This window comes from Phasianus colchicus, chromosome 4 (assembly GCF_987193195.1).
Source record: "Phasianus colchicus chromosome 4, bPhaCol1.hap1.1, whole genome shotgun sequence".
Classification (NCBI taxonomy): Eukaryota; Metazoa; Chordata; class Aves; order Galliformes; family Phasianidae; genus Phasianus; species Phasianus colchicus.
In genome coordinates this window covers 51,353,702-51,497,880 of record NC_143439.1, presented here as the reverse complement: position 1 = coordinate 51,497,880, position 144,179 = coordinate 51,353,702, and the positions used below count along the sequence as shown (strand labels likewise).

Below are 144,179 nucleotides of genomic sequence, written 5' to 3'. Positions count from 1 at the left end.
CTCAGACTGTACAACACCCTATGCACCAAGTAGCCTAAGAGGCTTCTGGAGCACAGAAAGAAGATAAACCTCCATGGCAGTCGTCTTCTTGAGAAAACAAAATAGGACAAGCAGAAATCTGCAGGTGACATTCTTGTCAATAAACTCAATGGATAAGCTTTCAGGCAAAATGGCCTGTGCTAAGGCACTTAATTTGGCTTTCAAGACTGGGTTTTCTACTTAAAGAAATAGGAGGGTCTTTCTCAGATTGAAGATTGAAATTGAATGCGTTCTATTCATGCCCCTTTAAATTTCCAAACTCTTTTTAATTACCTTATGTCCCAATTATGTCCATGCTGATGCCATGTAACTGAACAAGGAGCTAAAGAAATGAAGCAGAAATCCAGGACATTGAATAAGTGCATCTGAAATAAAACTAGCTAAAAATCCCAACTTGTGTCAGCAAGAAATGAAAACCACAAGGATTCCTGCACATTATAATCCCAATAATAAAAAGTGGCACTGAAACTTCAGCTCCTTGCAGGTTATTGACAATTCTTCCACTGGTAATAGCAGAAAAGAGTTAAACTTCAGCATCCTGGCTGCTACTAATGTTTTATGCCTTCGGTGCTTTTAGACTATTTTAAGTGTTGTAATGACACATAGCACAATGGACACCACAAAATGTGTCTCAGATTTAATTTGCATTGGTTCATGTCATTTAAAAGTTGAGATAATTAAACGCTTGCACCTCAGTTTGGGACTAAAGATACTTTATTGTGAAATATTTAATTAAAGTACTGCCATTATTTGCTCTGTATTTACTGATTACTATTTTTCTACAGGGTAACCCACAAGATAGTGTTATTCTTTCTCAGTGACTTTTCTGCTATGTTCTGTTCTGCTACAATCTGTTGCGTTATCTTTTTCTCAATATATTTTCTGTATGTACACTGCTCAGCTTTCACTGTGCTGAAATATGAAAGTCAGGAGATTGAAGTGTGCAATAAGCATGCTAGATCTTCTTGGGTCCTTGGTTTTTAGCTGGTTTAAATTCATACTGCTTTGAGGCAGTTCATATAGCCATAACAATTTCAATCAACTCCTAGATTTTATAAATATTTTCCTAACATTAAAGTTTGTTGAACAGGGCAGCTTCATCAAGTCAAGCAATGAATACTGTCATTGCTTGTCCTTTCTCTTTAGCAATGCAAGAAATACATACATATACACACACACACACACATATATGTGTGTGTGTGTGTATATGTATATATATATATATACATATATACACACACACATATATATGGATTTGGATTTTCTACATCCTACTGGGACAAAAAAAAAAAAAAAAAGGAATAAAAGATTTACCATTTAATTTAAAGATTTCCAAGATTACTGTAGAATGAAGCTATAAGGAAAATTATCTAAAGATGTTAGAAATCTTTCCTTTTTATATCTCAGGTGAATGACTGTTGCAGAGTTGTTTATTCTTAAACACTAGAAATATATGTGTAAGGAAAATGTACCTTGTAGGCTCAGAAAATATTTTTTACCCCTCATCTAAACAGAAAAACATTTTGGGTAAAGTGTAAAGTTGTTTTTATAATGTGAAACAAATGGAACTTGGTCTTCTATTGGGTTTATAAAATCATAGACATTTCAAACTAAATCTATTATTTCAAAATGAGAAAAGGAAACATTTGCTTAAAAAAAAAAAAAATAGAAGTTTAAATGAAACATGACTGCTTCTCTGTTAGCTACAAAGGCCAAATTCAAGAGTAAGCTGTGTCACTCTTTGCTGAATACAAGAATTGAGGTAAATATTTTGCCTGCTCTATGTTTCGTCAGAAAATTCATTTCTCAATTGCAGGATCTCAAATATACAGGAAGTAAATAGCTGCAATGAACAATAAGTTCTGTAAAAATAACATCCAGAATACTGTGCAGTCTAAACATAAAGGCAAAAATTCTAGTCGCCTTCCAGAATTATACTTGTCAAGTTTCATCAGACTCTCACAGAAGTGCTTAGAGCACAATTCTGACAAGCAGAGCAGAATATTTCTTACAGATTATGGGCCATGCTGCACTTCAGTCAGATGTCTTGCAAGTACCTTCTTTTTTGCCCCAACTCCATGATTAAATCTGTGAAGGTCATCTTCAAATTTGGAATAATGGAAAGCTGGAGGGAGGGTTATCCATACAAATCCTGGACTATGGAGTCTTCTGAGTACATTTCTTTTTTTCTTTGAATGGATTATCTGATCTAAATTTTCGTTTCACATTTGTTTAACACAAGTATAAAACTCCTGAGAAAAATAACTGTCAGGCCTGTGGCAAAAATCCTGATAATATAAATTAATACTAAGATGAAAGGTGTTTAACTTTGGTATCATATCAAATTGAGCAACAGCAGATATATCAAATTTCTCAAAAAAAGCTGTGAAAATTAAGAGAAATTTGATAATTTGATAATTTTAATTATTAATATCACAGTTAACTGTATTTACAGAAGCTATTTTCTCTGAGCACTAGTAATTTTTCAGGAAGTACTATTAGGTAATTATTCAAAGATATTTTAGGAAAATAAAATATACAGAAATTAGGGTGGTTTTTAAAATTATTATTATTATTTAAACTGAGGGCAGAATATTCTTAAAGATGCATGACCTAACAGTTCTAAATATTATTTTAAAAGAACTGCACTGTTTTGAACTCTTGTATTGACTTCGAGAGAAAAAAATACTCAGTTTTTGAATACATTTGAAAACAGTGAGGAAGGTATTACAATTATCCATTACATATTTCTATAAACATTCCTATACAAGGGAAGCTTTAGTTTTATCCATAATCAGCAATGAGGATGGACGAGGATGGACCTACAGGGTTGATTTTTCAACAAAGAACAGTGTCTGGATATCAATACAAAATGTGATTAATACACTGTACAAATCAACAAGCAAAGGAATTCTATGAACTTTGATTTGTACTTTCTAGAATCATGGTTGCAAAGAGGCTTTCTGTGTGTGAGTACAGATGAAAATATACTTCAGTGAATGAAGAGACAAGGGCTGACTGATAACAAAAAAAATCTCCCAGAGGTGTTGAGAACACACTTTATACCCAAGATGCTGTTACTTTCTCTGTATTTTTATGACTGCAACCAGATTGCAAAACCTAGTTAGAAGACAATTTTATGCAATATTTAGTAAATGATTCTGCCAATGTACAATCAGCATAACTAGCCTAAAAATAAGCAAATATAGTAACAGTATAAATCTTGACCCAGACAATATGAGTATCTATGTTTCCACATTTCAATCTCCCTGTTGAGAAAACTACTTTTTATTTAGATACATTATTTAGAGTATCCTAGAGAACAATAACTCTCTGCAGAGTGGCAGTAAGGAACTAAAGAAATAAACAAAGATATTATGTGTAGTTGGTATTTCAAATGTAGGCAAATGTGCAATAGTATATGCTGAAGAAAATCAAAGAATAAGACTGATACAAGTGTCTATAAATCTCTGTAAAATTAGGTAATACAAGTACAGTAAGGGCAGGTCTATTTAGCCCAAAGCTTCCTGCAACATCACTTTAAAAAAAATGAATGGAAAACACCAAGATCAGAAAAACTGTCACCATTACAAAGCCAAGTGTGCTCACCATAGATGACTTCCTCTCAGCAAGTTGAACCTGACAGTTAGGACTATCCCTGGAGACCCTGCTTACAAAACTACTATAACCATTATTAGGCAGAACCTAAGGATGCAGGTTCTCAGATAACTAAGACCTCTTATTCAACTTCTTACTCCCACCTTGGAAAGCCTTCTCTACAGGTAAATGTGCAGTTTCTTCAGAAAGCTTGTTTAAATATCCTACAGGTGGTTATAATATCCCCCACACTACCTTTTCACTAGCATTTAGCAGAACTGGAACATCACATCTACTATCACTTTCTCAGAGAAAGGCCTTACCCACCTCTTGCCTGAAGGAGAACCACAAAGAAAACCAGACAACCTGCATTGCTACCATTGCTATCACTATTCTTCCAAACACCCAAAAAACCCTTCACCTCCCTTCAGAGAACCTTTTTTCAACCAATCTGTTGAAAAGTTGCAGTTATTCTTCCTAGTACTGTAATAAGCAACAAACAATACTTTGAAATGCATTTGTTTCCTGATGTCAAAAGAGAACAAAGTGTTTAGAAACTAACACTTGAACTATTCAGATGACAATATTCCTTCACAAAACAGCATGGTGAGCATACTTTCTTCTTTCCCCCTTATCTAGAAGCTCCAAAGTTCTCACTAAGATACAGTGACTGGTTTCCATCACAGGTGAAAGCAGCAGTGCACACAGATCATGCCCTGTTCTTCTCCACCACTACAGGCAATCATAGCTTTTATGGTTGGTAAGAAAGAAGGTCACTGTTGTTCTATGGGCTGTTTTTCAACTTCTTCTGTTGATACGATATGAAGTGTGAGAAATGTAAATGTAACACATTTCTGCTGTTTTCTGCTGAATTTTTATTCTTCCATTTCTGCAGTACAAAAAGCAAACTGTTAAGGGAGAAGCTACCTAGTCTTATTCAGCAAGACATTGAGTTAGTTTTGTTTCCTTACAAAGGAAAGAAAGGTCATAGTGGAGGCGGAAAGTACAATTACTATATTTTTATTTAGCCTTCCCAAAAAAAAAAAAAAAAAACAAAAAACAACAACAACAAAAAAAAAAGCTGCAATATTAGGATTTAAAGGCTTATGGAGTATAAGAAAAAAAAAAAAAAAAAAAAACAGCTTGCAAAAGCCCTTTCGTTAAGTCAGCAACACAAGTTTTTGCCATGCATAATTTCATTCCTTCCAATAAAGCCAGAAAAGACATTTTAGATTCCATTCTGTATATGTTAGATGTGCACAGATAAGTCCCATTCTGGTTTAAACTTTTCCAATTAAAAAAAGCTAAAAAAAAATCACAACTAAAGGAAATTTGCAACATGCACATGTTGCAACTAAAGTAAAATAAAATTTTGTATACAGAAGTCCAAGATGATTAACCAAGATACTAGTATCACTTTAATACTTATAACAACAAAACCAGCCCTCTCAATATTGATAGATGAAAAGTCTGTATCTTTAGATACGTGAATAGGAAGTATGTACATTGACAATACAGTGTCTTAGTTTCAGGTCAGAGTTGATTTTCTTCATAGTGGCTAGTATGATGCTATGTTTTGGCTACATTGTGATAACACACCAATGTTTCTAGTTGTTGTTGAGTAGTGCTGTAAAGAGCAAAGAACACATTCATTTTCTCAGCTTCTCCTATTGCCCTGCCAGCAGAGGAGACTGAAGGGGCACAAGGAACATAGGACAGAACCAGGACAGCTGATCTAACCTAAACAAATGGAAATATCCCACACCATGTGACATCATGCAGAAAAATAGTCTGAAAAAGGGAAAGTTCATCAGGTGAGCTGCCACTGCTTGGGTACTAGCTGGGCATCAATCGGCAAGTGGTGAGCAATTGCTTGTGCATCACTTGTTATATACCTACACACACACATAATTTTCATAAATATGACCCTTTTTTCCTCTTCCTTTTTTATATATTAGTAGATATGGGTTGAGATAAAAACTGAGTTCTACAATTTTTTTTTTTCCCCCAATTCTTTTCCCTATTTACAGGCAATTTGTTCCAGTACCTCACTGCCTTTTAAGCTTTCTGGTGATATATAACCTAGATTTCCTACCTTATAGTTTAAAGCCCTTCTCCCTTGTGCTATCACTACACCCCCTGATAAAGGATCTCTCTTCATGTCCAGTCAGAGTAACAGAAAGAAAAACATTTTCTTTGAACATGGAGAAAACTTGTGTATTCATGTTCAGCTAAATAGACAAGTTACAGAACACATTCCTTTTGTACCTACATGATTTCAAACTAGTCTAGCTACATCTTCAGCAGACTCAAACAGGCTATTTTTAAGCTCACAGTGCAGACACAATTAAGGGGACTGTAGGCTAAGCCTAGTCACCAGGAAACAACAGCAGTTATGCATGCATTGTCAACTTTAATTTAATGTCCTAGGGAAATAAGAGAAGGGTGATTACTCTCCCGTATAAACAGCTAAGGTAGCTCATTAATGGAGCTCTACCACCTGTTTGTCACTCTGTTCCCAGTGCCTTAGGCAATAGGGACAAGAATAAAACTTAAAACATACAATTCAAAGAACCTGCTAAAAAACATTATTCTGACTTATTCTGGGCTGTAACTCATCAGTATCAACCATCAGAGCTCACATCTGACATTAAGAATTGCAGTAAGTTGGTACCTATCTCTGCCTGAATCCTTAAACGTTCAGCTGATGCCGAGAAAAAGGAATTACATAATGAATGGTAAAAGAAAGAAAATAAAAAAAAGACTAAAAACACAAGCATACATTTCCTATATTGGTACATTTATTATAGCTAAACTGTGGGGAAAATTCCAAGAGACTGCACTGTTAGCAGCTGCATCAAGTCTATAATCACAGTACATCAAGGTAATTTATTGTACATTTAGTGCTTATTGTTGCTATATTTTCTTCTAGCAATAGCTTTGGCTTATTTGTATAATATATTCTACATTTGATTAAATTAACTGTTTGGAAGTTGATGCGAGGGTTTGAAAAGACAGCAACTGTCAACATGAGCTGCTAATCAAAAGCTGGCATTTAGTGAAAAAAATAAAAAATTAAAAATCACACACTCTATGAGAAGCTTCTTGCTCAGTGAAGAGCTGTGAAACATAGCACTGATTAGCCATCACCTAAAGCAAAGACCCAAAGATAGCATGCTAAGACCGTAGAACTTTAATTACACTGAACTCAGAGAAGTATCTCTTTCTCATATTTCTGTCCAGGAGAAGACAAAGAGCAACTCCTGTAAACAGTAACCAAACTCTGGTAACAAAACTTTTGAAGAACTTTAAAGGCCAACATTTTATAAATTAAGGCTGCTCAGAGGAGTTGGCCACCTCCTGACATTAATTATTTCATCGTATTGTTCATTGATGCACTTGGAGGTTGATTAGACCTTCTAATCAATTTTGTAATCAGTAAGGATTAATTTCTCTTTTGCCCCATGAACTGCTTTTGTAGAAATATTAGTCAGTGGTGGAGGCCTTCTACTCTCACATTAAAAACTCAGGTAACAGGGTAGCAGCTGAGGTGGACTTGCACAGCTAAATGTAATTTCATAATAATTATAGATTATAATTACAGTACTATTATTGCACTGTTCAATAAATTTATACATAGTGTAAGCTGTAATCATGTGTAGCTATGATTGCTGTACGTAGTTTATGAAGTAGCTTCACAACTACTGTATTTTGATGAGAGTAGTTCAAGAGCCTTTGCAAGACCAAGACCAAAAAGCATTGCTCTACACCTACTAACAGACTTGGAAAATAATTTCCACCTGGAGTGTAGGGAATAGCAGTAGGCCTGTCAGTAATAAGCAGATTCATTTTAAAAAGTGTTTTGGAAATAATTTTAAACTGAAAGACAAAACAATAAGGAAAGTGTGCTGCTGTGTCAAAGGTTACTCCTTTTGTTTGTTAGATTCACATAATTTAAGCAAGAAAAGACAAAATCACAAATATCCACTACAACTAATTTATACAAGGATTTAATTCCAATTCCACCAACATTCACACAAAAATCAACATAGCATATCATCAATGAGATCATCTGACCTGGGGAACTGAGTACTGGATTGTGGTTTTTCGGCTTCTGAAAAGGGTGATGAACTTGTTGTTGAGCACCCATTGCACAATTCTTTGATCTCAGTTACCTGCGTGAATCCCATGAGGCGAAACCTGCTAAATTCATCAGCTGGGAATTGGACTTAAAAATACGTAAAGTAAAGAACAAGGATTACTATTTTTTTTCCACCTGAAAAAAGGATTATCTACATTTACAGAAAGAAATGTGTGAGAAAAGTTTTATATGTCAGGAAGGTAACATATGTTCTCCTATAGAAGGAACAACTGCAAATAACTGAAAATATTTACAGAGGAAGCTTAGTGTCATTTTGCTATCCTTACAACAGCTGAAAATTAGTCAGTGGAAACAAGTAAGGCTCAGCCTACCTCAAACACTGCATTTGTTTTAGAGCTTGTTAACAAAAGAACTAGACAATTAAAACAAACACAAGCACTGACTAGCTCACTGTCATGCACTTCAATGACTTTTACAGAAGACAAGAGCAGTGAGAAAAAGAATTCCATAGCCAACTCATCAAGAGGAAAAAAATTCAAGAACACAATACATTTTAAAAAGATATGTTAGACTAGCATCATGTTTTAATTTTTTTAAAAAGCATAGACCATAGCAACGTACAGCACTGACATACAGTGCAACTTAGATGAACTACTGAATGCGCAAAATCAGTATCTGTCTGCCTTCACAGAACAATGCAGGTGGCTTATCATGGAGTTAAAGTGCTTTCCATAATGAAAATGGACTGTTAAGTGTAAGAGAAGTTTAAAAAAAAAAAAAAAAAAAAAAAAAAGGAAAGAAAGAAAGAAAGAGAAATAAATTTTGTTTCTTAAGTCTTTACATATAATTTAAATTATAACTACAACAAAGGCTAAGCCAGAACACTTGGATTTACCAGTTCTTTCCTCCCAATTCTCATAGCTGCCATCCCCTCATCCCCATTTTTTTTTTTCTGATGTTGTCTTGTTTCTTTGTTGTTCGACTGTTTTTAAGTAAAAAAAATATTTCTAGCAAAATCCAAACAAGTTTCAGATTTCAATAATATATATACTGGGACCATCTAGGACTGAAATTAGAAAAAAAAAAATTATGTCCCCAACAACTACAGTAAGTATACAGTGATCTGTTGAATATTTTGGAGATCTACAATTCTTGGGCCTCAGTGACAGCCAATTAACACAGAACAAGTCCACAAAGAGAGATGTAGAAAGACTTCTACCCTTTCTGTCCAGTTCTTAAGTCCATCAGATACAAGTCAGCTCTAACTCAAGAGCTATGTAACCATGCCAACACAGCAACAAGCATGCCCTACTTATTAACAAGGTGCATTATTTTTACCTCCAGCTTTCCCTCATGTCAACTGCCAAGCTTGTCTTTTTTTTTCCCCCCACTAGAGAGAACACATACTGCTGTCCTCAAACTGACACACAATAAGACATTTATTTTTCTTCATTTCAATCAGTAACTGGCCTAGATCCACAGCGAATGAATATTTGTTGTATATGTTATCAGTTTATTTCACTGTCAACAGCTCCAGGAACAAAACCTTCGTAACAGTGAACATTCACCTGGTACAAAAAAAAACAAACTTGTACAAGTTTCCTTGACAAGACATCTAGAAACCCGCTTGAAGAGAAGGACAGCGTACGTATTCATAACCTTGCCAAGGTACTGCATCATATTAATGCAGCAAAAATAATTTAATTTCAGAATTTCATTTAATTCCATAAAAGTTGGGCTGTTAAAGTACAGGTAAATAGAACCCCATTTTTCACTTAAGAACAAAGAGTAAACAAAAGATTTCTGAATGTTCCCTGGATAACAAGTGATAAAGCCAGTACAGATTTTGATTAGGACTAAGAACATTTGCTGTCCATACCCACAGTAATACTTCAGACTGCATGTTCCTGACCCAGAGAGAATGCACTTTGCCAAAGTTATTAGCAGTTACAATGTCAGAATGAGTGGTTTTAAAATTCAGATCACAGAACTGTCTTAAAATAGTTGAGTTTGAAAGAGACCTCTGGAGGTTTTCTGATCCAAACCCACCTTAGCAGGGTCACCTAGAACAGACAGCAGAGGGCTACCCAATTTTGGGGGGAAATTAATAAACAGTAGATTAGCATTTGCTATGCAATATCTTGGAAGCAATCTTGGTTACTAGAGAATTTAGCTCCTAAAATAATTCACATCAGCCTCTCTCATTCTCACAAAACAGATAGATGATATTCACTAAAAGCTTATACATAGCAGTTTTAGATGAGAACTCAAAAACATTTCATCCATTATCCATTTACGCAAAAGTACTACTTTTGTTTCCATAAAACTTGTCTGCTTCAACAGAGTTTTTCATAAACCCATGATTGTGAGGCATTTTTCATATAAATTGAACAATTTTGTCATCTTCTATGAACAAATTAACGCCTTCTTTCAACCACATGCAGCATTCCTTTCGAACCAGAGAGCAACTGTACTGCTTTTATGTGAATAATCTGTTCACACTAAAAAATTAATTTGGAAAGAGTTGATTTGCAGACTAACCTGGAGGTACGTTATGTGTTAAGGTAACAGTTGAACATACTGCATACTGCTTTGTATTCATCTGAGCAGATTAGCCGCCAGTTAGTAGAGGTTTTGGTGTAATTCGCTTTTTGACACATTCCTTGCTACATTTTTTTCTATTCTAGAATAGATGGAATTGGAGACTATGATTTTCACTAGATCATAGATGATTTCAAAGACCCATAGGACAGTTTGGGCTGGAAAGAGTCTTAAAGATCATCTACAGTTATTTTAATCCTGTAGAGGCTGATATAGCTCCTTTGTCTGGTTCCTTGAGGAAACACAGTTAATACATGGAATCACGATTTACATGAAAAACCTGAGTCATCCAGTTTTCACTGAAGAGAATTGCCCATATGGTGTATATAACCACTTCCTCTAAAATTTTCCAGATTATGTCTTTGCTTCTTCCTTGGGGAAAAAGAATGGAAGGAGCTATGAATCAACTAAATGAATAACCCTCAGCCATTCAAAGCCTTGGTAGAGCTCATATTAACTAGTCCATAGTTAACATTGTAGTAACATACTAACATTGACAGTACATATCAAATACTCTGTAAGAAAGAAAATGCCACAAACTATAAGGCATTTGAGGAAAAAAGTAAAAAAGATGAGTCCTTTATTGTTCATTTCAAACAATTTTGAGTCTATAACCTGGGGATAACTGAGTTTTCTTAGCATTAGACAGATAAAAATCACACACATGTATAGAAAGAAGAAAGCCTTACAGCTACATCTGTGAAAGACAGCTGATTACCTATATTTCCCATAGTTTATTACTGATTCATTTGCTTAAAATTGTCTGTAGAGTGAATATTATTTACTTCTTAAAAACAAATGACACATTGTCAAAAATTTTAAGTTTATGTGTAAGTATTATTCTCCTATTTTTCTGGCCAGGCACTAAACTGTAAGGACAATCTATCTCGCCAAAACAGCATCTGAAATTGTTCACCTTATGAGTGAGCATAAACGCATCTGATTTCCCTACTTTATTATTTCTACAGTAAATAGTCTCAGTGCATTTTCTTTCCATGTTTCTCCTAATGATTTGAAAACAACTCTAATGTTTCACTGAACAAGAAAGCGGGCAGAGGAGGGAGGATGCCAGCCTGGCTCAGTAAGGACCTGCTGAGGGAGCTGAGGACAAAGAAAGGTGTGTACAAACTCTGGAAACAAGGGCATGCCACCTGGGAAGAATACAGGGATGTTGTCCGGACTTGCAGATGTGGGATCAGGAAAGCCAAGGCGCAGGTGGAACTGAACTTGGCGAGGGACGTGAAAAACAACAGGAAGACTTTCCATAGGTACATTAGCCAGAAGAGAGAGGCCAAAGCGAGTGTACCTCCTTTGGTAAATGTAAAAGGAGAACTGGTTTCAACGGACAGAGAGAAGGCCGAGGTACTGAATGAGTTCTTCACCTCGGTCTTCACTGGCAGCCAGGACTCCAGTACTCCTTCCGTCCCTGAGCCCTGCATCCCTACACCTCTGGGTGGGGACTGGAGTGGTAAATCCCCCCCCCCCGCTGTGAGGACAGAGCAGGTCCGAGACCACCTCATGAGACTGAATGTGTACAAGTCTATGGGGCCGGATGGCGTGCATCCCAGGGTTCTGAAGGAGCTGGCTGAGGTGGTTGCCGAGCCACTCTCCATCATATTTGAGAAGTCGTGGCTGTCTGGTGTGGTCCTGGATGACTGGAGGAAGGGTCACGTCACTCCCATTTACAAGAAAGGGAGCAAGGAGGACCCCGGGAACTACAGGCCGGTGAGTCTCACCTCTGTGCCTGGAAAGATCATGGAACAGATCATCCTGGATGACATGCTTGATCACATGAGAAAAGGGCGTGTGATCCGTGACAGCCAGCACGGCTTCACCAGAGGAAGGTCATGCTTGACCAATCTGGTGGCCTTTTATGATGGAGTGACGGCATCGGTGGACAAGGGAAAGGCGACCGACGTCATTTACCTGGACTTGAGCAAGGCCTTTAACATGGTCCCCCACCACATCCTTCTCTCCAAAATGGAGGGATGTGGATTTGATGGGTGGACCACTCGATGGATAAGAAACTGGTTGAAAGGCCACAGACAGAGGGTGGTCATCAATGGCTCTATGACCAGGTGGAGGCTGGTAACGAGCGGCGTCCCCCAGGGGTCTGTCTTGGGACCGGTGCTCTTTAACATCTTTATCAATGACATCGATGACGGAATTGAGTGCACCCTCAGCAAGTTTGCTGATGACACCAAGCTGAGTGGTGTGGTTGACACAGTTGAAGGACGGGATGCCATTCAGAGGGACCTCGAGAGGCTAGAAAGGTGGGCCCGGGTGAACCTGATGAGGTTCAACACGGCAAAGTGCAGAGTTTTGCACTTGGACCGGAGGAATCCCAAGCATCCCTACAGACTGGAAGGAGAGGTCCTTGAGAGCAGCCCTGTGGAGAAGGACCTGGGGGTCTTGGTAGACGAAAAACTTAACATGAGCCAGCAGTGTGCCCTTGCGGCTCGGAAGGCAAATGGGATCCTGGGCTCCATCAGAAGAGGGGTGGCCAGCAGGGACAGAGAGGTGATTGTTCCCCTCTGCTCTGCTCTTGTGAGGCCCCATCTGGAATACTGCGTCCAGGTCTGGAGCCCCCAGTACAAGAAAGACAGGGAGCTGTTGGAGAGGGTCCAGAGGAGGGCCACGAAGATGATCAGGGGACTGGAGCACCTCCCCTATGAGGACAGGCTGAAAGAGCTGGGCTTGTTCAGCCTGGAGAAAAGAAGGCTGTGGGGTGACCTCACTGCAGCCTTTCAGTACCTAAAGGGAGCCTACATACAGGAGGGGAATCAACTCTTTGAAAGGGTGAGTGACAGCAGGACAAGGGGAAATGGTTTTAAGCTGAGGGAAGGGAGATTTAGGTTGGACATCAGGGGGAAATTATTTACAGAGAGAGTGGTGAGGTACTGGAACAGGCTGCCCAGGGAGGTTGTGGATGCCCCGTCCCTGGAGGTGTTCAAGGCCAGATTGGATGGGGCCCTGGGCAGCCTGGTCTAGCATTAGGTGGAATGGTTGGTGGCCCTGCGTGTGGCAGGGGGGTTGGAGATTCATGATCCTTGAGGTCCCTTCCAACCCTGGTGATTCTGTGATTCAATAAGGAATCCTTTAATATGCTTGAAGACCATAAGAAAGGTCATATCAGGAAACAGAACTCTTCACCAGTATACCTTCTTCGAGGTAGATGCTTTTAGAACAATAGAACATCTCAAGAAGACAATTTTAATCTTGACAAAAGAATTATTTCTGTATCAGTACTGTGTACTTTTTTCTCTTTCTAACGAGTTCATGGAACAGTAATAAGTTACCATTCATCCAAAGCAGAATCATCTTCTAAAATTGTTATTAGGCCTGGGCTTATAAAAAAACATGCATATCAGATGTAACTTATGAAATTATTTGCATTGTCATGTACAATTGATAGTGAATGTAGACCAACCGCTGGTAAGATGACTTAACAGTTCAGAAATTTGATAAGAAGGAATTTGGAACAGTCCAGTGTGCAAAGAATTATGACAACTCAAAAGACTATTTTAGCTATTTCCTGGAAAGCCATCATAAAATTTAATTGCATGACATACTAAGCTAGACCTTTTAGAACCATCAGAAACATCAGTTACTGTAATTAAATGAATAAATAAACATAACCAAAGTTAATTTACATTTTAGTAAATGAGTCTTTGAAATTCCCTGTTCATTATCAGTAGGGATATCCTGCTGGTTGGGGAGAATAGAATGAAAGAGAACCAAAGGAATGCATCTAATAATCTACACCAAAAACAAAAAGAATTCTTCAATTTTTACTCCATGAGTTATTATGAAGAGCAGATGAAAATCTATTAGGATGATATAATAGAAAGTCTGAGACTAATCTTCGGTCCCCAAGATTTTAGTTTATCCCCACTGACTACACTACTATATAACTGTCTAAAATATCATGTAATTTTGAGACATATTGTTAGAAGCAATCCTAAATCTGATCCAAGTTATTATTTATAAAATAATAGTGTTTTCTTCAGAATACAAAGATTTAGGAAGTTATTAAAGTGACAGCTGCTTCATGCTAACTCTTGCTTTTGTAACTGTTGTCTCTAACAATACTTGAGATATGCTTCCCTCAGGGATGAAAGAAGCTATGAGCTACACAGATTTTTTTTAAAATGATGTAAGAACAGTGATACTTCAGAGTGCTAAAAGCAGCTGTTTTTCTTCAGCTGACAGTATTATTTTCTAAAAACATGTAGAAGTTGCAGCAAATATCAGAAATATTGATTACATCTACTTTGACTGAACATTTATGCAAAATACTGGAGCATTTCAGGTAAAACAGACAAACCTCTTCCTCAAATCAAGAGAAATTACCTCTTCAGTTTAACTGGGATGGGAGAAGGCAAACTAGAATACAAGGAACTGAATGATGCTTTTAAAAGTTTCTTCACTTCTACCTAACTCCAGCTGTATGCATCTATATTTAAATTTATTAGACATCTATGAGTTCTTACTGCTCCGCTTTTTTTCATTTACCTCTATAGTCTGCTACTTTAAATTCAATTTGCTCTTGATGAAATACAACCCAAGAACTATCATTCTGAGGGCATACTCTTTACTCAACTATTCCTAACTCCTGCAATTTCCTAGTTCTTAATGGATCTTACTAAGTTGTTATTGTCCCTTATGTATTCTAATTTGCAGGTGAGTAGCAGCTCCAGCATTCAGCTAAACATTTTTAAATGGAAATAAAAGCTGGTAATTAATCACTTTATTACTTAAGCAGAACAGACAAATATAGAATTGGTTCAACCTACAATTTCGCAGTGTTTGATCACTACATTTTTGCATTACTATTACACAAATACAACTCATGCAAATATGCACTGTGTTTCTAACGGTGAATTTAAGGAATTTAAAGCCTCCAAATTTTTACATAAATTGTACTCATATTGGACAGTGGTCTGTTACTACTACTATGAAATTAACCCACTGGTGTTTTTTATGTCACTTCGTATCGCATAAGCAATCCTAAAGCAGCAGGCTTTGTATAATCAATTCACAGTCTCATAGCATTACAGACTACTTACTTTACCCTGCCCAAAGCTGAGATAAAGTGAACTTACTTGAGAAATATATATAAATATTTTAAACCTCCAAGCATACTAACCTTTCTCTCACACAATTTTTCGGTACTATATGAGCTGTGACTAGTTTGAACACCTTTTAAAAGGGAGATACTTCAGTTAAGATATTATGTTGGTAAGTCATGTATGTAATGTGATTTTTCATGACAACAATGGGACAAATAGTGGGATTACATTCTGAAGAAGGTCAAAGCACGGTGACTAAAAAACAGGCCATAAAGTCTGAAGAATGACCACAGAAATAACTCATCCCTTGTCTCCAACAGAAGATTACGCAAAGGGTACACTACTTTAGCAGGTATCGCCTCCTCCTCCACCCACCAAAAAAAACAAAACTAAGGACTTTCCATTTCAGTTCAGGCCATGTACCATTATGTAAATTCTGTTACTGAACTGATTTGAGCTGCTTTCAGGAAAATCAGTGATTTGAATAAATAGCTTCTGTTCACTTAGGGTTACAAATTAGATATATAAGGCAGCACTTGATCTACCACTGAAATGCAGCCATCTGTTTTACAGTAGGCATTTATACAGAACAGTTTGAAAAACGAAGAAAATATTATAGCAAACTGAGAAGAAAAATAGACGCCTTGAACAGAATACTGAGAAGAGCTCCCCAAAGCAGTCAAGAACTGTAGTTCCCACAGTGCATATAGCCCAGTAGTTGCACACTTCGGATCCTAAAAATTGGGCATATAAATCCTTACCTAAACAACTAAACATATCACTTCATTTTTAAAGCTGTCGAGTATCATCATTTCCCCTCCACCCATCAACAACAACAAAAACATACTCGGAAGTGTACATATTGGTTACTAAATAAAATTAAATTAGTTAACTTGGTTTACCCTAGTCTTTAAAGCTGTCACCTTAGTCTGCTGTTAATAAGCTGTTTTGAAATACTTTTCAATGTATTTTTCCATCTAAAAAGGCATTTTCTTTAATAATATTAAATAAATTTATTTCTGAGCAGCTTGTATCAGAAGCAGATGCTTTGTGTAAAGCTTGATTAATAAGTTCCATAAATACCCTAAATATTTTTGTGAATGACTAGAATGTGTTTTAATAGCATGTTTAAAATTATACCCCAAATGAAGACAGTAGGAGTATAATTACAAACATCTTCATCAGGAATTTAATCTCAGTACTTAATTTCTTAATGATTTACCCTTTCCATCTGCTGAACACAAATGTGGCATATAAAAACTCTTTAATGTAGAAAAACATTTCCCAGGTTTTAAAGAAAGAATAAACTGTCCTCTCTCTGCAGCTAAAGGGAATAGTTGATCAAGGTAATTGTTTGGCTTACTTCCATTATCCACAGAGAGAGAGAAAGCTTTCTAAAGGGCATGTTACCCTCTTACATTACTTTATAAATGTCTCTGAGATCACTGATTTTTCTGTTTTAGCCAATGGAAAGAAAAGCACATTCTAATAAGAAGTATTAAAGACCAAGTATGATGCATAACGCATGCTATATTTGCTGTATTTTTAGCAGTAGCTAAAGTCAAGTAACTGGAACATACTTACCTAAGTTATTGCACAAATTAATTTAGAAAGACCAGTGAAAGATCACATCAAGACTAAACTTGTGGTTAAATCTAAGAACCTTGACAGAAAATCTGCATTTTCTGCAAGTACACCATTTAACTTGTCCATGTTGATTTGTTTCCTATGGCTTAAATTCATAGAATGAAACATACTTTATATATGTGTATGATATATACTGTATATATGTGGAAGTTTACAGTGTCTCTTCTAGTTAACATTAAACATTTTCAATGAGGAAACCTACCTTACATCAGTTAAGACATTAATTTGTTGCTAACAAGTTACATTCAAGTACAAGTATTTGCTGTAGATCAAAAGAATAGGAAATGATCTCATGTTTAAGCATGCAGTTTCAGCTTGTTTTAATTTCTGATATTTCTGATATAAAAATATCTTTCGTTTGGTATTAAAAATTAAAAGTTAAAAGTAAATAAATAAAAATTCAGCTTCAGAACAAAATTGGACTTGTATACAAGTCTGATCTAAATTAGGCATAGCAAGACCTATATAGTATCACCTTGGTAAAGATGTGCTTGGAATAATTTCCTTTGACTGTTTTCCAAAGCAATAAATAAATAAATTTAAAAGAAAGGTCGCAGTAGTCATTAAAAAAAAAAACAAAAACCAAGGAGGTATTAGCAAGCTAAGATATAGTGTCTAGGGAAAATTGTAGTATTTTGTTTGCATTAAATTAACATTTAGAAGAAACGGCTGCTTCTTTAGAAGAACTCTGTTTTCATGTAATAAATAATCCTTTGTCACCTCCCTATGCTCTTTGGAACATGCCCTGAGAAGGGCAGTGACAGCTGAGTGTCCCCTCCTGCAGTTTCAGTGCAAGTAGTGCAAAGCTCCTGGAGGTAACAGGATGCAAGCCAGTCTAGATCCACGTGCAGTCCACCTGCATTCCATAAGCCTGCACCTGAATTAACAAGCCATGATTACTTAGAACTCATTAGCTGTGAGTTATTCTGCTGAATTAACATGATTAGACTGCAACTAGAAGCGAGTTCAAATCTTATGCCTCAGTGCATTCTGTGAATGTTATCCTGTGCATCTCAGTTGTTCTCAGCTGCACACAGCACTATGCTTTTGCGAATGATTTGCTGAAGCCTTCATACAAAGCTATTAATTTTTAAAAGCCACATTCCTCCTGAGAGTTCTTCACTGGTTGCACGTGTTAGTCTTTGAGAAAATAGATTGTGCTATACCCTCCTATTCTTTAAAAGGGTGATACAGATGTTCTTTGAGGTCCCTCCCTACTTAAGCCATTCTGTGATTGCATTTTATGGTTCTATGTAACTTTAAAATCAAAAGATTAATTCACTTTTCATATATCTTTGTGCTATTTAGGAAATGATTCTTATCCATTGTCCAAATTGATTCAAAGTATTATAGTCGACTGTTACAGAAAGCATCACTAGCTAAGGAATGAAAAAGGCTTTATTAAGTGGTATACTTGTTAGATTGCTTTAAACCAAGCAAAGAGCTTGTGGTTGGGATTCTGCCATGAATGTCAACAATATATTCCATTTATCAATATCTGAAAGTAAAGAAGCTACAGCGGTTTACATCTACTAAGAAAACAGTTTGAAGTGTTAGGTTTCTTGATGTTTTATTTAACCTAAATCAAATGGACAGGAAAAGGAAATTGTAAACCTTTTCCCTGTGGGCCTCATAGCCTTAGAGAGATTTTCTGCACCACAGAGAGCTCGCAACAGTAGTGCAGTGCAGTGCTTCTCTGTTTAGTAACCGCTCTTCCCTGTTAATGATGGAGTTGCACTTCTGTGCCAGGAGCTGATGCCATTCTAATCGTATTCGAACCATTCTCACTTCATTAACTAAGCAATATATAAGATAGCAAAACTTAACAAATAAAATCTAATTCACACTGAAAACTGAAATATATTTAGCTTATTTAAAAGGGAGGGGCATATTCAGGAAACTTCTTTAACTGTTTAAAAAGGTTTTGTTTTTTGTTTAAAGCAGATTTTTGAAAGATAAACAGCTTTTAATTTTGGTAGAGCAAAACAAAGTTTTTCCTCAGAATTTGTCCAAAGCTAGCTATCAGTTCTGGATGATTTTATTGGCAATGAAATACATGAGACAATTATAATCTCAAAATTCTTACACCTAATTAAGGCAAAAACACACAAAAGTAATATCTACATGGAACAACACTAATTGGGAAATCCTCTTCTGAATAAAAGCTTACATTTCACAATTTAATCTCCTGGACACTTCCAAGTATGTAGCACTGCAATTTAGAAGTAACAGTAGGAGAATTTTATTAATTCCATAGTTTTCCACTTTATCTCATATTTATTTTGCAAGATAAGATATGATCACCTTAGTTAAAGCATAGGAAGCAACATTGAAGTACTACCATCTTCCCATTAAAGTGATGGGTTGGCAAGAAAACATATAACATCTAAAAAATATATACAGGCCACAAAGAGTCACCTTCACATAGGAGGAATTTCCTGCAGTGAAACTGGCAAAGCTCAGCCTGGCCATGAGTCATGCTAAAGATTCATTTAAATTATTGGAGGGTATTCAATCTATTTAAAAATCTGGCTACAGGGAGTAACATGTTGCATTTTCATCTCAGTCCTGCTGCAACTGGGCATAACTAGATCCTCTCTATTTCTTTTCTCTCTCTCTTTTTTTTTTTTTTTATTTAATCCAAGTACACTCAAATACTATATCACCTACCTATCAGTTCCTCCCCTTGACTATCAAGATTCAAAGTAGGAGCAAAACAGTATCAACAGAGTGATACCATCACCTGACAACTGCCTAAAACTCTAAATCACCTTTGAATAGTTTTAATCACTGCTTATGTTCTGATTCACTGTTCTTTGTTTCGACTCGTGGATTATATTTACATGTCAAACAGTATTTGCTGTAATAAAACAACACCATGCAGTATTCTGATTAGGTCAACAGCATGTTGTGCCCAATCTGAATACTCAGAAGTAGGTCACCGAAAAGACACAATGTCATGTGGACAAAGCACCAATAACATCTTTATACACTTTCTCAGGAGTCCCTATTGTACTCAGTTGCATGGTCTTACCAGTTCATTTAAATTCATAATACTAGTACTTACATCACCTTACTATAAATGAATTGAAATAATTATGCATCTTCAGCAACTTGGACAAGTAAGCTTCTTGTGGCATTCTGTTTCTTTCTTTATACTCTGAAGTACAGCGTATCAGCACATTGAGAAGAACACTCACACCATATACTCAGTACCATGCAACCAAAACCTTCTGTTTACACATGTGCAAAGGCATTTCATGAAAATTGATAAAACATTTTCTTATATCCAGAAAAATCAGACTTAGGCTACAGTCAAACAATGAGTCATTTTTAGATAAGTCAGAGAATTCTCATTTATGTGACTGCACAGTATTTAATACTTATTCTAGTGCTAATAGAAGTACTCAAATCCTTGTAATCCCTTGGGACCCTTTAATGCAGTACCTTCACTCACATAGTCTCTCTCTGCCGTTCATTCTATTTCCTATATGATCTGAGACATACAACAACATAACCTAAATGCATATCCTAAAAGAAAGAAAACCAAGCATAGCAGATAAAAGAACAATGTAGAGTGGAAAAAGAAATACTATGACAAAAGAACAAAAAGAAAAAAGCCCATCTAAGTAGGCCACCCACAGTGTTAAATTGGATAAGTGAATAATTTTAGGAAGCGGTATAAATGTTACCATGTTTGTGTTACAAACTAGTAAAGTGCTCCAGTTAGTGCTTCCTAGAATAGCAAGAAAGTGGCACATCTCTCCTCATGAGATCTCAGCATCACACTTTGAGCTACAAGATAAACTAGGTTACACAGGTTTATTGGAAAATCTGCTTATTGCCATTGGGAAAAGAGCATTTAATAGACTTGGCTAATAAAGAGTCAGTAACACTGAAACAGGTCATGTGAATACACAAATACCTCTCAGTGCGTCTCCGTCTTCAGTAGGATTGAAAGGATAAAACTTCTCAGATCCCAGTTTCTCCTGAGTTCTCCCCCACTAACAGCTCTCCCCACATTATTTGCAGGCACAGCCAAACTATGAAGTAATGAAACTTAAAGTCCTCCAGAATGTTTTTTCAATGCATAATAGTCAATTACAAACATATTAAAAATAACTCCAATGGGCAAGTTAAGATATCACACATCAGCAGAGAGTGACTCAAATATAAGAATTTGGAAATTCTGTTGCTGAGAACAGTTAAATACATACATATTTTTATCATTGAACAGCCATTGTAAAATCAAGCTGTTACAAATGCAATAAATTCTTTTATTAAGAGCTTTATGATGAACATCAATTCATGTGGAAAGTTAAGGCAAACCCAAACATTTTGTCGTTAGCAGCTCTGTATTCACAACTATAATTTCCCATTCCTCAATTTGTTCCACCTTGAACTGGTTTCAATTGGCTCTCAGTGCTTGCTTCACATTCCTATACTGTGGTAAGATGAGCTGATATTCTCTCCTTAACATCACATCTTGGTCTACTCCTAAAGTCAGATCATTACCTGAAAGTTAATTGGACCTTCAGAATCTCTTAAAGCCTTTCTCTAATCAGTTGTGATTAATCTTTTTTCCTAAGGTAACACAGACCCTATCTTTTCCATTTCCACTGAAATAGAGATGAATTATGTCACTAGTTATAAGACTAGCAATTTTATAAGCTGCTCACATAAAGTAGATAGAAATGCAGTGTGAATCTTCAGAAAGAGAAAATCTAAGCCCAGATACTTAAGAATGAATACAGTGAAATTCCTTTGTTATCTTGATTTTTCGGTTCGGTCACTTGATTTCTTTTTTTCTTCTGACAGCTAACCTTCAGTCATTTGGGTTTTTTTCATTATTCATTTTATGAAAAATTATAGAACAAAATGTATCTGGGATATTTTCCTAAGATATTGTCAGGATTGTCTTCCTCCTCTGTCAGATGCTGTAAACTCTCTTATAGTAGTGTTCCAAATCATAAAAATATGCAAGCAAATTTGTTCTTTTCTACCTTGCACTTGCTACATTAATCTGATGAGGCTAACAAGCTGTACAGAATAAAAACATAGTTAAGTCAGATTAACGTCACTGTTTGAAGCAACTGCAAGCCAATCAAGACTATTCAACATTAAATCTATTTTATAACCATTATGATAATCAGACAAGTAAGAAAGTGATCATTTTCAGTTTCTTTCAGATTGAATGTCAGGATAACTCTACTATTAAGTTGATTAACTCAGCTTCATCTTCTTCCAAATGGGTTGCTTTTAGTAGAAACAGCTAACTCCACAGAATTCAAGCATTACTTTAAAAATTCAGAATACAGATACATGAGCACAAAATTTGGTTCTCTCATTCATTTCACAGCACAGTAGTCACAGCAATTTACTAACATGAACCAAACTTCTTTGATGTAAGTTAGAGTTCTGAGCTTGGAAATTGTGGAAATTTATTCTATAAATGGGCTTGAAACATTACAAAACTGAAAGTCAATTCTTTTTGCAACTGTCAGACTTCTGAAGGAAGACATTACTGAGTACGATAGCATGTACAACTTGCCTTAACAATCTAATGACAGTTCTGTATTCATAAGACAGAACCCAAGAACCTAAGTTGCAGTTCTAAGATGAAAATTGATAAAATCTCTCTAGAAGGAATTTTCACAAATTTGTTAAATAATGCCAAACCTCAGAGTATGTTATTTATGTACCTAGAGCTTTTTCAAACTTGTATATATACATCATTTACATATATATATGAAAAAAATATGAAATATATTTCAAACTTGTATATATACATGCCCTATCTGTTCTGCAGTAGAATACAAATGCAACTATCTCTACTAGATCTATTCATGAAACAGCAAATAACCAGCCTATTTTTAAATAACATCTAGGTAGCCATTAGGTATTTGTCATATTGTACATATCCAACCCCATGGTTCTCAGTGGTAGGCTGTTTTTTCCTCCTCCTCAATGACTATCGTAGAACTACCAACTTGGAACCTAAGACTGTTTACAGTCCTACAGCTGGCAGAAGTAACAGAAGACCAATTCATAACCTCTAAATAAGAGGAAAATGGTATGTATTATTAATTAATTATAATATTAAATTATATATAAATAATTATTATAATATATAATTATTATATTAAATTATATAAATAATTATAATATTAAAATAATTAATTTATGTAATACTGTTTTTAAATATATTTCTATTTTACAGTTGAATGAAAATAAAGGTGTGAGAACTTCACACATTACCAGGATGAAGATTTTAGTAGTACAGATGGTCAGACTCGTTAGACGACTTTAGAACTACTACTGTAGTAGTACTGTGAGCTATGGTTAAAAAAAAAACAAAACAGTTTTGGAAAAGAAAGTCCATAAGTTTCACCAAAAAAAAAATTCTTCTTTCTTAAAATAAAGAAAGCACCATAATTAAAATCACACACAGCCTTCAAGAGAAAGCTCAAAGCCAACCGCACACATACCGTATCACATCATCAGCTGGCAGACAGGTGAGACATACTCAGAAGAAAAGTTCTTCCTCACTGTGAGGGAAGAAATCATTGAGACTTCCCCTCTTCTTATTCAAAGAATTAACTGAGTCATTTTCCCTTTTCCTTTTGCTTCCAGGTGAAGTGAAACAGGTCCTTGATAACTTTACAGTTAGGGGAACAAATGCTAACAAGCCACAAACAGAAATCCCTGCTCTCTGCATTTTACTTTCTGCATGAAACAAAAATAGTGGTGGCAGGAGGGCTCTTTTATCTTTGCTTACACAGCTCTACACACCCCAGAATAGGCACTGAAGCAAAATTTCAGTTTGTGTCTGCTGCTTCCAGAAGAGTATGCCAACCTGGGTACAGTAGGATAAAGAAGCAAATATTCTCACAGTTGTAATGAATATAATGTGAATAGGAAAATGGATGATACTGGATCAAAAGCATCTGATCTTATTCAATCCAGAATGGCAGACTTTTCTTCTGGTTCCATACATAATGATTGGCTTCTGATCCTACACGTGAGCCTGTGAAAAATGTCTAGAATGAAATAAGGTTAAAAAAAGCCTTAGATAGCTAATATCTGTTTTGAGGCAGCAAGAGGGAAACTCACCCTAACAAAACAGAATCAAAAAGGAGACTTGCAGCACTTCTAGCTTTCTAACTATTTCCCACTCCCAATTGGAAGTGGCAGTTTAGCAGAAGAAAACATATAAACCAAGGCTGCTGTAAGTTAGAGAAATGTTATTGTCCATGAAAGTGAGACCTTAAGGAGCTTTTTTCAACACCTAGAAGGTTTAGCACTACAACTGCAAATGGGACCACAAAATTCTCACTGATTTTGCAAGCATTCTTTAATACCATAAGCAGTGGAATTATTCTAATGATAACTTAAAGGGCCCAAGGGAAAAGTCACATCATTACGATTAACTTTACCAATTACACATACAAGGCAACTTCAGGCAAGAACTTAAGATTCTACTTAAGAAGGATCTGAAGTACACTGTAAAATAGTTCCTGGTGTGGAAATGTGTTAAGAAAATGCTTACTCTACAGACACATATGGATGTACAGACATGAAAGTGGGAAACTAATTAGTGTTTTTATTAGCCTCCAATCAGCAACTGAAAACCATTAACAGAAATATTACCTTTGGTGATGTAAAAGTTTTCAAGGGCTTCCAAATGAAAAATCTTTGATCCTTGTCACATGTACTTATTTTCTACCATCTTCCACTCAAAAAGACTGTGAAATAAGTTTGTTAATATGTGTAGTTATTAGTCTGAATTTGTATTTAGAAGTTCCCTTGGAAATCTGAAAGTTTCAGTACACAAGATGTGAGAAGAGACATTTTTCTTTATGAAAGCTTCAGAAAATGTTGTTTATATCACCTGATCCAATTTTCCAAATTCCTGCCAACATACTGAATTAGCTGTTGCACACAGGCATATAATACTGATAGACACGTTACACAACAAACTGCCTTCGTACCCATTGCATGTGGGGCCATGGATAGCAGCAGGAAATCTGCTAGCAAAGTGTTTTAAAAGTTACAAGCATTCTCCTCTAAGCACCTTCATTCTGAAAATTTTTTTCTTTTTTGTGTGTAGATCAAGTTCATGCCTAGCCAGTTAAAACATACAGAACAGTTCAGTGACCTTTCCCCACTATCTGAAGCCATTTAAATCAACATCCTGAAAAGCATTCATACACCATTACTTCTAATGTTTATTTTAGTTCAATTAAGATTGTTTGAAAGAGGAAAAAAGTGTTTTAAAATAGTTAAAATAGTGCAAGCATATAGAGTTAAATAGATGGAAGCAAAGGTGAAGTAATTGTTACAAGTTTTCATTGTTGCTCTTACTGAAGGCAAAATGTCATCAAAAGGTTCCTAGCAACACTTCTGAAAAAAGTGCTATTCATGGGACTAATTCTTGAATATAAGAGCGGAAAATTTGGGATCACATCCAACCTAAGCAGGAAGTAAGTACTGTAGAAGAAAATCACTGCCCTTTCTGCATCTATATGGAAAATATCATGTTTTCTTGCCATGCTGAAAGCTGAAAGGTGCTGGCATCACACACGCATCTTTGAGAATTGAAATGTCATGTTCACTCTGGGAGAGAAAAGAATCCTCAGGTGCTCATTACTACTAAAAAGTGTTTCCACAGAAACCAAACCCCAGGCATTCTCTACATGATCAGTGTTTAAAGGTTAATTAACAATAGTGAGTGATAAAAATTTATAACTACTGATTATATATTTTTAATAGCATGATTTCTAATCTTTTATCATTGGGCTGAAGCTTAAAATGTAAGACCTAGCTGCTCACATTTAAGAAAACTATGGGGAAAAAAACATGTTTAATATTCTAAGAAACCTTTTTTCTTATGCTGGAGATAGGGAATTCATTCATTTTCCATTCCTAAATCCCCAAGACAGATTTTAAGCAACTTTGAAATAAACAACTTCAAAAACATTCTATTATTAGTGTGCTACAACACTGTAGCATTATAATCCGGAAATAGTGCTTGAAAGAACATCTATTACTAGCTTGTTTTAGCTAATTCAGAGGTAGATGTTCCCATAGCATTTTTGGTTTTCTGTAAGAATAATTCATCTTACTGCCACGAAGCTAGAATTGAAACAAAAGTCCCCAAGTTCCATTATTTTGAAACATAAAGTATTCCTTTCTTCTTTAATTTGTTTGTTTCTAGCACCTCAAAAATCCAATGCAGTGGTTTTACATTATATTCTTAAATTTATGTATATAATCTCTTATCTTGAGGGACAGGATTTAGTGGGCATGGTGTTGATGGTTTGTCAGCTGGACTTCAGTGGTCATTTCCAACCTTATTGATTCTATGACCTTGAACATTTTGACAAACGTGTATAGAATTAGTAGCTAGACAAACCAGAAAATGCTTCCAGTTAGATACACTCAAGAAAGTTGTGCAGCCTTATGTGAACATATTCTTATACTTGTCTGAATCTCCTGAACATCCCACTACTCAGCGCAGAGGAAGAAAATTACAAGGAGGAACAATAATGAATACATGAAGACCCACAGTCTTCCCCAGTCTTACCTACTATGTATTTATTGTGATTTAGATGAGGTTATGATGTTAGAGCAATGATCACAGGAAACATATGAAACATCTCTCAGAGTGACCAAGTGTGCTCACTACTTTTCAACGCTCAAGATGACTTTCAACTAAATATAATTTTAGAGGCAGCATTTATTAGTAGCTAATCATTTGTGACTTCAAAGATCTAGCTTCTCATGCAGTTTTCAAAAATTAAATGAATGGGAGTTTTCAGTGTAGTTGCTGGAAGCCAAACTGGAAGACAGAAAGAGATGAAATAGATATGCTAACTCAGGTTAAAACTATCTATTTAGAAGATCAATAATGTAGCTTAAAGACAATACATTGCTAATATAAGTGACTTCAAGACTATCCTGGATTTTAAGAACTCTGTCTCTTCATTCAACCCAGAAGAGCAGCAAGTTTCCAACTGTTCCAACATCTGTTTTCTGCATATCAGCTGACAGCTTTCTATATTCACATTGGTCCTTGCCCTGTTTTCATCCAAACCAGCTTCAATGGCACGCCATTTGGCTGTTGCTCAGAGGTGGGAGTGTGCCCAGGGCTGTGCCAGGCCATAGTGACGAGCCATCACCTTTATAGCACAACAGCAGGGGCAGGGCAGAGCCAGGATAAGTGTCTGAATTAGGCCAAGGGTTACTGACAACAAGCAATTGACACAATTCATACTCTTACATCTTGTAAGTCTCACCTCCCATTATTTATCTACCTATTTCATTTGTCTCTACTTTCAGAATTGAGGGACTGGTTATGAGGCACCAAGAGCAAGTACACAATTAAGATATTAAGATAGTCGGCTACTAACTTGTAGCACTACAATTAGAATTACAGGCAAAGGTCTGTCTTTCTGGTCTCAAGGCCAACGTCACAATACTTTAGTATAAAGTGTTTGGAATCTGTACATCCAAGAAAGACTAAAAAAGCATCTACCTATTCACTCTCTGCAATTCCAACTACTGTGTAGTTAACTCCTCTATGCCAAATAACAAACATTATTCTGATGGTAATACAGATGACAGAAGTAATTACGTTACTTTAAAGCTTAGTAGCTTAGTATGTTTCTGTTTCCTTTAGCACTAATACATTCACAATTTTTGAATTTGAAATCCTTTCAATGCAACAAAAAAATATTACAATCCCTAATATAAATATATGCCTACCATGGGAAAAGCAGGTGGAGCTAAGGACAATAGGAGGGGGATCATGAAAGATGAAAACATTGTATCATAAATCACATGTAGAATTGCAGATTTACTACATCAGCATGAAAAAAAAATTAAGCTAGCAAGCCCAACACTTGATTCTTTAATCTTCAAAAAGCTCTGAAATACGCTACTAGAAGTTCTTATAACACTATGCAACTGATACATAATTTTGTCATACAAATAAAGTCTTTCATAAATGATCCCATGCTGTAAGGAAATTAAAATTTCGACCTTAGTGGATAAGACTATTTTGCTTCTCTGAATCTATCTTCAAATAAAGTCTGTTTTCTGATTGTTTATTCGTGTATTATATATATACACACAAGTATTGCAAGTATGCTTAACAGGAAAGCATCCACAATTCCTTAACCCCAAGAGAGCAATTCCATTCTTCAAGTTCACTGCATTTACTTACAGCTTAACAACATATATCTGCTTCATAATATTTGACTTGCACAACAACCCAACGAGCATCAATTACAAGCCAATTCTCAACCTGAAAAAAGGATTTGTAGCCACAATACAGTAATAATGAGCTGGTAGTGTTCGAACATTCACCACAGGAGGGCAATCCTGATACAACAACAGGAAGGTGCACACCTGTGCCGGCTCTCTTGTGTCTAGTCTCCCCACTTGCAATTGACTAGACATGTTATCTTTATTACCAAAGTGCAGATCATGCAGAAGGAGGCTTTTTAGCCAAGGATCATTCTTGTAACACTCTTCCCTTTGGCTTCCAGACTAAAAAGGATTTGTTTCTAGACAATTCAGGGCACGGACAAAGAAATGGAAGTACTGGTTCAGTGAGTATCAGTTTAAACTGCCAAAGAGTGTAAAAATCATGCACTGACCAAGATAAAGTAAACATTTCCAAATATTCAGCAGCAGAATATTCTTGATGTCAATCAAGAGTAATTAAGACACTATCACAGGATTTAAAACCAAACAAAAAGGAATTCAGAAGTAGATTTTTCAAGCTCCACTAGAATTATAATTACTATAGTATTCTGCTTTTTTTTATTCACCCATCTCCAATCAAGATACAGAAATATCTACCCAAATTACTGTGAATACTTATTATACATTGTGGGTACTTACGAAAGTACTTTGGGATGTAAGAATCTCTCAATGATTGCCTCATTTTTAATCTAGATTCTTTCATAATGATTAGTGTCTTACTCTAAGATTAGAGCAATTAATTTCACCTGCTCACAATTAGTTTGCTTTTTACCAGGAAAATGTTTTTGAACAGCCTCAACTCATGCAGAAAATCTCTCTTCATAAATATTAGTGGAGGAATTTGTTCCATCACTATATTCTAACTGGTTCACGGTCTTAAAAGAATAATTGCACCCCATTTCACTTGAGCTGTTTCAGCCAAAAAAATCTTGCACTCTTGTTGTATCTAAAAGATACCCTAGAACAAAATGGCTGATGTACATATTTTCAAGGACACAAGCACAACCCTTGAGACTCATTGCTCCATTAGACTTTTGCCATGCAAATCAGTAAGAAGGATTTCCGCCGAGACTTTCCTAGCCTCAAAGTAGAGATTGCATACTACCAGCAGCAATGTTCATTAAAAAAAAAAAGTTTGAAGTACATTTTAAAGCAAAATACTGAGAACTTGAATATCTGAAAAGCAAAACAGAGCATTACAGACTGCAACCAGGTCAATATAACCAAAGCACCCTACCTTTTTGTGAAGAACTGTCAAAACACATCACTTTATTCTGCCATAAAAGAACTATGTCAAATTATAGAAAAGTTCAGAAAAGAAATAAGAGAAAATAGTTGAGAAAGTTTGCATTTCAATCATTTTCATATCCTAGTGGAAACAAATCCCACTTGTGATTTGTCACTCCTGTCCTGAGCTGCATCAAAAGAAACATAACTAGCCATAACTAGCAGGTGGATGGAGGTGATCTTCCCCTTCTGCTCTGCTTTCATGAGGTCCCACCTGCATTACTGTGTTCAGCTCTGGGGTTTCCAGCACAAGAAAAACCAACAGGTTGCCTAGAGCAGCTGTGGATGTCCCATCTCAGAAAGTATTCAAGGTAAGTCTGGATTGGGTTTAGGACAGCCTAAAGTAGTGTGAGGTGTCCCTGCCCATGACAGCAGATTGGAAATAGGTGGTCTTTAAGGTACCTTTCAGTTAACCCATTCTGTGGTAAAGAGCAGTATTCTGATGCTTGTTGATCGCACGGCTGATAAAAAACAGATATTACCAACATTAAGTAGATCTGCTGCTACTTATTTTTGTTTGATTAAAGGGAGCCTTCTTATTTAAGGATTAGAAATTCGCCACTCGTAAGCTTCTGTAATATGGCTCCTTAACAAAACATTTTTTCCTGATGTGTATCAACATTTTTTTTCCTTACGTACTTAGAATTCAGACAACCAATACTTTGAAGTGCTTGTTGTTGAGACCATCTATACAGACATAGATGAATAATTAACACACCATGGGTGTGCTTAGTCGCATGAAAATCAGAATAAGTGTACATACAAAAAACTTTATTTTCAGGCCAGATTTTCATGGCACACTTATAAGAAGGTTAAACTAGTTGTCAGAGAACTGCAGTTAACATGCATCTCTTAGTAGGTCCTGCATAAATGTTCAACTGTCCCTGAACATCACTTCCGCTTTAGGACTCTCTTTGCATGGGAGATTCATTTCATAGAGTCCTTCAAAGCCTCCAAGTAAACTGGGATATGTTTTAGGGCCCCTATGATCCCCCTCACATGCATCCTTTCTTTTGTAGAAGCCAGCTTATAAAGCAGCAAGGAGCACAACGCAAAGTATAGTAGTTATGTTACTTACCATAAGCATATTCTACTGAAATTCTGATTATACTTCAAATTATTAATTTTAAATTCTTGAACAACTGTAAAATTTCAAACTACTCTGACATAATATCCTTTTTATAGATTGTATCTCAGTACAATCCCTGCATGTACACGAATTAAGGTTTAAGTGCTCAAAGATAGATAAATCTAGCTCATAAAAGCAATCCTCTTTGTCTGGGCACATGAAATGTCTGTACAGAGTTACAAAATTCATCAAGTTACATCTACCATTACAAGGTATTTTATTTGATGGCAAAATGAACAAACATGCTTTCCTCACTTACTTTATTTTTTAAAAAAATTCACCACACAAAGCCCAATGCTTTACCATCTGAAAACAGCTATTTTTAAAAATATAAAACAATACGTAATTTACTGTAGATGCAAACACAAGCTGCTATATAAAATGGAACTTGGCCTGACATTCTCTACTATTTCTGAAGTTTTTATTATTCAATATTGCATATTTTCTACTGTTATATTGCTGTAGGTTATAGTCACACTGATGGTGCTAATTGGTGGTTTTGTTCTGGTTTCACTTTCATAAAATGGCTTGGGTTGGAAGGGAGCTTAAAGATCATCTAGCTCCAATCTCTCTGCCACACACAGCACTGCTACCTTATATGCTTAAGCATCAGCATCTAGGATTTATGATGGTTATTTCCCGAGATTTTTTTTCCCCCCCCACATTGTTCTCTGTTAAGAATTGCACCAAGTCACCCAGAATGACTCTCCCATGTATTAAAGTTTACAGCAAGAATGTGCAGCTGCTGGAGTGGTTCAATTCTGTAGATGGAAACATATGACAGAGTTTCTAAAATGTTCGGTCTGTAGACACACTCAGTTATAGCATTTTGATCCCTCTTGGACTAAACCTTTTCCTAATTCACAAATCAGTTAATCCCAGTACCTCAGTTTAATCTGAGGAATACAATTTTTAGCAGACAATGTTGATTCTAACGTTTGTGGTAAAAGTTCTCATATATCAAAGAACAATAAACATGCTCTTCTTGCATACAGCTCTATTAAAGAAATCACAGAAGTTTCAAATACTAGAGACTAGTTTATAAATGGGTATGCTAGACCGAATGAGTTCAGTATATAAGTGTTTCATTTAATTACAGAGTTAGAAGTCTCTTGAACCTTATGTTGCAATTTTTATATTATCATTGCTTTCAAGTAGTACTTTCTTTTGCAGATGGGATAAAATTCAAGAATGTCATGTTTTTGGCTGGAGTTAGTTTTCTTCCTAGTAGCTAGTATGTTACTGTGTTTTGGATTTAGGATGAGAATAATGCTGATAACACACCAATGTTTTAGTTGGTGCTGAGCATTACTTACACTGAGCTAAGGTATAGGCTTGTCACACTGCCATGGAGGAGTCTGGGAGAAAATAAGGTGCAAGGGGACCAAACAGGGACAGCTGACACCAAATGGCAAAAGTTCCATACCACACAGTATCAAGCTGAACAACAAAATTCAGCTACCACTTGAAAACTAGCTGAGTATCAGTCAGCAAGTGGTAAGAAATTGCACTGTATGTCACTTTATTTTCTTCCTCCCTTTTTTTTTTTTTTTTTTTTTAAATTTCCTCACTCATTGAATTATCTCATATTATGAGTTCTCACACTTTAATGATCACATGGGAGAAGAAAAAATTGAGATCATCAGCTCTGTCTAGAGTTATGTTCAGCTACGGTATTTTTTCAAATCCTTTCTTGATTCACTACAAGAAGCAAATAGATAAGTCTTCAAACCTTCTATCAGAAGATACTTCACATGCTTCTTTGGAAAGATGCATGCAGGAACAGTCTTTTCCAGACTGTCCGTAGTGAACACTAAAGCTTTCGTTGTCATAGACAACAGTTTACAATAAATTTCAGAAATGCAATGCCATGACAAATAAATCTCCTTTTGCAGGAGTAATAGCACATACTATATTAAGTCAGTGAAGAGGTCACTCATTCCAAAAATGTGGGAATTGCATTACAAGAAAAGTGTCAGAAATGCATATCAACCACATTTTCTTATTCAGGGACTTACAACTTTTAACACTGTTGACCAGCAAATCATAATTTTTTTTTTTCAGTTTCATAAACTATATTTCTACAGGTTTATCTTTGTTTACCTCTTTGGAGAAATACCTCTTAATAGCACATGAAATTCATAAATACATTAAGTCAATATCAGTCAAAAGGGTTCACTTCACTAAAAGATCTTAATATATTTTTTTTTCTTCATAATCACAGCTTGTGTCTGCAGGGACCAATAAAGCAGGTGTTAGTTCTGGAATAGGTACAAAGAAGTAAATGCATCTAATGAAATATGAAGATTTCTTGCAAGTGATATAAGCAGACCAGGTCCTTCAACAAAGGGGGTCAAAAGTTCATTCACGCTTGAATAGAGTGAAAATCCACTTCATGTTGATGTTGGCATGGGATATCAGAAACAACAAGAAGGGCTTCTGTAAGTACATCAGGGGCCCTGGTGTCACAGAATAGTAGAGAAGGCAGAAGACACTGAATATTTTTCTTCACCTCAATCTCTGAAGACATGACCAGCCACCAAGGATACCCAGGCTTAAAGACCCTGGGGGAGGAAAGAACAACTATTTTTTTTTGTGAAAACTCAGGACAGAAAATACTTCAGCAAACTGGCTGTATTGTGGGTGCATCCCAACAGGTCTCACACACTTACAAGTGCTGAAAAAGCTGACAGATGTCATTTGGAGTCCTGTCTCAAGCTTCCATTGTGGCCAATGGGAAAGGTGTCTTGGAACTGGAGAAAAGCAAAGATTATTTCAAGAAAAAGGACCTAGGCAACTATCTGGATGTGGTCCTGGGAAAACCATTCCAAATGGCTGGATCAGATGATATTCAACTACCCTTCCAAAACCAATCATTCTGTGATTAGAAGCAGAATCAAGGTGCAACACCAAAAAACACACCAAGCCCTAACTGTTGTTGTTCAATGAGATTCCAAGGTTATTTTCAAATTGAGTCACACGGCAGTAATTATGAAAGTACAGCAGCACTGAAAAATTTCCATTTCTTCTTAGGGAAAACACTTCTATATAAACTGATTTTGCTTTGCTCCATACATTTGCTTTATTAGCAGATTTAGACATTAGGTAGCATTAGATAATTTCTTATCCAGATGCCTGCAAGAAGCTGGAAATTTTAAGTAAATGTAAACCAGAAAGACTGTTCAGAACTCTAAGTGTGGAATCCCCAGTTCTTCCCATTCAGCTGTTTCTTTAAGGGCACAGATGAGCAGATGAATGTGATCAGCCATCTGAAAATCTAGACTATGAATTCTAATACCTTCAGCTCAACACAGGGAAGTGAAAGGAATAAGCAAACATTTAATATTTGAATATAGCACTGACTTTACTTTTCACTGTGATGAGTTAAATATTTCAGCACTTCAGTTTTATTCCTAGCCAGATATCTTCCCAACAACTACAGCATTTCTTTTGTCTTATGTATTTATTTCATTCTCCCTTTGTTGGAAGAAGAGATTTAATCTGAATTTTTACTTGTAACCTTTTAAGTACTTCTTTATACCGTATCAGTTTACACTTTGAAGCATAGGCAGGTGTTCACATTACACTTCCAATAAAGGTATGGTGAATGAGGTTGCAAGAGTCTATTTCTGCACCTTTATCTCAAAGCTTGCTGTTGGACAACTTCAACAGTAATTGAAGTACTCACTTGTATTGCACAGATCCTCTACACAAAGATTTCTAAGCTTGGAAACAAGGATGAAATACCCTGGAGGATGAATTTAAAAAAAAAAAAAATTGATTTTTAAATTACAGTGAAAAGGAAGCTATATTGATTTTCAGTATCTCTGCATACCTCCTAAAGAGAGGTTTGCAAAATTGCAGACTTCATGCAGTACTTCTATCCACAGTTAACATTAATGACAGTAACTCTGTTCCTAATAATGACTATCTGGAAATAACCAGGAGATCTTTACCAGTTCTCTCAACAGAAGAGCGAATACAGATTTGAACAGTATTTTTTTCCAATAACCTAGTTCATTAATGCAAAGATGAGGAAACAAATCTGGATCTTCCTCTAGGTTTTCATTTCCTCAATTGAGAATACATAGATGAGGTGAAAAAGAGGCATGCAAGCAGCTTTGCTCATATCACACTCCTGCAAGCAATTGCTTGCAGGCCAAGTGTGATATCCTCCAGCTTACATCTCTAATGGAAAAAAAAATTAAAGGCGGACAAGGAAGAAGATTTAAGTTTCATAGGCAGTAAATAGAAATAACAACATAATAACCTTACATAAACAATAACCTTATACAAGCCTTATTCATTACGAGACTATCCACTGTGGGCTAAACAAATCAATAGATTAGCCCTCTCAAGGCTACAAGAACTTAATTGAAAGAGATTTTGCACCTCAGCTAGCGGCCTCCTGAAAGAAACGAGGACACGGATGTCCAAGGCCTGTCAGTAAGAACTACTGTGCCAGGAAGGCTGAAATAACTGCTGTCAATACCCTACTTTTACAGCCAAGAGACAATGGTAGCTGGGCAAAACAGAACATAGGGAAGACTAACACTTGCAGTGCAAGACTAGCACTTACAAAATGCTTTGCTTTAAAAACACTGATTTGGGTCAGATTCACAAAGAGAATCAGCAGAAAGCCGGCAGCCAGTCTCATTGTAGCTGGGAAGCGGAAGACTGCCAGATCTCCAGCTGCAAGATGTTCCACCTGGTAGTATCACCTTAAGAAAAATACAGTAAGGCTCATTTCTAAAGAAATTAACTCGGAAAGTATAAAAGTAATACAGTTTACATAATAAGACCCAGAGGGATTAATAAAACAATTCAGATTTGAAGGTTAAATTCAACTCACTTCCCTACTAGATACAGAACCAGGCAGCCAGATACTGGCAATTAAAAAAAAAAAAATGAAGCATTCTGAAAAGCTGCACTTTTAACCGTTGTGTGCTAGGAAATAAGACACCTATTACAGGAGGAAAAGCTTCCATAATAGTTTGTTTTAAATGTTACCTTCAGAGTATTGCCTTCAGAGTATACACAGAACACTTTATTTATTGGGGGCTTGGGTTCTGTTTCTCTGCTTAGCTTTAATTGTTTGGGGAGGGTAAGGAGAGGAAAGTAAGTAGATTACATCCTCAATAAAACTACAGAACTGACCAGATTGAGCGAACTTATTTGCACAAATAGTATTCAGTGCTTAATTACTTGTTCCTAAAAGCTTCTACAAGAAGCACTTTGAATTTCTAGGACCAATTAGAAAGCTTTCCTTTTCTGATTGTCTAATTACATGAGTGGACACAATTGCGACTGAAAGCCTTACATGGACTTAGGTTGTTTTAAAAATGGAACAGAAAAAAAATATTTAAATCCATTATTGAAATAAATTTCTGTCAATTATAATAAAATGGAAATTATTTCAATAACATAGAATTTTTAAGCTTCTCAGACTACTAATACCTTCTACCAATTTAGTACTATTTTTACTTTCCAGGCATGTATTGCTATCTTCTACCTGCCCCTATTCATGTCTTCAGACACCCTGTCACAACCAAACCCAGGCCCCTGATCAGATGTCCAAATCATTATCAGAATGCCAAGACTAAATAAAAATGAGCAATTCAAGTAGGAATATTCCTGCTCCTTTCAGCAGTATTTTAATTCAGTAGCTCAGCTTTTCACCCCAAACAGATTTTTCCTGAGCAGTTTTGTTTAATTTTACAAATAATTTCACGGCATTTATTAGCACCCCATTGCCCAAAGACCTGGAAGTAACTTCTAGTGAATGCAGAATCTTCCATGATTATATCCTTCCGTAATTGGTGTTGAAGAAAATTATTATTTTAAAAGTCAGATGGACAGAAAGCATTTCTTCATGTGCTCATCGATAAAACTACTCTCACACTGATTTGATATATTTTTTTTTTTTAAATCTCTCTGCAAGATGGTCATGTAAATTTGATCATTCTCTTCCCAAACCAAACAGGATTTCACAGTGGGGAAAAAAAAAGAAAAAAAAAAATCAATGCTACTGTTACATAGAACATGTCTGTTCAGTATGCAAATAATTTTTAGCCCTTAGGACTGTCTGTCTGAATCCATACCAGGACAGCAGGAAGATCTGGGCTCTCTGCTCAAGTGGTCAGTGTTTCAAATAGTATTCCGTTCATTTACAGAAGAAGGTAATATTAATTTCCTTCTGCTTTTCATGAGCACTGAATCAATTGTACATGGTAACATAACATACTTCTCATAAGCACAGTAGATTTTAGGAAGTCACTACATCTGGAGAACATGATGCTCTGGGCTCTACATACAATACTCAAGAAGAGAAATTAAACAAGCAAGGAGATGTTGGCAATTTTATTTGCTCATAGAATTGCATCTGATAATGCCTGGGGAGACAGAACTTCTATTTGATATCCACCAGCTTGACCTCGCAGAATAAAACAGTATTTGAAGCAAACACAAGTCAAAGAAAATATCACTGATAGTGACATCTTTGTCACAAAGGACAAGTTTCCACTAAAAGAGTTATGCTAATTACATGTAAATTTTCAGCTGTCAAATATAAGCCTCAAGCTGTTTAAGAGCAGAGCTTAATTTTTAAAGCAAGAACTCTTATAGCAATTTCTATCATAAATCTGATCTCAAAGCAAAAACAGTATCAGCTCTGCTTGAACTCTAACTCCATCCAGATTTTTTTATCCCCCTGAAGCACAGCTGATGGAATATTCTGCTAGAAAAATTAACAAACTCACCCAGCTTGCAATTTTTCAGACTTTTATATAAAATATAACTTATTACCTCAAAAAAATGTGAAAATAGTTTAATCTAGAAATCTGTTCTGGACATTCAAGAAACCAAAGTAAGCTGAAGAACAATTCCTTTATAATGTTGAAACCAGCCCTGAAACAAGATCCTGTACTTTCAGTTCAGACAGCAAGTTACAACACAAAAAGCGGCTGATCACAAATCTTTTTCTTCTATACCAGGGATCCTGAGGTCAGCAGCATCTAAGACTAGTAGCCCATAATGGTGAGCAGCTGCACAGCAGGGACAGACAAGCTTAGCCTCCTGCCTGACTTCCTCAGATCAGCAGTGGTCTTCCTGACAGGAAGGTGGGACCAAAACCCAGGGAACATGCACAGCAGGCAAAGGGAAAATGAGCTCATTTGAGAGGTAGTCAAGTAGGGCAAAGATTCTTATTTTATTTGTTCTTAAATAAGCCCTAGTGTGCGAGATCCACTGTGAGTTATTTATTCACTCATTACAAGCCATTTGGCCATCCAGCTCCAAACATTCTTTCTCCACCTCTCAGTCCTAGACTTTTCCTCATCAACCAGCCTGGGACCCCAACTTTTCACAGCCTAAGAACAGCTCAATCATAAACTCTTGGTTTGCTTGGGAAGCTGCTTTACTACTTGGGAAGCTCCTCCACTATTCATGCTCCAGGGTTCCTTTCTCACAACCAACTCTGAAATCAGGTGGCATTCGAAAACCCACCTCTCCCCAACACAATAAAATCCTTTAGGAAAGGACCCTTGCTGCAGTCATCATGTTGCTGATGACTTACTGATCACAATTGCTGTAGTAGCTCTGAGCTTTCTCTCAGCCTTGACTGTAGGCTTAGTCATGGACCAGCAACTCCATTGTGTCCAAGAACTGAGTCTGTATCAGCTCCAATTTTTTTCATCTGATGATGTTTTCAGCACAACACGACTCAGAAATTCTCAGGATAACTGCAGCTGGCAGCAAGAGTGGAAAAAGTTACTGCAACCAAATCCCTATTGATTCAATTTGGTATTTCTTTTCATTTCCTATTGTTTCTTTGTGAGAGCCACTTTTCTTTGCTGTCTAATACACAAGTACACTGCTACAGTGCTCTGGTTCCTCAGCATAAGTTAATCTTCCTGAGGAAAAATTAAATCACAGAAGTGAGAGATAAGACTTCTTTAGTCATCTTTTAACCCCCTCCCCCCCCCTTCCCCCACACCCTCCTTACAACACTGGACAAATATTTCTATTTTCAGATGCCTATGCTGCGATGCAAGTTCATAAGTAGATAGTATGATCTTTTCTAATTCCATATCCAATTCTTCAGGTTTATACAAGAGAAATACTTGCAAGAGTCAAGTTCAGATGTCAGTAGCTCCATAGTTTTCATGTTGCAGAAAAGGAGATATTTCTCCACAAGGCACCATATTCCTTGTAAAATAAGCGGTTTTGTGAAAATAATTACAGGAGTTTCTATGGTCACAAGTCTGAAGCAGAATTTGCAGCAACAGACGAAAATGAGAACTGATGTTCACTAAAACAAGAAATGAACATATTAAGGATGTTATTTTACTCCTTTTCTTCCATTGAAAAACTAGAAAATTTTAAAGAGCTTCTATTACTGCATGTTGTCTGAGTAGCTGGAACATCTTTATGGGCAGTTTTTCTTTTTTAGTAGCATTGTTTGCATGGAGATAAAATATACGTACTAAGTAACTAAAACACATGCAATACCTGCATTACTAAAATTAAAACATCTACACATCAATCAAAAGAAGTCACTCTGAAATCTGTTTACCTTTAAGAATAACCGCTCCCACTCTTGCTTGGCTTCCCTCCTCCCCAGACTCCTGTAAGTATTCTTCCCCTTACTGAAAGTAAGGCCTCTCCAGCAGAGATCAAAATTTAGACCAAATATAACAAAGCGTGCTCATAATAATTAATCTTTATACCACTCAACTTTTTTTTTTTTTTTTGGTCTCTAACTCCTCACTCCAGTTCTAGATAAAGCAAAAATTGTGGAGGAGTTAGGAAGAAATATAACCATATTTAAGAGTGCTTGTTACTTCTCTTGAAACAATACACTTTTCTAAAGAACAAAAGACAAGTAATGAGATGTTTCAGAAAACCTAAGTACTGTTTTTCTCTAAAAAGATTTACATTCTGTAAAATTATCTTTCAATAATTCAAATAGCAACGAGATGAGAGCTTAGAAAATATGGAGATTTGAAAGGTACAACCTCAGACAGATTTAGCTGTGTCTTCAATTTACTTCTACTCATTTGCCCAACCAACTACTTCTGTTTCAAAAAAAGTTTTTTAGACAAAACATGACATTAAGATTTTTTTTTCTCCCCAGTAAGTGTACTGGACTTATTTCTATCATATGCTGCAACTGATTGTGAGTTTCAGTGAAAGTTATAATACACTGAGCAACTCAATTCTTTACTATCTCTGAAGATTGATTTGTCTGCTGCCAAAGTATTAGATGTTTCACTTATTTTGCTCGACAGTAGACAAAGAATTTTCAGTATTTTGCACTGGTTTTTGTGTCTCCACAGTGAGTTATTTCATTGAAAAAGACTAAGAAAAATGACTAAGTATAAATGAAGCACATTATTATTCCATTCATTCTCCTGGTTACAGCCTGTTACTGTAAATAAAGGCCATTGTCCCTAAAGCACAATGAAGCAGACTGGCTGAAGGTTATTACAAACTGAAGACTAGAATCCTCGTCTGTTTTAAATTAACACCACTTCAACTGATAGCAGAGCCATGTCAGTTTTCGGCAATTCAAAATATGATTGAGGGATTTGAGATTTAAAATTGCTTTTTAAAAAAAAAAGTCTGTGCTTAGAAGAAAGGGAATCTTCGAGACAAATAGCTTTTTCTAGCCACCATGAATCTCTGTAAATGCATAGTTTTCTGTTGAAATACCAATTTAAAAATAATGTTAAAAGAAGAAAGCATATATCAAAGGTGGCCAGCTAAAATTTACGAGGCTTTTTGGGTTTGTTCACGTTATATTAATGTCTATTGTTTTCCAAGAAAACATTACATCATGTTATTATTTCTAACTAATTACTGGTTAGTAAAAGAATTTCTTCATTTAGCTAGAAAATCTAAACATTATGCTGTACTTAATTATGATCCTTTTTATTAACTTGGTGATTGCACTCTGAACATTTTTATTTCTTTGTACAATTTTCACATTCCCTTCTGCATTTAATATTTGTTTGCATACATAAAACAAACATTTCCACACGGCCTGCAAACAAGACTTAAACCTCAGTGCTGATGAATAGAATTAAGTTCATTTTTATTCACATCTTTTCCCTTATAGATCACTGCATGGCACCATAGCCCACTCAGTATCTCACAGCAGCTGTTCAGCAGTGCCTTACAGATCTGGTGGTCCAGGTAGAAACTTCTGCCTTTCTAAGTCCTCCCTTCATTTCAAGATGTGGTTTTTAAGACAGACAAATTAAGCATCCATCAATAATAGGTACTTAGATTTTCTACCTGGATATTCACCATTTAACTTCTTAGGGGGGGAAAAAAAAAAGCCAAGTACCGTGTAGAACCTTGTTCTGAACAAGGGAAAAATTGAGACCCTCACTATAGAGAGTACAGAACTACAACTTAAACATCAATGAAAGACATTAACCCTCTATGACTCACAGTGATGGTTATACAGATAACCCATTAATTACAGTAAGCTTTAAGCATGGACAAGCGTTCAGGTCAAGCATACTAGTTATTTAATGGAATGGCTTGGGTTGGAAGGGACCTCAAGAATCATCAAGGTCCAACTCCTCTGCCACAGGAGGATTGCCAGCTACAAGATAAAGGACTAAATCAGATCACCAAGGGCTCCGTGCAATCCAGCCTTAAACACCTAAAGGAATGGTGCATCCACAACATGTCTAGGCAGCCTGTTCCATCACCTCACCACTCAGTGAAAAACATTCCCCTGATTAATCTAAATCTCACTTCCTTTACTTTAAAGCCATTCCCCTGTCTCCTATCATTATTTACCTATGTAAAAATTTGATTTCCCTTATGTTTATAAACTTCCTTTAAATAGTGGAAGTGAGGTTTCACTGCAGCCTACTTATTCCAGGCAGAACAAGCCCAGTTCCTTCAGCCTACCCTCATATGAGGGGTGCTGTAGCTCCTCTGTATCATCTTTGTGGCCCCCCTCTGGACCCTCTCCAGAAGCCCCATATCTTTCTTGTGTTAGGGCCCCAGACTTGGACATGGTTTTCCAGCCAGGGCCTACGAGAATAGGTTCCTAATATCACGTAGAGGGGCAAGTTCCCTTCTCTCTGACGCTAGGTTTTTATAGTATGCATTTTGAATCTCCACAAAATTACACAAGAATAAAGTATCAGAAGCACTTAAGTTGCACAACAAAAGCTGCAACTGATTTGTTTGATGATCACAGTCCAGACAAACCTAAAAAGCTGTTCTGTATGTTGATCACCTCAGAGCTAACATAGGTTCTACCCAGAAATGCAGACTGTGGTATGACAAAATGCAAATTCAGCCCAAATAATTGACATTTTTTAATAAAAGAAATCCAGGCTGGTGATTCAAAGCCATTTCAGCTTACTAGGGGACAGAAGTTGTTTTAATTTACCATCTGTTGAGTGGCTTTCCTGGAGCATGACATTGACTGCTGTTGAATTCAAAACTCATATGTCTGTATCACAGCACTCTCAGGTGCCATTTTCAGGTGCCATTTGACAAAACATCTTGTTGCCATACTCAGGCAGAATAGATGTTTTAGGTTTCTCTCTTCCATCAATAACACCTACAAATGAGGAAAGGGTATATACGACTAAAGTATGTGTGCAAAGGTACTGAGGGTATCACATATTCTTAAGTTTCAGAGGAATATAAAGCACAATGCATAACAGGCAACAGTGGTGAATTTAAGTGTCCAAGAATTCAGACACAGGGACTGTTCATACATTCAAGAGATGCACAGCAGCAGGTCATTCCTGCTCCTCAGTTTCAGCTGTCCCTGCAGACACAAGTCAAGGCAACACCAGATCTTTGCACCGCTATGCAACTCTTTTGGCTATCTCTAAGTTCACTCTGAAAACCCATAAACACAAAAGTCGAAATGAAATTGTCTAATAAGATTTAATGATTTCCTAACACCATTTTAAAATGCTTCCTTAATGGAATATTACAGTATGTAATCTTATAAAAGGCACCTCTTAAGGTTTGCTAAAAGCCTTGGTTGTTTTCCCAGAAAAGGGAGATAGGTATGCTTTCCAAGTTTGACTGCCTTCAGCCCCTTTCCATTTAAACCATATTTAAAATTGCATCAGGTTTATTTATGTCAAGAAATTGAATCAGATAAACACAAAGCTAAACGTATGCAAATTGCAGAAATACCTAATTCAAGGACACAGGTAGAGTGGTAGGCTGCTCTTAACTTCAGGATATTTAAAAACAAACAAAGGAAAAGATACATTTACAACTTGAACTGTAAAAACAGATAATTAGATAAAAAACAACAACTGTGGCATGTTCAGGGACTTTCATCTTTAAGTATACAACTTTTCTTCCACGAAACCTTCAGTTTTTATTTCTGGACAAGTCACAGCCAGGTTTGCCTTAAGCAAACACCTTGCAACCATTAATATCATAACAAGCTCTGATAAACAGTACTTTTATATCATACTCCTTCCAAAGTTTTAGAAGTATTTTGAGCTGATTAACAGTTTTGAGACTGAGGTAAACCATCCAACTAATGTTTCCGACATAAAGTCCTAATAGCTAGCATCTTTTAAGCACAGAAAGGGAAGGTCCAGACAGCAAAAAAATAAATTCCCTTGTCCCTTGCTTGAGCTGTTAACCTTAGGAAGAAGAACCCACAGTTAAACACCAGTGACTCACTAACAGTTTGTGTAAGTCCCTTATGTCCCATCACAAGCATGGACAGCACAGCCCTGGTATAGATGCCTGAGGAATACCTAGACTTCTTTTTAGTACACCCTGGATGGCTATGTATGGACAGATTCTTAGCACTGGAAAACCTGAAGTAGAACCCCACCATAATCTTACAAAAAATCTCAGTCTATGAGTTCTCCAGCCCTGAAGTTGCCTACAGATTTTTATTATTATTTTTATTTTGTTTTTTTACAAGAAACTCAAGTGTACTTTTTAGGTCTTCAACAATTCAACAGCTATGGGAGTTTAGCTTTCAATTATAATTAAATGGCATCAAAACCACAGTATTTATTTTGAAACACAATATGATCCCTCCCATATTTGAGAATGAAGGAGTCAAAGAAGAGTGAAGAAAAGAACAATCTGAACAAATGTATTAAAGGGATGAGGTAGGTGACAGCAGCTTCTGGATACTAAAGTATTTGATATTCAGCTTTTGCTAAAGCTCTGTCCTAAGAAATCACAGTTCTGATGTTTCTCACCTCTTGTGTTCTCATTTGACACTTTCCCATCTGCTTTACTCATCAGATTTTTGATGCCCTCACACATATTAGTTTCATAAGCCCTTTTGTCAACTGGCATCTATCTTGAATGACTAATAGCCATCTAGATCTCAGTACAAACAAAATAGACCTCATACTATCCATCTCACATCAGCACCTTCTGCATCTTTTCATTCCTTTTTCGTAAGCCATCTGTTTTCCTATTATTCACTGTTGCAGCACAACAGTCTTGCACTTTTTATTATACGGCACTCAGTAAATTTCACCAACTAAAGTACTATAATAGAAACACAGAATTTAAGGAGTAGGAAGGGACCTCTGGTGATCATCTAGCCCAACGTACTGCTAAAGCTGATTCCCAACAAGAGATTACACAAGAAAGGATTGAGGTGGGTTTTAAATATCTCCAGGTAAGGAGAGTCCACAACCTCTCTGGGCAGACTATTCCAGTGCTCTGTCATCTCCTGAAATAAAGAAGTTTCATTTGGAACTTCCCATGTTCCAGTTTCTGTCCATTGCCCCTTGTCCTGTTGCTAGGCATCACTGAAAAAATGCCTAGCTCCATCTACTTGACACCCACTGTAGATAGCTAGAAGTGTTGATGAGACACCCCCTCAGTCCTCTCCAGGCTGAACAGTCCCAGATCTCTCAGACTTTCCATAAAAGTGATGCTCCAGGCTCCTCATCAACTTTGTGGCCCCCCACTGGACTCACTCTAGAAGTTGACTGTCTTTAACTGGGGAACCCAGAACTGGATACAGTGCTCTGGGAGAGGCCTCACCAAGGCAGAGCAGAGGGGAGTGATAACCTCCCTCAACCTGCTGGTCACATATTTTTTAATACATCTCAGGACACCATTGGCCACAAAGGCACACTACTGATTCATGGTCAAACTGTTGTCCACAAGGACATCCAGGTCCTTCACTCAGAAGGAGGAGTCCAGCAGGTCAGCACCTAACCTGTACTGATGCACGCTAATGCTTTCTTTGTCCAATGGTAATTAGCATACATTCAGACTCTAAGCTTTACAACTTCATCTCAATTCTCACAACATTGCTTTTTGATGTCTCTAACACTTATTTAATACGTTTCTTTGCTCAAACTACATCCCATATATATTCAGTACTTTTCTCCACATCACCGTATCAGAATAGATCCATTTCTAAAGGTTTATCATCCTAAATCATTTCTTGGACCTTACCTTCTGTCACAACAACTTATTCAGAAATGCCTCTTTGCCTCCTTCTCCTGCTACTTTTTCACACTTCTTCCACGCTGCCCACTCTGTAAAGAAAAAGCCTTCTCACTCCAGTATGCCATCCCCCTCCCACATACATGTATTCTCATTCAAATTCCTCCCGAGACCTATTTTTGGTCAATCTTAAATAAAAGTCATATCCCTTAAAGCCTGATACTTATGTGAGCAAATGCTGAAGTTCTAAAGTGAAAATTTAGCTATAAGTATGCCCCTATTTCTCCTCTGCCAAAGTTCCTCCCCATAGTTCTCAAATCATTGCTTCTTCTTCATGCCCTCTGTGAATGATACATTTCGCACTTCTGTGCAGATACTACTTTGCCAATACCTAAGTCTCTCTAAATGACATACTTCTGTCAAGCTGCTTGTTCTTTCTCAAAACTGATTTATGAATTAGTTACAGAGCATTACAGAGCTCACTCATAACATTGGTACTGAAAGTTCTGCAAGTCAAGAAAATTGAGATCAGATAAAGATGCAATGTACACTTAAAGTCATTCACTTTTTTTTTTAAAGGTTCTGAGCGAAAATGAATAAAGCCTAATAAGAGACAAGCATCTATTATGTATGAAAGGATACAAGAGAAATGAGACTCCCCAGCTGCAGAGGTGGATGTTTTTCAAAAGCAGACCTATAAATGGTCTAAAATATTAACAGAAACAATAAAAGCTTCCTTCAATAAAGTGTAGACAATGAGTTTTGAAACATCGTATTCAATTTTACATAGGAAAAAGTATTTTCGTAAATGATGAGCTGATCAATGATAACTACAAAACTATTGGACTACAGTGTGCAGACACTAAGTTACGTTTTCTCAGTCTTGCAGTGTGAAAGCTACATATGTCTACTTAGAGCATGAAAGTCCCTTCTTATTTGCATTGTAAATGCACACAGCCCACTCCCACAACCAACATCGAGAGCTAACCTTATATAGCAATCCAGAACAGATTTCCTTGCCACAGCAAATTCAGTGCCTGCTGTCACTGCAGCACTTCAGAGAAATAAATTTGAAGCATTACTTTGAGCAACCACTTAGAGATCATTTTAATGTAGGAAGTTTTATTATGTTAAAATTAAAGTCCACTAGTTAATATAAAGTTGTTTTGTTTTTTTTTTCTTGGGAGTTCTATCACTCCTTTGTCACTTTCCTAATTTAAATTAATTGGACACTACTTGCCGTTTTAACCCCAGCAGGAAATCCTCCCAGGACTCTCTAAAGAGGTAGAGAAGGGGCTACCCCATGGGTACACCACTACTCCTCCTTACTGGATGGACAGCCCACTGCAACTGAACAACAACAACAACAAAAAAAACAGACCAGGCAGTGTAAGTCCAAAGAAAGGATTTTATGACTTCAAGAAAAATCACGATGACTTCAGAAAAGTTTTTTCTATATTCACATTTGATCCTGAATATAACAAACTCAGCGTTCCCGGGTTTTAGCTTAGAAGAGCTGCTGAGATCATGTTTAGTCTCAGCAGGAACTGTTATTACGCATCACAAAAATTTTGCAATGAAAGTAAAAATACCTCAAGAGGATAGAAAAAAATCAGCTGTACTATACATCACTTTTCCTCACAGAAATAGTTTCTGAATAGTTTTAAGACTGAAAGAGAACATCATTTGCACAGAGTCCAGGGACACACAGAATTCGCTCATACTCATAAGTCATTGGTACTTCATAGAAGCTACCAGTCTAATACTGACGGAAGACAGAGCCAATACAAACCAACACACTGCATCTTTCTGTGGCTGTTGGACTGCTTTTAAAAGGTACCCGTAGAGAATATGTAGACTCTATATATAAATTGAATCTCATTTTCACAGATGCTTAGAAGTGAGAGACCTATTCCAAATCAAAAATCAGCGCAAGGTGCATCTGTCTTCATGTCATAGCTATATAGTCCATTTAAGTATACCCAAGCATTTAGTCGAGTAAGATACACTGTTTCTCATGGAAATATGGAAGGCATATTGTTAAAATTAAAGAGTCTACCATGCATAAGAACCTCTTAATAGTGTAGTGAGGGGCAAGATGTCAGGCAAACTGTTGGAGTTAGTCATTTACCCACTGATCCTCTTCCTGACCAGGTCTAGAACACCTCAGAAAGTCAAGTGACAGGGCCATAATCCTGAGGAGATTTTCTACCAAAATAATTATCCACAGAAGACAGTTCAGCTCCACAGCTATGATAGCTGTGCACCTCTGCTTGAACCAATTTAGAGAAAACAGGGTTTAATTAAAAAAGGAAAGTAAAAGAAGTGCAAGGAGGTGACTTTTTCTAAAGACTCAGCATGGAAGTTTTTGCGAGTTGACAGGTTCTAAACAGAAAACGAAAGCAGCAGGATACGGAGTCAAAGCAACATAGTTTTCCTCCTCTTACCAGCCTACAACATTTGAGCTACAAATCAGGAGCAACTTAAATCCAAATAAGGGAGGCTCTCCAGTTCTTCAGGTACTCTGACTTGTGTTGTTGGGAAAGATGACAGCAAGGACAGAACCACAGCCTTTTTCCACTATTACTCTGAGGAGCCTAGGGTTACATTCAAGATTGCAGGTTCAAACAGAAAGCAGCATTAACTAGTTAGAATACAGATTACTGGTGTATTTTCTGTTGGACTAGAATTTATGACCATTTACCATGGACTAAGAAATTGTTGTACAAAGCCTGAGCCACAGGAGGTGGTTAGATTATCTTGGGCTGTGGTGTAGAGAGTGAAGAGCACATCCATGAACAATTGCTAGACTTCTATGCAGACAAGGTAACAGCACCTTGAGGTGAGAGCACTGAACACAGATCAAGATTCCACAGTAAGTGGTATCTGAAATATTCAAATTTATTAATATCATTACCTATATTCTATTTATTTTCCCTACGTCTGAGGCCTTCAGTTAGGCACATATTGGAAGATAGTGCTTAGCAACCCTGATAGGTCATGGCAAAAATCATGAAAGTTACAGACGGCACGTTTGTAAAAATACATTTTATAACATTGCTCATGGCAACAGACAGCAAAATCTCTATCACATGCCTGCAGTCACATCCTGTAACTGCTGAAACACCAGGACAAAAAAACAGAAAGAAAGAAGTTGTCAGACAACTACTGCCACAGCTCACATCACACAAACAAATGCTGCTGCACGTCACAGTGGATCTCTTCTATGAAAAATGTTAGCCCCGCTGTGTAAATTCAAATGCTTTGATCTGTTAAACTAAATATGTTAGGCTTAATCCAAAAACTACAGACAAAATGTCTTCTCTTCAGCTTCATTATGTGTAAATGAGTTATAAACCAGAACTTCAACAATCTTTTTATTGGTCTTCCAGCTTTTGCAGCAAGAGCACGTGGCATCAGCCAACACAGCTTCCCTACTGGCTTGTACTCCATTCTGAAAAGGCATGCAGAGCACAAATACAATGACAATGAGCTTTCCTACCCAGGAACAACTTTTTCCACTTTCAGCTCCAATTTCATAGCCAACCCCAGTAATGGGATTTGCCTTATATTGCATACGTGTGGTAAAAGAGTAGGCAGGATTTGCACTCCCCCAGATGATGAGAACCCACAGGATATTTAATGTGCAGGCGTGAATTAAGAGCTGCAAAGCATACTCATGTCAGAACGTGCACTATATTCATGAGGTCACTAAATATGCAGTTCTTGTTGGTATATTGGTAGCTAGACTGCACTGATCTCCTAAATTAATGTATTTTACAAGTATCTATGTGATGTTTGCTACTTCAGTGAAGATAACATCTTTCTCCCTATCTCTCCACACTCTTTATACAGCACTTGATCTCTTACCCCTCCATAGCATCTCCCATGTAATGGTATGTTGTAGTATTCCAAGAATCTTAAGATAATCAGTCATCTCATTATAGAAACCAGAGAAAGCAATACAATTACTGATATAATGATTATAGCATGTGTCAGTCTGACCTTTGTCAGGTGTTTCACATGATCCTTCTCAATCACTAATTATTTGTGGTCATAGCTATGAAAATTCCAAGACCTAAATTCATATTCTACAATTCTGCTGCTATGAACTGCTTTTTTCTTTTTCATTCTGTAGTAGCTTCATCTAGGAATTTCAGGTTCAAAAAAAGCTACTTGTCTTCTTTACTCACAGTGCTTCCCCTCTCATTCCCCCTCCTTATTTCTCTATGCCTTATCTATATGCATATTTGTTTTGTAGGTTGTTTTCTTAAAGACACAAAAGTTGCGCTTTCAAAACGTAAAACAGATTTCTAATCCAAAGGTTTTTCAGTTTGGTGGTGCAAGCACTAGATCTGATGCAAATAGGCTTGTTCAGAAAGTTTCACCTAGAATAGTCTCATATTTCAAATACTTATTGACCCTCATTTTAATTAAGAGACCGTTTCCATAGACAGTTTATTAGAGCAAAAACTTTTAATGTCACTGACTCAAAATGAAATATAATTGTATGCAAGGCAAAACCAATGATCAAGGTAACTCCTAAGAATGCCTCAGTTCTGAGAATGCATTTGCAGTTTACAGGATAATTATGAAAAAGTCTCACTTCAGAGAACAGCCAAAAGAATCAATCAGAAAAGTCAACATAAAATGTTTTATAAAACAGAATAGACAGTGGTGTTCTTTACATTTGTTATAAAGCAAATGACATATCTTAATAAATGAGATGAAAAACTGAAAAATAGGAAAGAAAATGCATCTGTAAGTGAAATAAATTTTCACGTCTGTACGGCTTAAAACTGTTCAAGAATACCGTATATTAAAGAACACAAACTGACTAAACTATTCAACCAATAACAAGTGAAGGAGTGATCATAGCATGAATCAAAAATTCAAGAAAATAATGAACAGAAAGGAGCTGCTCCTTAAGTCTTAAGGGCTCTAAATCATGATAATAAAAAAAAAAACCACCACTATCTTGACATACAGTATCGGTTCTGTGAGATGAGGTTATTCAAAGTGCAAATCAGAGCACTAGTAGTTCACATATTTAAATATGGTATATACTCTTAACGCTTCCTAATAGTTGAAACATCACATTCTTCCTTCTTTATATTTACCAGTCTGAGAAGGAACAAAACCTTTTATCAAAGAAAGTCTGTTCCTCTATTTTGAGAATTCCAATCATTTTTCAAAGCAATTAGAGCTGATCACAGGTCAAACCCTACCCCCAATCTCCACTGCCAATACAACTCCACAGTGTTGCAGGATGTAGCAGAAAATTATTTTTTGCCATCAGCAACGATGTTTAAATTCATTTTAAGACTAGTAGTATGTAATTAAATCTTCCTAGGTCGTCACAAAACACTGAAAAATACATTCTTGCATACCCAAAGCTTGGAGACTGTTTTACCTTGCATAATTGTCAATGTGCCTTTAATTACTTTCAGATTAAGTTGCAGACACCAGATTTTATTATTTTTTTTTTTTCCCCTACCTATAGGTAAACTTAGTAGTAGAACACCCACAATGACCTTTGATTGCAAAATCAGTATGATTATGAACAAGTACTGCTATCCAGAACATAAAACACTGTTTCATTATAGTCCTATCTTGCATACAACTTCCTCTTTGCATATTTTTTCTCTTTTATCCTATCCTCTAGTTACTTTAAGATAAAACTTTATGAATGTTACCCAAGGGAAGGTATAGTGAAGAGTGATCTCAACTTTTCTACAAAATGCACAGAAACAATCAACTTGCAACAGGAAAATTCTGTTTAGGTGCAGGAAGTTCACAACGACAGCATTCAAATGCTAGAACAGCATGCCCAGAGAGGCTGGGGAAACTACTTCTGGAAAGGCTCAGAATTCATCTGGACAGACACCAGATGGTTCAGGGGAGAATTTTGAGCATGAGGTCCAAAGTGACCTCCACAGCTGGATTCCAAGCTAAGCTGTTTTATTATTCAATCTCCAACAGCTAAGTCAAAGGACTGTTTTAGTTAATAAATATAATCAAATGTTTGTAATCTAATCAAAGACCAAGCTAAACTTACTTATTTTTATGGTGGGCAGTTCTGAAAACATACAGTATTTTTTTATAATCCTTCAAAGAGAAGCACATGCAAGGCATAGTCACATGCTGAAGTTGGGCCACAGTGGTTGTTTTCCTTAAATTTCTTCATATAAGCTTTTGTGATATCCTTACTGATAGTGACATCTAACTACTCTGCAGCATAAGTTAAAAATGACTTGTAGGTAGTGGTAATATTTTAATTGTTGTTAGCTTCCCCTGAGATAGGCATGGTCTGTAATGATGACCCCTTTCAGATATGAGGTCCTAAGTACATAACAGCTGCATACTTTTGTTCTAATACTTTTGTACAAATGGTGAGGTTGCATACACAATAAAACCTTTCGGTAGCCAGAAAAAACATCAGTTGTAGTAGAATTACTCCAAAATTGAACTAAGCTGTAGAAGTACGATGTCCAGAAGAGAGGAGAATAGAAACAGGTCCTCGAGCACACAGTGGAGAAAAGGGTGAGCACCTGCTCTCCTGAAATCCAGAAGCTGCTTCATCCTGCAGCTGCACACCAGACAGCAGCTGGGAGAAGTGTGGAAGTTGGAAGCATCATCTCTTTAGATCAATTTCAGACTTCTTACAAGCACTTCTCCTGCAGACTTACTCTAACTTGGTTCACTTCAGTTGATAGAGTACAAAAACCAGAAACCACCCAGCTCAAAACTTCCTATAATGAGTCATAATTGGCAAGATGAAACTTGTTAACATCACCAGCAAATTTAAAAGACATGCAATGACTTTAATGAGATGTTGTTGTAGTTTAGAACACTAATCACTCCTCACACTGAAAAGAATAGTCCATATATGCCCAGAAAAGCTGTATAAGTCAAATATAACAAAAAGAAATAGAGAATTTCAATTCAGAATTTTGGGGTAATTCCCTGACCTGACTACTTCAAAAGAACCTTCCGAGCAGCTGTCATAATTAAATCTTATGAAAACAAGAAAATATTTAAAAGCACTCACTTCGCTCCTATACACAGTGAATCAAACCATCTGTGCCTTAGCTGAAATTCTGCTGATTTATTCCTACAAGTAGATGCCTCCCCAAGGTAAACATCTAAGCTGTTGTCCAGAAAGACAGACACAAGTGAGAAACTGGCACTTATATTTACAATAACCAAGATTCCACTTTCCCTTTCTAGGATAAAACAAAATTTAGAGTAGTTACGGAAATGTTTAGTATCATACTGTTATCTAAAACCTGGAAAGATTCACATGACTAAGAAAACTGCACTTCTGAAGAACAGTAATTCATAGGAATCCATTCTTTTAGAGCACAAGTTTGTAGTCCTCTTCTGGATAGTTTAATTTCATAACTTGATTGTAATGCACTAGTGTTGCCAATATTTAGCGACACTGATGAAACAATTCAATATTATCTTTACCTGTTTCAGATTTGTATGTGCACACAAGTTAGTATTAGAGAATTCAAGCTCAGCACTCTGTGGCTTTCCTTTTCAGCAACATATTGCTTTTTCCTCAGGACTGTGAGCATATATATTATTATAACAGGGACACAATTATAATGTAATGATGAGTTCAAAAGCATGAAGCATTTTAATTCACATTCTCTAATCTCCTAAAGTAGAAAGAGGAATAGTTTTATCATTGCTTTCTACTCATGCTGAGAATGAAATTTCAGTTGACAGAGCATAAAACAGAAGTATAATTACTATCAGTAACAAGTGATACTGACTAAAGGAATTATCTAGGGCTGTGCCTTTAAAATTTTTTTTAAAAAAAAAAACCTCTCCCCTCAATCCATTTACTCCAAATTGTGGTTCAGAAATATTTATCAGATTCATTTTTGTTTTAAAAGATTTCTCTCCAAGCTTGGATCCCTCACAACTACAAACTTTAAAAGAGGAAAATTATAGAAGCATATTCTCAATTTTTTTTGTGGAATTACTTAGGAATTTCTTGGACTTTGGAGACTAGGAGAAGTATAATGTGATTACTAAAGTTACTCCTTGCACATGCTTCTACTTTAAGTCCCCTAGCCAACTACCTGAGCCTTTCTTTCTTAATTGTTATTCTATTCCTATAGTAGAATCCATCTGAATAGCCTTTTCCATCATTCCTGCTGTGGTTTAACTCAACACAGTAGAACAGGAAGAGAAATGGGAACAGGTAAAACATCATAGAAAACATTTACATAGATTAAGCACTCAAACACAGAATGAATTTATCATAACCAAGTAATGCAAAAACCTCAGAAAGCTTTGGTAATATCTTAGCTCATTTCTCACTTTGAAGTGAATGGTTTTTGCTTATGAGATAATTGTGAAAGTGTAATTGTAATCCCAATGATGCTGATTCTCATCTCAGAAGGATTATTTTAAACATCTCCAAATCTGAGCCCATTCAAATAGTTAGGCCATTAAAGCAACCACTAATTTCATTCTATATTTAGGTCAGGTTTTTAAAGACTTCCAACCCCCCCCCCTTCCAACACCACCACCCTCTGCCATTTCTGCAGGATAAAGTTTTAAAGCATCTCATCTAATGAGAGTCCTTTTCTCATTTCAGCTATTTCATTTTAAATTCATCTAAGCAGAGGTCTAACAATTTATCATTAGGGGAAAAACATATATATGACTTCTACAAAGGAAAATGTTACAAACACAGATTTATTTTATAGATATTTAGCTTATGGACAGAGGCCAGGATCAAGTGTTCTGTATCAGTATAGCAGATTCACTGATCATAGTTTTATTTCAGGTGATTGCAATGAATTTACAATGAATTTATTCTATCCAGTGCTACTTCCATTGTTTTTATGCTAGAGACTTTAGTACGTACCTAACAAATAAAAGAGACTTAAATTTAACTTGCTCTAACCAAAATAATTTTGATGGAGTGTATGTAGCACTCTCCAATGGTTTTCAGGTTACAGACCTTATTTTCTATATTATGCATAATAGTAAAAACAGTTAGTTACTGTGGATATCACTAAGAACAAAGAGCAAAGTCACGTTTAATCCTTGGGGCTTCCCTTAAAAAAAAAAAAAAAAAAAAAGCAGGTTCCACACTAACCCCAGTCCAAGACACTCAGTTGGTTTAAGAGAAGAAACTGTGTGAAGCTGCTATTCTTTCTGCCTTCTTAACACTTGTAGCCTAAATGTTAGTACCTGGAAAAAGATAATATATCACATCTCAGCATATATGTACATACAACATGATGTACTGCCTTCTGTAGAATTCTGTGTATGTTTAGATGTTACAGATGCTTCACAGCGGCATAACATTTGGGATGAGCAGCAGAAGGCATCATTCCAGATCATTGTGCTAATTTCAGATCTTTTTTCTGCAGCTATGCTCTAAATCTGAGTAATTTTTAGTATATTTCCCTTCCTTTTAAGCCATGAAGCCAATGTCTTTATAGCTGTTTCTGTGAATCTTTCACTGAAATTGATTCACTGAAGTCACCTCTCCCCTACCTCTAAATGTTGTGTATGCATTTAAAAATATTCTTCAATTAAAAAGCCTGAGTCAAAACGCGAGTTTAATACATTTAAAACGTTGGCTTCCCCCCCTCCCATTTGTGTTCTGGAAACAATGTTGGCAGCAACATGAAGAATAAAAAATTAGGTATTTTTGATGACTAAAAAATTGACAATTTTAATTGAACTAGGTTACATTTATACTGCTGATTTATTTTCCTTTGAAACTCCTCCTTAATGTAGTAAAAAACAAAGCTTGAGTAGTCTAGCACTAAAGTGAAATACATCTCTGCCCTTCCTGGTACATTACTTCACAGATGCAGAAATCCACAAACAAGATCAGGCTCTTACAATTATATACAATGAAGTGAAGCCTTCAAATTTGATTACGGTTTCAGTAGAAATCACAATATTAATATCTTTCAAGGAAGAGAATAAGTGGTTTTCTAAATGAAAAGAGTATGTTTTCTGTCTGGGGACAATAAGTTGTTCCATAGCTACACAGTAACACTTGTTGAAGCATCTTTCAATTCTAGTGTACAGCTTTTAGAAGGTAGGCTAAGAAAGCAACGCATTTGGTGACTAAACCATTCATTGGATGCAACTCCCATAAATCACCTGAATCAATTGCTACTTCTGAATTTCACTGCAGACACTACACAGCTGCTAGGCTGGCAGGAATGCAGCAATGGGACAGGCTGCCCCAGTGGATCACAGAGTTTTTCATTCCTGAAAACTGTCAAGATTTCATTAAGCAAAGCAACAGCCGCCCTAGCCTGACATTGGCAACAGCCCAGTTCCAAGTAGCTTGCCTGGTCCAGACTCCTATCTAGGTTTCTTCTGACCAATGTTTCCATGACAACAAATTGACAGTAAGTATTTAATATGGAAATCTTACGGTAAACATAACTTAAGTATTCCAGTACTGTAGCTTTTAATTTCTGTCCAAGTAAAGATAATGCATGCAAGACTTAATTCTCCTCCACCCCATCATAAGTTTATAAATGCAAACTATTTAGATAATCTTTTACTACTAACTGACTGCTTTCTCCTAACAGTAACTGAGCTCCAAGATACTGTTCAGTATCTTTTTTATGGTGCAAGTCTCAGTAGTTTCAAGTATGCTGCAGATAATATACACCCCTTAAGGGAAATCAGTCAAGTGTTTTCTATTTTGCTGAGAAGAAAACTGCCAAGCACTTAGGAAGCTAACTTTCAAATGACCCTTTGAGTGGCAAAGAACTTGAAAAGCAAACCATCTTCAGAAATTCTTTAGTCTCTTTAAAAGGGAAGTCATGAATGCCCTTCAAACCTCAACTTTGATCCCTCCAACCACTACAATTAGTGAGGTAGGATGTAGAAAATATCTTAAAACCAGAAATAAATTAAGAACTGCATGCATGCATGTATACTTTATGAATGGGATGAAATCATGATTCCCAGGGATTGCAGAGAAGTATCAGGAAATGTCAAATTTTGTGGGAATTTTCTTTAAAACATTCTTGGATGTCTGTAATTAAGCTTTACTTGGCCTATCACTTGTGTACCTACTTCTTCTTAAGGTCTGTTGATGTGAATTCAAGAGCAGACAGGTCTGCCACATGCTCAGAGAGGCCAGAGTGTCATTTTCAGTTTCATCTTTTACTTCAGGCGTTGTAGTTTCCATCAGTTCAGATACCTTAGATGAAATGGAGAATTCTAGAAGAGCCTTCCAGACTGTTCCTAGTTCCTCTTTCAAGGATTACTTGTTAGCATTCAAATAACGTGAATTTACATCAGGTAGAAATGAATTCCAGCATTCAATGTTACTTATGCAAATACTTAAACTGTTATCATAACCACCTGACTGAAGATCTCTTTCTTTAGAAAAAAAGAAAAAAATGCAAAGCTACCTAGCAGAGAAGTCATAATGCTTTTAGAAGTTTACAGATTGAAACTAAACATCTTAAATTTAAAAATAATAAAAAATAAAGTCAGCTAACAACTAGCAAAAGGCAACAACTACACACCAGATCAAAGAAATAACAGCTACTTACTCAGCATTTATGAAAGAAATTTAATGTAGTCCAATTTAATGTAGTCCAGCAATTCTTCCTGCTTGGACTGTCTCTTACAAAGATACCCCTTCGCTAGAGTGGAATCCTATAATCAATTCACACTCCTGACTCTAGCATAATACTGATACATTTTCTCCTGTAGAAAAACTAATAGGAAACAGCAGCCCTATTCCTTCTGGATAATTGAATTTTCATTCCCTCTAAAAATCTGCTCACCCATTTGCCTCTAACTTGACTTTCACACAGCTAAAGCTTTGACCTTTTGTGTCAAGCAGTATTTGCAGCCACCTGGGGACACCCAGCCATCACATCATTAGGTTTAAGAACCTTGACACTGGCATTTTTCTCACACATTTCTGAAAAGCAAAACATTGTTTTTTTTATCCTGACATTGATGAGAAGTTTCCACCACATCATCATGTTTGTTACCATAGAATCAAAGTTGGAAAAGACCTTTAAGATCATCTAGTCCAGCCATCCACCTACCACCAATGTTGCTCATTAAACCATGTCCCTAAGTACTACATCTACCCTTTTCTACCCTGGGCAGCCAGTTCCAATGCCTCACCACTCTTCCTGAGAAGAAATTATTCTTAATATCCAACTTGAATCCCCTCTGACACAACTTAAGGCCCTTACTTCTTGTCCTATTACTAGTTGCCCGGGGGAAGAGGCTGACTCCCATCTTGTGACAATCTTCTTTCAAGTAGTTCTAGAGGACAATATGGTCTCCAATGAGCCTCCCCAACTCCAGACTAAATCTCAGTTCCCTCAGCCCCTCCTTATAGCATAGGTGCATGAAAGCTTTCAATTCACATTTAAGTTTTGTTATTCAAGTTTCCTGCAAACTTTGTTGCAGTCAGTGGATATCAGTAAGCCACATGAAAACAGTTATTCCAAGGACTCAGTAATACCACACACAAGATGTACACTCATCAATTGTCAATCATTTTCCTAACTAAAACTCTTGGTACTATTGATCCTTACGCTGTCATTTGCTTCCAGGTCCTTACAGAACACTCCCATTAACCTACTGAATAGCTCAATCTTTATTAAAAAAAACACAACTAAGTTCACTATCATCAAATTCACTGATTTCCCCCTTTCCCTCCCCCACTTAGCTTACTGAAAACTAAAAATAAAAGTTAGACCTTCTTAAAATACCTCTGAGAATTATTACAACTTTTCCATACACACTTGCAGTTTGAGTTGTTTATTTATTTATTTATTTATTTTAGACTTTTGTGAAGACCATGACCTCTCAGGAATAAAGCTTACTCAGTGACCAGGAAGCTTCTTTAAAAACTAGTGATATACATAAAAACAGTAGCAACTAGAGTTACACCCGTGATAGGAAGAAGCAAGAAGAGTTCACCACACATATAATTAGGTCATGAGCCAAGTCTGGAATAACTATTCAGACTTAAAAAAAAAAAATTGTTCTTACTTGTATCTATGTGCAAAGACAACTAATGCTTCTAAAGCAACTAGTCATTACCATTTTGTTAGTCCTATCCGTGAACTGAACCATAGCTAGATTAGGTTCTATACAAACAAACAACTCACAGAAACCTCTCCTGGAGATTTTTAATTATTAAGAAGTTGACAGTAATTGTGGGGGTAAGCTGTCAGAACCGCATAGAGGAATTCCAGAATTGTCATGGTGAAACATGGCTTAGATTTACTCCTGTGAAATGACAACTCGTGTACCACTTCCACCTGCGCAAATGGACTGCAAACTTATCAAGGCAACAGTGACAAATACCCACTTCAGCTTCTAATTAAATGACAACTGGGTGCAAACAGATGAAGAAATTGGCTCATGATCTCTACATTCTTTATTCAGCAGTATACAGTACAGAACTGTAATTACTCCATTTTACCCAGCTCTCCTCACCACTCAGTTTGAAGACGGTCACTTCAGCAGATAATCTGATCTATGAAAAATAGCTTCTTAAGTTAGAGCTGTCAACAGCTTCTATGAGAAATGAATTCCCCAATCCAGTTTAGCATGTAAAATAAGCTTTAATATACGGCATAAATATCATTCTTCAATCCTTTGACAATTTTCTTCCATTTTTATCAGAAACACTTCAGAGTAGATATCTTCCATCAGTGCTTTGAGCATACATGATGAGTAGAATTCAAAATAAACACAAAGTTACTTAGAAAAGACTACACATGCAAAAACTGTACGTTCAGAAAGATAGGAAGAGGATAAGTGATATAGTTCCTGCAGTGAATAAAGAAACCATCATTCCCTGTATATCTTCCAGTGGACTGTGTGAACCTTTCACATGGCAACTTTGATTTCAACAAAGAAAATTTAGTATACAGAATGAGAAAAACTTTCACAGAGTCACACAGAATGGCCAGGGCTGGAAGGGACCTCAGGGATCATGAAACTCCAACTCCTCTGCCACAGGCAGGGCCATCAACCTCCCCATTTAATACTAGACCAGGCTGCCCAGGGCCCCATCCAATCTGGCCTTGAACACTTCCAGGGACAGGGCATCCACAACCTCTCTGGGCAGCCTGTTCCAGCACCTCACCACTCTCTCTGTAAAGAACTTATGCCTGACATCCAAACTAAGTCTTTCCTCCCTCAACTTAAAACTATTTCCCTTGTCCTGCTGTTATCTACCCTCTCAAAGAGTGGATTCCTCTCCTGTTTATAGGCTCCCTCTAGGTACTGAAAAGCTGCAATGAGGTCACCCCACAGGTCACCCTCATTTTTTCTCCAGGCTGAATGTTTAATGTTTACAATGTTACATTTCATTCTAAGACAGAAGATTAATATGGGAGTTTTAATGTGGCTTTGGACATGTGTTGGCAAGAACAAGAAACTAGTCTGCCAACTGATTCTTCATCTGCTTATAAGCATAATATGGCAAGTTTGGTTGTGTTGTTAGCTTTCAAATGACTATTTGCTCTCAAGCTACAGTTCTTTTCACCCAATCCTCCAGATTTTATTGTTATTTTTAAAAATAGCACTTCCGCATACATATATACCAACTACAAGTTAGACAACTGCAAGTCTGTGCATTTCACTGCAAAAGTATTTCTTATCAGTTTAATGATGATATACTGAAGAGACAAGAAACTGCTTTTCATGAAGAATTTGAACTAATTAGCACTTTCAAAAATAAGCGTCTTATTTTACATAAAGCTTTTCCTCTCATAAGAGGGATTAATATAGATCTCCTTTTGTGCAGTTGCACTCAAATCTACTGCTGTCACAGTTTCATCATGGGAAGCTATTGAAGTGGTGTATCAAAACTCCTGTAATTTAACTCCGGAAGTAAAAGAGTCAGCAAAATGACAACTCATGCCACAGAAGTTGAACACTTCCATTACTACTGATGTTCAGAGTTAAGACTTCCAGTCCAGTATGTTTTCTTGTCCAATTTATTGATTTTGATATCAGTTAAATACACAGCTGGCATTGTAAATGCCAACCACATTCAGTTTCACGGGTTCTGCATTCATTTCCATTGCTGTGGAGTTCTTTGCAAGACTACACCCATGGCTTCCTCCATAGGTAGACATCCACAAAACCAAGTGATTTTGGTTGATCTTTTTCATTGACCTCCTGTTCAAAATATGGTATCCCTTCTGTCTAAACAGAATCTTTTCCAAAGCATACACATCCAACCCACCTCTTTATATTTCTGTTGTTCCCTTTTTCATGCTTTAATAGAAAATATTTAAAAAAAGTGTTGTTACCTATATACATTACACATTATTTATTTACATGCAGTCCAAGACAATTCTTCTTCACTCAATGCAGCCCAGGCAAGCCAGAAAATTGGACACCACTGACATAAAGCATCAGTTTCACTTCCCATTTCCTCTCTCCTTCTCAGCTCCATAGGTCATTGCATATTGACCTTGCATTCAATACACACACAAGCCACATACAATTGTGTCACTTTTTAGACAGAAACAGACAATGCAGCTATATCGTCAATCTGCAGTCTGCACAGCAGCTAGCTGAGAACAAGCTATTAGTAGCACAAAGGTAGCATGGCTTTCAAAACGTGTGCAGGTAGTACAAGTTACACTGTGAGAGCTGGGCTATCTTTCTTTTATATCAAACGTGAGGAACAATGTGTTCTTATATCTGTTCCAGATATAAGACCATGAGCTCAGCAGCTTACAGATTAATCTAAGCAAGGTCTAAGAGGATTTTTCAGAATTCTACTTCAGCTCTCATATAGCTTGAGACACATATAAGCTTTTTTTTTTTTTTTTTTAAAGACCTCAAAAAGGTCCACCTACAGAGACCTCACTGAACTTACTTGGAGGGCCTGGCTGCATTGTGCATGTCACAACCATTGTCTCAAATCTGTTCTTAAACAGATTCAGGCTGGACATTAGGAAATATTACTTTTCTGAAAGAGTGGTCAGGTACTGGAATGGGCTGCCCAGGGAGGTGGTGGAATCACCGACCCTGGAGGTGTTCAAGGAACATTTGGATTTTATGTTGAGGGACATGGTTTGGTGAGTACTATTGGCGATAGGTGGATGGTTGGACTGGATGATCTCAAAGGTCTTTTACAACCTCGGTAATTCTGTGATTCTTGCTCTCAGTATGTTTCTCACACAGAGGTGTCCCTTTGCAACTGACAGGCCACACCTGCTTGCCTGTCTTCAGTTCTAATCTAAAGATTAATTAGATGCAGTAATCCTTCCTTTCAAAAGCTGCCTCATAAGCTCATACATTTTCCTAGAGATGAAAGAATCCTATATTAATCTTCTGGCAGCTTCAGCACATCAAAGAACACAACCTGCTTGTGTACCTGGCTCCCTGGCCAGCAGCTTTCAGTGCATGGCTTTAAGATTCAGGATCTGCTCCCTTATAGTTAGTGGACTACTGCATATAGTACAGAAATTATTTCATTCATAACAAATTCAGGACTAAAATTAGCATGTTTTCTGAGAGACAGAATAATTAAACAGCAAGCATAAATAGGTTCTCCTCAGCATCTGTTTTCCACACTTAGAAAAAAAGCATAAGCTTTACAGCTTCAAGTAATTTCAACTGGCAAAGGAGAGATGTCTCAGCAAACTTCAGTACCCTCAGGTTTCAGGAAAGTCAGCAGGAAGTTAAGTCTAATTCTCTGTTCACACTCCTCCCTCCTTTTGGCTCCTTGAAGAAGAGCAGAGAGGAACCTTTATGTCAGAAGGCAATTCAGCAAGAGCCATCAGAAACAATAAACACAACAAGAAGTTAAAATATCATTTTCCACTTACCAGTGACAGAAAGCATCTCTTAATACAAACACTGGATTTTCTACTCAAGACACTGCGTAGTAAGTCACAGCAAAGACAAGAGTGTTTGTTAAAATTAATGAAATCAAAAGAGCACAGAACTTGCACAGTAACAGAACAGAAGAGAAGACAATTGAAATGCATGGTAGCTTCTTGCAAGCTTCTCCGAACATTTTATCTTGAAAATCTAACTAGATCTTGTATATAAAGTACAGATAATTTCTGTTTGAACTAACATAAATCATAGTTTCATTTCTGATTGAAAACACCAGAGTGCTTACATACGCAATAAGCATCATTTACCCATCCAAGAGCGTTAGCTCTCCAGCTAGAATTCTTAGAGCAAGTGCAAAAGCATTCAAAAGTCAGTGGACATCCTCTACTGATTTTGCCACAACACCAGCTGCACCAAATCAAGGTACGTAGTGTAAGTACACCTGCTTTACTCCAGCTAAATCTTTAAGATTAAAACAACTGAAAAAGATACAAAGACTCCTTCCACCCGTAGCCAATTCACTGTTGAGCAAAAGTAGATATACTGGAGCCAGCAGAGGTATACCCATCAACACTAGTTGGTTAGTCCAGATTTATTTGCATTTATATCAAGACTAACGCAACCTGTAAATGTTTACAACTGGCTGCTTGCAATGAGGGCCTGTTTTCTTCCATAGCTACACCACATTTCTTATGCTGCCATCTGGCCCCATAAAAACAGCCTTACAGAAATACAGAGATACAGAAATAAAGCAGTATTTCATGGCTTGGGCACACAGCAAGAATTAAAGTTAAAACTGCTTATTCCACTCCTGAAGCTATTTTCAAAAATATTTATCCCGACACATACATTGCTCATCATTTATATGATACCCAATAGACGTTATGCTAAAATGAGATTTCACCCTGTAATAGGTGATTGTGTCTTGCTTTCCAGCTACCAGAAAGCATTTGCTATTGTATTCTGAATACCTGACTTGGTAACTGACATTGGGAACATTTGTTTGACATGAATATGGAGATAAGTGAAGATCTGTGCTCAAAACAAGACAGACACTGATAAAAGGTCAAATCTGACAGGCTGAAGAAAGCCTTAAGGCTCCTCTTCAAATCAAATTTGAGTTTTCTATAAAGGTCAGTGTCACTGTGACCTATTTCAGTTTTCTTCATTAACAGGTTTCAAGAATGCTTTGAAATATTATAGCTATAAACATTTGGGGAATCCTTAATTCTGACATGAACATATCATGGCATCACCTGCACAACAGAGCTTCCACAGCAGCACATCAGATCCCAGGATTAAGGAGTCTTTTCTATATCATACATCTTTGTGTGAATACAGATAAACTGTGCATCTCTCTCAGTGTTCCCGAAAGAACTACTATAAATACATTCAGTCTATTCACAGCATTCAAAGGTAATCTGGTACTTTTCAGCTTTATAAGAAAAAAAAAAATGAACTCCATACTCCTAGAATACACCAATCAGTGGTCATTACAGTACTCAGCCCTGAAGCAAGAGAAATCAAAACAATACCTTCATCTTCAAATGCTGCTTCCCCCCAAGCTCCCTGCCCACCCTGGAGGCTTCTTCTGTAAACAACATCCTGTCTGTTCAAATCTGGTACAACTAGCAGCTTCACTTCAGATCTGTAATTATCAACTAGGTGTAATAAATGAGGCATTTCCTAAGAATGGATAGGTATTCCTAAAATGGATAGGTATGAAAGGCTTCTTCAGTTTTACTCAAGTTTGTGTCAGCTTAGGAAGAACTACAACAACTCCATCAGGTCAGCTGGAAGCCTGGGCCAGAGAAACAAAAATGAAGACGGACCCATAGCTTACAGCAACAGCTTGATGAAAATAGTACATCCTCATTCATTTCTTTTAATAAAAAAAAAATTCATTATAAACTAAACTGTCTCACCTCACATCACAGATGGAAGAGGCACACAGTTCTCCAGTTGATGGATGGGGGAGAGGAGGGTCAAGGTTTCCCCCTTGCTGGAGGGGAAGAGGAGGTGAAAGAGAACCACTTCTGGCTTTTGAGCTTGCTAAGCCTGTTTCTGACTGGAGAACTTGACCCTCAACAACTTCCATGAGGTAATAGACAACTGAGAATCCACTTAACCAGCCAGGACAAGCTTCAAGACTGTTTCCTCCACTAAAATGACTATATCAAGTACTTTTGAAGCAATTGTAAAACATATCTGTTGTCAGTAACTACAGAGTTAACTTTAGGCTCTTGAGCTTGTTCTCATTAAAATTAAGTCTTCAAACCATTTTTATTCCAATTAATCCACACTGCCTGAAATACACTCTAAAGTCATTGGTTCCCTTGAAACAGAGAAAAGATAAAAGAGGCATGTATGAAAGGACTAAACCCTTCCCCAGAAAGCAATTAGACAAAAATTATGTCTAAAATTTTTCCCCTTCCACAAATCCTATACAGTTTTATGGCAGGTGTTTTTAAACATCAGTGAAGTCTGAAAACCATACAAAGATGTTAATGCCTTCCCCTATCTTTCTATATTACCTCCCAAAACAGTATATTTCCCCTGAAAATTGACAAATAATAATTCTTCAGCATTAATTTCAACACATAAAAAAACCTATTCCAACACTAGGTAACAAAGCGCTAAAGGTCAGTACGTTAAGGAACACAATGACAATGAATTTGGTTCACCTATTCTAAAAAAGACATTCAGAAAGTAAGTAGCATTTGAGCACCTCCCAACTTCAATGAAAAAGTTGTACAGAAGTTGAGGAATATTGCATTACCGGTGGAAATGCAACGCAGCTTTAGCATAAAGTGATCCTTGCAAACACAATGACATCTAAACAGTAATCTTCCTCCTTCTCTCACTGTGAAAACATTTGTTCTGTCTTCCACTTAAGCATTTTCGATCATTTGGGGACAACACTCCTTTGCATCACTACCTGGCTAATTTTAAACACACTTGTTGCAAAACAGTTCCCCCACCATCCTGTTACATCAACAACATATGTCAGACCCAGGAAAGCTATTACAGCAAGAAAGCTAATTATTCCTCAATTCAGACACCTGTGAGCCCTACCAGCTATTCTGCAGATATAGAAAAGGCATAAGAAAGAGATAGGCATTCACAGACCACACATGCAACCAAAGATTTGTTTGGTGGAGCTGGAAGTTCTACTTGCAACTTTAACATTCATAATGGTTACCACGCACATTAGCATTTCCATTATATTTCCGCAGACACCATTTAGCTTCTGCCAAGCTTCCACTTCTTCCACTAAGGAGCAGTTTAAAGAGATTTGTCTGCGCAGAACAGGAGTAATTGTTTCTCTCAAGCTCACAGTTATCTCACAATGAAGCACCTTCTCAATACAAGCATAGAGGCCATTCCTCAGCAAGTTGTTATCTCTTCTTATGTCCCTTAAATCATTATCTCTGCTCATTGTTCCAAGATTAGGGAAGCCATCAGCTTCAGTAAGTCAGAGGAGGACACAGAGGAAACAGGACAAGCGCAGCACCTACCCTAGAGAAGGGCTTACTATGCCTACTTCAGAGGAAATCCAGGCTTCGACGTAGAAGAGTAAAGTTAAACGTGTTGAATTGGAAGAACCATAGAGAGAATCAAGCAAAAACTTTGTTTTCTTGGTCACGAGGGGGACAACTGGCTAGCCAGCACAACTTAGTGCTCACTAAACATGGGCTTAAAAACCTTCCTTCTGCCTGTCACTTACCTCCTCCCCCTGCTGAAGGACCTTCATGGCATGCAAAGAAGCTGCGAGCGTACCACAGTGCCAAATTCACTTAAATATAAACCATTCTTGCTAGAAGTATTGGTGACATTCAAGGTTGTCTCACCATGATTCCAACCAATTAAGAGAACAGGCTAATAAGAAGAGTAAGATAAGGTTGTTGTAAGAAGAGGATATTGTCCAATACTTCCACAGTTTAAGTTCATTAAAGAAGAGTACTAAACCCATAAGAAAAAGCATATGGGAAATATGCAACAAGCAAGCTACACTTGTGACTACACTATTACACCTCCAGCTATTGTTAAAAACAAACATTTCTTAGAACTGAATTGCACACTTAAGCATGGATTCATTCACATTAACATAAACTCAGCTGTCTGAACAAGGGCAATACCTGTAGCAATAAAGGTACATATCAGATATGCAGCTGGGTGGCCCTTTTTACTAGAAGCAGCTACTTAAAAAAAACACAACACAAATATTCTCATTACAGAAGATCCTTGTTTTCCTACAGGGAATCAACATTACAAAAGGGAACTTCTCTCAAGTTAGAGATTGTGAAATATTTGTCCAGGAACACCATTTTTAGACTCCATACCAGCCTACTTTTCTTTTTCTCTTTCCGCAGAAAATCTCTCATTAGGATCTAGTAGATGATACCTCCCTAAGCACCAACAAGCTACAGATTCTTTTCCTCACACAGCCACACACTTAACTACTTATCTCCCTAACTACTCTTTATGGAGTGAAGTACTGCCTCAAAGTTCATCTGAGTCAAATGTTATTTTATTACTGACATACTGTTGGCTTATTCCCCTCAATACTGTAAGTCTCCAAGAAGTAGGGACACCTACAGCATACACCTCCTCTTTTCAAAATGAAAAAACACACTTCACTTGTAAAACATTAGCAGGAATCCATTTGTTGATATTACAGTAACCACACGAGGCTTAACCACAAATAAGACATCAAAATAACAACATTCAAGACAGCAAGGTACATTTGGTTATTCACCACATAAAGAACTGCGTTAAAGACACTTATACAGGAGACCCTCCCACTAAGTCACAAGGCTTAAAGTGAATTCCATTTGCTTTCTAAACTTCACGGAGGAAGAGCCCAGATGCAGCCGAGACTGCTTCCAGGCACAGACTTGGTCATTAGTTTATATCTAAGCGATTACACAAGCACAATCAAGATAAAATATAATCATAGTAAAGCTAACAAAACTTAACTGACTTTCAGTCACTCACCAAAGGTCTGTATCAGCAAGGCATCACACAGCACCAAAACAGGCATAACTTCAAGAGCCACCCTTACGTTAGAGGCGATCCATCACACAGGAGACTGTCCTACAGAAGAGCCCAGAAGCCCCTGGGCTTGCTCACTATTTATGAGGTAAGAGGTTGATTCATACTGGTAGTAGCACCTGCTCTAATGCACCTCAGCTGTTGAACCAGGTGTCTGCCATCAGCCTGCCATCAGTTCTGTTAGCATCCAGCTTGAGTCAGATTTGTAGTTCTGATCTGTCTTCAAGAGACTTGTATTTTTACCTGTACTGTTTTCATTGTCTGCCTGAGCAAGGCCACGTGTGAAGCAAACTGGCTAAGGGGGAAGGTGGGGAGGAAGGGGGGCATAGAGTCATACAACATCATTTACCAGAACATTCTGATGCACACAACAGCAATATAAACATGACCATATCCTCAAGAGCCTTAAAAAAAATAAAAGGGTGGGGAATTTCTCCTAGAGGTTTTCTCAAGAAGAAATACGCAGTCCCTACCAAGGAATTCCTGTCTACTTCTCTATTTTCCCCAGGTGCTGGAGATATCAGTGAGCACCTGCTTACCATGCTCTTCTTTACTGCACATGTAATAAGCAGACAGAAGCTTCTGTCCGTCAAAAAAGAGACAGCAAACTTTAGCTTTGTTACTGCAAGAGAGTCGAAGAACACAAGGCAATACTCAGCAAGCCATTGAAGCAGTAGTAAAGCCTTCCTCTCCTTGCTCCTAAGTTCAAGTGCCATCTCACCCATCCACCTGGAGAGGGCCTCATGTTCCCAGGCCCACCGGTGAATATCTCCACTGCGGGGTAACAAGGGCTGCATGCATTCTAATGAGACTGCCAATTTTTGATAGGTAATTTACAATGGAGAAGGCTAATGGCATTACTTTAAAAAAAATGCTTGTATTAAGTAACTATCTGTGATAAAGTTGCATCTTATTTTTTTGTTTGTCTGGGTTTTTTTGGTGGTAGGGGGAGGTGCTTGTGGGTCTTTTGGTCCTTTTTTTTTCTTTCTGTTATTAGATGATCTAAGAAAACTGTAGTTTGATGTAATCTGGAAAATATTTAATAAAACAGTATTTCACATTCTTTTTTCAGGAAGAAAAAAAAAAAAAAAGAGTCCTAATTATCTATCTTTGATCTAATAAAAGCAGGACAGTTTGTTTCCATGTGCCAGAAATTGCTGAATAATTTTTTTTGCCGATTAAAACTTTTTGTAACTCCTGAAAACTGAACAACTGGCATGTAATTTATTAAACTTGAGGTTCTAGAAAAGAATTGATGGAATAAGTCTTAACGACCAAAACATGATGTTATAGTACTGGGTCAAGTTAATCGAAACCAAGAATAACTTTTAAATTAAATGACCTGAGACAGATTTAACTGTAGTTGGATCTCTGCACTGAAATTTCAGCTGAATTATGGTTTTGTATTCTCTTTTTTCAGCCAGAGCAAGGCTCTTATAAAGACCTCTTGTTAATTTGTGGACTGCTCAAAAAAAAAAACAAAAAAAAAACAGTAGAAAACAAGCTTTTATCTCAAGGACATAGTGTTGTGTAAGTTTTCTAGTTCTCCTTGATTTAAAAGTACATGGTCCTAGTAACTGTGATCCATTTAGTATCTCTGGCTTGCTCACTCATACCCAAAGAGAAGGAAGGCATCTTGCCCGTGAGCTTGGTTTGGATACAAATGCCTCCTGGTTTGTCACCAGCCATGGTAGACCTCACAGCACAGTGTGACAGGTCTTACAGGAGGGAAGCCTTCACCTCTCGCCCCTAGGCACACATATGGCTCCATCCACATCCCAGCAGTGGAGCTGACACTAAGTCAGCTCTTAGTGTCACTTCTCCCACTGTCAGCAGTAAGAACCAAACACAGACCACGAGGCATTCTAAAACCCAAACCTGTCCCTTGTAGCTGACAAAATTGGACCACCCTACAGACAGGAAAGGAACACATTTGATAATGAAGTGCTGAAACCCTTTCTATTAGATAATGTCCATTTGAGGGCTGTTGGGAAATGTTGCTTCTTCACTTCCTTGCAGGAAGCCTCATTACCATATGTGCATTGACGTTATCTTATTGCTGGCAGCTGAGAAAGTGTGGGTGCCAGCATGTGAATACCAAATAATAAAGGAATCCCCTGGAGAGGTCTGATTCAATTTCCTCTGTAATACAAGACAAACATGAAAATTCACTATCTTGATTAGCTTTAGTGCAGGGAAACATCTTTCACAGCTGATGTAAATCTTCTGAGCAGTCTCATTTAGCTTTTAACCTTCCTCTCTTTTTCATCCACTTGCAGATTATTCCAGCCTAGACATTCATTTATTTGAATAGCCAAGAACATGTGTATGTTGACTCCAGTCATAATGAGAAGCCTCTGAAGTGCAATAAGACTAAGAACACCATAAAAATCCATCATAATTTGCTAAACAAACATATACTGCAGACCTTATTCTTAGAAATAAGAAAACTACAATGAGGCACACCTTCACCACAAATAAAATGCATCTACTTCCCTTAATACTGCTAGTGTTCAAAGTGAGGAATGATTTAAATAGTCTAAGAATAGATTAAAAACTGGAAGCTGCATGCTGTGTTTTAAATAACTTTTCTAAGGACATACATTTCACCACAGTAACATAAAAACTAATAATGTGCTATGAGCAATGTCACTGGAGGTCACAGAAACAGGACGAGTGTTAAGATCTAATGAGACACAGCACATGCACACAGACACGACTCTTGCAGTCACTGCATCTGGTTTATCAGTGCCAACTCCACTGTGCTTCTATTGTTTCTTATGTGATTTTTCTGCTACAGTTACCAAAGAAATTCTTCAGATGACAAGAAGAAGCTATGAAAAAGAGAGAAATAATTTACCAACATGTTTTTCCAGAATTTTATTAATATAAATGATCATGGAAATTATTAATCTGCCTTCAAAAGGCATATGGGAGATTAAAACACACACACAGCACCATATCTCACTCTGGTTCCTATCAGTGTTCCCCCTCACAGGCAGAGAAATTTAAAATTAAATTGTGACGTACTTCACTAGGCAAAAGATAAGGAATCGAAATCTCACAAGAGATAGTTCTGCTTCAGATACTCTCTGGCCTCAATCACGTTTTAGAAATATCTGTTAGCTATAAAGTTTACAGACTCTTCATGAAATAGCAAAACATCATCATCTCAAAGGTGCAAAATACCCTCAAAAATTTGGACATTCTTTTTCCTCACCGTCTCCCCCTGATACAAGTGGGAGGCTACAAAATCAGCAGGAATATTTTGTTCATGTGTATCTCATTCCCACATTTCCCACAAGATCTTAGAATTGTGAAAATTCACACCTATGTTCAAATACAATTTAAAGACAAAAAGATTCATGTCCTCTCACTTCAATTCTTCAAATTCAGATCTAATCTAAACTAGCTACCCAGGTTTCTTCTGACAAACTATGGGGAGAAGTGGGTATGTTTAACCTGCTACTCAAGTCACATACACTCCACTCTCTCAGGTTGAGACGTACAGCCTGAGGAAGTATTTTCTGAGATGTTTTCTCTCATCAAATACAACTGCCCAAATGATTCCTTTAAGTTAGATTTCTGACTCTTAGAAAACTAATATACAAAAATTCTACCTAAACTCTTCATCATAGATTTCCCCAAAGGAAATAACTATTATCAACAATACTTACCATTGTGTCATCAAAGAGAGGTGTATTTGGACAATTTTGTCAGCTGGCTGGCATTCAAATGCTGTGCTGACAATCCATTACAGCTGCTCAGTTTCCATCATTCCTCCAGAAAAAAATCTGACGGAAAATCACTGCATGATGTATTTACAAATCATTTTAATTGCAATAAAAATAATGAATATCTAACAACAAAAGAGCTCGTAGATTAGTCTTTAATGTTTAGTATACATGAATGTATCCAGTTGTTCCATTGTCCAGAATTTCCAACTAGAGGCAGGACAGAACAGAACAAATGTTCTAATCCCGATTTCAGCAGGGACTGGCAGCAAACGGTTAGGCAGTGTTCAGTTTTCTTCAAAACAAGGACTTTGGGGGGCAATTCTTTCAATTTGTAACAAAGGTCACAAGTTAATTTCTCTTATCTTCTTCCAGCTCCATTATTATCAGATCAATATATACAATACCAGCAGCATTGGCACAGTCTGAAGATACATTTCTAGACATCCACCAAGCATTACATGTGTGTATCAATGCCAGACATGCATTTGGTCAACCTGCATCAGAAAATAAGTCTGGAGGAAAGACTTTGACCTCATGGTCAGTCAAATAGCACAAAGTTGTTTCATCTGCTGGAAAAAGGCATGCCATACATATTGTTGTTTGCATTTATTCATTTGAGAGTATGCACTCAGTAACACATCCTTTCTGTCATATCAGCAAGTGTTTTACTGTCACTAAGAAAAAAAAAGCAAAGAAAAAACTTATCTATAGACTTCCACAAAGGCCAAGGTTACAGTATTTCCAGAAGGTATGAGCTTCATGAATCTCCATGTGGAAGTGTATCTAGAACTGACAGATGGTAATACTTGTTGAGGTGATGTCTGGTATTCTAAACAGATGATACACTGAATAACATTAAAACAGCCCCCATAGGTTTTGTATTCATAGCATGTCAAATGGATACATCTGAAATATTCTCTTTATCTGATCTAATGCTTAACAGGAAGTCATTGGTAAACCCCCCTTCAATTTGCTCTCCATAATACCTAACAATAGATTACAAGCCGACATTACTTTTATATAGCATGCTTAGCACATGCTGAAATATATTAGCACTCTTTTCAGCTGAAGTACAAGATTACTTGGCAACTTTTTACAAATTCCTATTTGTTTTCATCTTTTCAACACCATAAGTTGAGAGCTCCAGTATTTTCTTTTCCTTGGCGAAAGCTCTGAAGATTTCCTAAAAGTTTCATAACACTGACAAAATCCCCAGAGCAGCAATAGCAGCAAAAGTTGCTGCTGCTGCTGCTTCTATAACGTCCTTTATATTGAATTAAATCTAATGGTGACTCTGCAGCGTCTCAATAAATATCAGCCTGTATTTGAAATAACATTTGTCTTGTATTTTACATACATTATCTTAATCCAATTTGTCCTTACACCTTACACAGGACAGCAGTTAGACAGTAACATAATCCATGTATTTCTGATCCAGGTAAAATCATATAAATACAAAATCAGTGCATTCAAATGCAATTAAACTCATTTCTGCTACATTCCTGTTTGATGAAGAGCTGATACATTTATTCTTCTGACCGATACCAAGCAGATCAAATTAAATTAAAATGTAGCTTCAATTTTACCATGAAGCAAGAGCACTGTGCATTCATTAGTATGTAAATACAATTACCACAATGATACTGCTTCTGTTGACATCATATTTTATCTTAAGAGGCTTGAGACATGAGTACCCTCTGGTGACTAGACAAATCACATCCCAAGAAATCTGAAAGAAGTTTTCCCATCATCTTCCCCTTACTTCGGGATAATGGAGTAATGGAGAAGAACAAGGCTTAGTCTACTTTTGGAAAGAGAAAGAGATGAGATACTTCAGCATTCACTGAAATTAATGAGAACCTCTCAAAAGAAGGTTGGTTGAGTGCTACATGTTGGTTAAGTGGAAATTCAGCTACTGGTTTATCTTTAATCCCCTTTCAGGTAATCCTAAAGATTCAGCCCCTGCAGAGGTCAGTGTAGCTGGGGATTTGGGACAAGACGGAAATGGGATAAATGCTCAGATAAGTTCTAGAACTACATAGCACTGCGTTCAATGTTTTACTGGGATTAGCTCTGCTAGAAGTTTCTGAAATAAAAGAAGTTATCCATTATCTCTGAAAGACTAATATATAGAAATGAAAAATTTATGCTGGGCCTATGCAGTTTTGACAGGTATTTTAATAGGCCTACACATTGCATTAAAGAACATTTATCAAATTAATTGCTTGGAAAAAGTCAGAGTTTGACATTGCTCATTGGCTGTGAGTTCAGAACTTGCTATATCATATTAAACAATACATCTCACTTCAATTTAGAACAAGTGCCAGATATTTATGGAATTAAGAAAAATGTTTTAGCATCAAAGAAGTATTTAAATCTTTAATGCAATGGATTACCAGCTCCATCTCAGAAGAGGCATATGGACATACAAAACATTGTTGCTAAAATGACATTGAAGAATGATTTCCTCTATAAGTATGTGTCACAGCATAGAAAATGTATTAACCTGCTCATAGAAAGCATAATTATTTGCACTACTACAGGCCTCATTTAAGCAACATAGTAAGTTCTGGAGTTAATTATTCACAGAAAGTCTGCAAAATATGATTTAGCTTAACAATAGAAAAAATGTTGGTGAGTTAGCTATCTTCTGAAGAGCTTTCTGACTTTTAAACAAAATTGGCATTCAAAACTGATTTCAAATACAGAAAAAAAAAAGAGCTTGAGCTTCAACATGAAAATTTTTACATTATATCAGGAAAGATATTCTTAGGAAAATTAAAAGTTCTTGTAGCTAGTTAAGTTTCTGGACTACAGAGTATGAATTACTTCTACAGACTAAGTAAAACTCTTAGCAAGCATTTTTATAGTATTTGTAGATGACTTAGTCAAGCCTGTTACGTGCAGAACGTATTCTAATACAAGTTCAAGAAACACACTTTCACTATGTTATACATTCTTCCCCAAAACTGGCCTCTGATCATGAACTAAGGAAAAAAAAAAAAAAAAAATCACATAACCATGCATTTCTATCCCATGACCATCAATTCTTGAGCCAACACAAGGGCACATTCAATTAATCCAGAAGCATTAGAGAGATTGCCAATGAAGCCCATTTATTCATTATTGCTAACAGCTGTAGCTGAACTCACCAGTAGGTGCCACTTAGCAAACCTTACTCACCCTTACAACATCAGATCTGACCTTCTACTTCAGCCAGCATACTTGTGGGTCAGTGAACTACCAGAGCATGCATCAAGAGTACTGGCTTATAGGTAGCTTATATTTATTTTCTTTCCTTGCATATCAATTGCAATGAAATAAAAACAAAATAGCTGCAAGATCCATATTCAGCACAAGTGGCACTTATTTTTTTTTAATGATGTTTATAAACATCAATAAACCATTACAAGATACAGGCAATTAACCTGTCCGCATCAGTGGCATAGGCCTCAGTATTCAAACATCACTGTGAAGATGGGGCCAAACAGCCTAGCTGATTGGTGGGCTGATAAGGTTATGGCATCCTCATGAGAGGGAGCAGAGAGGCAGGCACTGATCTACTCTCTGGTGTCCAGCAATAGAACCCAGGGGAATGGCATAAAGCTTTGACAGGGAAGGGTCAGATTGGATACCAGGGAAGTTGTCATGGCACTGAGCTGCCAGAGTACAAGAAGCATCTGGACAATATTCTCAGATACACGATTTTTGGGTGGTCCTGTGCAGACTCAGGAGTTGAACTTGATGATCCTTACATAACCTTTCCAACTTGGGATAATCTATGATTTTATACCACAATTCCAAATTGATATGTATCTACTGGAGCACATGGTATTACCTGCACACTGGACTTGGAGTCATCCAAACACACAGTGAAAAATATGACACAGTGAACGAAAACTAAGTTCAAACTAACAGCTTGATCTTCATGCAGCATATTTGTGACTTTCCCTCCAGGTAATTAATAAATCTTTCCCATCTTATTTCATAACTTCTTGACAAGAATAACATACTTTCTGTAAAAAGTCTGAATAACTTTTTCTCTACACAGGCAAGCTATAACTACTCAGTAGGTATCTGGTCTAAACACTGATATATTCGGGGCAGTTTTACAGAGTAGCAAGCAGGGTATGTATGTAGTTTTAGTACAACCACCTTCTCCAGAAAACTTGCTCCAGTGCATGAACCTGTTCCACCTGGAACCAGCTGATTAGAGTTTGGGAGGTACTGGTTGCTTCTGAGAGGTCAACAGTTTCCTGGGTGGAAATGAAAGTGTTCAGGGATTTGGCAGAAAGAACTATTTTTATCTTTGGAGCAAAATGAGTTTTCAGTGTAGAGATAAGAGAAGTAAATGTATCATTCATATCTGAACAGGTGTTTAAAATCTTATCCTTCTAGCAATATAGTAAAGAAGCTATGCTATTATGTCAGGCTATGCTCCCACAGCAGAATCACTTCTACAGGAGGCAATTCTGAAACACTGCTATCTCTATTTTAAAATAATCCAGCATGGAATCAGAGCAGGAGCTACGGACGTTGTCACCAACAATTTGTGGTGTCCAGGTGGGTGAAGCAAAGATAATCTATATGGCAGTGATAACACAATATGGAACTTCAGCTGAATTCTTTGGAAAACCCAAAGCTTGCTTCTGCAGAAGCATTAAAAGTCTGAATTTAGGTGCCTCAAGGAAATACATATTTGAGTCATTGTCTACATCATTTATAAGTAATTCAATTGAGAATCCTCCTTGTACATGAACTGTATTCTGAATACCAGCACATTCTGAATATTTCTGTTGGACATTTTAAGGTTGCTTTTCTCATAAAACTTGCATCTAATTCTGACAAGACAAAGCCAAGTAAATCAGACCAAAGTCATAGTGCAGTGGCTTTCCATATATATATGTAAAATATGTTGTAGCTTGAACAGATGGTAAAAGTAATCCTCCTCAAGTAATCAAGATAATTACATGACATTACCAATTCAGTGGCTGCTTTAGCCACTGCTAAGTAATTTTTAATATTAGCTTCTTTGTGTTTCAGCTAGCTATGAGCTGCCTGAACTAACAATAGCAAAGAGGATATTAATTTAGCACTGAAGATGCATGCTGTAGTTTGACCCAAATATATCCTATTGTTGTAGAAATACTTGGTGAAATTTTATGGCTCCTGTTACTCAGCAATTAAACTCACTGGAAACGTTCTGATGAATGCTTGTCAGAAAACATTAATTTGTAGAATACAAACTGTTTTTATCCAAATACCTCTGGCTTGACAAGTTCTGGCTGAATGCCAACAAAGCAATGAGGGACATGGAAGCCAGTGGAACCAAGAGTCCTCAATGACCCAGGTGTGCTCATCCCTGGGAGTTTCCCACAGTTGAAGTTCCACAACTTCAGTACGGATCTTTGGATGAATAAGCCCAGGACTTCAGCTCAGTAGTGAATCTCAAATCCCTACCTCTAGCTAAAACGCTGACAGCAGCTCAGTGAATTCAGCATTCGTTTTGTCAGCCAACAAAAATTTGTCAAGAATTTGGGATTCACAGAATACATTTCAAGGTATAACTAGAGTATTTTAATTATCAAAATACATTAATGTTTAAAAAAAAAAAAAAAAAAAAACTGCATGGAAAATTTCCAGCTTGGCACTTAAATTAATATGGTTTTAAAATATTAGTCTGGAACTTGAGATCTGGCAGTACCTACCTCTAACTCAGAGTCTTTCATCAGCTTAATTGAGCTGGCTGGTATCAGTTTCTCACAGCAGGCAACTAGAAGTTATGGCAGAAAGTCCAGGAGATGCAATAAATCAACTTCAGAATATTTTGTTAATATGGTGGAGTATTAAATGAAAACTATCTTTGCACACTGCAATAACTAAGCAGTCTTAGAGCTAGTTCTTGTAGATTTCATCATTCCCGTGTTTAGAAGTAATTTATCCAGGTCAAGAACATTAAAACTGTGAAAAGAAAAATCAGACATAGCAATCAAAACAGGTCACACGCATAACAAAACTGTTTTCTTCCCCCCAATCTCACTCAGAATCACTGCATATGTACAATCTGTTATAGATAAATAAAACTAAGCCTTATTTCTAGAATTTAGCTTTACTAGCAATTATACACACAAAAAAAAAAAAAAATTGATACCCCCAAAAAATAATTATATGCCACTTCCCCTGAAAGATCACAACAGACATATAAGCCTTGCTTCAGACAACAAAAAGCAGCCAGTCTCCACCTTACCCTTTGTGAGGACCAAAGGTACACCCTCTTCAGTACCTGGGTAGCCTCAGATTGAGTCTTGTCTCTGGTGCTTCCTTCATCCCCAACCTCTCATAAAACACCCCTTGGGCCCTTTCCTTTGGCACCACTCCAGTATCTGACAGCAGTCACCTCCTTCTGCAAGGTTGTTAAACAGGGAAGGGAAAATCAGTGTTACCAGATGGGAAACAATGACAGGATCAGAACACAACCTCTCTGCAGTTTTCTACATTGATTGTTACTGTGAAGAAGTAGCTGCTGCATCCCAAGTCTTTGCAGGCAAAATGCCTCCAGGAAATATTGTTATTGATACAGTAGGCAGAATAGATCCTTGACTTTCATTCATATGTAAGAGTTGTCTGGAATTTAGATAAATGCTTCTGAGTCTCAATCATGGAGATCTTCCTATTCCTGTGCATTCATCTATCTTTGTCTTGCCACAGCCCCTTTCCTCCTCTATAACTATATCTTGCTTGACTTTGTTACATTAGTGCTTCTTTTTCTCTCTTTGGCGTCTTTCTTCTTATTGACATCCAAAGAATCATTAGTGTTTTCTGCTCTCAAATGAAGCCCTCTAACTCCAATTTCTCTCTTCAGCCTTTGTTCCAAGTATTATTGTCACTAGAACTCACTGTGACGCCTCTACAAAACAAATCCAAAGTACATTTGTGGCTCCCCTTCATGTAAAGAAAAAAAACAAAAACCCACCAACCTTGGAAAGGAAGGTCATTCACCTCTACTACTCTCCCTGATATTGATTCAGTGCCTTCTAGAATACTTCCAGCACACACAGCTTTGGTTGTGGAGAGCTACTTAGTGTTACACATTGGTGAAAGCTGAATTCTGGCATAGATATAAGTTTTGCGACAATAGTACCCTCTTCACCAGGATAGTAAGAACAAGGTCATGTTTGGCAGATCTCCTTGCACTGTTACAGATTTTTTTTTTCCAAAACTTTCAGGAGTTACCAGATGCAAAAGAATTACAGATGAATTCCAATTCTTATAATGCACAGCATCATTACCTTAATTAAATGGCTTAAGAGTAAGAATCTGAATATCAAAAGGTGCCACCTTGCTGCCACCTGTAAAGAACAGACATAATGAAAAATATTAGAGGAAAATAATTTTCTTAGGGAGATCCTTTGAATTATGGTGAAGTATATATTTGCAAAAAAACAAAAAAAACAACAAAAAAAAATTTTTCTGAAATCTTTCCAGTGTTTAACAGTTACCTCTGTGATCAGGGTGTTGGCAACCATCCACCTGGCCAGCACAGCTGGGTCTCATCAAACAGATTCTATACAATCCTTCAAAAGCAGTAAGTCAAAACAAGACTGAGCAATACCAGCCCCTTCTCATTAAAATTACACAGAAAAGAGACCATCACTTAGTATAGGCAGCATCCTAAAACTCACACCAAGACCTTATCAAAAGGACAGGATTATCAGCAGGCACAAATTCAAGAAATGCTGCCACAGTGTACACACTCAGATTTACTTTGCTGAATGATTACTCCCTATATACATATGCCACCACGGCTTTTTCCAGAATGCCACAACAGAAAGAAAGCTTTGCTAGGCAATGGTAGTCAACATGCTGCTCTTTCATTGCCCAGGACTTAGCCATTACTCTCATCATCTAAAAGCTTTAGATATCATTGTCCAAGATGCGATGTTGTCAAGGGCTGGATGTAGCTACCGCTTCCATCTTTCTCTGCTTCCTAATCAGCAGTCATTGTTACTTAATATCGTGCCTGCCAAGAGTCAAAAGCAACCTAAAAGACTTGTTCTGTGTTTTTCATTTCTACATGAAAGTTGATATTCAGCTCAAATTCCAGTTATGCTCCAACTCAGAATTTTGTGTTGCAATATGATGCTCTTCTTGTACAGCCAAACCTAGTATCTAGTTCGGCCATGGCCATGTGGAGAGCCCTAAACTTAGCAAACGCAGCTCAATATCCAAACATCCCAGAAATAGTTTGTGCAGTTCATTGGCTCCAAGCTGGTTCCAGTGATGAGCAGTGTGAGTTTTGTCACGGCTGTAGATGTGGGAGAAGATCATGGGCCCTATGTCCTTTTATGGTCACTTCTGTAAGTTCTAACAACCACGTGTAAACAAGAGTTTGGCTTCTTCTTTCATCACCATCTCATTTTACATAATCAGTTAAACACCACCATTTAACAATTGCCTTAGTGTTACTGCCCGTGCAAAAGGACTAATTAGGCTCTAGGAAATTTCTGCAATGGAAGACAAGTGAGTTTTAACAGATTTTTTCAGGACAACCTGTCTTCTGGTACTTGTTTTGCATAGAAATTAAAGGAAACTACAGTAAGAGATGTGTCATATGAAACAGTAGTCTGCAGTTCATAGGAAAGGATCCTCTCTTATTCCCCTGATGAGAATGTGAAAAATTATCCTCCACTAATAACCACAACACAGAACTCCAGAATAGACAGTTCAGCTAATAAACTAGAACTCACTTTGGAAAAGTGTTTATTTATTTTGAGTACTTCTTTTCATTGTCCTCTCTGAGAAGACTGGAGTTTGTTTTCTACTCAACATTTGCCAATCTGATTTGCTCAGCTCAAAAATTGCTGACCATTTTGCAAGCATATGAGGTCTCCCATGACTACTGGGATGTCCATGGAGTAGAGTCACCCTCTGAAGGCAACTAGCCACTGCTACATGATTCACACTCCTACAGGGAGTTTTGTTTCTGGAATCCTGCCCAGTTACTTATGACAAGCTGATTGTGCTGTAAGTGCTGCAATGCAACTAAAAATGAGGAGGCTTTGCATCATTTTCTATAAATTTTGAAACACTGAGCCCTGTCATTTCTCTTGCCCCCAGGGGAAGTCCATCACAAAATCTACAGATTGCACTAATCTAATGGTAAATTTTCCCTTTTATATGGGCAAATAGCCAGGCTATGAAGCTTTTCTTATCAAGAGGAACTAATGGCTGCCTCTGTCATTTTTTTCTCTTCAATTATTTAAGCTTTCCCTACACTCAGGTTGGCTTCTTGCTGGCAGCATTGTGGACTGCGTCTATTAATCATTGACTGTCATTGTATTTTAAAAGAAGGAAAGTGAAAAGATTGCCTAAGAATAAAAATAGAAATTTCCTGTTTTTTTCCTGACAAATAAATGATAGCTATATTTTTCCCAGCTTTACACTGTCTCCAAATATGCTTTCCCATTTTCCAAGTAAAAATAACATTCTAGATACACAAAGCAAATTAGCTGTTCCCAGAAAGTCCATATTTCAGGACCTCCTTTCTCCTGTCAAGGTTTGGTAGCCTCTACTAAAGCTTTGGAGTCCTTCCCTGCAACCATCTCTAGAAGACTATCAGGGAAAAAGGACTAAGTTCTCAATGTGTTATTGGAGGCTTAGCCTCCTAAATCAGTGGGAAGCTATTTCTATCAGTGGTAAAACTAACCTACTTAATTATTTGCCAGGAAGGCTCCCAGCACTATATATTCTCAAGCCCTCTCTCCTTTCCTTGTCTAAACTGACTTCTTTGCACCACAGTCAGGATCTTCCTCTGCAAGCCCTCCCAGTTGGCATTCTCACTGAGGAGATCATAAGGACATTCCAGGCCTATACTCTCTTTTCCTGAGAACTTGGACTTCCCACAGCTTGTCATTCTAGCAGGTCTTACTCTCCCTTAGCCGTGTACTCCTCTGGAAACTGCAGGCACAACTGAATTCTTCACTGTACTGAAAGACACAATAAACCATAAGTGCATTTCCTTTAAAGAAAGATAAAGCCCATATCAATTCAGAAAACAGAAAAACACTTGAGCTTCTTCCTCAATATAAACTCTCAGTTTTGCTTTTTAGAGACTGAAAAGCCACTACAAGCAGAAAATCATATCAAACTGCTTCTATTCACTGCACACTGTTTTGCACTTACAAAAACTATTGCCACATGCCTGACCCAGTCACTCAAAAAAAAAAGTTCACAGTATGTCTCACTCTGATGCTTTCCTGTAGGGTCCAAGAAAGGAGAATTTCAGATAAAATAACATCCTATAAAGAAACGGCCTTTTGAGTAAGTGTAATGAAAACACTCCTTGAGTTGCAGCACATCCTGTCAGACACAAAAAAGTCAGCTCTAGCTGATGGAAGTAAGACAGATGTTAGGACTCAAATGGCCAAAATATTTTGAAGTCAATGTAAAGTTGGTTTGGAGCTAAGGAATTCGATCTCTCTTGTTTCATGAAAAATGAAATATAGAGGTGATGCTTTCTCTGCATTTTATTCCATGGAAACAGAGTGTAAGAATAGAAAATGTTGTGAAAAAATTTCCAGGAAAAAGAATTTGCCATGCATAGGGTTTAATATTGACTTTATGCACTGCAGTACATTCATATATTTATATGAGTAATAAGTTTTCTTTATTACCACCAAGTATTATAATGTGCATGTTATCACATATTATTAAATATTATTACATACTTGCTATAATACTTTCATAAGTATAATATCATAAATTACCTGAGAAATGTCTGTCACTCATGGATTTAAATATATTTGCTACGCTGCACTGGAATGTTTACAATTTAAATAATCAGCAATAGTGCCTTAGAATGCTTTTTCTTTTCTGATTGCTGAAAAAAACCACGAAGTTTGATGTATCTGTGTCAGTCTACAGCTGAGGGATATTTTCTGCTCCTTGTTTTCTGGAAATTATAAGCAGAAAAATCCTGTCATTTTTGCTACGTTATTCACAAGTAGCGTGGCCCAAAATTAGGTCTGCAGAGTAATGGTGTTGATGCAAAGGATTTGATACAAACAGCACAGATTTGGGGCTTTTGTATTTTAATTCAGATTATCTCCAGTCTAGTTCCATGGTGCAAATGCCACAGCTCGACATTCACCTCAATATCACCTGAAAGGAATCCAGTTCCTGCACTCCCAGACTCCACAGAACACCAGTAAGCAGGAACTGGGAGAGACATGTCAGAAGTGCACTTCACCCAAAACTGAAGCACTAACAACAAGTGCACCCACCGTACCTTAGGGGTGCCTGCTGCCATTTCTGGCTTGTAGAAGTTAATCCACAAATGAAAAGATGACTCTGTTCCAAAGTATCCATTGATTTGTTAATCATCACATGGCTGTTTTTCACAAGGGAAAGAAAGGCAGGTGGGACAAAAAGATATCAATGTAAGTATCCATTGAGTCATTAATTCAATTACAGCACAAGTATGACAGCAAAATAACTCACACTTAAGAAAACTAGAGCTGATTAAACCTAATCCTATTTATCCGGAACAATCATAAAATTAAATCTCCATTACTAAGAGAAAAGAATGTCTCCATTGATCATTTCAATCCTTACCAGAAACACAGCAAGACACTGAAATGTGATAGCTGTGAGCTGCAACCTCTTTCCATATTGTTGCAAAACACTATAAAAGATCTCAAGCAAAGAGTACAGAATTAAATGGCATCATGCCTCTGACTGTAATACCTACCTAAGACTATACCTTAACATTATGAGATTTCACCATTGTCAAGCAGTTGTGACACCATGGTAGTCCGAATGTACAGCCAGTTATGTGCTCAGCAGAGTACCTGGACAGTCAACTTCCATTTACTGCAGAGCTCAGCTGCATGTTTCCTCTGGATAGCAGCAAACAACCTCTGTGACATCCTTAATGCAAAGGCTGAAAGTTTAATTCATTTCTAAATGCAGAAAACTCCTTTGGGAAACCTTTGGCTTCCCACAATATCACCAAACCATGCCCAGGTTACTTACCAAACAGCTCCCCGAAGCTTATGTAGCAGCAAGGCCAACAACCTCAGCACCTAGGCTGGGCCCGCAGTGTTTTGCACAGGAAGCATGTGTCTTCAGAAGAAAAGGTCAGAGCCAAAAAGCTGATTTATATCTGGAAACAAAAAGTACAAAAAGGAACACTGTTAACACAAACACTCTGCTCTGAGAAGCAGTGCCATGAAAAATTCAGTGCTCACATAAGAGACACAGTTTCTCAGGGAGTCACAAGGTAAACTGCCCCTGGGGGGAGATAGGGAGGATAGTAATTTGCAGTGCCAACCTGCTCTTGTGGATTCAATAACGCAGGGTGAACTGAGCACCTTACATGGATTGAAATGCTGTTTTCCTGGTGAAAATCTAAACATGGTCTGATGCAGCTGTGTTATAAGAGTATTAAAACCAATCATCTCAAAAGTAGTAGATTTAAGTCCATTGTCCTGGCCAAACTCTGACTTGGTAACTTAGGTTATTCCAAGTTATTCAGTTTAACTCTTCCTTCTTTAAGATCCCAGCTACTGAGTTCTGTAAGGACCAACAGAAGGACCCAGAGGTGACACAGTTCCACCCAGACTGAAACTCAACCCTACCTTATCCTCCCTATGAGGTGAGGAGGTACTACAGCCTGAATCTCAGCTCCCTTACAGTTCACAGACAAGGAGATAATGGATGTAAACTTACTCCTAACACCACTCAATCCTCAGCACCATCCTTGACATCCTGGCTTCTAAACATCCCCAGGCAGAATTATTTTCCTAGGAATGCAACTCTCAGAAACCATACAGCTGAGTGACCTAAATTAGCAATTATGGTTTAAAGGATTAAGTAGCAGCTAAAGAAGGATCATCATCACCTGGAGTTAGAGCCTTAAATTTCTCTGCCTAGTCTTTGCACAGGAAAGCTCAGCTAGGCCTGCAAATCTAAGCCTCCAGACCCCCTCACTCATCAGACCATTCTCTCAGTGAGTTTAAGAGAATACATAATGTGTATTTGAGCTAAAGAAACCCAGAAAGGAAATCCATTTTACTTTTTACTTCATTATTGTATACCTTATTTTTTTCAACAAAATCTAGTAACAAACTGCAGCCTGAATATTCTGCACAAAACTACAAATCCATAAAAAGTACAGCAGGCATAAGAATTTGTGGGGTGAATATATTCACTGACTGCTTGCAGCACCCAAAACAGTGGGCAGCCAACAAAAGAACTAACCATCCTAACCCACCTGACCCACAGGGAAATGTCTTTCTAATGCAGATTTAGCAATCTGTTTAACTGCATCTGTGCCAGCTAGACACAACCTAGCAGGAAGCTGACGGCTTCATCTCAGCTCCAGCTGTGCTCTGTCTCTTGTTGAAATCAATGGGATTGCTCATGTTCTCAGAGGAAGGCACTTTTCCCAAGTTTGCTTGATTTTTATGTGCTTTCACACACAAAGAAAAAAAAGAATTGGGGGTGTAATAAAAGGCTCCAACCTCTTTTATTGTTTTCTCAACTTGAGCTTCTATTGTTTCCGTTAAGATTCAGGAATTTGGGGCTCAGCTCCCGTGTATGCCCCAAAAGTGCTTGAACATCTCCAGCCTCCCTCCTACCAACAGGAGAAGGCCAAAGAAAAATCAATGCAGCAAGTTTGCATGCTCCAAGTGGAAGACCAGCTCTACTGCAGCACAGGAGGGAATTTATTATTGTTAGGTTTTTGTGGATAGTTGGACACCTTAAAGCAAAGCTTTTACTTAGACAATCATCTTTATAAAAGATTCAAAGCCATCCAACCTGGCACCATGACAAACAGAAGAAAACAGTGTCTCCTGGAAGACAAGCTGCCAAAAGTCTCCTGCAGGAAACCTAAACAAGGAGTGACTGTACCCACCGGGCAGCTCAGGCATGAGAAAATGGTATTATTAAATTGCACATTCACCACACTTACCTGCTCACAGCAAACACACAAAAAAAGGAAGAGGGATTGGTGTGCTTGAGGAAGCTGGTGGTGAGTGTTGGAGTACTTGTCTGCTGCATGTTGCTGCTTCACCAGCCTCAAAAGCAGTGCATAAGAGGAGATGGTACACAATCCCACCCCAACAGCAGCCTTTGATACAACCATAGGCACGTGGCTGGGAATTCTGATGTGTTTTTTTTTTTTGGATCTCTGGGTCTTTACGCTGGTGAAAGGCAGATTAGGGTGCCATTCTTTATAATTCAAATATTTACAGGAATCATAGAATGGTTTGTGTTGAACTTGTTCCAATCCTCTTGTAGTGGGACACCTTATAAGGGGTTTCCCAGAGCCCCAACTTATAGTGAGCAATATAGTGCTCATGAAGCAGGCTTACTGAGCTTATTAAATGGCTTACGAGATATGATTAACTGCTAAGAATAGGTCTCAACTATTCTTGCTTACGTAGGAGAAAAAATAATCATTTTACAGCAGCAATGACCCAGATGACAGATTTCATTTGAGGATAAAGATTATTTCAAATTAGAATTCCCCCTCAGATGATGATAGTTGTCTCCATAATTCTTCAGAGAATGTTTTTACATTCAGGCTGCCTGAGGGCCTTCATAACACTTCAGAGCACAGCACTCACTGTGCCACTGTGGCATGGTAATGGTTGCAAAACATGTCACTGATGGCATTTGGTAATAGGGTACTGCATGCTCCATCAACTTACAGAAATCAGTATTAGCTACAGTAGACTAGAGACAGAAATCCACTGCCATCGTTTCTGTAGTAGAGCAACTAAATTCATACAGAGTAACAGTGCTCGCAGTGCTTGTCTTCAAGATTAAGCTCTTTGTTCTGGACTTGGAGCAGGTGGAGAGCTTCCTTTTCCCCCAGCATAGCTATGGTATCAAGAGCAGGATGAAAAATGATGGCAAATATTAACTAAGGCTAAAAAAAATGACAGCTGCTCCTTCAGAACCCCTGCAGGTTAAAAAAAAAAAAAAAAAAAAAAAAGCTTTGCAAGTTTTTGTGTTGTTTTTCTTCTTTCTAGCACTGAGAAGACAAATTACTGTTGCTATTAGAATTACACTCCCCTGGATCTTCATATGTCTAAAATAAACTTGGCATGTCAATAAATCGCATTAACAATGGAGTTTAAATGGGTCTATTTTCTACTAGCATAAACAAATCAGAGTACTGATTTTATTTTTCATGTGCACAAATAAATATATATATATATATGTAATCAGATTGTTAAGCCTTATTCATCAACAACCTTGCAGCAGGAATATTTTGACTCTTCTATTTCAAATTTAATTACTACATGTGCAGCAGGTGCAGTTCACTTAGAAGAGGAAAGCACTCATGAAAACACTACAGAGCATATGACCACTCTTAACCCACTGCAGACATGTACATGCTCACTCTATTCAGCCTCTCCCTAACTGCTGCTGTACTTATAAGTCCAGGACTACTTGCCTCAACAGCCTATGCAAAAGCAATGGCACGAACACTTAGACTCACAGAGAAACATGTCAGACTTCTATTCCTCCTTCTCCTTTACTTTCTGGCTTTTCTCTGTATTTCAATTCCTCAGTGAGAGTGCAATGTGTATGTTCTTTGCTATCATCAGCATTTTCTAGAGCCAGCTGCCATTTGATATATCTCAAACATTCTGACCATGTGGAATTTTACCTTGCCTGCCATCACTACCAAGACATATCTTTTGAAGGCCAAAGCTTAGAAGCACAGGGAGGAGCCATGCTACCACCTCCTCAGGTGAGTATGGCAGGTAGAAGGGATGGGGAGGACTCATAGGGACCAGAGGAGAAGGGGAGAAAAGCAACAGCCCCAAGACAGCACAGGGACAGAAAAGCCAAGAGTGGTTGACCAAAGCAATGAGAATGAGAGGCAATGTGCTCAAGGTGGAGCACAGGAGGTTCCCTCTGAACACCGGGATCACTTCTGTGTTGTGTGGGTGATGGAGCACTGCCCAGAGGCTGTGGGATCTCCTTGGAGATCTTCAAAAGACACACGGACATGGGACCAGGAACCCTGCTCTCATGTCTCTGCTTGAGCAAGGACAGCGCTTTGAATAAGAAATTAAAAATGCATGCCTATCTTGTTGTAACTATGGATCACCTTTAAGGATGACATGGGACCATAGAACAAAGCTGCTGTCAAAGGACCATGATTTATTTTTAGCTAAGGTTAGGAGGTGCAGCAGTGAGACAAGGAATTAAAGAGAGCTCATCTCACGGATAAGAAAGTGAACGTTGCTCTGTAGGGAGGAGGGAATTGCCCTCTATCCTGGCTTCCACTATCGACTCTCTAGGCTGCTAATTAAATCCTTTAGATTTTTCGTGGTTGATCATTAATTGTAGTCTCTGCATTTGATAGGCACCTGACTTGAAAGTCTGCAGCTTAAAACATACATAAGCAAAACAACTCCCAACTACCAGTGACAGTGATAAAAATTGCTTCTTGTTTTTGGTGTCTAATACCAGTTACTTGGAAAAAAATGCAGTCCTTGGTATCTCAGAAAGGGCATCCGAGATTAACAGATATTTTTGGTATTAACAAGTAAGCTTCGGTAATGAAACTTTCTCTGGTTTGGGTGTTAGGAAAATGAGTTCAGATTTTGGAAGACTTATCTACTTACTCTCTTGAGAAAATATATGGGAAAAACTCAGGAGAAAAAGACTGCACCTACCTGCAGAGGCTGAACAGTGAGTGAGTAGCAAGTAAGCTTTGAACATGCACTGACCAACAGCTGAACTGCTCATTAAGTGAACACCTCTATTCAGCACTGTTGAATCACAGTGGTAAAACAGAGTACCTGGTCAGTTAACTAAAGGCTGCTGTAAATTACATGTGCAACAAGGTAAAATTTAAAGCAATACGGACAGAGTTGAATGTTAACTGTGTAATCTTGATACTGAATATTCCTGGTGTGGATTCAGCAGTATGTTATGTCCTTGTGTGTCTTTTCAGTGTGCGTGCATGTGTACGTATGTATCCCTGGGGTGTGTACATCCATCTATGAGAGTTCTGCATGAGAAAAGAGGTTCCTTTTAAGTTTCCAGTAGAAAGTAAGACAAAAATAATTTCCATGCCTTCATTGTTATTTTAGCTGCAAAAAAATCTTTCAATCAAGTGACATAAAAGATAAAAATAAAGATGTGGTATAGTCTCTTGCAACATTTTAAGAGAAAAGACTGTGTTTGCATTTCTAGGCTGCAAAGAGAATTTGTACCAAAACTCAAGAAGCAGAAAGCATGCTCAAAAAGCAGAAAACCTCTCTCTCATCCAGAACATCATCGATGCAAGGGTGAAGGCAGGCTCCTGGTGGCACAATGCTTTTAGGATGAAGTGGAAGTCCTTGTGCCAAAGCCAGCTGGCAAGTAAGGCTGGGACATGGAGGTGAGAACGAAGTACTTTCATGCTTCCACAGACACAAAAACAACATTTTTTCATTTCTTTCATATTTTCTTCCCCTTTTCCTTGAAATATAAATTACTCTGTACAAGCATATAGTTGTACCACTTGGCAGCTCCTGAAAACTGGGACTGTTCTTATGTTTCTGTATGTGGAAATTGTTATTCCAGGTTACAGTCTCCTTGTCAGCACTCACGGAAGCGAAAGAGCACAGACAGATCCACTAGTAGTATAGCAATGGCATCCAAAGAGATAAAGGAAAATCTGCTGTGGGAAAAATAAAGGAAGTCTCTTAGTTGTGGGACACAACAGTTTCATCTAAAGCCAGTGAAGGAAGAGCATTCTGCACTACAGTGATCAAAAGCCCATGTCTTTTAAGTCCCATGTGCAGAATTTCAGATATTACTGAAGTTCTTGAGCATTTCCATTGGCAAGTCCCACTTCTGGTGCAAATCCCATCTCTATAACTGACTTTCTACTGGTCTCCACTCCACACTTTTCTTATGCCAGTCTCTGGTCTCCTAATTTCTTTTTAATAGTTACTGTCACACAGGAAACTTAAATCCACCATCCATTATAATACTTCCAAAAATGACTGCATCTACTCAAGCTAAAATCTGTTTTAAGAAAGAATGGAAGGAAACACTCACCCTGAATCCTGCAAATTTTGAGATTGTATAACCATTCAGTTGAGTCAGTGGCAAAACTCCCACTGCCTTCAACAGAAACCAGAGCTCGTGCCCAGTTCTACCTGATGGCAAAGCCAGATACAGCAACCGATAAACCAGAGGAGAAGAAGTGCAGCCGAAAGTCATAGAGGCATCAGAGCACAAGCAGCAATAAGAAAAAATGGAAGGAAATGAATATTTTCAATACTGTGAACTGGGTAAAATAGGGAAGTCCAAATTAAGTAAACTAAGCCTTAAGCTGTTAAAGGTCCTCATAGGAACCCAGTACCGTGTAAGATTTGCTAGGACATATCTTATTTCTTGCAATCAGTTTCTTGATGTAAATATAAACCCAGTAAGCCTAGGCAGCCTGTCATTCCTAATTTGCAAGGATAATAATAACTGGGTTTTTTTTAGTGAAGCTTGAATTCCATGAGCTCTCTCTCTCATCTCAGCACATCTGCCCCTGCTCTCCTGCCAATCCGCCCTCCCCCCCACCCCACAATGATGCAGTACATCATTGTCAAGGAAAAGGAACAGAGAAGAACACAGTGAGTTCCTTCTCACAGTTCCAGTAGCAGCAAGCTGAAGCATGGACAGGAGCAGCTGTGATGTTCAACCAGCAGGACAGCAGCCATGGCTCCTGCAGTGAGGAGCTTGCTTGGACGCAGAACCAGCAGTGTGTGGAGAACATTAAACAGGTGCAGAAACACCGGGGCTCTTTCTTGCTTAAAATGTGATTTTATTGCCTCCTTTTGTCTGTTGCTCTGGGCAACTGCCTACTCCACCTGCTCCTAGAAGTGGGCCAGCCTGCCAAGCTTGGCTGTAGGTAGGAGGTAGCTGCACGCAGAAGTCCTTAGCTTCTGCAAGTAGGAAAGATGCTGGCCAGTCTGAAAGATGCTGACTCAGTCTGAAACTTCTGCCCCCCAAGGGCTGCAAATAAATGGTGTTCTCAGGAGAGGACAGCAGGGACATGCTGCCCCCAGCAAAAGCAGGCTGTGATACCCAAGGAGAACAAATGGGAGTTTTAGGTTCTTAGGACCTATCTTAGTGGACCTAAGATAACACGGTCACTTGGAAGATAGCATAAACCCTCAGATATTGTGGCCCTATTACACGCACAGTATAGGGCCTCCCAAAGTGTTTGCTGCTTCACTTCAGAACTGCTGAGCTCCACTAATTCCCATGGAACTATATCACTGTTGAGCACTGTTCAACACCTCACAGTCTGTACTGAGGCACATATGCACAAAAACATAAATTTAGATTGCAGACAGAACAACCTTGCAGAACCACACTGTGAAAACACACAGCACTGCCTATAGTCTATCGCCCTGATTGCCTCCCACCTCTGTTGACTACTGGGGCTGACCATGGGGTTCATTTCCATACGAAACTGATCTCAGAACAGCACACTGCCTCAGACAGCCCAATCTAAACAGGAAGCCTTTATTCATCTGGGGGTTGAATATTAGGAAATACTTCTCTGAAAGAGTGGTGAGGCATTGAAACAGGCTGCCCAGTGAGATGGTGGAGTCACCGTCCATGGAGGTGTTCAAGAAACACTTAGATGTGGCACTGATGGACATGGGTTGGTGGGCATGGTGGGGATGGGCTGATGGTTGGATTTGGTGATCTTAGAGGTCATTTCCAACCTTAGTGATTCTATGACAGATGTGGAGTCAAGCCTAACAACTCTGCACATTTGTACTGATCTCCATGAGCTGGGACAAGCTGTATTTGCACCCCCAGTGTCACACTGATGGCAGTGGGACATCTCAAGAAGAAAGTTTGGTGGGAATTACTGGAGGATCAGGCCATCAACAAACCATAGCTTGATTATTCTCAGGTGTTTCACCAAGGGGGGGTATTCTGTAGCTTTGTTTAAATGTATCTGAACTTGGAGTAAATGAGGCCAGAATAGTAACCAAAAAACTATGATGTAACATAGTAGAGATTTTCTGGCTACTTTGTGACCTACATTTTTTCAGGACCAAGCCTCTACTCAGAGATGTTTATACAAAGGCACCTTCAGGATTACACCTCTGTTCTACTGCATTCAGCACAGCACTTTATCCTCCGTTAGCCCTATTGACAGCAGAAGCACCTGTCCTGTAAGGTCATTGCAGGGGTTTGGGGATCACATGTCCAGGCAGTGCTTTGCCATCACAATGTGAACCCATGCTCAGGCAACATAGAAGCATAGAATCATAGAATCCTTAGAGTTGGAAGGGACCTCTGAAGGCCATCTAGTCTGACTCCCCTGCAATGAACAGAGACACCACAACTAGATCAGGTTGCCCAGAGACTGATCCAGCCTTGCCTTCAAAGTCTCCTGAGACAGAGCATCAACCACATCTCTGGGTAACCTGTTCCAGCACCTCACACCCTCACTGTAAAAGATATTTTTTCCTTATATATAACCTATATCTAACCCTCTTTGAGCTTGAAACATCCCCACAGCCACTCTGGGACTCAAACACAAACACTGATGCCAAAATCTGGCTTGCACAGAGGAATATTTTGCTGAGAGACAAAATTTACAAAATCTGTTACTCAATATGAAATTTAGTAAGGTATTTTTGATGATGTTTGCTCCTATAGCAAACAAGCAGCACCCTCTTTGTGATTTGTATGTGACTGTACATGACATTTCTTGATGTTCTTTCAGTTGAATTAAAGAAATGAAATGTTTATTATTTAAGTAAAGCCACCAACTAATCTCCCTGCTGAGTTAGCCCTGCACTGATGCACTGACCACATCCCAGGGAAAGTGATACATCTGTTTCTCAGCAGCTTCTCTGCCTCTTTTCAGTGTCCTCTCTGCCACAGCCCTGTGGTATCCATCCTCAGCACTGCACACAGCCAGGTGCCAGGCTCAGGGTCTGACCCCACTGGAAGCAGGCCGCTCTGACTGTTGCTTTGGAGCACCATTGGCCTCAGCCTCCACAGCACAGCGTTGGCTGCTGCAGCTGAGTCATGCACGAAGGCACTGCCAGCTGCAGCCCAGAGCGGCAACACAGATCAGTGCAGGTGCTGAGCTGCACGGTGAGGCTGTGCCCTGTGCAGCACAGAGGTCCTGCTGCTGGAGCTGCACACCATGGCGGATGGCAGCGGGAAGTGACAGTCCCAATCTCACTTCATCTGAGAGCATTCAGGTAAGAGCCCATGCTGCTGGCAGTGCTGCCAAAGACAGGACTCCAAAAGAATTTGTAGATGAAAACTCAAGTTTTCAACTTGTTAGAGAAATCCCCAGCCAGTGGCACAGTGCTTATTTAAGCACAACACTGCAAGGTGCCTGTAACACCAACAGTTGTGCAGGCAATGGCACACAGAGTCACATCTCCCAGGCACATGCATCTCATGACTGTCCAGTTTGGCCTGACTCATATGGAGCATCAGGCAACCCACAGAGAGGAGAAACATGCACGCTCACCAGAGAAGGCTCCTTATCAAGTACTAATAAATGTCTCAGGAATGTCACTTTGAGAGAGGGGGAATTTTCCAGTGCTGGGCACAGAGATGGTTCCTGTGATACTCTGCCCAATCTCAGTGCTGCTGGTTGCATTACACACTGACACTTCTCTCCTTCACACAGAAGCCCCCTCCCTGCCAAGCTAAGCTCACAGAGCTTACAGGAACGTAGTCTGCTACATTTAGTTAAAAGAGCCCCAAAATTTGCAGAGTGCTGAACTACTAGAAAAACGGCAAGCAAACAGCAGCCAAAAATTTCCCCTCGTACTCGCATGCAAACGCGCACGGAACCCACAAGCGAACTGCCCTGCGTGCCTTTAAGCAAGTCAGGGCCAAGGGGAGCCAGCCCGGCCGCGGGGATGTCCGTGTAGCACTGAAGGACGGGAAGGGAAAGCTCCACTCCCAACCCAACGCTCGGTCGGGCACACCGTACGCCGCTCAACATGCATTACGCCCAGCTCCTCCCCTCGCTGCCCGCCCCTCCCGGGGCGGTTTCAGAGCCCCGCGGCCGCCCCCGCCCAGCCCAGCCCAGCCCCGGGCGGCTCCGGGGGAGCTGCCGCAGCCCGCGGGACGCCTGGACCGAAGCTGCGCGGGGACCGCCCGCCGCTGCTCCGCGCCGCCCTCTTTCCTGCCTCGGGCCGGGGCTCCGCATTGATGCCGCCAAATAAATAACTGATTAAAGCACGGGAAAGAAAGAAACAAGCGTCTCTCTTTTGTACCTGAGCAGCCGGGGCTTCCGTGCGGGCGACTACAGAAGACACAAACAGCGCTCTGAACTCTTCCGTGCCGGAAGGATGCGCCGGCTCTCCTATAAGAACCCGACGCCGGGGTCGTGAAGCGCTCGGCGGAGGAGAGGCGCCGGCAATCCGCCTGCAGACGTTCCCGCTTTGGGCACCGAGGAGACCCCGAGGGGCCGCGTCCCATCGCCGCCGCAAACTTTCTTCACCGCGCTCCGGCCCGGCGGCGCTCGGAGGGGCCGCATGGGCGCTGCCGGAGAGCCGCAGCTCCGCGGCGCGGCCCGGGGGCTGCCCTGAGCCGGGGCCCGGCGGGCGGCGGCGCCATGTGGGCGGCCGGGGCGGGCGGCAGGGCGGCGTGCCCGCGGGACGCGGCGCTGCGCAGGGCGGCCTTCGCCGGCAACCTGGCGGCACTGCCCGCCCACCTGGTGCCCGGCGGCCGGAGCGTCCGCGTCTTCATCAGCGCCAACCCCGAAGGTAACGGCCGGGCCCCGCCGCGGCTCCCCCTGCCGCCCGGGGCCGCCTTCTCGCGGCTCCCCGGGGCCGGCTTCGGGCGAGGGCGGCGGGTGGTGGCCTCCCGCTGCCGGGGAGGGCGGGACGGTGCTCGGGATTCCGAGCCTTCGGCGCATCGCGTGGTCCCGAAGTCCGCGGCTTAAAGCGAGCGCCGCGGTGCTGTGCGCCCGGCCGTGCCGTGCTCGTGAGGTCAACTATGCGGTTTTAGTGTAATGCCGTCGCGCTCGCACGCTCCGTATCAGAACGAGTTAGCCGTCCTGCTGCTTCAAAACCCTTGTTAAAATTACTCTTTCGTGCGAGGGATTTGCGTGTGTCGGGAGTACCGTTCCCACTCGCAAGGCAGAAGTTTTGAAGCGTATTCTCACACGATGCAAGGAAGTAATAACTGAAATGTTCACACCTTCGACGTTTCCCACCTGTGCAAACGAGCCCGCAGCACACACGGCTCTGTCACCCGACCGCTTCCCAAACCCAACACCGCTGTCTCTGTGCAGGCATCCCAGAGCTGCAAGCCATGCCGGCAACGGCAGAACCGTTCGGGTTCCGAAGTGCGATTGCCATGGCACCAACAGCTGTGTGATGCAGGCGGTGGTGCCCACAAGCCGATAGCGGGCACAGTGTTGCCGGGATTAGCCCGTGCCCGGCTCCGCAACCCCATTCCTTACAAATGGCCCCGGGATGCTGGTTGGTGCAAGCTAAGCAAAGATACAGTTAGCGATAACCAGAAAGATGCTTAGTTGGCTCTGAAAGAAAACTAGCATGAATCTATAGATTTGTTACTCATCGGGAATGGCTTTCTGCCAGCATTGCCTCCTCTGTGGGAGCACCGATGCCTCTGTGTTTGACGTTAGTGGCATTTACCAGTAGGGCAGCTTGCTGTGCTGGCCATGTGGTTGTTCAGCTAAAAAAAGCCACTAAATTCATGCTGAAAGTGAGAGATGTAAGCCATACATCTGTGGGATTTTACTCTTGCATTGTTATTCCAAAATTTCAGCCTTCACAAAACTATAAGAGGAAGGATACAACTCAGTTGTCCTAGTTGTGCTGGCTTCCTTGTAGGATGACGTGGCCACGGTGATCATCATTTCTCACTGGCAAAACATTATCTGCATCTTTGCTCCTGCTTTCAGAAATGACAAGAATTTCAGTACTTACTGCTTTTGGTGAACAAGTGAGCTGGTCAGTGAGCATTCAGAGGCTTCCAGTCACCAGGAGCAGCCGTGGCTCTCAATGGTAGCACTGACGCTGCATTGCTTACTGTATGTCACCTTACAAAAAGGCTATTGATAAACAAGAAAATGTATTTGATGGGAGTTAGATATCAGCTACTAATGTCCTTAGGAATAAAAGTGCTATTTGCAAAAAAAAAAAAAAAAAAAAAAAAAAAAAAAAAGAAAAAAAAAAGTCTCAAAGAGTTCAAAATGCAAATATTCTGGGGAAAATAAAAAAGGTGAAACCCTTCCTTCTAAGTAAAGCATCCAGCATCTTTCAGCCCCAGTTGCAGTGCTGTCTGCATAATCAGAGCCTGCCTGGCTGTCCTGCAGCCCCCCAGGCTGCTCCCCTGTTCTGGCCATTGCTCAGCAAGGACCTTCGGAGCGGTGCTGCTGCAGCTCTCAGGAAAACTCGTTACAACCTCACAGGCACAGACTTAACATAGTCCTCTTGAATTGCAGCAATTTGATACATGGAAAGTGGGAAAAGTCAGGGCTTGATATGATGTCTTTTTTTTTTTTTTTTTTTTTTTAAGGGCATAAGGGTATTAGGACTTAAATTTATGTGTATTACATAGATAGGAAAAATGGTTATTTGTAAAATTTGCTGAACAGAAATCCCTAAAAAGAACACTTAAGCAGCAACATGAGCATGAGTAACAGGAACAGAACTGTGGCGTTTTACAGTCATTGCTTTCTGGCTTTAATTTTGTAGATAAGTGAAACTGCTTTTTCCTCTAGCAGTGTTTTCATCTATCAATTAACATCATCAGGTTGGTGTTAATTAATCACTGAAGATGACAGAATCTTTAGAAGCATTACAGCGCTTTTATTATTTGAACATAAATATGTCTTGTTTCTTGTTGCAGTAGATCCAAGCAACCAGCCGTATTTTAAATGCATATTTTGGCTAAGAGAGGTTGCTGATTTTTCCTTCAACCATTAATCACTGGTCTCAGGGAATTTTGCTTGCTTCCATGTGATAAGGGAGGCGCAAGTTACATTTACCTGATTCTAAGAACTGCTTCTGCTGTTTCCGTAGGAATTTGTGTACTGCAATAGCAATCAGCTAATGTCAGTTTGTGACTCAGTAGTGCCTGTAAAGATCCCTGCCAATAATACAAAGCTCCTGTACAAGCATACGACAGGTACAAAATTCCATACAGCCCCACTATAATGAGCAATGACATCAACATTGCATAGATTTGGACCATTCCAGTGCCTCTTGTCATTACTTTAAGCAGAAAATTATTTGAATTGCAAAGTTTGCTATTTCATTCAGCAAATTACGTGGTGATACAATGTGATAAAAGTTCTGGCTGAAAATAATTGCTTATCTGGAGTTAAGGATTTGGAAAATGATTGAGAAGGTGCTTTTCATGACATGCAGCAGGGACAAATGAAGGCATTGAAGAGGGATGTGTGCAAAGCCAGCTCCTACACACAGGCTGTTCAGCTGTTCCTCTGAAGACTATCATACTTCACGTAGCATCTGAGTATGTCCTGATAGAGGGTGTGAGCCACTCTGACCTAAAGGAATTAGGCTGAACCAGCATCCAGCACTTCAAAGGGCAGGGATGCTTGCTTCTCCAGCCATCATATCAGCTGAGTCTTGTCTGTGCAGCATCTCTGACTACTTCCTAAGTTCCAGCACAGTATTTCTTTTTTTCTGCTTTTTCAAAACATTTCTGCTATATCAACAGAAGCAACTGTGCTGAAACCATGAAGAAACTTTGTTTTAAAAGCCCTTTTTAGTACAGAAAGGATGTGTACTTCATGAGCTCTATTCTTCCAATAGCCATTTAAAGTTTCAAATATTAAAACTAATTATAAAGTTGAAAGGATAATAGTAAATTGCTCTAGCTCTTTTGGACTCTGAAAGTAGCCCAGGATCCAAGAAATTACTCACTTTGAATTTTTGCCTACTTACTTGTTTACAGGCTTTGGTAATTCAAATGCCTACTGATCTTTGTTGCTTTCTCTCAAAAACAGATTCCCCATTAACAAGTAACAATTAACTATATACTTTTTGTTTTGGATGGTCATTTGTTATAATCTTTCACAAGGCCACTGAAATCTAACTACTTATTAAAAAGCTAATACTAGTTTTGGCATGATTAATAATCTTAACTATCAAATACTATGCATACATGTAGGAATTTAAAATTAAGATCTTATTCTAATGAAAGGTAGACTTAGAGGATACTCCTTCATGATATTTCCTCACGTTACACTGTTGAGTGACTTTGAGTTTTCTTGAGTTATTACACAGTGGTTCAATTTAGCTAATTTTCCATTGACATACTTAGTCCAGAACATTGTATTAATATGAACAACACTCCATTGGAAAAGACACAAATGTTTTGTGCCCACTTTACATACTTTCTTGTGACACATAAGGCAAAATTCTCACCCACAGTTAGTTTGATTAGACAAGGATTATTTCTCTAATTAAGGATTGCAGAAACGAGTCTTAGCAATTCTTATTTATATTATTTTTTGAACCTATTGTTATAGGTTGCTTTGCAGGAATTCCATGTATTTTTGTGTGTTGATGTGCATATGAAAGAAAATCTAAAATGTTGTTTGCATTGTATTCACTGCTACTGAACATGAGGTTGCTTAACTCATAACAGATTAAGAACTGTGATTGTTTTAGTTGCAATCTAATTGCCGTATGTGATAAGAAGAAGGTATAACTTTGATTCTTTGCATGTTCCAAGTATATGATACTATTTGCACCTCAAATCTTGTTTTGCTTAAGAAAAATATAATTCAGTCAATGTTAACGTTAACGCTCAAAAGTCAAAATAATACTTCACTAATGATGGTCCATTTTGTCCAATTCAGAAATACCATATGGCGTCCTTCCTTGGATTTGTTGCACGAAGGTCTTTTTATAATGACAATTTTATATAATCTGGGTGGAATTTAAGCCTGAGCTAAAGAAAAACACAGATGTTCAAGTGTATAAAATTGCAAGGGAGGTGTTGCGGAGATGTGGAGACAAATAACTCCAGGACTTTTTTCATGCTAAGTGTTAGTTCTGATTACCTAACTTTGTACCTATTTATGGATTTACGTGACACACATCACTGTGGTGTTTGAGAGCTACAAACCAAGCTACACTTGAGAAAAAAAGCCTTCAAAAGTTAGAGACAAAGTTGAGTAACTCAGCATGGTTCAAGCATCTGGTCTTGGTGGGGGCCCTGATTTGGTGTTTTACTTCAAGAGGCCCAAAGGTCAGATATGCCTACAGTCCATTAAGCTTGGAACAAAGCTTGCTATTTTCAGTGTTTCAGCCTCTATGCGAACTTTTTTTCTTCCTGTGCCACAGAACCGCCTTTGTTGTAAGCATAGTTGAATGGAAAGTGAGATCTGACTCCCTGAGGATGTAGGACTGTAACTTTTTTTTTTTTTTTTGTGATCAAGGCAGGTAGATCTGAACCAGAAGTAGACAATTTTTGCTGAGCAGACCCTCAAGTTTTTGTTCACGTTAGAGGAAACAGCTGTTTGGGGCTAGGATGGAGACTGAGTTGGATTCAAGTTTCTGCTGGTTAGTTAAACTCGATAAAGTGTATGAAAAGAACTATTTTTCACATCTCCCTGTTCTTTTTGTGAGTTACTGGCTTATGTAGCTCGAGGAGTGGGCTGAGGATTTGCTCCAAATATACCAAATGTGCAAGGCAAAACACTGAGAACTTTTGCTTAATTCATACACAAAAATGTTCATTCACATGCTCACCAGGTAGGATCTGCATTTGGAGAGCAAAACTGAGATCAAAGGAGTTGTTTTGCATTTTTTCTTTTGTTGTTTGGTTGTTTTTCTTTTAGAAAAATAGCAGGCTATTTAGTTTGTTGGGTTTTTTTCATCTTTAGAAATAAGTAAAATTATGAGAAACCCAGTCATTCTCCTTCTAAGTAGTGTAGATCGTTTTCAAACTTGCTGCTAGAACTTCTTGTGATAACTGAGTATGTATGTTCCAAAGACAATATCCAAAGCCATAATTCTAGCAACACTAAAGATTGGCCTAGGTTTTGTTAAATGCTATTGTAGAAGCAAGAGCATTTCAGGGGGTTTAGATTTTATCCAGAAGTAAACTTGTACAGAGTTAGGGATGTGCAGGCTACATCATGGTGCCTTCCCCAGCTCTACACTTCCAGTTGAAGATATGACAGGAAGTTTTTTCAAGTGAAACAAATGACATTTATTTGAATTTTTTATTTGCTGAAAGAGTATTTCGTGATAGGATATCCTTTCAGGCTGCAGCAATAATGAGCCAGCAGTGTGCCCTGGTGGCCAAGAAGGCCAATGGGATCCTGGGGTGCATAGAAAGGAGCTTGGCCAGCAGGTCAGGGGAGGTGATCCTCCCTCCCTACTCTGCCCTGATCAGGTCTCACCTGGACTATTGTGTCCAGTTCTGGGCTCCCCAGTACAAAAAAGTCAGGGATCTCCTGGAGAGAGTCCAGCAGAGTGCCACAAAGATGGTAAACAGCTCTGAGCATCTCTCTTACGAGGAAAGGCTGATTGACCTGGATCTGTTCAGCCTTGAAAAAAGAAGACTCAGATGTGATCTTATTAATGTTTATAAATATCTTAAGTGTCAAAGTGTTACAGGGACACTGGCCAACTCTTTTCAGTGGTCTGTGGGAACAGGACAAGGGACAGCCATAAACCAGAGCATAGGAAGTTCCACACCAATACGCAAAGGAACTTCTTCATGATAAGGGTGACAGAGCACTGGAACAGGCTGCCCAGGGGGGCTGTAGATTCTCCTTCTCTGGAGATATTCAAGACCTGCCTGGACACCTACCTGTGCAGCTTGCTGTAGGGAGCCTGCTTTGCAGGGGGGTTGGACTCAGTGATCCCTAGAGGTCCATTTCAACCCCTACAGTTCTGTGATTTTGTGATTCTGCGCTAATACATTAATAATATTTATAATAGTATAATAATAAAATTATAATAATATTTATAATAATAATACCTTCATATACTGAAGATGGTAGATACAGTCACAGATAGACATGCGTAAGGAGTACAGAAAAATCTGGTGGCTTTTAATATAGGCAGAAAATTTCAGGGCAGCTGCTTTATTCCCTTTCTGAAGTTTTAATTAAAGAAGGATAAAAATTGATAGATTAGAAACCCCAAATAAAAGCTCTTACTTCCAAAACTTTTAGCCAAAAGATAGGAGTAGGGCTAACATGCCACTAGCTGGGAGCTTGGCAAGGTAACATGGGGGAACCCTAAGCTTCCGCTGGGTTTGTGCAAGTGCTGCTGTCTGAACACTGAGATGTACTGCATGGTCTCTTGGGACATCTCATTGCCCCAGATGCATCTATCTTTGACCTGCTCTTGAAATTCCTCTATGAGAATCCATCTCCTAAGGCCCATTTCCAGAAGTAAGACACTTCTGCACAGACATGCTTGACCAACTGCAGTCATTCTTTTTGAGATTCAGATCTTGAGAAAAAGTTGTATTTGCAGACTAGATCTATCAAGCTGGAAAGACTAGGACATGGCAGGATTTCCACACTGACTTAATTCCAGAGCCATGCTGTTGCTATGTATCAGCCACTGCAACTGATCAAATAGCTGAAGAGATGAGATTTCCAGTTGCCAGGGTGTGGAAAATGGGGTTGTACAACCTGCTCCTAGTGTTTGCTTGGGGAAGCACAGCTGCAGTGTTCAGTATAGTGATATGTACCTATGGTATGGTTAACAGTCAAAATGTTTCTTGATGGAGTCTATCTCACTGTATAAGCAGTTGGGTACCTTCATAAGCTCACCTATGTGAGCTTTCTCCTCCAGCTCTCTGTTACCTTTACTGAACCAGGAATTGAGACACATGGCCACTGTAGAGCCATGTTATTTGTAAAATTATTACATAGAGACTATAATGAGTGACACTTTACAAAACATTAAGATGAAATAAGAACGGGTGACTCCCAGTTGTAGCTCCCCACTGTTGTGCTCCCTATTGGCCAGGCATTGAAGGCTGGAGCCTTTGGTGTGCTTGTGTCATTACAAAGGACTTGCATTTCCTAGAAGCTGCAGCATGTGCTTTATGAAAATACAGAATTAAAATTCAGAGTCACATGGAAGCACAAATTTAAAAATAAATGGCAAAATAAATGGCTTGCACAAGCCCTCCAAAAACTCTTTTTAGTATAGTGGTTTCAATGTGTGTTATCTGTTAGTAAGTATTGCTTATTTGTCTTGTACAAGATTGATGCCTGAACATACAACATAAGCACTTCATAACAGAAGCCTTGACACTGTCTGGCTGATCTCACTGCCTGAATTTTAGTAGATTAAAATTACTTTTAAGATTGAGAGCCATCAAATAACCATGAGGATTTAATACTTTTAGATGAGAGGGGTTATGCATATTTGTAGAGTTATGCACTTGAGCTACTCTAACATAAACAAGAGGCAAGTGCAGTAAGACCTGACATAGTGAGTTAGCCCAGAGGAGCCCAGTATTCTTCCTGACAGTTTCAGATGTACAACAAAAGAAAATGAGATCACAACAAGGACAAAATGACAAACATTACATCTTTGTGTTCAACAATCCATGAGATCCTTTGCTTCCAGGAATTTGTCTAATTGCTTCCCTAATCAGTCACTAGTCTTGGTGTTTGCAACAACCTTTGAAAGATGGAAAGTTTTGAAACAGACTATTGCTCACAGAAATGCCTAATCCTACTCATGTCAGTGGGAATTTTGTATGAACATGACCATGCATATTCAATATTCAGCCAAAAAGATCTAAAAATATCAAAGCGGAAATATCAGTGGAACAGGTACACCTAAAAGCAAATCTCCACATAAGAATATTTTTTTTCCAAAAGCATCGCTGTACATCGTCCATTGTTGTCTATCTTTATATGGAAAGCAAGATAAATTGTGAAGACTGAGTTATTTGAATGTTCTTATTTCCATGGGATTATGAAAACAGCCATACTAAGAGATAAATAAGGAAATGCTTTATAAGTGCTTTCCTTAGCATGAAGGACTTCATCTTTTTATGTTTTCTTATCTACTACAGTTTCATAAAAGTCTCAAGAATTCTAGAAAACAGTGGATAAACATGTTCTTGCTTAATAATCGTGATGGCTATATTCCTGTGGAATGGTCTATACTGTTCAGGTTAGACTAAAATTTTTTTTTTCAAGAAAACACCTATTTTTCTTCTTCATTTTCCACCTTATAATATTTTCAATAGCTCAGACACTGAGATCTGTGAGCAAAGTGTTGGCTTTCTTTTAACTTCTCAGATCCCTTTTCAGTTACCAGTAAATACTAAGAAAATAATTAAAACACATTATTGTTTGGGAGTGATCTTGATTTATTTAATATATTTTTAATGGATTAGACTAAAGGGATGAAGATTTTTGTAATGCTGTTGAATTCCTGTTTATGTGACCCCTAATTTGTCTTAACAAGACATCAGCAAAATCTGTATGATGATTTACTCTGAAATACAAGTCAGATACACTATGGGACTATAAAGAATTAAGCAATCTATGATGAACAAAGTAAATGCAGTTAAATGACATGCCATTTAAACCAGGTGTACCCTAACAGAGGTCCAAGGGACCTCAGGCAGTTCTTTTGCTAGGCAGCTATTTATTGTTTTGCAAATGAAAGAGAGGAGGCTGGAAGGGACCTCTTGTGGCCTTTGGATCTATGCTGCAGCCTGCAGCAGGCTAAGATATACCTGTGCCATTCCTCAATGAGGATGGTCTGACTTATCGTGACAGCTCCACTCTCCCTGCACTGGTTAAGAAAATACACAGGAAAATGGACTATGCAGAGTACTGCTGCACAGAGCTTGCACAGCACTCCTGGTAGTGCTTACAGCAGTGTACAGACACAAAATAGGCTCATTAGTCAATTAAAACTACAAAAGATAAAAAAAAATTCTCCAAGCATTTCCTTGCTTAGAGAGAGCTTCATTCATTTTTGCTAGTGAATGTCATTATTTATAGATTTCTCAAATCTGGTTTTTACCATGTAATGAAGCTGGTCTGTGCATCCAAGCAAAATATGAATAATTAACTAAGCTGGATAATTAATGGAATTGGATAATAAACTAAACTAAAGTGAAGCAGTAAATTCCTGTAAAGGTTCTTTTAGCATGGATGTACGTCCTGCAAGGACAGCATGTTTTGGATGAAGTTTTCCCTCACTAGAGGTGTTCATATAGTATCTAGTAGTTCATGTTAGAGCTTTTCCTTTGATTAATTCATTTATGCTTGGAAGTAGGAGAGTCATTTACAGGATTTATTTTATTCACCTGGTGCTCTGCTCTCATGCAGGATCTTCATTATATTTGAGATTAGTATCATTTTGTTGGATCTGTCTAAGGTCCATCAATGAGTTATATATTTCAAAAGACAACAGAAGACACATGTAAAAGACACACAGGTCATCACATATTCTTCTGTTCTTTAGAAAACAGAACTAAAGCCAATCTCCTTACATGCCAGCTATTTTAATTATATTTTTTTTTGTTTTATTCTTTCTGTGATCAAGCATTATAATACAATATTATTCCATTGAGCGTTTGCATTGCTGATGTATTATTCTAGAATTAATACCATAGTTAGTTTCTCATAGTCATTATGCAAATTCAAAATCATTTCAAATAAAAGAGATGAGATCCCCCAACATGGGCTCAATTGTGTTTAATCGTCTGTATGTGCAAAAGGTAAAGAAAGACTCAAGCACGTTTTTGTCTGTTCTGCAACCAAGGGACAAATGCCTTCACAGACAGTGAGAAAGACTGATAGTGTCTGGCAGTGCTAGAAATGGAAATGAAGCCGAGCCCATCCTTTCAACCACCTTCTATGCTGCTGTTGAGAGTACAGCATCATAAAAGATCGTTATCTTCCTTTAAAGGTCATTGTGGCTCATGGGGCAGCATCCATCAAATTTCCCCCGTCAGAATATGCTGTGTTAATAGATTGGTGTGCATCTGAATGTTAACTGCTGGGTTTCTTTCCAAACTTGTCTGTTTGCAATAGTTGTCCTGTGTGTTTCACAGGACTTTTGGATTACAGTGCCTTCATTTGCCTTTCTACATGCTTCTGCACAGATTGTTAGTAATGGGATTGTTTTCCGTATGGAAAGCAACATTTATGCTCACATCATTTTGATACAAAGGGGCTTAATAGAAAACTTGAATTTGCATTATATGGTGCACAGAATATGCTGCTGACATTCCAGCTGCAGGGCAGCTCCAGTGACAAAGTGGGAGCATAAAATCCACACAGCAGTGCAGGGATTGAATGCATCAGCTTATACGCACTGAGATAAAATTGCCCGTATGCCTTCTTCACATCCCCTTGCCTTACTACAAAAAGGAACATAGTGAAAAAGACACTGAGTACTTTCACATTCTGCTCTGTAAGAATAACACTTAATACAATTATTTTCAAACTAGAGGCAAAGTGTTGGGAAGGATTGTCAACGTGGCTTGAAAGAACTGGTTGGGAAGGCCGTCTGTTGCTCAGTAACTGAGTAATTAACCTGGTATGGCAGATCTGGATGTTTTGCAACTGTTATTATTTTGTACAGCACTTGTGAAAGGTACTGATTTAGGAGAAACTGAACTTAGTTGTTTGATTACATGTTTCTCAAGAGGAGCAAGTGATTGGTACACATATTCAATTACTAACTCCTCAGGATTCTTTAACTGCATATTTTCTGTTACCTTAATATATTATCAATTTAATGTGATTATCAAGACAAAAATAATTAATAAAAGCATGACAAAAACAAAATATGGTAAAATCAAGTCATCACAAAAATATTTGGATCATAAAAACAGATGCATTTGAAAAATTATTTTAAATGGCCCTTCCAACTATCTTATATAATCTTCACAAAAAATAACGCGTAGATGAATCATGAGGACTGGGAAGGCAGAAAGGAGGTGCATTAAGTACCTCCTCCTCTGTGTGTCACTCACTGCTTCCCCCCAGGCATCACACAATCCCTAAGAATGAGTCCATTTGGGAACTACCTGGCCTTGCCCCCTGACTCCTTGCACAGCTGTCCAGCAGCACTGCACATGGGCACAAGAACCAGCTGGAGGAGAAATCAGTCAGATTCTCCTTTTCAGACACAGCATTGCTGGGTTTCTGGCTTCCCCCCTCCGCCAGTCCCATTGCTCTGGGCTTCGTGCCCTCTTGCAGCTGCTCTCCCTTGCAGGCAGCATCCTTTAGTTTCTTCTTTGATAACTGCTTCTGCTGCAGCCAAGTGCTGCTCTTACTGTGCTGAGATGTTATTTAATAGTCCTCCCTGGTTAGTACTAAGGAAGAAACCGTTGCAAAGAAAACTTCTGTTGTATTGCTGCATGCTTACTTCCCTGGCAATAAGCATCAGCACCTGTTTCTCTTTAAGCCTATACAATCATATTTTTCAACTTTTACCCCTGATTTCAGCTGTTCTGTTTTGACCCAAGCCACATCTCTTTTTCTCCAGATTTTGAACTTTGTGGATGAAGAACTTAAAGTTTAGAGAAGAAAGGTGCAGCTTTACCGAAGGCTGGCAGGGTTTGCTGAGGTTGTCTATGGCTTCTCAGTACTGCCAGGTGCAAAATCAGGCAGGGCGGTGATTAGAATTTCTTCAAAATGAGGTGTGTTTAAGGGTCCTGCTTTGGCCTGTGCCATGAAGCAGGTGAGGCTCCTGCTTTCGCCTGTTTTTTTATGGCTTCCCCCTGTCTCATGCCTTCTCCAAGCCTGCGGTGCACTGCTTTGTTTGCTCCCAGCACTTGGGGCTGCAGCTCAGGTGGGAGTCTGACTATCTGTGGCATCTGACATTGCATTGACTGCCACTGTGTCCTGACCTCATGTGCTTCGGTTAGTGCCCCAACTGTCTTCCCTCTGCTCTAGGGATGTCAAAAAGAAATTGTGAAGCTTACACCGTATGCACAACTTAACTACTGAAAACAGTCTCCACTATTATACAGTTGTTTTTTTTTCCCTGTTTTCTAGGTAATTCCACACCTTTTCTGTTACAATGAATTAGGATTTTTGCATGTTTTTGTTATTATGCTGATCCATTTTTTCTGCTCTGTGGTTTTGCACAGCTCACTTGGAGTTCCTCTTTTAGATTTCAGAAGTTTCTCTTTCACATTAATTTTTATTATAGTTGCAAATTCTAGTCCTTGTAGGCTTTGCTGTTTTCCAGTGCTTTGTTGTAATAAGCTTTAGTGTTCTGCAGAGGAATTTTTTCGACTTAATTTTGGTGTCACTAAATGTGCTGTGTCTTCAGTTTCTCCTGTCACATCATTTAATTGTATGACAGTAATTACTTGTGAATTGTCATGTTTTCAAGAGCTTTCCTAGTTTGCATTATTAAATGAAAAAATTAGATTTTGTTGAATTCTTGCCCTTGTGCAATGTGCAGAATGCTGTGTTCTCCTTCCTTAGAGATTCTACCTTCAAGCCACAGTGCTGCTGAAGCTCCCACTGTTTATTGGCATCTGCAAGCAAATATATTTGTGTTTGCAACATTTGCCACACAGCCGAGCCAAGGGATGCAAGGCACCCATTCTACAAACTAGGAACCATTTGCACAGTTCCAGGACAGCCTCCTTTTTACTCCTGAAGAACACAGAAGGGCAGCTGTGTCCCCAGGGTGTTGTTTGAGGTCAGATATAAGGGCATATTATATGATAATATTCTGCTTCTGAGTTCTCACTAATACCATACCCATCAAATTTCTTGACTATGTGGTATTTATTTACTATTTTTTTTAAGGATTGAATGGTTTAATATAAACTCCATGGGAGTCAGCAAGACATTAGCAGGTGCTGGATTTCAATTCATGCCACAAGTGTAGAACTTCATTTAAGATCCTCTAGGAATAACAGACCTTTCCATTAACCTCACTAGCCAATGGATCAGACTCCAAATTTGTTTCAGTGAAGGTATAATGGAACCAAAACAAAAGTCAGAACTCTCATTTGTTTTAAATCCTGTAAATCCTGAAAAATATCCTGTATGAATAATGAGTATTTTTGTTGAAATACTCCTGGTATTTAGACACAGCTTTTCTTTTCTGTAACTCCAGTTCCATTATTTCCCACATTGTAACATGAGTCCCAACTGCTTTGATTTTATCAATTGCCTCATTTTTTAACATATATGAATTGCCAGGAGGGTGTTACTGTTAAGCCAATAGGTGGCAGTGGTTGACCACATCAACAGTCAAGAAGCTGGGTGCTTTGTAAGACGTCACCATGAAATGTGGCCAACTATTAAAAACTGTATTTAAAAAAAAAAAATTAATACGAAGTATGTGTCCTATATATGTTGTCTTTAATTTGTCACCTTACAGAACTGAAAGTAGGAAACACTTTAAATAAATATATTTAAAATTACATCTCAGTTGAATGAGACATTGTTTGATTTGGGGCTAAAACAGAGGATCTAATTGCTGCAACTAGGAGTTCCAGGCTTCCAGTTATGCCCTACACTTTGAATTCTGTCTCAGGTAGTTATATTTTTTGTTAGGAAAAAGTGCTTGTTCAAATGTTCTGATGTGGATCACAATTTTGTAATCTTATCCAGTCATTTCTTTGCAATTGAGAGACACACTTCAGTATTACTTGATACTTTAATGTTATTTTTCAATACTTTAAGCCAGGTAGCCTTTCCTTTGGTCTCAAATACTCAACCAGCTGTTGTATTTCTGTTTATTTTTTAAGAATCAAGACAGCTGAGGAAGGGGATGTGCCACCAGTGTTGTTACACAGTATGCCTGGTGGCCAGAGCACTAAGAAGGAGCTGAGGGCCCCTCTGTGGTCACTCACACACATTCTGCACATACTGGGAGCCTGGGGTTGAGACAAGTAGCTGTATGCCACACTGCAGTAGTGTTGTGTGTTTTTCTAGTCAGAACCCAGAGAGTTACAGTTCATTGTGGTTATTAGGTTAAGTAAAGACCGTCAGTGTGCCGAGTTGCTCTTTTCCCTTTTTTGAAGACCTGAAGGTATAGAACTGAGGGTTTGCAGTGCTGTTTGAGAAAGGGTCGTTCAAAGAGATAACCTAGACCAGTCTGTTTCCCTTCATAGTCTATCTAAAAAGAGCCCTGGGTAGCTTGTAATGCATATTGTGATACTCTCCATGCATAGAAATCCCAAGGGAAGGAAATGCCAACAGGTTTTAGAGTTAATTTTGTAGGAAGTCAGGATGCTGGGAAGCTCAAGTCATTTTTACCTCTGTAGCAGCTACATGATTCAAACTCATTGTTTGCAAAGTGCTCTGAGATTTTCAGATGAAAGGCACTATAGAAATGCAAATGACATTATTATGGTATTATTTTCAGAGACAAGGTTTCCACAATATTTAGAGACATTTGTTAACCATTGATATTCAGAGCTTTTAGTTACAGGGGTAATACACAATGCTATTGTGCAGTATTAATAAAAAAAAAAAAGGCAGTGTAAAAGGAATAATTCAGTTGAATAGTTGTATGTGACAAGAGCATACTAACATTAAGAAGTTTGGCAGTCACTTCCTTAGAATTGCTGGTAGGTAATTTTTAACCTTATTTACATAGAATCTTTAGATAATTCATGGATATTCACTGCAGTTAGTAGACAAAGGCTATACAATACTGGCATTTTTAGTACCATAATGCATTTAAAAGTTCCCGTGGCAAAAATCCATCCTATCAACGTGGCAAATATAAGCATTTAGGATACTTAAGGGAAGCAAATAGCTAGATCTCTTAATGGATACGTACTCAAAATTAGTTTAATCTGTCCACTGCTCATTCAGGGTCTTAGACTTCCACGAATGCACACAAACTGTGTTAAAGTAAACACATCTGTGGGCATTATGCTACAAACAAAGCTGGCAAAGAAGCAGGCCATGAAAGAAGTGAGGTCAGGACACCTGATGATCTTCTTCTGTACCAACACACTGAGACATGGAGCACAGAGAAGTGACACGAGAGCTGCTACTTCTGTGTACACAGGTAGAGAGCAGTTCTTCCCTGGGTGACTGGAGGTGAAACAATGCCATGTGAACACACAATAGTGAGATGGTGCTCAGCAGCCTTCTCATGGAGCTGTGTCAAATCTTGATCGAATAAAAGTCACAGTATGAATGCAGCCTGTGCTTTGAAGCAGTATTTCCATTGCTGGGGAATGACTCCACTGCAGCCACTGGTGAGGGCAGAGGTTGGGTTGCATGGAGGCTGAGAGCAGAGTAACTGGAAAAGCACAATTTCCACAGGGTTTCAACATTCACTCTTTCTGTTTGTTTGCATGTAGTTTTTGAAATTTTCAACTCGGCTGTTTCCCATGACATGTTTTATCCCAGAGATTAATGTTTGGTGACTGTTTGTACATACTCATCATCTATTTACTAACATGAGACTATAATATGTACTTTCCTCGCTGAAAATAGGGGAAGCGAGTTTAATAGGAAAACAGCTTGTGCTTGAAGGTCAAACTTTGGCATGGAAATAGTTCACAGTGAGAAGCAGCACCCTGGAGTACTCTAATGAAAACTGGCAGTGATTTGACTGAGCTACAAGCCTTCAGAAATCACACCTCACACACACAGTCGTGCTTAAACAGTGATTGCCTACTATTTGGCAGAGAGGCTGTAAAAGCGTGCGTGCTAATTCAGTTCTGTCCTCAGATTTGTGCTGCAAGAGCCGGGGGATGTGGGGACTCTGGCAGCATGCCTTGTCCAAGTGACTGGTTTCTGAGGGTTTCCAGTAGGCCTGAGCCTGCTGGAGCCAGCCAGGGTATTTCACTCACTGCCTATGTGGCAAGTCAGGAAGAGCCTGTCTTCTGCCTAAAAGTTGTCAAGAAAAATAAAAGATGGATTTCTAACTACAAAGGCAAACAAAAGGTTAAGGCTGCATTGGGGCAAGGTGTAGGGCTGGGCAGGATGGTGTGGCTCGGGGATTGGTTCATGAGGTAACAGTCAGCAAGAGCTTGTAGGAAAGGTTTGGGTTCTCCAAGTTACTGTCTCACGCAAGACAATGTGATTTTTTTTATTTGATTTAAACATTGGAGATGGGCTTAGGGGTGTTTGTTTGTTTTTTAATCTTGTCTTACATTTTTGCTAATACAGAATTCCTATGGTTTATTGTGGACTATCATTTGGATTTCAGAGTATCAGAATTAGAAGGTGCATAAAGCTTGTCTCACAGCTCATGTTGTCTGCTAGCAGAATGTCATGCAGTTAATCTGTTCATCTGCTGCAGCATCCTGGAAGGCGGAATTTGACTCTGTGACATCCTTGTTGGGAACTGCCAGCTTCACAGATTTGCTGTCAGTGTAAATCAGATTAGATTTTATTTAATTAAAGCAGCTTATCTGCCATCCATACTAATTACTGTAGTTCATCTCAACTAGATGCAATTCTGTTTCATTAAATTTTCACAAATTATTATGAATACAGGAATTCTTCGATTTCATTAATGTAGTCAACAGATTCAAACTTCAATAAGATAATCACATTCCATTAAATTTGGAGGTAAGAATAAAAATGCAGGATGGGTATTCTGTGTCCCTTGCCTAGAATACAATTCTAGTTGAAGGAATGTTTTGTCTCTTTCTGATTGATTTATAAAGTTTTAGAAATGTCACACTGCTCTTGCAGTGTGTTGTTTCATTTTTGAGCAAGCCTCTACAAGTAATGCCACAGGGAGCAGTGCCACGTCCTGAAAGTAGAGTCAGTGGGGTTCTGCAGGCTGTCCTGTGGGCACAGCTGGAAAGCAGCAGAATGTGAACTTGTCTGCTGTACACCTCAGGCAATGTATTTCCCATCTTTCGTCCAATAATGTTCACTCTTATTTTTTGCCTTTTCTCAGTAATCTTTTTTTCTTTTCCTCATCTTAGCCTACTTTAGTTCCCTAGTAAGACTGATCTATCTGCTGTCATGCTGATCATTTAAGTAAGGGCATATCATACCTGTGAGTTGGTGCTTCCTTAGTAATGAAAGTATAGTTGTGACTAATTTCAGTTTATACAGAGGCAAGAATCATTTTGTTTTAGCTTAGTAGCAGAGTAGTAAGTTGGTTTTTAAGAAAATGTGTACCTAATTGTTTTGATGCGACAGTTTTGTCAGATCTGCTTGGGGAAATTAGAATCTATTGTATTGTATCAATGGTTGATCAGTGGGCCTCAGTGGCTGTTAGAGGAAGAAAAAAATATGTGAAATATGTCAAATGTAGCAAACTCTAGAACCTGATGCACACCACATTATTGTGAGGATTCACCTCAATTGAGGCGTAAAATATCCCTAAACATGTACTGCATGATCCTTAGCACCAGCTATTTTACTCTATAGTTTTGCTTGTTCTGGTACAGCCAGTAGCAGAAATCTTCCCAAGCACTGTACACTGTATGATGAAGCCAGACCTATGGGTTCTTCTGAGAGACTAGATTGCTGGTTGCAAGAGGGACTCAGGAGGCCATCATGGCTCTGGAAGTGCTGCCAACATTAACTTGGTCAACAGTGAACTTGTCCAGTTGAGACTTTAAGACTCCTGGGACGGGGATTCCCAGCCTCCCTGAGCAGCTGACGACAGTGATGCACCACCTGCCTGCCAAAAAAAAAGCTTCTCTTTATGCCCACATGAACTTCCCAAGCTGTAATACTTGGTTCCACCATCTTTGAACTACACTGAGGTAGTTGTAGACCAGCCAGGATTATTTCCACTTTGCATGACTAATCAAGGTCAGATCCCTCAGTAGGCATTTGTAGGCTTTGAGTTCATTACCATCTCAACAGCTTCTCCAATTTCTTTCTATCCTCCTGATTTGGGTGGCTAGAATGCACAGCCTCTCCAGTGCCAAGGAGAAAAAAGCTTGCCAAGAGGGAAATGTAAAGAGGGGGAGTGGGGCTACACTCCTCCTCAAGCAGCTCAGAAGACCTGCCCTATTTGTAGCATTCAGTTTGGATGCACAGAAGCTTTGCACTGCAGATTTAATCTATTATTTTGTATCAACACAGTTATAGAAATGTTACCTTAACTGCAGTAGATGTTCTCCATCATTCATAAGTTAACATTGCGTTTTTTTGGTGGTTTGTTGTTGTTTTTTTTTCGTTTTGTTGTTTTTGTGGGGTTTTTTTTTCCATCATATGGCCCTTGGACCTAGTAATTTTAACAACAGTTGTGCTTTACTTTTGCAAATAACTTAGCAACAGTGTCATCCACTTGTGTCTTAACTTACTCAACACTGGTCACAATCTAGACCTACGTAATCCATCACATATCTTAATCTTATTTGGAGAGACAATAAAATTTATTATCTATACAAGGTCTCTGTGCTAAAAAAATTTATTTCAAATTTGACAGTATGTTTCTTATGCGCCTCATATGAACATGTTCAAATTAACTTAATTCTTGCATCCACTTACTGTATTGTAATGTGTTATCAAAAAACATTGTTTTGCATGGTGAGAATAGGATGTCAGAGCTGTGCATTTAGTGTAGTAGCAGGAATCACTTGGAACCAAAGATACCATAAATAAGATCATTTCCTTCTTCCTCTTATAGTACTACCAAATTGAAGTTGTTGAAGAAAGTAATAGCATCTGACACAATGTCATTAATTAATGTGGTTAATTTATTTCTAAGTACATTTTTGGTGCATTTCTTTGTTCTGTGGTTTTTCTAATTCGTAAAATTCATCTTTGTACGAATTAAATAGAAGTCAAACTGGCAAAGAAATTCTGACTGTTGAATGGCAAAATTAATTCAGTCGCATTTTACTGAAATACATGCTGCAATAAGATGACTACTGAAGCTACCATTGTACACATAAAATCATTTGTGTGAAAAAGAACAAAGTACAACACAGAGATGGGAAATTAAATCCCAGCACCAGATTTCCACTACAAATATAGGTCTGTGAGGGCTCTTTTTATGTAATAAGTCTATATCTCTGACTAAAAGAAGAAAATTCATTTAAATATTGTTAATAACATCTTTTTTCCCAACACAGATACCATAGCAGAAAGGAGCGCCCTAAGAGAGCATGTGTATCCTAAGCTGAGAGAATTCTGCAGAGAAAACTATGGGCTGGAATTTCAGGTAGGTTTTATTGAATCTTGTGTTAAGATAAACACAATTTCTTGCAATTAGCTGTATTTAGAATGGATAATATTTTTAATTACTGTAATTGTTGCCTTACCACTGGTAAAATATAAAATTACAGAAAAATGTATTTCATATGTTAATTGTATCACACTGATTCACTTAAACTATCTTACAGACAGATTTGAGGTAAATCCAGAACAGATGAAAAAAACTCACTGGTGGAAAAAACAGTATAGGAACAAAATGGCAACTTTCACATCAGGAATTTAATCAAACCACCTTTGTTTTAAATACTCAAGAATAAATAATATCAGAGCTGAGTTACTGTGCTCTGCTTCTGGAAATAATACTGAAGTTAATGTCACCCCTGCAAAATATTTCTTATTTCATGTCATCAGCATTGCACCATCTGTGTCATTTCATAATTGTTATATCTACCTACAGATTTGTCTTCCACTGTAATGTGGAAAATAAATTAACCAGGTGAACACTGAAACACTGATTAAAAACTGAATTGAATGTGGAACATCTCAACAAAATTCCTGCTGTGATTGTATCCCACAGAATTTGCTTCCTTTAGTGTCAACCACAAAATTCCCGTTGCTTCAGCCCACTGAGGTTTTACTTTGTATAATGGAAAACCCATGGACATCTTTGGAAAGAGCCAATTAGTAAAAAATACACTTGCATTTGATTTAAAGTGCCTGAATTTGACTTCACAGTTAAATCACTGGTACATTTAAGTCAGGTATAGCCAAATTCACAGTCCAGTAAAATCAATTAGATCCGTTTATGTCAGCTGGTCTGGAACTAGCTCACTTTTAAGAGTAACAAATACAACTTGCAATCTTGTAAAAATATTCAGTTTTTTTAAAATCTGGTTATAAATCTTCAAGCCTTTCTCAGATACTAATATTACCATCCCATTTTAATGACCCCCAAAACTCAGCTCTTTTGTACACAGCATCTTGTCTCTCACAGTGTTATTTGTGATGTACATTTGACTGGCTTTTAATCAAAATAACAAATTCCTGAATTAGGATATTTGGTCTTAATTCCCTGGGTCACAATGGAGTTGTTGAGTCTGCATAGTGGTAAATAACAGATTCCTGATTAAGGCTATAAAAGAACTTCCTTTGAAGATTCTATCTCATCAGCTGACTGGGAAGCCCCAGCTGCAGTGGTACACACAAGGAATATCAAAAGATACTGAAATAAGAAAACATTTTTTTCCTGCTACTATCATATGATAATCATGGAAAATGCCAATAAAAACTCTCTCAGCATCTTGATTTTGCAGTCATTTTTGAGGACACTTGTCTGGGACAGGAGGGAAATGTCTCCTCCAAATAAATCATAATCCACTGAATTCTTTGTGGGAAAAAAAACATGCCTGTCTTCAGATGGATTGTAATGTAGCCTCTAGGGGAGGAATAATTGAGTTTACTCTGGTTGATATTCATCAAAGCAAATTGTTTTATCTTACAGTTTCAACACCAGGAGAATCCATATGTAATATGGATTCTGAGAGACAACTCCACTGACACATTTCTGGAAACAGCTAGAAAAGTTACCATAAAAGTGCAAAGTAGGAAAACTCGCACACAAAATTACCAAGGGAAAGGGCTTTTTCTGCCTTTTCCACTCCTGATACATTATATTTCTTAACTCAGTATGCAAAGTCCAGACTGCAGATTTTACTGCAGTGGTGCCCATAAAGTAATATGTACTTTTCAGATACAGTGATTAACTTGTATCTCCCTCCACAAAGCATAACACGTAACTTTCCATCCTGTTACATGATCCTGTACTGAACAAACATGTGCAACTAACCTCATGTTAAACTGCTACAAAGATGTTAAAATAAAGGCTGTCCTGCGACACCTTGTGCATGACAAATTGTGACCTAAGTGAAATACGTTCCTGGACATTCATTGTTCCACCTTCCACTGAGTCATCTGGTTCCACTGATTCAGGCTTTGCAAAACATGAGATTTGTCAAGCATCCTAACACTGCTGGGAGCTGTTGGGGAAAATGGCTACCATGTGTGGAAGCAGAACTCAATGAGTTAAATCACTCTATGGATTTTATAGTTCAGTGTGCTTCCTTTCCCATTAAGTCAGCAAATATTGGTGAAAAACATGTATTGGCTAAGACAGAAATGAAGTTGTGAAGCCTACTTCCAGGAGGCATGGTGTTTTATACCTGGAATATAAAATTTGGGGGAAGCAGAGGGATACAGAATGGTTAAAGAAAGAAATTGTAACAGAAAAATTTTGGAGGATAACTAACAAGAGTTAACAGACGGAATATTCTTTTCTTCTTGGGAAAAAGGACTGTTTCAAATAATTTTCACTGTGTGATACTTGTTAGGTTGAAAGTAGAATCTCTGCATGACTGAATTTTTTTTGGTCTTTTTAAGCAGTAGGAAGTGATAGAGTTAAAATTACCCCATGTAATTAGAAAAAGCTATGAAACTGTCAATTCAGTAGATCAAAAGATAAAATAAGCAAAAGGAAACAATGAATCATCAATGAAAAGTCAGCATTAGTTGACTAGTGTGGAGGTAATCCAGAGTAGCATCAGCCCACCTTGTTTAACCAGCTGTCATCTATTGTGACAGCCCTACTGAGTGTCAGGGTGAGATCAAGCAGTTTCTCCAAGTTTGAGTAAAAAAACAGTTCAACATCAGGCACAGTTTCATTTCTTTAATTTTGTAAATCCTGTTTATTTCAGGTAGCATAAGTGATAACCGATGAGCTCATCCTTTTGAAACTGCTGGTGCCTTCAGCGGTTTGATGGCTAAAATACATCTTCTTGTAGGACAAAACTATAACACACGTTAAGATACTGTGCACCAAAATTAAGTTACTCAATAAAAATAATCTATAACTGACAACATATGGAAGGCGGGTGCCAAACCGCTACAATATCCAGATAATTTCCTCTTCACATTTATAGTATTATCTGATATCTGAACAGTTAATTAAAATAGAAATTTCCTTTATGTTTCAGTACAATAAATTCATTCAACGACTAATTCAAATGCTTCTGACAGTATGCTGAAATGCTCTAATTTTATGACTAGAATTCTTGAGCTCTATCGTATATCATTCAAGCAATAAGACAGCTGAATACTATATGAAGCTCAGTAATGAAGTCATATAGATAAATAACAGATGGGTAAGAGAAACAGGGAACACTTTTTCCTAATGTGACTAGAAAAGGACAGAAAAGAAATCAGTGAAAATGAGGAAGATAGGAAAGCTGTTTCAGAAGCAGCTTTATAAAGCAGAAGACTTTTGTTTCAACAAAGTTTTGGAACAAAACTTCCATAAAAAATAAGGATGCTAAAAATATTTTCTTGTCAATGCAAGTTACAATGCATTCATACCTAGGGCAGTTTCATTCATCATCAGTCAGACAGTGCCTTATCTGGTGTGTTTGACATCAAAGTTCCTACTCTAGCAAACACCACCACAGGTCCCAAACTTTTCTGTCTGAAATAACCAACAGGAATATAAGTAATAAAGCTAAACATCAGCATAAATAGTTCTAGGATGAGAGCTTCTTAAGCCTTGTCACTTATTGTTAGGAGAAATTTCCCAAGCTGATTAACTAGCTGTACACTTCTGACTTCTACTTTTACAGCAATTCACTATTAATTCTTATATTAGACCTTCAGATTAATTTTATGATCTTTTTAGACAACAATCAGTTTTGTGTTTCTCACAGCAAGAGCAGAGTGCTCCCACGATACAAGTAATATAATAACTAACATTGGGATACATTCATGTCTTAATACAATTTTGATTTTGTTTTTTAAAACTGCCAGTTTGGACTTTTTTGTTCAAGTTACATGCTAACTGTAACAGTAGCTTAAATTAGAATGTAGTCGCATGTGTCATAAATGTTATTCCAATAGTAAGAAACGTATGCATACAATCCCTATTCTTTTAAATTCAATTGCACACATTAAGGATTCAGCCTTTTAGGTAAAATATACAGTGAAATCACACTTTGTCCCTGAATTTCTTGAAATACATTTAGCGTCTATATTCCAGTTTCTTCCAAGAGTTTGTTTGCAACCCATTACCATCACAAAACCAAGTCTGCAGCTATAAATGAAAGGCTGAACAGCAAGCTGTCTGCTATTGCATATCTGTACAATTTTTTCTCCCAAAGTAACAAAGGCCAACTAACAAAGGAAGTATGATATTACAGAACTGCACATATTCTTTCTTTTGAGCCATGTGCACAGGATGATTTTATATCCTGTGGCTACAAGCGACACAGGGTGTCAAGTCATAGTATTGAATGAGATCTACAGCAAAACTCCCATTAATTTCCAGGGAGCCAGCATTTTATCAGTGCTTTTGTCATTATCCTTACCTATCCATTATATGCAATCTACTAGAAAATAAAGACTACATCAAATCAAGATCTTGTCATGCTAATCTCTGCACAAAAATATGAATATGATATGAGAGACTGTCCCAGTCCTAGAGTGTACTTACAATCCAAAGAGAAAAAAAAGTCTGTGAGGGAAAATAGAGGCTCAGATTGTCGTTACTTAAGGAAAAACTGCAAGCCTGTTTAAGGACTGGTTGTAGATCTCATTGCTTTTCACAGCACTGCAGAACAATGCTTAGCAGCACACAAGATGCCGTCAAAGTTAATTTTTAATTTGATTGATAGAAAGAGCAAATAACAGATTAACAACATTATATACTATTTTCCAGGTCATAGATTTATACTGGGGAGTCGAGGCAGATGAATGGGACAGTCCTGAGCTGCAGAAGACTCGCATGAAGCTGTTAGAAGATTGCTTGAAAAGTTCTGCAGGTCCATGTTTTGTTGTGGGTATAAAAATAATGTTTTTCTTTACCACAATAATATACTATTAATGATCCTAACATGCATGTTTCAGTAACAAATATATTATTTTCCTCTTTCTGAAGTATTTGATATTCCTAGCTGTACGTTTGGAATACTGCAGCCAAAGGTTTCCCCGCACAGCACTGTCAAATAACTGAGATTATTCACTAAGAGCAGAGAGGAAGGAAGGATCTTTCATGAGCAGTCCCTATGGCAAGATGTATTTAGAAACCACAAGATGCAATTGTTCTACCACTACAACAGGAGATGGACTGCTTGTGTAAGAAGGCCACCACTAATTAATTCTTGGCACTTTTCAGATGTGGCTGGCATAGAAGGACTTAGCTATAAAAACACAGCAGCAGGCAAGAGCTATCTGCTCTGATATGCGTTTCGCTGCTTTGTGTGGTAAACCCAAGTTAGCATGCCATATATTAATGCATGAAAAGCCTGGAGGTCAGAGACAATCTGAGGAGGCTCTGACACTGCTTTCTCTTTATTGTTGCCAGAACTTTGCCTTTAGGATTCTTTAAGAGTAAGTAAAGCTGACAAAACAGATACATCTTCCCTGGCTTTTTCTGTTGGAGCTAAAAGAGAGACCACAACACTTGTACAGAAGTGCTTTATAAAGTTTTACCCATCTTTTTTAATGTCTGAGGTATCTTTCAATAAATGAACCTGTTGGTCTATATCAAGCTCAACAGACACTGTTCTTCAGAAGAAGCAATTTGAATTTATGAAATCATGCAGTGGGATGAATAACTGAAAGGCATTGGGAGCAGACTACATACAGTCTTGCTAGGTATACTTTTCCCCTTCCCAATGAATCGTCTATAATAGATTTTGTAGTCACTGATTTTATTAACTATATAATTCAAAATAGTGTGAATTTTTCTCTCTCCTGTGCTTAGAAAGATTTGTGCTATGTTTTAAGTTGAACATAGATCACTTGAAAAATATTTTAAGAGCAGTTAAATGCATTGTATGCTGTCTGTTTTAGTTTTCAATGCAAAGAAAAAGTATACTGGCTTTTGATAAAGGCATTTTCTCAGCTGTTTAGAGAGCAGCATATCCTCATTATCTATGAAAAGCAAGGCTGTTTTTCTTAAACTTTCTGAGTAAGACCTTGGGAAGGAATTTCTCTAATGAGTTTGGCAACTGAGTGGTATGAACTGCACATTTAAAATATTCTATTGAAGTATAAAGCAAAATACAATATGATTTAGGAAGAATGTGGGTTTATTTTTTATGAGAGAGGTACTTTGTGAAAGGAAGACTTCAGAGAATATACAAATATGATGACAATATATAGAATTTGCTGTGATCAAGATTATTTCTCTAGAAGATAAATACTTCCATTGTTATTACTATCAGCTTTCTTGAGTCTCCATCTTTGGAAGAAATTAAATGAGGGATGTAAAAAATCATTTTTCTATGCATATCTGTAGGACTGTGAAGATGTTAGGATAAGTCTTCAGTTAAATCACCCTCTCTAAACACTATTCATTCATTCATGTTTAAATCAACCAACAAAGATCATCTTTAGCTCTTGACTGGAACAAGCCTAACCCAGAGAACTGAGTCTTGGCTGGGGTGTACAGCTCTCCTTAAACTGTTTTTACAAACCCTGAGTATGAGCAGCACCATTTGTGGCTAAATTTAGTTTTCTGGATTTTTTTTCTAATTTCTGTGTTTCCTTTGATGGAGAAACAGACTTGGAGCAGAAAGGCATAGCATTTTTTGTTGGGCAACACTAGTTAACTATGTACACTCTTAGGCATGTATGTTCTAAATTATCAGTGGAAGAAACCTCTCAATAAACCACTGCTGAATAGTTTTGCAGCTCAGAATTTTGGAAGTATTAGGAACTGCTTGGACTGCATTGTTACTAAGGAAAGAGAAATCAAGCCAAAACCAGAAATTTTAAATAGAGTGAAACAGTTAGCAATGAGGCTGCATAGAGTTAGATAACTCAATTTTTACTCTAGTTTTTCTAGTTATAAGCTGGAGTAATAGTACTTCCAATGTCTAGGTTGCAGAATTATAGAAATTATAGAAATCTCTGTATGCATATTTGTTTTTTTTTTTTCCTTTGTTATACCTTAGTGGAGTGTGTTTTATTTCATTTACAATCAAATTGAACTTGATTCTACTTAGTTTTAATTTATAGTAATATAATTAAAAACTGACTGGCACTGCAGACTTTGGGCAACTTCCCATTTCTTGACAATGTTCTATAAATTGTGCCACTTCCATTTAGCTGGGTATTTTCTTACATTTCAGTTATGGCTTTTTTAAATTGAAACTCAGATCTGGGATTAAATCTGCATATTCAGAATTAACTTGCAGATATGATTTGATTTTAGAAAGTGTTTCCTTATGGCGCTTTTGTGCCTGTATTGTGATGTCAGATGAAGAGAAAATGAAATCCAGCTCTTAAATTACTATGGTGCAGAAGTTAGAAGTCTTAAGCTTTTGAACACATATTCATAAGCACAAAAGAGGAAGCAACTCTGAAAAACTGAGTGGTTCATTTCCTGTGATGTTTTCTTTGGGAACACACAGTCCCCATTTTACCTGGTGCCCAAGCTCTACCAATACTAGATCCAGTCAAGGGAGGGGAGAGTCGTTTGAGTTTGGATTTTGTTTGTTCATTTGTTTTCTATTTAAAGTCAGTACCTACTGCATGTGATCATTTGCTAACTTGTAGCATTTTCTGCACCATGCTATTTTTGATCTACACATTTATCAAGATTTATTTGTGAGGGGAATATGCACTCTCTCTGTAGGAAAAATGTTTTCCATGCAAATTTTGTAAAAAAATCAGGCTGGTTGTCTCAGTACCTTAGGTGATTGTATTGCAGTGTATTTATTAAATTGTGAACTGCAAGACTCTGCATTGCATAATGATACCAAAGACCAAATATATTTTCAGTGCTTCTCTAGAACCTTTACATTTTATTTAGTCACATTGTCCAGTAAATTCATAAGAGATAGCAACACAGGCATGACACTAGTCTGACAATAAGGGTTATATTATCATCCCATTATTAGTACTGATCATGAAGAGGATTCATCCTTGTTGGATCTAGTCTCAGCCTAGAGTAGATACCCTTAACAGCCTATAGGAATAGATAGTTACCTCCAGTAATTTCTGAGTCATTCTCTGGAGCTGCACCTATTTCTCCATTGAAAGCAAAGAAATACGAGGTAATTAGGTGCTATTTTAGGAACCAAAGTGCAGTGCTTGTTATTAATTAAAGCCTTTAGCTATTTAGACTGTTGTTAATCTACAGTGTTTTTTTGGTTTTTTTTTTTTTGGCAGAATGAGTTTACTGCTTTTTTACTGAGATCCCCTAACTAGTAGCCCAGTACTAACCTGCTGTTGGTTGTGCCTTGATACAGATAAAAGATCTGGCATGCTGCTCTGCACTGCTCTTCAAATACACTCTGCAAGTTGTAACTCGCATGTGCTCTCATCCAGCTATGCAGCACTACCTGAACTCCTCTTGTTTCATGACCACAGCTTGAGAAACTGCAAAATTAAAGTCTGAGTTTGCAATTTGTTCAGTTAAATACATTTAGATTTGTGCTTAGATGGTGGTTGCACCAACATTTTCAAATCGAATTGCAGTATATCAGATACAAAAAAATGATTTCAAAATTCATTTGGAAATGTAGCACTGAATCATAACACTGAAAGAACACTGTTGATATTGTACTAATAAAGGCAGTTATTGGTTTCTAAAATTTTATGACACTGAGGAGAGCACACCTTTTCTTATTCCTCTTCACTAGATGCATTCACTGAAGCCTTAGACAAGAGTGTAGGCATTTGGGCTATAGGGTTGGTTTTACTCTATTTTAAGGAGTAACCAGATTAAAAATTTCAGCAAGTGTTCCTGATCATCGTCTACAGGGAATACTTGATGAGCTTATCATCTTTGTGTACTGCTTTGGATTAAGAATGATTGCTTCCCAATACATAGAAAAAAAAGTCAAAGCTTCTTCCTTATTTATAACAGGTTATAGAGCAAAGTAATTGGCTGTAGTGGGGGAGTTTTATATCAATACCAAATTTTAGTCAGCCTAAACATTAACTTCAAAGTTCCTCAAGCATGTTTTGAATATGTAATTATGAAAGTGCAAGCTTTGGCAGGTATTTGTGCAAAAAAAGCACTGATTCTCTAGAGAAAAAAAAATATTCCTTTGCCCAGTCAGATGAAAGGCCAGCTCTCTGCAAGTATCAAAATTATATAGATAAAACAAAATTCTTTATGATTAAAAACTTCATATTAAACTTATTTATCCCCAAGATATCTTTTTCCATTTTACTTTATATTAATGATATATGTTCTATTTTATTTCTTTTACTGAAGTCTTTTCTGTCTCTTAGGGTCAGCATACTTCTAATAGTACACAACCTAGACACATAATAAGCATTAAGATGGTTCCAGACAGATTCTCATTACTTTGTGTTTCATTTGAACACATTTATACAAAAAAAATAAAATGACAACTTCAACGTAATTTGGAGTTGACAAACAGTAAGGATGAGGAGCAGATTTATGAAGCAGATTTATGACTACTATTGCTTAAGCATAACAACTAAATCAAATAATAGAAAACACTGAGTGGATTTGGCAAATGTCTAGAAATTAAGAACATAAATACTTATCTGGATCCAGACTGAGCTTGAAGCTACAGCAGGTACAAATCTAAGAGAGTCTTCCCAGCTTTCATACAAATCACATGGTCCAAAGAAGTAAAGACCTCATTCTACTTCTTCATTTTCTACCTACTCTGTACTGACACTGTAATTTACATTAATACTCTGAAATTATTGACAGTTTGTGGTTAATTCAGCATTCATAAGCCATTAAAAAACTCCTAGCATTATAAAGTTGAAATTCCACTAGAATTTCAGCTCAGTATTAAAACTATACAATGTCTATCATGTCCTTAAATAACCCTGAAACTAAAATGAAATCAAGGAGTGAAATGTTATCCACACCTCTAGATCTTTTTGTTCCCTGAGTATAACACATGCTTTAATCATTTTATGAAGTGCACTGCTACATGTTTTTCTTTGCTTGATAATTAATTCTAAGTGCATTCTGGCTCAGAGAAAAATCCAAATTATATTACTTCAGTTCTTCTAAATCTCCTCAACTCCCAATTCAGTTGTGCTGTCTACCTTAGGATTTGTTCCTAATTGGAAAACTGAATACATACAGGCTCTGAAATACCTTAATTACATTTTGTTTTTTCTATCCTGGGAAAACACCCTCACATTTAAAGTTACAGAGGGTAAAGTCAGCAAAATGTGTCTATTAAAACAGTCAGTTTAGGAGGAATGCTAAGCACCCAGGAATTCAACAGAAGTTAGGAAGTCTTCGTGCATTTCAGAATTTAATTTTCCTCAGGAAAGCAGATCTAGATTACAGGGAATGAGGAGAAATAGCTGAAACCAGCCATGGGCACAACAGCCCAGTTCTTCCAATAAAATATATTCAAAGGGAGAAATATCAAACCATGAATTTTCTTCTCACTCAGCATCTGATTTGAAACCCATCAAAATAATAATTCCCACTAAGTGGAATCATACATGATACCAGCAGTGTCTCCATAAGACTTCCTGGCGTTAATCATGTCATTAAGCAGAGGTCTGAAAACACTAATTCTGTTCTGGGACAGTCAACAGGAAAAAAATTTCTGCCAATATCAAAGGAGAGCTCTGTGTATTTTTTTTAACACTTTTAAAAATGGAAACAGTAATTAAATTTGTATGTGACTCTCCTCTTTTGGGGAGTCTTGGTCTTCATTCATACAGCAGGCAAAGGGTATATAGCCTTTTACATGATGTTTATTTCTGAACAGCACACATACCCATAGACTGATATAAAGCACAGAATATTATGATATGATTAAGCTATTGTAAATGAGTTGCTTGATCTGCCTTAGAGCTGGGAATATATTCTCCTGTAAATCATTTCTAATTCTCTAAATCTAAAATCTAGGATCTAAAAATGCTTACCCATTTTTCAAACATAACCCATTGAAAATAGCTACAAGATTCATCATGCAGCTTTTGCATGCACCATCAAAACTGCATTGTTTTCATTTGTTTCTTGATATAGTCTTTAAATAGCTTGCATTTTAAACCTCCAAAAGACTGTACGTGATTTGTGCTAAATCTGTGTGTTTCTTATTCTGGACATAAATTGACTTTTTGGTGCTGGCTTCCAGAAAGGTTAGGTATTGAATCTAATATGAATGACCATATTAGTGAGAACAAGATTTGTGTAAACTCAAATTTGCTTCATTCTGCATATAATATGTAGAGAGAAAATAGGCAGCCTGAGAATTGTAAGATTTAGTTTCTCTTGAGCCTCAAGAGCATTACCATATCATATTCTGTGCTACTATTTTAAGCAAGTAGATGTAAAGGTCTGCTCTACAAATGAAACTGTGTGAGAAAGCCAACAATAGCTATTTCTTACAAGTGAGAGAGGAAAAAAAAAATCCTAAACTTTATAATCTCACTTCTGTAAAGAAACAGCATACTTTACAGCATGTAGCAGGCAGCTGATAAGTTCACTTAATGCTCTTGCTTGCATCTAGCATAAACTCTTTCTCTTTTCTCAAATAGAGTCTCTTCAGGAGTGACACACCCAGAAACAAACACCTACCTACCTAGCAACAAGTTCACTTCTTGGTCTGAATATTCTTAAATCCAAGAATCAGTAGCTAGTTATTTTCTTAAAGATAATCAGAGTGCATATTATTTTTCTTCAAGGAAAGTTACTAATTTATAAACGCAAAATAACAGAAAGTATCAGTGATAGTCATGGTTCTGCAGGTATGCCTCTTACACTGTTTTCACTCATCTCTTAAAATACTTTTAAGTTTTAAGTTTTGTTAGTATGCCATGTGGCAGTTAAATATTATATGCTTCCTTCTTTCACAACTGAAAAACATCACACTATTTTTTTTTACCCTATTCAACCTGGAAAAAATAGATCAGAAAACAGTTGCTTAGAATGCTATAGGGACCACAGTTATTATGAGTAAGCTCAATGTTCTTTTCTTTGACAACTATTTTGTGAGTAGAGAAACTATTTTAGTGCTTAAAAATTCTTTTAAAGTTTTTACAAAATGCTTGTGCCACTCACGGCTGGAACAACAGAGCATTGCCTGCCACAGAGCATTGCCTTTAGGAGAGCATATACTCTACCTCTCTACCATATCACTGCATGGCATGGGCAAAATGGAATTTGCACTGAGGGAAGCGTCATGTCCTTTGCTGTTTTCATTCATTTTCATGCTACTGAATTTTTAAAAATTTGGCTAGTTATTTGACCTGTTACCTGCAGGCTGTATTTAGCATTTAGTGCTTGTACACTTATCATTTACTTCAGGTCTGTTTAAAATGAGAAGACATGAAGTTAACTCGCTAGAGAACTAGAACCAGTGTCCCTTATACTAAAAAACTGGCTTTGGGCCTTCATTTGTTTTTTTATCTCTGTAATATATTTTTTTTTGATAGTGTTTATCTGCTTTACAACACACTGCACAGTCATGGGTCATATCAGGCTCCTGGGAAGTGTATTATTCTATGAAAGTTGTGAAAGCAATTTCATGACATTTAATTACAAAATTAGGTTTTCATTTGCAGAATCAATGAATCAATCTCTAGTAAGAAGGACAAAAAAAAAAAAAGAAAAAGAAAAAAAAATGCAGTGAAATGACATACCATGTTAATACTAGCTTTAAGTTTTCTAAAGTCAGAGGAGGTTATTAAAAACGTTGTTATCCCATCAGTGGTCTATACTTCTGATAATGCTCATTAATTAACACTTTCTAATACCATTAGAGTGGCTATATATGTTACTGAGAAACATGGCTTAATTGTGTTACTGAATAGCATAAAGATATAGGTCTTCCCAAGAGTTCTTTTGCATTAAATCCATTCTCTGAAGTACTCCAAAAAAGAATGCATGTGCCCAACATGCAGCCCTAAAGACCCCCCCAGTTGCTGCGGCTTTGGAGGTGTCTACATGCCTCTGTATTAATGCCTTAAGTGCCTAACTCATCTCTTTTTGTCTTGCTCAAAATTACTTCTATCTATGCTCTTTGGCTCATCAGTTATCCTAAATACCACACCAAAATAGGAATTTAGAAACTAAGCAGTTTAGTTATAGACATTAGGAAAAATGTACATACCCATTAAGAAGTTTCCCCCTCAGTTTAAAAAAAAAAAAAAAAAAAAAAAAAGGGGGGGTGGCAAGGTGAGAATGATTCATTTGCACATTTGCATGAAGGAGAATTTGAGTGAATGAGTGGCTCAAATGTTCAGCCACAGACAGCCAAAATCTTCTACAGTACTTCCTCTACTCTATCTTTATTCACAGACCTCTCTCCTTATTTTATTCTCTTTGACTGTTTTTCTCACCTGCACACATACTCAGGGAGATTGAAGACCCAGCAATGATGGTGAAAGAAAAGGCAACTAAATGGACCAAAGCAAAAGTCTATAATCACATATAAAACAGAAGAAAGATTTTGGAGAAAGTAGATCATTGATATTTTTATCTCCAGAAGAAAGAAAAGTTCTGATGAAGCAAAGCATATGAGGGAAGTTGGTCATGAATTTCTTCTGAGGAAGCACATTCACCCTGCACGACAGACTGTTAGTTCCTACCCAGTATGTCCTGAGAAATCCTTCATAGTTATTTTCTATCTCCCTACCACTAGGAGAAGGCTCTGAAATTTTGTACTCTGAAATATTGTATTGTGGTTGAAGTTCACTGCCAAAGGAAATGGTCCACTTGGTTACAGCTGCCCTCTTTATCAAGTAACACCACCATCATTCTCGTACCTCATATCAGAAACATTACTCACAGCAAAAGACTTCAGCACTTGTACTCCATCCTTTCGTTCCAGTTACAGTCAGTTTTTGTACTGACTGTACAACGAACCCTTTTTCTTCATGGAACTGAAACCAATACCCTTATGAAGTCTCTGAAATGCCTCTAGCCTTGCCAAATTACCATCTCCTTGTACTTCTGCAAAGCCTCCAGAGAAAAAGAAGAGAGAAATTAGGGCATGCTTCAGTGAGCCAAAGCACTGTTTCTCAAGCCAAGGAGCATAAATGCACATTCAGGCAGATTGAAAATGTATCTATTTCTCAACACAGAAGTGTTTTTATTATACTTCCATGACAATCATTTCAAAATGAAAAAAAATATTTCTTTTTTCATGGTTTCTGCAATCAGCTGAAGTTATAAAAACAAATATATTTACCTACAAATTTCAACCAAATTACTGGAGGCGTAGACACAATTATTAGCACCAGGTAAAGAAAAACGTCAAATAAAAATATTTGTTACTGCTCAAAAGGCATTATTTTCCTCTTAAAAAAAAAAAACAAACAAAAAACAAAAAACAAAAAACAATGTAAAGCTACAGACCCATTCCTTGCTGAAATATAAATACATGAGATCCATTATATATTAATAGTGAGAACATAAATGCTTTTTTTGCAAGTTGTCATTAGCCTCATTTCATAGGTGAGCAATCCAAGGCAGTGGTAAAAGCATCAGGAAGTTACATGTACCCAAACTGAGATGAAGCAAAAAGTGGAACAAAGGGCTGAGATTTAAGAGGTCTGCACCAACTCTGATCTTCTGCTCCCATAGTTACAACAGCTGGCATCAGAAAAAAATGCTGTTCTGAAGGTAAATGCATTCTAGAAATCACGGGCTACAACTGTTTTTCATTTTTTTTCTCTCCCAACTTTTTACTTCTCTATTTATGAATTTGAAGAATATTCTCCCTGTGCATGTATCAGAAGGTACACTGTATCACATTACAGCTAGCAGGAAAAAAAGTGGAGACAACTATTTTAGCTACCAGCTACTCTGTATCTTCAACTTCCTAAAATTTGGTTTAGATAAAACGCCTTCTTCATCTAAGTTTCAGTTGTTCAAATCAGTTTGGTTTCATTTTATTGCTTGCAGGTTAGACTAATGAGCAGTTAACATATATACTCCACTGAGATTTTCACTGAAATCATATGTTTGTTTTCCTCATTATTGAAATCATTAGTGCATTGAAAATAAATTTACGTAAATATACTTTTCTCATTTCAGCTCAAATGATTCACTATTTTTTGGCCATTAGCATTCTTGTTTTGAGTTTGAGAGGACTTGGGTATTGGTCCCTCAATGAATAAAAATAAATAAATAAGTCAAGGACACATGCTTTTTCTGTTTCTGATAGTAAATTCTTGGCTTCAATTTAACATATATTTGTTTCTCAGAAACAAAGTCCAGCTAAGCCTGTTTGTTGTATTTTTGCTTTTTGGTTTTGTTTTGCTTTTTTCCCCCTCAAAAATTGTGTGTGTGACTATCTTATCTTATATGGTCTAAAGGGAACCATAAAAATAGGGTTATAGTATGCTGGCAATAAGCCAAAAAGACCTATGGTTGTACTAAATTTCTTTGAGCAGGAATGTAAAAATTTCTATCCTGACCATTCTGTTCCAGATTTTCAAGACATGATCTGCCTACCTATTTGTTTATATCAGTTAATCCAAAATTCCTGCCAACCAGGAGGATAAATACACCTAAATGTTACCAATCCTGCAGTCCTTCCTTTACCTGAACAAGCCATTTAGGCAGGATGGACTTAGAACTGCACTGTGTTACCAAATGGAAATTCAAGATGAAAGACAGGGCATAAACTGTAGACAGTTTGAAAACCATAAAGCATTTCCTGCAGTTGTGCTGAAGTGATTTTATCTTATCATACAGAGGTATCTACATAAGTAGGACCACTTGTTGAATATCAGTCCCGTGTTTGAAGAGTAAAAAAAGGAAGACGTGGGGAACTACCAGCCAGTGAACCTAACGTATGTGCCTGCAGAGATCAGGGAGTAGATTCTCCTGGAAGACATATTAAGGCACATGAAGGATGAGCAGGTGATCAGAGACAGCCAGCACGACTTCACCAACAGCATATCATACCTAACTAATCTAGAGGCCTTCTACGATGGTGTGATGGCATCAGTGGACAAAGGAATAGAAACTAATGTCTTCTACCTGGACTTGTGCAAGTCCTTTGGCATGGTCCCATACCACATCTTTATCGTTAAATTGGAGAGATATGGATTTGAATGCTGGACTATTAGGTAGATAAAAAATCTGTTGGTTGGTCTTTGCCAAAGGGTCTTTGTCAATGGCTCTAAGTCCAAGTGGAGGCTAGTCACAAGAAATGTCCCCAGGGGTCTGTCTTAGGTCGAGTGCTCTTCAATGTCTTTATCAGTGACATAGACAATGGGATTGGGTATACACTCAGCAAGTTTGCTGATGACACCAAACTAAGTGATGCAGTTGACACAATAGAAGGGAGAGATGACATCCAGAGGGACCTGGACATACTTGAGAAGTGGGCACATCAGAAACTAATGAGATTTAAAGCCAGGTGCAAGGTTTTGCACTTGGGTAGAGGCAATGCCAGATATGAGTACAGATTAGGTGAAGAATTCATTGAGAACAGTCTTGTAGAGAAGGTATTGGGAATCCTGATGGTCAAAAAGCTGGACATGAGATAGCAGCATGCTCTTCCAGTCCAGAAGGCTGATAGTATCCTGGGCTGTATCAGAAGAGGAATAACCAGCAGGGAGAGGGAGGTGATTGTCCCAGTCTACTATGCCCTTGCAAGGCCCCATTTGGACTATTGTGTCCAAGCCTGAGGTCCCCAGTATAGGAATGATGTCAAGCTTTTAGAAAGGGTCTGGAGGAGGGCTTCAAAGAAGATCAAAGGGATGGAGCACCTTTCCTGTAAAGGAAGTTTTAGGGAGTTGGGCTTCTTTAGCTTGGAGAAGATCTCTAGGGAGGTCTCATTGTGGTCTTCCAGTACTTGAAGAGAACTTACAAGCCAGACAGGGACCAACTTTTTACACAGTCTGACAGTGATAGGGCAAGGAGGCATGGCTTTAACCTAAAAGAGGGTAAATTCAGGTTAGATGTTAGGAAGAAATTTTTTTAGAGATTGGTGAGATGTTGGAACAAGTGGCCCAGAGAGGTTGTGGATGCCCAATTCTTGGAGACATTCAAGGCCAGGTTGGATGGGATCCTGGGCAGCCTGATCTAGTGGCTGGCAACCCTGCCCACGACAGAGGTTTGGAACTAAATGATCTTTAAGATCCCCTACAACTTAAGCCATTCTACCATCCCATGAAGCCCAGCAGAAGATCATTGGATCTGGTCATTAACCAGCTACACATCTGTATTTTCAATGAACTTGCAGCTTTTTATGCTGGCAAGAATTCAAATGTTGTTAGTTTTCTCATTTTGGTCATTATTGTGATTGTATCTATAATTTTAATATCTTCCCACACCCAGAGTAGAAGGAAAATATTTTCCATATGGACCTAAACAGTAATTCTTTAATTTGCCTCTAATAATTATCCTTTAACTTCAGCCTCAGGCACAACAAAGCTAACAAGACTACTGCTGAGGTTGTTCTGTTGTCAAGTCTATGAAGTCCTCTCTGATACAATTAGTTCCTGAGGGTTCTATACATTTACCAACCTGGTAGGTTTAAACAGTTCAATCATCTTCAATCTAATGAATTTTTAATTTGTTATTTTACTATTAAACGAAAATGACTTATCAGGTGGGAAATTTAGATTCACAAGACTGCATATAACAATGTTTCCTAGTACTGAATATAGTGTAAACATCACACTTGCTTTTAAAAAATAATTTCCTATAATAATCATCAAATTGTCCCAATGTCGTTATCGCAAATTGAAGTTTTAGGTTATTACTGCAGAGTGTTATTTTTCATAAAGGACATAAATGGCAATATTCTTATTTTCATTTAGCATGATGAAACATGGAGATTGTGAGAAACTTTATTTTCTTTAAATTTTCTTGTTCTGGTTTTCCTACTTGAATGTATAGTGAATAATGAGAGAGGGACAGACACTTCCAGAGGCTGCCGCCTGCCTTTAGCATATCTGCACCTTGGACACTGAAGCCCCTGGAGGAACGTATGCCATCCTAAGTTTCTCATTTAGGCATCTAAAGTTTTGGATGTTTTTGTGGAACCCTGGCACAATATACTTATACAAATAGATTATAAATCCAGAAAAGTAGAGAGGAGATGGCTTTTCCTTGGAAACAGCCTAGAATGAGATAATTCCAAGCCTTCCGAGATATTTCCATATGCAAGAATGGAAGATGCTGTTCTCACAGCCTGTGCATGCAATGCACCAATTCAAAGACTATCATGTAACATAACAAACAAATTTTGTTAAGATTCCCGCAAACACACATAGTCTACTTTTTTCTTAGTTACGGTTTTTGTTGTTTTTTTTTTCTTTTTAACCAGAGATCACTTGGTGAAAAGCATACTATACATCTAGCAAAATATGTTTAAGTGAAGAACTGTTCCCCAGGAGCTTGGCACGCTCATCATTCTCTCAATAGAAAGCAAAGCTTTAGAGATGTGCTCTGAGCGTGACTAATTCATGCAGCTCATGAAGGACTTCTATGAAAATCCCACCTGTGATTTCCAGTAATGCAGCAAGCACAACTACAGAAGACCATTCAATTAGAAAAGTAATGTCTTTCAAATAATATTTGCATAGGCCTCCATTTTATTTAAAAGCACATGACAAAATCATCTACAGTGATTCTAATAATATAGGACTTGGGGGTACTGGTGGATGGTAAGCTGGGCATGAGCCAGCAGTGTGCCCTTGCAGACCAGAAAGCCAACCATATCCTGGGTTGCATCAAAAGAACCATGGCCAGCAGGGTGAGGGATTTGATTCTTCCCCCTGCTCTGCGCTGGTGAGGCCTCACCTGGACTCACTGAGGACTGCTCATGTGGACTTTTTAATATTAACATTTTAATATTGCTAATGAATGGCCCAACTATTGAGCTTTACTTGGACATTCCATTTAACTTAAATTTAGAAAAAGTGTAGCCTCATGAATTGCAATTTAAGGTAATTTAAAAATTTGCATAGCAAAGCTCCACTAAGAGAAATTTATGAGATTTCTACATCACTCTGAATGTACATGTGCGGCACTGTGGAGCAATTAACCTCATTTGATAAGAAGACAATAACATTATACTATGTTTAACCTCTTCAGCTTCAGAATTCCAGAATTACAGGGCTGTCAGGCCAACCATTAGAGCCAGCACTGCACTTCACATATGCTCTCCCTAGACTGCTCCAGGCAAAAGTCAGTCAGGTTAGAACATATGGCTGTGGTCACATTTTGTCTGAAACAGGTTAGGAAGTGTTTGCATTAACTGCTCTGATGTCTCTGATGAGAGGCTACAGCAACTAGCAGGATGAGCTGCTTGAGTACTGTCTGCCAACATAGCTGGATTCAGAGATGTCAGCAGCATCACACTTCTAAAATCAGTGAAGCTTCATCATAATCAGTTATTAATTTGCAGGGTTTAGTTACATGAAGAAGTTTGGAACAGCTTCTCATTATGGTGAGTGGTTTAAAAATAACGATTATTTAGATTTTTATTATTTACCAACAAGGTCATTTACATTTTTAGGGTAGTACTTTATTCGCATTAGCATTATTTTGCTAAGAGACCTTTCTGATTCAAATCAAGATGCTGATACTGTTGGTTCCTCTCCACAGTAAGTGTTTCTTCTTATTAAGTCAGAATCTTTACTGAATATATTTAAATGACGAAAGAAATAAAAAATGAAATTCTATTTTAAACAAAGTGAGAATTCTCACTGACTGCTGTGGGCCAACATTTGAATGCAGAATAAATCACAGGGTCAAAAACATGCCACAATTTTGTAGAAAGAATGCAGAAATGTCCTACAGCTTTAACTTCCAAAAAGTTTTTCTCAATCCTTTTTTATTTAATATTTATACACAGAAAATTACAAAACTAAGTTTTAGAGAATGTATTCATGGCATTATAACCAATATTTTACGCCTCAGTTTTGAAAATAACACTATTTATGAACTGACTCCCGCAAATCTTTACATTTATACCAAATAGATGTAGTGAAGTAATAAAGTGGGTTTTGGTATTTGTCAAAACGATTTCACCTTTCTCCACTGTGCATTCCCTGGACAGCTGCTGAGGCAGAGAACATTTTTTTGCAGCATGGGAATACAAGACAGCAAAGTAATTTGGGGTTCTACAACATCCATCTTGGCATTTCTAGAAGAAGCTGCATTTTTAGTAATGTTAATGTGAGATGAACCCAACCTCATGTGAGGGTTTGTATTGTTGTGCCCTTGTATTTTTATTACCAGTTAATGTAAAGAAGGTTAGTGCATCTGCTTGAAAATCTACCAGGTGATCATAGTGGAATGGAGCTCAACACAATAATCTCAATATAATTCATCTTACGTTGTGTGTGTTTCCCTTTCTGTTAATTTCAAAGTTGTGAAACTATTACAACACTGATGTTTAGGAAATTCAGATCCTGTGGAGGGTGTTCACATCACTAAGAAGAAAAATGTAATCCCTATTTCCCACAAATACGCAGGGTCTACTGGGAGAGAAGTATGGGAACATCCGCATCCCAGGGGAAGTGGAGTCAGCTGAATTTGAAATGATCCTGGATGCTGCTGTGGAGGCCAAGCTAGAGACCAGAATTATAGAAGAGTGGTACTGCAGAGATGAGAACGCAGTGCCTCCAGCATATTACCTCAGGCCGAAATCTGAAATGCTGAAGAGCTACCAGAATACAGTAAGTCACATTCACCTCCTTCAAAAATTCCTCTCTGTCAGTGGAGAAAGCTCTGCAAGAGTGAGTGACACAAGTGCCTAATGCAATCCCTCGGCACCTCCCATACTTTTAACTTAATAACTGCATTCTAATGGAAGATTTTCTAACACCATTAATTATCATTTTTAAAACATGCATTTGTCGCTAACTGGTGACAATAAAAATTATGCATTACCCAGGGCTCAATTCTACCCTCCTACATTAAAAAACATTAACACAGAAATGTTTAGTGGGTTGAAATCAGTATTATGTTGCTACATGTTGCATATTTACTGCAATATCCTTTTGAATGAAGCTCAACTTTTATTTGTTATTAAATGTTCTAACCTTTCTTCAAGCTAGTGAGATACAGGAGCTACCAAAGGATGTTTGTAACTTGAAGCAAACACAGAGTTACATCACATAAACTCAGTGAAAGTAATAAAAGACAAACTGTTCCGAACACATCAAGAAAGTTGCTAAGGAATATAGGCCCCAGGGCCACTCTTTTTCCTGTTGCACCCTCCCTCTTCCAGGAAAACAAGGCACCCCTTGAACATATCACCTGCATTAACACAGCACCAACTGCCAGCTGTGTTACAGAAACCACCACTGTGGTATCTGACAGATACCCTCCAAATGCCCTCACCAATGGCACTAAGATCACTGTTACTACAACAATGTATGGACTAAAGTAATGTCAGATAAAATACCAAATTTTTTCAAATATGAAGTGCTTAACTTTAGGTGCTAGGAAATTCATTTTCAATTTTGAAGTTCAAGCTTTAATTATTATTATTAATACTTGTCATTAATGGGAAAAATAGTTTTTAGAAGTATTACTGCTTCTTTAATATCATTATTTCAGGCTTGCATCTCAAAACACTTTATAGACAAAGGTCTTATTCTTGAAGAATATTTCATCAGCTGCCTACAGGAGGAATTCAGAAAATATTCAAAAGTAGATAACTTTTATTATTCTAAAGTGGAATACACATCATGATTATCTACAGTATAAAAAGGTGAACTTGTTCATTTATTTTTAGCAGATGTATTTCTCTGTTACCATATTATTTATGACCTTCAACAGTCTATCTTTACTTTCTGAAGTTGTAGATGTGTGCATTATAGCCTATTGTTTAACTCTGAATATTTTTTAAAGATGGAACCTTCTTCAAACTCTGTGAATGAGAACAAATGGCAAGATATATCAGAAGAAATAAAGAAGATTTTTAAGACTGCTGTGAAATTGCTGTATGAAAAAGGAAAAATGAAACACAGCCAAGCAAAGAGATATCTTTCCTCTGGTAAAGTTCAGGCTATTTCTGTATGTTCATTTATTATCTTTTCTACCAACCTTTCCACAAACATGAAAATATATTTCTGTTGGCATTTCTCATATGATTGAGGTGGAAAAAATGCTCATTATGCTTGCTTGAGACTGAAGCTTTTATGAAAGTACCCAGCAATTTTTCTGTGCTTTTTCTGCTTCTTACAGAAAACAGATGTGATCATTAAAGTGTCTGCATGTTGGGGGGAGGGAGGAGAGAGGATGGAAGAGGGCAGGATCTTAAACAGTTTAAAAAGAAAAGATAACAGAAACTCCATGTTCTCTTTTCATCCTCAGCTATTGAAGATGAACTTGACTTTGCCTTGGGTAAACAAACACCAGCTTTCCTAAAGAAGTGTGTTTGCTACATTCGAAAAATTGCCAACATTGAGCGTTTTGTTAAAATTCCAGAGATGGGAAAATACATGGATGTGGTACATACAGCTGGGAAGTTTCTACGAGATCCTGAAGCTCATGAGAAACTGATCAAGCTCAGGGATGAATTCATTCCTACCATCGTTGCATCCTCCAATTTGAGAGTGTACACATCTGTCACTCACTGTGACATGAAACTGGGGTACTCCCAAGAAGTGGAGAATCATTACATTGAAGGACTTGGTAAACAGTTCTATGAAGACATGATCGATATAATCCAGGCAACGGTGCAGCAAAATTTTGACACCGAGACAGACTTGCTGTATGATGAAGTTCTTCAACATTCATCACTATGTAAAACATACTCCACTTTTTATGAATACAGATGTGAGGCATTAAACATAGTTCACAAGTATGTTCTACCTAGCAAAATAGGACACATTAACCCTCTTATCATATACGGAGGACCATGCACAGGGAAAACTCTTTTATTAGCCGAAGTGGCAAAGAAGGTAAATAAATACCTTACATAGAATGGTGATGCCAGGATCATTAGTGCATAAAGGCCAGCTTAGTAAAATAAAGATTATAAAACTCACATATAGTGTATTATTGTATATATGTTCAGAAAAGGACTGCCTTTTAATAACAACATGTTTATATCATATACCCAAGTAAATTAAAAAAGACTTATTAGCTTTCAAAAGGCGGGTAGGGTTAAAAACATGTATTTTAGAATGATCTCTTCCCCTTTTGTTCCACTAAAGTTCTATGAACCTAGAACCGTCTAAACATCATATGTTGTTTTTAATCTTATTCACAAATACAGCATGTTTTTCCAAGGTATGCTATCTTGTTTAACATCCTCATCAGAAATTACTCCAAAAATAGTCTGATGCACTAGCTACAACTATCTGTAATAATCAGCAAAAATACCTTTTTTTATCTGACAAGCTTCTTCAGCCACTGAGCTGAATACTATAGGGACATGAGGGGAAACACTGCAACACAGAACCAGATGCAGAAGGAAAAAGAAAGCAAGCTGGCATCTCTAAACCTAATACTCTAGGTGAAAGTCACAACTTTGAGTTCCCTAGAGGTTGCCCAGAGAATTTGGTATATTGGGAAACAACCATATCAACCAGAAGGAAATAGAGAGAGAAACAATAATGCTTAAAATCCTACCTTTCTCAAATATGATATCCTATAGATTCACATTTGTTGCCTATGTAAAATAGGGATTTTCAGCTCAAAATCTCATTTCAGTACATAAGTTCACCCAGAGGCTTAGGTTACATTTTTTTCTTAAAATATTCTGTAATAACTGCAAGTGAAAAAAGAATTAGCACATGAGAGAACTGAGTGAGTTAGCCTGCACAGACTGAGAGGATTTAGAGCCACATTCCTCACTTGCTTATAGTCCGCTAACCAAAAAAATATCAATACTGTTTACCCATTGTGGCAGTATAAAAGAGCCACAGGCACACCAAGAGAGAGTGTACTTCATTGGCCCAGAAATTTAAGTAACCATCTGAGAAAGTTCAATACTATATTCCCAGCCCTGTCTAACAAAATTGCCAGGGTATGTATTTAATCTTAGCTGGGAATTAATATTAAACAAGCTTAGGTGCCAAACTGGTCTGCCTGGCTAACGATGACATCACTTAGTGTCTAAGGAAGTTTATTACTAAGAATGTTTTGCAAAGAGTACCCTGGGATTTATGGACTAAATTCTGCTCGAGTCCTTGTAGATTTAAACCTCTTATGGATCTGGGCCTTAGTGTTTGGGGGTATTAGCCGGGCTACACAGAGATGACATACAATAAAAATTTCATCCAGTGCACAGAAATCAAAAGCAGCCTCAGGCTCTCCCAATGAGAGCATTTCCATTCAACCAGTCACATTTAGAAATGTTTATTTATATATAGGCTATTACTGTCTATAAACTCTGTTACTGTGCTACCTAAATAATGCTCTGTATTCCAGGCCTATTCCTGGCTGCAAGAAGAGATGGGACCTGATTCTGACCCTGTGGTAATTATAAGATTTTTGGGATCCACTGAAACAAGCATAGATCTGAAGAATATACTTCAAAGCATTTGTGAACAATTAGCAGTCAACTATCGTTGCCTCGTGCAAAGTTACCCAAAAAAGATTCATGACCTCCGGGATTTGTTCATAAATCTCTTGAATGAGTCCTCATTCCACAGACCATTGGTGATAATATTTGATGCCCTAGAACAGCTAACAGATAGTGATGATGCTAGGAAGCTTTGGTGGCTTCCCATTCACCTTCCCCGTTCAGTAAGGATAATTTTGTCAACACTGCCAAACAAGCATGGGATCCTGCAAAAACTGAGGTGCCTTATTCATGAAGAAGACAACTACATTGAATTGACTGCAAGGGACAGAAAGATGTGTAGCCAAGTACTGAAACATCAGCTGCTGCGAGTTAAAAGAAAAGTAACATCAGGGCAACAAATCTACGTCAATGAAGCATTCTCCAAGTGTACACTGCCTATGTTTGTGAACTTAACCTTCAGAGAGGTCAAGAACTGGAGATCTCACAAAGACGTGGATGAGTCCTCCCTCTGTGTCACTGTACATGAAAGCATAGAGCAGCTGTTTTGGTCACTGGAAAGTAAATGTGGATCACGACTATTGTCAAGAGCACTTGGCTACATCACTATGTCCAAATCTGGCCTGAGTGAAATGGAACTGGAAGATATCTTGGCCCTTGACAACAGTGTTATGTATGAAGTAAGTGAGAGCATCCGAGAAAGTAACCCACTGAGAATTCCTTATGTATACATTGCAAGACTTAAGGAGGGTTTGCAGGGATACTTAATAGAGCGACAAGTGAAAAATGTTACCCTTCTTCTTTGGGCAAATAGACACTTGCACCTAATTGCCCAGAAATTGTATCTGAACAATGAAGAAGATTTGCAGGAAATGCACACGATCATGGCGGAATATTTTCTTGGTGTTTGGTCAGGTGGACGAAGAAAACCTTTTTACAGCAATGACCAATATTTGAACAGTTGCCCTAACCGTGATAGTAGAGGCTTGAATGAGGAAGAAAAGCACTGCATGGATCAGATTGCTTTTGACAGGCAGGCGCCTGATCAGCCATGGGTTTTTCAGTGTAATCCCTTAGAGCCTGACATCTTTTTTATCAATCATAGAAAAATGACAGAGCTTATTCATCACTTGACAAGATGTGGAAGAACAGATGATCTGCTGTATGGAGTCATTATGAACTTCAGCTGGCTGTACACCATGATTAGAATAGGGCAGTTTGATAAAGCACTTTCAGACATAGAACTGGCTTACACCTACTCACAGGAAAAGGAACTGAAATTTCTGGCCAGTACCCTCCGCAGTATCAAGTTCAAAGTAGTAAAATACCCAGGCTCACTCTCTGCTGAGTTGCAGCAGAGGCTTCTGCCAGTAGTAAGTTCACTGCCTAAACTCAGACATCTCCTCTTAGAATGCGACAAGGACGGGCCCAAGTACTGTTCTATCGTCCCCTTGCATTCTTCCATGGATGTAACTTACAGCCCTGAGCGCCTGCCACTGTCATCCAGCTGCATGCATGTCACTGAAATTCTGCCTACTTTTAATCCCAGTACAATCATCGCTGCTTTGGAAAATGGTTCCATCAGCACTTGGGATGTAGAGACTCGCCAGCTACTGAGGCAGATTACAACCTCTCCATCTGTTATCATAGGGATGAAACTGACTAGTGATGAAAGGTATCTTGTAGTGGCTACAACAAATAACACTCTTTTGATATATGATAACATAAATTCCTGTCTGTTATCTGAAATGGAAATTAAGGGGTCAAAACATTGTGGATTAGGGGGGGCCTCCAGTTTTATAAATGGGTTTACATTATCAGTCAACCATGCACTTGCATGGCTGGAAGCCAGCAAAGATGTCACTGTAATAGACCTTCTTTATGGCTGGCCTCTCTATCATTTCCACTGCTGGTATGAGGTAACCTGTGTGCAGTGTTCTCCGGATGGAGTTTATGCCTTCTGTGGACAGTATCTGAACACAACAACCATTTTTCACTTAGGCAGTGGAGAAAAGCTGGCCACCGTGACCTCTGAATTTTCTGGTGGATTTGTGAAATTCCTTCTCATTCTGGACAAGGCCCAAGAAATGGTGATGGTGGACAGTGAAGGCAGCCTCTCTGTTTGGAATACAGAGGAGATCACAAATCCCCAGCTCACAGATGACTTTGACTGCAGGAGAGATGACAGTGAGGTTGTCAGCGTAGAGCTTTCTGAAGACCAAAGTGCAATTTTAATTTGTAAGGCTCTCAGCATTGAGCTCCTTGACACTCATGTGTGGAAGGTAGCTGAAAAGTTTAGAGCTAAACACAATGAGCACTTTATATCTGCCGTGTTGTCCAAAAATGGCAACTGTATAATTGCTTCAATGGAAAATACCTCAGCCATTTTTGTTTGGAGAAGAGATACGGGACAGTGTATGGCAAGCTTACAGGAAATCTCAGGAACTATAGTCAGGCTAATTAAATCAAATCATCATAACATGCTGCTATCTTTATCCACCAGTGGTGTCCTTTCTATCTGGGATATAGACATCATAACTGCTATGTCCAATATTGACAAATCTGGCAAACCTATCCAAAGACTGGTGTTGCCAGCCAGAGGTGAATTAATATACACATTGGATGGATCAGATTCTGTCCACAAGTGGAACTTCAGCACTGGATATATTGAAGCTATATTCAAGCACGAAGGTACTGTTGAAAACTGTGTGCTGACCACTTCTGGAGAAATAATGGTTACATCAGATGATAAATGCAGCCAGTATGTATGGCACACTGTTAGTGGCGAAAACATCTTTCGCATTAATGGGCAAAAAATCTCAGAGCTAATGATAACTCATAATGATCAGTTTGTAGTCTCCCTCTGTGAGCAAAATGCATCCAGAGTTTGGCGACTGGCCACAGGACATAGGGTTTGCAATATTTTAGTTGCCTTACAGAATGCATTTATAACAACTGCAAATACATTTGTGGTCGGAATGGCAAAGAATAAAGTGTTGGCAGTGAGTCTCTGGACAGGCAGCATAACCAAGAAGTTTTGCTGTGATGATGGTGCAAGCATTGTAGATGTCAAACTGATACCAGACTGCCCAGATATTATAGTATTTATAACATCCACTGAAACTGTGAACATCTGGAGCTTAACAGAGGAAGTCATCTGCAGACGTGTACAACTGCCTACCAATTTCTTGAAAAATTTGGAAGACTTTGAAATGTCCCCAAATGGCAAGCTAGGAATTATAACCCGTGGTGATGAGAACATCAATGTGCTTGATCTACACAGTGGAAAACTTCGCGTAGTTCACGCTCCAGGTGTTATCTGGCGGCAAAGGCTGTCTCGTGATGGCCGCTATCTTGTGTACATCTGTTTTCTCAATGAAGATGATGACAATGGTGCAATTTCTAGTTTAATTGTAATGAGGCTAGCGGATGGCAAAAACATCGGTGCCTGTTCTCTTTATAAGACTCCCACTTTCCTTACACTCTCACAGAGACATTTAAATATTATTATTGGATTTGATGACGGAAGTATAGGCACTTACACTGTAGTGGATCGAGTCGACGCGGCACTGAAAATCAAAATTGCTACTTCAAACAGCCGTCAGATTTTCAACAACACGACACAAGTGATTAGACCAAAATGTCACAATTATAGCTTCAAAGTGACTGCAGACTGCATATGGAGGGAATCAACTGAAGTGTTTGCCAGGGATAGCCCCATTACAGTTATAGAGCCTGAGGTGAGTGAAGCAACACCAACCAAAAAACACAACTATTGCTATGAAAAGGTGTGCTCAGCCATAGACTGCAGAGGACATAGTTTTGCCGCTGACAACTGAGTGTCTGTCCCGCTAGTTTACCTGAGTAATAGTATTCATGCATAGATTTGTCTTCTGAATTCAAGTAAAAATCAGTGCATTTCTTGGAAGACATTAACAGCAGAGGGCAGACCAGCTATTTTTTCCTTTACAAATATTCTTATATTTACGTACACAAAAACACACACACAAAAAAAAAAAAATGTGGGGGGAGGGAACATGAAGCAAATATTTAAGCAATGGGCTGCAGGGTTTTTTTTTAATTTCGGAATACAAGGTTCAGTACAAGATTTCACCAGGGCCTTGATTAACAATTCCTAGCAATACTTTCAAAATTGTTATGCTATTACAGAGGTTCGCTGATCTTATCTGCAAATCACAAACTGCTTTAACTAGAGCTAAAGTTCCATGTGATCAGAAAGAAGAGGCGGACCACTGTTTATAATAAACGAAGTCGCCTATAAGTGGTCAGAGCTGAATCTATAGCTAACAGCTAACTTTATATCCACTTGCAAAAATGTATTTTTCTTGCTTGATGGTGCAATGACAAGATGTCACCTGCCAACCTGGAACACTTGATACATTCCATCATCATTTTAAAAATACTTTTTTTTTTTTTTAATTGGGATTGATTTGGGGGTTGAAAGGAGTAGGTACAGGTCAGCTGCAAATGTGACAGTGTGTGAGGTGATAAATAGTTGTTCACTCCAATGAAAGGACTACAAGATTTTATTTTTTTTTAACTGCATGCAGGGATTTCAGGTTTCTGTATTGTGATAAAAAAATGATGTAAAACCTAGATCATAAAAGGAATATAGAGTTGGGTTTTTGTTTTTGGTTTGAGGAAGCTATATGTTGTCATAGTGTGTGTTAGCATAGGTCATTAAGAAAACTTTTTCAAGGACAAAGGGCGTTGCAGATAAACAATTACACATATGAATTTCTTTATGTTAAAAGATGGCTATCCATTTTGATGTAAGAAAGTTTAAAGTATCTCCTATGTTCCCAAAGTACTCTTAACAGACAGTTTTCAGACATGCCATGTTTTAATCTTAAAAACATTTGCCTTACTATCATTTCTGTTCTTTCCCATGTTAAATACAGATCAGATGACCAAACACTCTGGGACCGCTTGTATATGTGCTAATTCTCCACCAAATGCAAATGCTGCCCAAAGGTTCTTTATTGTTCCAATTTGTAATGTTTTTTTCTTACCTACAAGGTTCACTTTCTGCTTTAGAACTGTTCTGAGCCTTTTGTACAGTTTTATCAGTTTCAAGGCAGAAATTGTGAAATAATGACAAACGCTTAAAAAAAAATTCCATTTCGTCCAAGTGAAAGAAATGCTGGACATCATCTGAAAGCATAAGAAGATATCTCCCTCCTTCTTAAAGATGGCACATCTGAGGAAAATTTTTCAAATGGTTTAAACAAAACAATTTTATTTTTAAAATGAGAACTTCATGCCACAGATTTTCAACAAATGAATGCTAAGCTGGAACTTAATGTAGTGTGTGAATGTTCTATGTACAAGCCAATATAGTATATTAAGTGACTTGAATGATTTTTCCTAACTTGTTTGCAACTAATAGATCATATTGAATGTTTTTATGTAAACTTTGTATTGTTGGGAAAACCTACTGAATCAGAGATTTATATTTTCATAAATGTCAAATTTAGTTAAATTTTGTTACAGAGTTGTTAAATTAGAAATCTATTGCAGTCTTCAAACAATATACAGTCTTGTGTATGCATTGTTTGTACTAATAAACTAAGGAAACAGGCTTGTATGTGTTTGCAGTGTTTTAATTTTAGGGAAAGTTCCAGTAGGATAATGCATTTTAGTTTACTGTAGTCTCAGCTCACACTATATCTCAAGACTTTAAATTAATGGTGTTCAAAGTATGTTTCGGCCATCTCCACATCAGCAAATTTCATGCTGGCAGAGGGACAGAGGGACAGAGGGACATAGCTGCAGACATTTGCAGCTCCCATTAGCCTATATTTTAATGATTATTTAAGGGCTATGTTTGTCAGAAGAATTCCAATATTTTTCCCACTGGAGTTAACTAAATCAAACATGAAATCAAGCCACTGAATTTTGCAAAACATGCTTAGGTTCTCCTTATGACTAGATTACATGCTGTCTGTATGCAACTCAACAGACAGAAAATGTGCTTAACATATCTAGTAAAAAAAAAAAAGGAAAGTGGGGAGTGCTTGAAATCCCCCTCCTCTGAAGAGCTATGGAACTGCAAGTGGTTCTGGAATCTGCTCCTCCAAGGCTCCTGTTCTGAATGTAACCTTCCTTCCACCTTCTTTCAAAAACTGAGCATGACTCACTCATGCCAGTCTTGATGTCCTTGTGCATAACCTGCATGTCAGAAAGTTAATTCCTTTCTGATCTTGAAGGAGTGAAAATACATCTCTTATCTGCCAGCAGAGTGACCAAATTCAATAGCAGAGGATAACAAGGAAACAGAACAAAACACAGAAACAGAGAAACATTTTTCTTCATTGAAAAGTACTACCAGAACCTAGTCAGCCCCACTTCAGCTGAGTGGCTTATTGGTTGTGAACCCAGACTTGCTCCTCTTGTTTTCTGCCTCTCCACTTTTGCACAGTAATACAGCCTCCTGGGGCAGGAGACAATCCCCAACATAACAGATGATCAGTCCCTTTCCCTCATCTCAGGCCAAAGAAAAATTTTAGGCCTTTGTCAAAGCAGCTGAGTGACACAAGAGAGTTTTATGAAAGTTTTATGAAACTTTCATTCCCCCACCATCCCCCACCTCTTTCACCTCGAATAGCACTATTTAAAGTATCACATAAATATTTCTAAGATGACATACAACTTATTTCCAAAGATGTGCCTGTCCACTGCCAGGTAATATATGATCATAAAATGCAAGTGTAGCATTGGGAATTGCTACATTCAAATGACAAAAAGGGCTGCCTTGTGAGTCTCTT

General features: G+C 38.0%; 1 protein-coding gene and 2 long non-coding RNA genes across 8 annotated transcripts; 1 reads left to right on the top strand and 2 right to left on the bottom strand.

Annotated features, from left to right (window-relative positions):
• Positions 1-61,646: 61,646 nt before the first annotated feature.
• On the bottom strand, positions 61,647-67,130 carry LOC149918253 (uncharacterized). The gene is made up of 3 exons (XR_016466473.1): positions 67,037-67,130; positions 65,766-65,917; positions 61,647-61,921 (listed from the first exon to the last, which is right to left on the bottom strand). It is a non-coding gene; the product is annotated as an uncharacterized LOC149918253 (long non-coding RNA).
• Positions 67,131-70,979: 3,849 nt separating this feature from the next.
• LOC149918252 (uncharacterized) lies at positions 70,980-93,233 on the bottom strand. 6 transcript variants are annotated; one of them, XR_016466197.1, is made up of 8 exons: positions 93,120-93,233; positions 82,864-82,993; positions 82,580-82,771; positions 82,118-82,219; positions 78,120-78,179; positions 77,078-77,233; positions 76,539-76,791; positions 70,980-75,086 (listed from the first exon to the last, which is right to left on the bottom strand). It is a non-coding gene; the product is annotated as an uncharacterized LOC149918252 (long non-coding RNA). The 6 variants fall into 6 exon arrangements; XR_016466196.1 differs by lacking the exon at positions 93,120-93,233 and adding an exon at positions 83,560-83,641; XR_016466201.1 differs by lacking the exon at positions 93,120-93,233 and adding an exon at positions 83,560-83,641 and having other exon boundaries at positions 77,114-77,233.
• Positions 93,234-93,460: 227 nt separating this feature from the next.
• NWD2 (NACHT and WD repeat domain containing 2) lies at positions 93,461-142,024 on the top strand. Its single transcript, XM_031588456.2, has 7 exons — positions 93,461-93,611; positions 112,852-112,940; positions 117,690-117,806; positions 133,385-133,588; positions 134,769-134,913; positions 135,234-135,823; positions 137,298-142,024. Exons 1-7 carry the CDS (start codon positions 93,461-93,463, stop codon positions 141,228-141,230), a joined length of 5,229 nt encoding a protein of 1,742 aa, XP_031444316.2. The 3' UTR covers positions 141,231-142,024.
• Positions 142,025-144,179: the final 2,155 nt, after the last annotated feature.

Bases quoted from the DNA above. Each gene is read 5' to 3' on its own strand.
- NWD2 (XM_031588456.2), top strand. From the start codon at position 93,461: ATGTGGGCGGCCGGGGCGGGCGGCAGGGCGGCGTGCCCGCGGGACGCG. The intron at 133,589-134,768 runs GTAAGTCACATT...TATTTTTTAAAG, and splicing joins TGAAGAGCTACCAGAATACA to ATGGAACCTTCTTCAAACTC. The intron at 135,824-137,297 runs GTAAATAAATAC...TCTGTATTCCAG, and splicing joins TAGCCGAAGTGGCAAAGAAG to GCCTATTCCTGGCTGCAAGA.